Consider the following 144,179-nt stretch of genomic DNA (forward strand, 5'->3'; position numbering starts at 1 on the left):
TACAAGTTGACCTATATGATTATTTCAAGCACTAGATTCCTACATGTAGCTCAAGATATAACAAGGTGTGACGAGGTTTTAGAAAATCAGGTTAAGCAAATTCAATATTTTGATGAGAAAGCAAAGCAAGTGGAATAATATTTAAGTGACAAGTTACAATTCACACATGTTTAATGCATTTAAACCTTAAACCTTACAACTTGATAAACTTCAAAATATTTTCTAAATGACATCCACACATGTGTGATTATACATATTGATATATAGCATATAAATATATATTGTTCCCATCTTTGTGTTCATCTATCGCACACTAGTGCTTCTTTGTTCTTGAATATTTTCTACGTGAGAATAAATGAAGTTATCTCAAGTTATTGGTATAGCCTAGGTGTGGAATGTTTTGACATGTGAATAGAACGGTAATGCTTACATGATTACATCCCACGCCTATGGTTGTCCTCAAAATAGTGAATATAAATGAAAGTTTATATTAGTACTAAAAATATGATATTTTCATGCTTACGAAGCGAAGACCATGGAAAAGCTTCATTTATCCTCATGGGGACAATATTTGTATAAAATTTAATTCCACTCATGTTGCTACATTCTAATGCTTCATTCACCCTTACAGGGGTGATATTTGTATAAATTTTACTTCCATTCATGTCACTACATTCCAATGGTTTTTTTTCCCAAAAAGAAGCTACTTTCCCATTAGTTAGGAGAGATTATTATAGAAAGATTATTATACATAAACTGGGGAATTACCTTCCGACCGAGTTCAATAATATGAGACCACGTACATATCCTTTCCAAACTGACTATTTAATGTAAGTAGGTACATGTAGCTATACATTAGTGCCCTTCATCATCGACCAATATGAGCCAGATCTTGTGGCCTGCTACATTCTAGTGGTTATTCCCAAGAGGATGTATGCATATTATACTTCTCATACAACATGTACATGCAACCATATTTTCCATGATATGCTTGTTGAATTTAAAGTATAATATAAATTATTTTTCTCTACATAGAGTGTAAGATTGCTAGCTTGGGTTAGGGAAAGTGAGATGGTGGGAATCATTATGATTCATTTAATAATTTCCAAACAGGTAATACAAGAGTTGCAAATGAATCTTAATGGATAGGGCAGTTAGGGCTAGGTTGGAAGAGTGGGTTCTTTTTTTTTGTTTGGGGAGGGGGGGCATGGTAATATCCACGAGCCATTCTCATGTTGAACACACCGCATTTGTGTTCAATAATGATTACCTATTGGCATAAATATACCATAAATAAATTGATTGGCAATAGACATTTGGATACCTATCAACTTAAAATGGTCACTTTCAAACGTATCGTAAACACATGTTCGCATTCAACAAGTACGCATGTCCTAGATAGGTGATGTGCAAAATATGTCAATAACACGTTTGAGCATCTCTTTGCTCATGTAATTGTAACTTGAATATGTTGCCCGTACTTGTCATCTTCCTTTATACCTTGAAAATGTCAATGTCAATTCTACCAAATAAATCAAAACTTTACCACATCCTCATTTATGGTATTATTAATTAGAAGTTACTACATTTCCACCCATACAATGGTCAATAAGTGAGCCAAACCATTTGTTATGAATCTAATATGAGTCTTGACAATTAACAATCTAATAGTATCTAAAGTATTTATATTATGCAATGAGATAATATTTATTCATAGCAAGTTGTAACAAAATTAAGAAGAAATGTAACATGGAGTCCAATCTATATAACGATTGAATATAGCCATTTATACAATTGCATATAGCCATTTATTTTCGTAATAAAAAAGTGTATATGATATACAGAAGTCAAAGATCACCATGTTCAAAGGGACTCATGTATGTATTCCATTTCTATCTTTAGTCAATATACTCAAAATCAAATGTGAGCGCATGTATTTCCGCAAAATCACCGATGATATCGCAATGGCATCTACATTCAATCAACTTGATCCTGAATATGGTACGTCCTTAACTTGCCTTCCCCTAGTTTGAAGGGTGATTTTGTGGAAAATATGGATAGCTCGATGCAAAAATGTGTTTCAACAAATAAAGCAGAATCTTGTTCATTGTGTGAAGGAAAGTTGATCGATGCTTATTTCAATTTTAAAAGGTCAATAGGACTCCTTCATTGGTAATGAAGATAGCCTTTTTCTTAAACAAAGGTCCTTTAAATGCAAGTGGAAGAAATTGTTCGTCTTTGTGGAGAGAAATGCCAAAATGGTTTGGCCATATCTACACCCTCAATGGTTGTTTCCTCCATAGGTGGAGTTTGTTTTACCTTATGACATAATGGGGGCTATACTTTTTTCTGTGCTATCTTACACGCCACTAGATTGTATCATTATATGCTTTGTATATACTTATTGGATTAGTAATGAAAGCTACGGTGTAGTTTTGAAAAAGAAAGAAAAAGAAAAAGAAGTGAGCGCGATGCATCATGGTCCATTTTGTCTCTCACTTCTTTCCGCATATAATTCATTGAGTTTTTTTTTTTGCCCAAGAGCCTCATGTGTGCAAGTCAATGTTTCCGCATGCAACTTATGGAAGCAATCACTTATCATGAAATTCATGTATGGATGTATTCATGTAAATTGCAATTTACGCAACCATTGAAAAGTTAGGCTTTGGAATCGAAGTTTTGTGGTATATTTGAAGGCAAGCATTAGATATGCAAAAATGTTTTGTGATGTTGAATCATAAGTGGTGTTTAATAGCATCATTGCTAGTACCTCCAAATTCTTTTGCATGTTAAAGTATAGATTCCATAGGTAGAAGCTCAATGATGGGGTAATCCTTACTCCACAAGTTCTCATCATGGGTTACCATACTTTCAAAAGTAGATACGCAATGCCTATTTTGAATGCTATAACTATTAACATCTTGTTCAAGTAGAGTGTAGTGTACCATTACTCGATATATTTTATGAATATTGTGTATATACTTACTACTCATCTTATGTCTTTCCTAGTGTCTAAAATAGTGGACATATTAAAACAACACGAGAATACAAAAAAAACATGTCATCTCTACGAGAGTGAGGATAATATGGCAATGAAAATCTTCTATGGTTATGCAATATTTGCCAACATAAATGTAAATACTTTCATAATAAGGTGTATGGAAAGCTCAATCATAAAACAACAAATTTTCTTTTTAGCTTGATTATGATTTGAGATATTCCATGTAGACTAACAAACAACCCCCCAATTTTCACACGACAATTGTACCATAGGTCCCAATACGTGAGATATCTAAATAACACCTCATACAATGGGAGTAAAGCTCTAGATCCATGAATAAAACCCCATAGGCCCCAATACTTGAGATAGTTAAATAACACCTCATACATTGGGGGTAAAGCTCTAGATCCATGAATGAAAACCCATTGCAATGGTGACAACAACCAATTAACAAAACCCAAAATTGGAATGCAATACTCTATCTTCAACCAACTCACAACAAACAACATTGGTATGCACTAAAAGCATCTTTGTTTCCTATTGAATGGCCAATCTTCGATTCCTTTGTTACATAATCAACGTGCTAATTGTTGCTTGGAATCGAGGAATGGGAATTATTGTGCATTCAAGGACGAGTGCATTTGAGCAGAAATCTAATTTTGAGGTCTCAAGAGACGTCTCTTTAACAAATTGGTGAGATCAAAGCTTGTTTTATGGGATGGTTGCATATTGAAGTCCAATAATGTTTCTTTGTGAAGATTCAGAAAGTCAAGATACAAACATCATACATGCCTCCTACTCCTTGAGACTAGATCACTTCCTATTGAGATCATCAACATGGAAACTATTGGTCAATACATGCTTGAGGTTAAAAAATAATCCTCATATTAATGTCCTGGAATTTCATGGAAGCAAATAAATTTTTTGAAAGGATGTGCACAAGCAAAAAATTGAGTTAAAGAGAGATGCAATATGTAAAGAAATGGTTTAGAAGATGGGATGTATTATGCTTGCTTTGTCATGTTTCTATAGATTCCTCCATGAATAAGACTTATTGCAACACCAGATGTATTATACCTTGGGAGAGATTAGGAGGCTCATGTTTCATGCATTATATATTGCATATGTTGTACCAAAGCTACAAACCCATATTCACAGAACAAGAAAACTCCATTTGCCCATATATTCTTGGGTCTATACCTTATCCCATCATACACACTATCACTTTCCTTATAAAGTAGCTCACATTATGTTCAATATAAGATTGGGTGTTAGAGCATAGACAAGGAGACTCATTAACCATGCTTATTTTTCTTTGAACAAGTTTGTGAACCTAGTATCGCACTATGTTATTACAATGTTTCACCTTCAATCACATTTAACTTTGCTTTCCAACAATTATCAATCCATTCCTATCTCACAATTATAATGCGCACTCTCAATTGTAACATCCACTACCCAAATCTTAAACATTGATGGTCACTACGTAGCTTCACACAATACTACACTTTTGGTTCCATGGGGCAAACTTTACCTTTGAGGATGATAATAAAGTTATGTATATTTGAAAATGAAATGACAACCATTCTCTCAAATAGTGAGAACCTTATATTTTACTCTCCAACCATGTACTCTAAGAGAGATCAATCTTAGACTAATCTAATGCATGATTAATTCTTAATCCCTTAACTAAATATTAAGTGAGTGATGCTCATTCACACACACATGCATATAAAGTAAACTCATTTATCATTCGTCAAGTCAATGATAAGTGATCATAGGGAATCCTTACTCGTGTTTATCTATATTTTGTGTTCTATCAACATTAACTAATAACCATTAGATAATAGTGTGTGCTCCTTGATTTAACATTTCATTATCCCTACTACAACATCACCCATCATCACTAGAGGTGTTCACCATTGCAATTGATACCTTAGTTGATCCCAACATCTTCCACCCTCGCTTGACTTGATAATAATTAACGATGTTTAGTTGGTCAATGTACATGGAGTCTTTGCCAAATAGAGGGAAAATGACACTAAAGCCAAATGGCACATTAGGAAAATTTTACAATGGTGAAAGGACCACACCTAGGTGCACCCAAGTTCTAGTTTTGTAAACATAAGGAGGTCCATAGTACAAGTAAACAGATGCTACATCATATGCCAAAAAATAACTTTGGGGGAGTAAATGGTACCAACCTTGGGAAGGATAATGAACCCAACATAGAGCTAGAGGCAGTAGGGTAAAGGTTGAAAAGGTCCATTAAAGCCTCCAAAGGGTTTCCTCGATATGAACAAAAAGTTCTAAGCGAGTGAATGTCTTGTTTTTATGCCCAAAACTCATATAGTTATACTTCTTGTTTTAATTCCCTATTCATTTTCTCATTTTCTCATTTGGTTTTCTCCCTATCCTTTCCATCCTCACAATCATATAGTGCCTCCTTCTTAAAGCTCTGAATTGAGCTATGTGCGATTCTTAGGTTGTGCTCCCTCGTGCTCTATCACAAGGCTCCCAAAGCTCGTGACAAGTCAGAAACCACCACACCCTTACTCTAAGCATCAAACTGAGCACTCAAGCGGAAACAAGCTTATGAAACAAAGACACGAGTCTCATATCATGGAGCTAAAACATGCTTGCAAAGAGCCTGGATGTCGTTATCCTACTCACGTCTTAAGAGCCCCAAATGTTTGTGATGCTTCCCTTTCTCAAGACTTAAAAATTTCAGTATTGACCTATGGGGATTTCACGTGGATCTCTTTCATCGTTTCATAGGCAAGTATACTCCAACAACCGAACAAATGGCGATGAGCCTCCCTTGTTGAGTTACTCTTATGGTTTGGATATCTTCAACTGAAAAGAGGAACTCAACAAGGGAGGGTCATCGCCAAATATTGTCATGTCCATTTTTGAGCGGCAAGCTCAACCGGATCCGGATCGACTGAATAAGCCTGAGCTGGATCGACATCCGGAAGGATGAGCTGGATCGGTCAGCCGGTGAGCTGGGGAGCCGGTTAACCGGATCAAGTAGTAACCGGAAGCCTAGTAGCAGCATGGACTACTAGGTAGTTAATGTCTCGTAGTTAGTGTTAGACGCTCGTGTGAGCATTGAAGTACAATGTACTTCTATTAGTCCTCTTAGGACTAGTTGTATGAATAGTGTTGTTGAGCACGTTGGATGTACAGAGTTTGTGAGTTAATTTTGAATAGAGTTTTATGTTCTGCTCTTTCTTTGTCTCTCCCGCGTACTGTGTATATTCAAGCTCTCCATTAAACCTGCATTTTTGTTTTCAGTTTTCTATTGCTTCCGCACACTATTCTTTTACATGGTATCAGAGCTCGAGGGCTGAGAACCTCTGCAGTTGAAGACAAACCCTAAGACTTGGTAAGAACAAAAAGAGAAGTGATGGACAGAGGAATGGCTAGCTCGCTCCCGGTGGAGAAGCTCGACAGATCCAACTACGCATCTTGGTCAGACAAGATGCACCAGTACCTGCTTGGGCATGGTTACTGGAGTTATGTCGACGGAGTTAACAACATAGCACCTGATGCGGCACACAAGGACTTCCCAGTGTGGGAACAAGCGGCAAGCAGAGTGAATCTGTATTGCTTTGCGTCCAGTGTTAGAGACCAGTTGTTGAGCCATGTCCGAGATGCCAAGACACCAAAAGAAGCTTAAGGAAACCTGAAGAAGGTTTTCGCGGCAAGCACTACGGCCCGGAAGCTGCAACTCCGACAGGAGTTGAACAATGTCCGACAGAAGGAAATGTCAGGAGCCGATTACACGGCCCGAATCAAAGAGAACTATGACTCACTTGCCTCTATCAATGTCACTATAGAGGAAGATGGGATGGTGCAGATCTGTCTTGGGGGCCTAACGTCTAAGTTCAAAGCGTTTTGAATGGCGGTATGTACAAGGGAGAATACGTCGTCATTTTTCGACTTACAGTCGATGCTCCTTGTAGAGGAGAACAACGTCGGTGCATCAACAAGTGCACCCACCAATAGCTGGATGTTGTACACGGAGGCGGATTGGCCCCGTGGGCGTGGTGGATGAGGCGGGTCGGCCCTCAAGAGCAGGACTGAAGGCACAAAGAACGTGCCGACAGCAGTTCCGGACCCTCCACAAGCAGGGGGAGTCAAGGTGGCGTCGGAGGCTGGCAAGAAAGGGCCGACACGGAATGCTGGTACTGTGGTAAAAAGGGCCACAGAGAAAGTGAGCGCTAGAAGAAGCGCGCCGATTCGGCAAGGCTAACAGAGAGAACCGACAATACTTGCACTACGTAGAAGGATTGGGAGGATCCAAAACTGGAAAAGCCGGTAAAGGGCCAACCTTGGTGATGAAACACGAGGCTAACTCGATGAAGAAGACCACTTCCAAATCGGAGGAAGTATGGTACGTTGATTTCGTGCGTCGAATCACATGACGAGCCACAAAGAGTGGTTCTCTTTCTTGGAGAAACCGGAACAACCGGGAGTCGTCGAAACCGGAGACGATACTCCTCACCCAATCGTACATGTCGGAGAAGTTCCTTTGAGCCACGTCGGACAGAGGGGGAAGTTGATGAATGTGTTACACGTTCCAACCATCACGAAGAACTTGATGTCAGTTGATCAAATCGTTGACTAGGGGATGCAGGTGCGGTTTACGCACCTTGGGTGCTTCATCGAGGAAGAGGACCAAATTATTGCGCAACGGCACAGAGATGGGAGGATGTTCATCCTCGACACCAATGACGTCAGCACCGCTTTTTTCGCCAAAGGAAAGAAGATTGAATCAAATATTGATCTCTGGTACAAGCGGATCGGCCACGTCAATTACCAGAGGCTTCAAGATCTGCAAACGAAATAAGTTGATTTCAGTTTGCCGAAGTTCAGTGGCCAGAAGATCCAAATATGTGATGCCTGCCAACTCAGGAAGCAACACCGACTTCCATTCTCTACCAAACGAAACCGTAGCCGTAACAAGCTCGACCTTATTCATTCGGATGTATGGGACTAACACAGGACGTTAGTCTTGGCGAGAGTCGATATTTCGTCTCCTTCATCGACGATTACAGTTGGCACACATGGATCTACCTCATTGAGCGGAAGAGGGAAGTCTTCGAGTGTTTCCGGAACCTACAAAGACTGGTTGAACGGGAAACAGAGAGGAAGATCAAGTGCGTGCGGTGGGATGGCGGGAAAGAATACTTTTCCGGCCAATTCAACAGTTATCTATAGCAGAACGGAATTCGGAGAGAATTCAGCTGCACATACACACCGGAGCAAAACGGTGTGGCCGAAAGGAAGAACCGGTCGATTGTCGACGCAACAAGGGCAATGCTGGAGGAGAAGAGCATGCCCCATTTCTACTGGGCTGAGCCGAATTTGAGACACCTTCGGATATTCGGTAGCATTGCATATGCGCATGTGCCGAATGAAAAGCGGAGGAAGTTGGATGCAAAGTTAGAGAAATGCATCCTGGTTGGTTACTCGCATGTCCAAGTCAGCCGGGATGTTGAGCGAAAGGGGTATAAGTGTTATAACCCCCAGACGAAGCAAGTCCGAGTCAGCCGGGATGTTGAGTTTGATGAGACGACATCATGGTATGCCTTATCGGCTCCGACTTCTGACCCCGACCCGATACCGGAGGATGAGGCTAGTGAGCCTGAACCGGTCCAGTTAGAAGATGAAGACCTCGGCACTCTAGAAGAGAGTCTGATCTCATTTCGGTTAAGTGGACCGAATGAGCGGATGAGTCGGGATGACCAGTTGGATGAGGAACTGGCGAGTAATGGAGACTCTGCCGTGCTCTCTGTTAGGAAACAGGTCCCTCTGGATGGCGCAGACCCGGTGAGAATCGGATAAAGAGTACCCGGCAAGCGCCGAATGATGCAGGCCCGGTGAAGAGTGCTCACCGGATGAAGGGACATATTCGTAAATATGTTTTTGAGAGTCCATCGGGGCTATATTTGTAAATAGCCGAAAAGTCATTTTAGTATAAATATGACTTAGGGCAAACTGTTGTTTATGTCTGTGATGTTGTTGTTATTGTTGGCGCAAGATTAGAGCGCGCAACTGTGTACAGAGAGAGAGAGAGAGAGAGAGAGAGAGAGAGAGAGAGAGAGAGAGGAAGAGGTCGTTGCTTGTGTTGTAACCGCCGCCTGTGGCGAAGATAGAAAGCTCGAGGTCGTTGCCTCAGTGCTTTACCATTTTGTACATTCTGACATAGTGATAGTTTGCAGTCTGTGGGCTGCCGTGGTTTTTCCCGTATTTGGGTTTTTCCACGTAAACATCCTGTGTACTCTTCTCCTCACTATGTCGTACCTTCTTTCCCCGTTTTTCTATGTTTTATGATTCTAAGCTCGGTTGTCGCCGAGCGTTGTTCATCGGGAGCGTGTGTTCCTGACAAAGTGGTATTAGAGCAAAACGACACAGAAAATGGACGATTCGTTGGGAGGCATGTTCAAGCTCACCAGCTCCAACTATTTGGTGTGGAAGTCGAAGATGAGGGACATGCTCGTGGTTAAAGATCTTTGGTTGCCGGTTCAGTTCGGGGACAAGAGACTAGACAAAATTGACACCACAATATGGGAGGTGATGCACATGAAGACAACGGCGTACATACGGTGCTTCATCGACATGAGCCTATACAACAACTTCAATGAAGAGAGCAAGGCTCATGAGCTCTGGGAGAAGATCGGCATTATGTTTCAAAACAAAAATGTTGTTAATCAGGTTTCGGTATTCTGGAAGCTAGTAAGACTCTGGTACCAAGATGGCTGCAGCATGGCGGAGCACATGAATGCCTTCCAGGGGCTGATCCACCAGGCAACATCATTGGAAGAACCTCTCGCCGATGAGGTACTAGCGCTACTCCTGCTCGGTTCCCTCCCAGATAGTTGGGAGACATTGGTTGTCACCTTGGGCAACGCCGGGCCAGAAGGGAAACGGTTATCCCTAGCAAGAGTAAAGTCGAGCTTGCTAGATGAGGAGACACGTCGGAAAGATAAGGATACGAGCTCCGACTCCAAAGCGCTCCTTACCGTTTCGGAACGCAGAAGACAAAGGAACGGTAGTCCCCAGAACCGGGAGAAGTCGGGGACACGGTAAAGTCAAGGGGGAGGCCTACTTGCTTCTATTGCGGCAAGCCGGGACACTTCCAGAAGAACTGTTGGCATTTCCGGAAAGACAAGGAAACCGACGGTACCGATTCGAAGCGGACATCGGACTGGAACAGTAAAGACTGGAGGGGGCCGGACCGGAAGGGAACGACGACAATCGCAGCAAGTGAAGAAGAGTTGATGCTCATCACCGAGGAGAGTGAGAAAAACCTTGCCGGCGACGAGATGACCTAGGTGGTCGACTCCGGAGCGTCGTTCCACCTTACCCCGGACTGGAAATGCTTCTCATCCTACTCAGCCGGTGATCATGGTTGTGTCCGAATGGGGAATGAAGGTACATGCCGAATTGTCGGCATAGGAGACATGTGGTTGACAACACCAACCGCATGCAAGATGCTGCTGAAGGATGTCTGACACGTTCCGGAGGTTCGTCTGAACCTGATATCAGTCGGTTGGCTAGAGGATAAAGGCTACACGGGTAGCATCCGGAACGGTGTTATGAAGTTTAGCAAAGGGAGCCTGACTGTGGCTCAGGCCCGGAAGGTAAACACGTTGTACCTGATGAATGCCCGGTTATGTCCGGAGGAAGTGAACGTGGCATCCGACACTGCCGGTGAGCTGTGGCATAAAAGGTTGTGTCACATGAGCGAGAAGGGGATGAAGAGGCTTGCAGACGACAACCTCATTCTAGTGAAGAACATGCACTTGGAGAAGTGCACTGATTGTTTGGCTGGTAAGCAAAACTGGACCTCCTTCTGACCAAGGCCACCGATGAAACGTAATGCACCACTGGAGTTGGTGCATACTAATGCGTGTCAAGTGGACACAAAGTCACATGCAAGATCACAGTACTTCGTGACGTTCATAGATGACCACAACTGGAAGCTGTGGGCCACACCATTGAAGACAAAGGATCAGGTGCTATCCGTCTTCAAAGAGCTTCACGTGAGAGTGGAAAGAGAAACCGGTCGGAAGCTAAAGGTGGTTCGAGTAGATAACGGAGGTGAATACCGGGGGCAGTTTGAGGAGTACTGTCGCTCGAAGGGAATCCAGCTCGAATTTATCGTGCCGAAGACGCCGGAACTAAACGGGCTGGCCGAGAGGATGAACCGAACCATAATGGAGAGGGTCCGGAGTATGCTGGCGCATGCAAAACTACCCAAGAAGTTTTGGGCTGAGGCACTGTCGACGGCGACATATGTGATAAACAGATCACCCTCAGTACCCTTGGACGGAGACACGCCACAGAGAGTCTGGACCGGTAAGGAAGTGTCCTACCGGCATCTGAAGGTATTCGGGTGTCTCGCGTACGTGCATGTAGCTAAGGACCGGAGAGGAAAGTTAGATCCAAATACCCGGACATGCATATTCCTCGGTTACGATGACGATGAGTTCGGCTACCGAGTGTGGACCTGGTCGACAAGAAGGTATTCCGGAGTCGAGATATTATCTTCATGGAGGACAAGACGCTCGCCGACTAGGAGTCGGAGAAGAAGATAATGAACACTGAGTCAACCGGTAAGGATCGATTCTACGATGAGTAGACCCAACCGGCAAGAGACCGGTTAGCACTCAAGGAACCAGCTGGTTACGGTGAGGATACCGAATCGGCTGAAGAAGAAGTAGAGGAAGCTGAAACTGGAACCGGCCAAGACCCAGAATCGGATTCGGATGAAGAGCAAATGGAGGAGCCGGTTACCGAAGCCCAGACACGGAGATATCCTCTCAGAGAGAGAAGGGCCCCCCGGAGATTTCCGGATGCAGAGCATGTGCTGCTAACCGATGAGGGGGAGCCAGAAAGCTTCGAAGAAGCGAAGGATGACACCCACAACCGCAAATGGTTAAGTGCCATGCAGGATGAGATGGATTCCCTGCATGCGAACCATACGTACGAATTGGTGGAGTTGCCGAAAGGAAAGTGGGCACTCTGAAAAAGTGGGTGTACAAGTTGAAACCGGGAGATGCCGGCAACCCCCCGAGATACAAAGCCAGGATCGTGGTGAAGGGGTTCCAGCAGAAGAAGGGCGTGGACTTCGACGAGATATTTGCCCCGGTAGTAAAGATGACCTCCATCCGGACGGTGCTGAGTATAGCGGCAAGCATGGACCTCGAGGTAGAGCAGCTGGACGTGAAGACGACATTTCTTCACGGTGACCTCGAAGAGGAGATCTACATGCAGCAATCAGAAGGATTCGTGGAGAAAGGGAAGGAGCACCTGGTATGTCGGTTGAAGAAGAGCATGTACGGACTGAAGCAGGCTCCCCGACAATGGTACTGGAAGTTCGACTCCTTCATGACTGATCAAGGGTACCACAAGACGTAGGCCGATCACTGCGTGTTTGTGAAGAAGTTCGAAGGAGGCGACTTCATGATACTCCTTCTGTACGTGGACGGCATGTTGATCGTCGAACGAGACCAAGCCAAAATACGGATGCTGAAGAAGGCTCTCAACCGGACCTTCTCAATGAAAGACTTGGGTCCGGCAAGACAAATGCTGGGGATGCATATCATCCGGAACCGGCCAACTAAGCAATTGTGGCTGTCACAGGAGAAACACGTGACAAAGGTGCTTCAGCGGTTCAACATGTTAGAAGCAAAACCAGTCGGATTGACACTCCCAGCAAACTGCAGATTATCCAGTAAGCAAAGCCCAAAGACGAAAGCAGAGAAGGCTGATATGATGAAGGTTCCATATGCCTCTGTTGTCGGGAGCTTGATGTATGCAATGGTGTGTACTCGATCGGATATAGGCTACGCCCTCGAAGTGGTGAGCCGGTTTATGAGCAATCCCGGCAAGGAGCACTAGAACGCGGTCAAATGGATACTCCGGTACTTGAAGGGCACTTCAAATATGTGTCTCCGATTCGGTTCTGACAAACCTCAACTTGACGGTTTTACCGATTCAGACATGTCAGCTGATGTGGATACCAGCCGGTCTACATCCGGGTATGTCGAGGGGGAGCTGTTTCGTGGCAGTCGAGGCTGCAGAAGACGGTTGCGCTGTCAACCACGGAAGTGGAGTACATGGCGGCTGTGGAAGCCGGCAAGGAAATATTATGGATGAAGGACTTCATCGGAGAGCTCGGTATCCGGCAAGATGTATATCGGCTCTACTGTGACAGTCAAAGTGCCATCCACCTTGCCAAGAATGCGGCCTACCATTCCCGGACAAAGCATATCCAGCGAAGGTATCACTGGATCCGGGAAAGAGTAGATGACCAGGAGTTTGCTCTGACGAAGATCCACACGACCGAGAACGGGTCAGATATGCTGCCCAAAGTACTGACACCTGACAAGCTGGATGCATGTCGGAAGCGGGTCGGACTAGTAAGACATCCCATGCCGGAGTGAAGGGGGAGTTTGTTAGGAAACAGGTCCCTCCGGATGGTGCAGACCCGGTGAGAACCAAATGAAGAGTACCCGGCTACGGAGAGCCGGATGGTGCAGACCCGATGAGAACCAGATAAAGAGTACCCGGCTACGGATGATCCGGTGAGAACCGGATGACAAGTACCTGGCAAGCACCGGATGATGCAAGCCCGGTGAAGAGTGCTCACCGGATGAAGGGACATATTCGTAAATATGTTTTTGAGAGTCCATCGGGGCTATATTTGAATAGCCGAAAAGTCATTTTAGTATAAATATGACTTAGGGCAAATTGTTGTTTATGTCTGTGATGTTGTTGTTATTGTTGGTGCAAGATTAGAGCACGCAACTGTGTACAGAGAGAGAGAGAGAGAGGAAGAGGTCGTTGCTTGTGTTGTAACCGCTGCCTGTGGCGAAGATAGAAAGCTCGAGGTCGTTGCCTCGGTGCTTTACCATTTTGTACATTCTGACATAGTGATAGTTTGCAGTCTGTGGGCTGCTGTAGTTTTTCCCGTATTTGGGTTTTTACACGTAAACATCCTGTGTACTCTTCTCCTCACTATGTCGTACCTTCTTTCCCCGTTTTTCTATGTTTTATGATTCTAAGCTCGGTTGTGGCCGAGCGTTGTTCATCGGGAACGTGTGTTCCTGACACTCTCCCCGCGCAAGGAACCGAGGAAACGGTTCACGCGCAAAGAGAATGGGAAGAAGAAGATGCCGAAATACGAAACCGGCAACGTTGAGTCGGATCGGAGCAAATCTGACTCCAAAAAAGAAGAAGGTCGATCTTTGGTAATGAAGACCGAACCGGCCAAAAAGGGCCTCAAACCGGGTAACGATAAGTTACGTCGGTCTTCCTGCTAGAAAAACCCCGTGAAGCGCTATGGGTACAATGAGTACAGGGCGCATCATTATGCGTACATGACCAGGGTGGCAGAAGTGCGTGAGTCGGAGAGCTACACAGAAGCGACAAAGGACGCAAATTGGCGTGCCACTATGGAGGGAGAAATGCGGGCACTTGATGCCAACGACACATGGGATCTAGTCGACCCTCCCTGACACTATAAACTGATTGGATGTAAGTGGGTGTATAAGGTAAAGTACAATACTGACGGTTCTGTTAACCGGTACAAGGCCCGTTTAGTGGCGAAGGGATACGCGCAGACCCATGGAATTGACTACGACGAGACCTTCGCTCCAGTAGCGAAGATGACGACGGTTCGTGTGGTGCTGGTGGTTGCAGTGGCAAGGGGGTGGCATCTTCACCAAATGGACGTGAAGAATGCATTTCTTCAAGGCGATCTTGAAGAAGAGGTTTTTATGACCCAACCCCCCGGTTTCTTGTCGGAGATGAACAAGTCGGTTGTTTGCCGGCTGAAGAAGTCACTTTATGGCCTGAAGCAAGCCCCCCGAGCTTGGAATGCGAAAATCACGCACCGATTGCGTAAGATGGGGTTTGCGGCCTCCAAGTCCAACTCTTCGTTGTTCATCCGGCAAGGTCCGGATGGTCCGGTTTGCATCTTGCTATATGTTGATGATCTAGTCATCACCAGACTCAGACTTGATGAAATCAACCGAGTCAAGTCCCAGCTTTCGGACGCATTTGAGATGAAGGAATTGGGGGACCTTCATTATTTCCTTGGGATCGAGGTGATCCGAACCCCCGATGGCATATTGCTCTCACAAATACACTATGTGTTGAATATGTTGTACAAGTTCGACATGACGGAATGCCGACCGATCTCCACACCCCTGGACCGAAACCCCGTCCCGACTCCGGACCGGCCTGCGATGAGAAGCGGTTCCGACAAATCATTGGAAGCCTCATATATTGGACAATCAACCCGACGTGACATCAATTATCTGGTCGGCGTGATCAACCATTATATGCAGAAGTCGACCGTGGAGCACCTTCTGTGCGCGCATCGAATTTTGCGATATGTGAGCGACACGAAGGAACGAGGACTGTTATACTGGCATGGTATAATCGAAGAGCTAGTCGGCTACACCGATGCCGACTGGCCGACGATGCATCGGATCGCCGATCCACTTGTGGCTATATGTTTTCCCTTGGTAGTGCAGTTGTTGCGTGGAGCAACAAAAAGCAGCCAACAATGGCCCTTTCGAGCACTGAGGCTGAATATCGGGGCGCTACCGTTGCCACCTGTGAAGCCATTTGGCTTCGGCGACTGCTGCAAGACGTACGAATTGAGGTGCTAACCCCGATCCTGATCTATTGCGACAACATAAGTAGCATGCAGCTCGCTAAGAACCCCGTATTCCATGCTCGCACAAAGCACATCGAAGTGCACTACCACTTCGTGCGTGAGCGCGTCCTAAGCAGTGAAGTCGAACTTCGGTATGTTCATACAGATCGGCAAGTTGCCGACATCTTCACCAAACCGCTCGGATCGGACAAGTTGCAACACTTCACCGAAATGCTTGGTGTTCAGCATCTCGATGTGCCACACTTGAGGGGGAGAACAAGCAAAGACATCGGAACGGGCAAAGGCAAAGAAATTGCCGACTACGTCGGTGAGGGAAGAACCGACAAAGGGAGAGACAAGAAGAAGAAAAGAACCAAGTAGACAAAGGAAGTTGACACATCCGAACAAGTCGGAACAAGTGGCAACGGCGGCAAAGTCAAGAAGGACAGAGCCGACCGGAAGAAGAAGGCCAAGACCTGGACATGGTCCGATGTGGTGAAGGGCTTGGAATTGGAAGACGAATCGGGAGCGACCGATTTAGACAAGAGTTGGAACGAGTCGGAGACAGTCGATTTAGTTCAACAGACGGATTCAGAAGATTCGGATCAACTAATGGCCAAGCAGACGAGAAGGCAGTGGAAGTTGACGCCAACACGAAGGAACCGATTGGTCGACAAGTGCCAGAGTCACAACAACAAGGGAGCTGAATTGGGCCTGCTGAGCAGACATGCCAACCGAGGAGGTCGAGACGCGTAGAACTAGAGGGGTCGCAACAAATGGGATCAGACCGGATGAGGAGCGCGAGTGAGGCGGAGTGACGCCAGAAGGAGCCGGGTGGAAGGACCGGCTGCCATGGAGACTTACACTACGATCCGACCTCAAGTTGAGCTTGAGGGGGAGTGTTGAGCGAGAAGCTCAACCGGATCCGGATCGGCATCCAGAAGGATGAGCTGGATCGGTGAGCTGGGGAGCCGGTTAGCCGGATCAAGCAGTAACCGGAAGCCTAGTAGCAGCATGGACTACTAGGTAGTTAATGTCTCATAGTTAGTGTTAGACGCTCGTGTGAGCATTGAAGTACACTATACTTCTGTTAATCCTCTTAGGACTTGTATGAATAGTGATGTTGAGCACGTTGGATGTACAGAGTTTGTGAGTTAATTTTGAATAGAGTTTTATGTTATGCTCTTTCTCAATCTCTCCCGCGTACTGTGTATATTCAAGCTCTCCATTAAACCTGCGTTTCTGTTTTCGGTTTTCTATTGCTTCCGCACGTTATTCTTTTACATCCATCAAATTGATGCCACTTCACCTCCATGTTTGCCTCTCAAAAGTGGTGCCGCAGTTCATACCCTCAAAGTTTAGCTAATATAAAGTGGATCCTTGAGGAATTAGATGAAACCCGTCGAGCAATAGCCCAAACAGGACAAACGATGATAACAAACAATGTTCCATGATATGATAACAAACTTGGTGAAATGCTCTATGAAATCGATTGGATGAGCACATTATATAGATGAGCTCAAGAGTGAAGAAGAGATCGTGCTCGTAGCGAGGCTTTTGTCATGATATATTTCTGCCAAATTCCAAGTAGATTCCCACCTCCTCCCTATGAATGTTGCCAATAATAATTCTCTCAATTTCAGTAGAAAACTTGACTCCATCAATAGGTGTCAAATCATTATCTTACAAAATAGCACTTTTTCACTGGGTCTTTATTGGACAAATTGTGCCCCCCCAAAAACAAGTGCCTTTTGTAGGGACGCAGGGTTGCGTTTGAGGATATATCAAGCCATAAAGAGCAACATCTACAAGCCCAAGAGGTATTGGTAATCCATGCCCAAACAAGTGCTTCATGAATGTGAACTCAAAACTTATGAGCTTCTCATCCTTTAAGTGTCTTTTTAGAGTTTTTGTATTGTGGAGACATGAAGAAGTTCCCATGTGCCTATTTTGCATGACCTAATTCGCGCTGAATGAATAACTCTTGGTCTAAAAGCAACAACGATAAGCACTACCATATGACATATTGGTTGATAGAAGATCCAATCGTGATACAATGAATCAAGCTTGATGCACCTCTTAAATAATATGAGAACTTTAGAACGCACCTCATGAAGGCAATGTTACAATTATGAGAACATACCTCAAGACAACACGATTGTGGTCATAACAAAGGTATGACAAGAAAGAGTGGATGCGAAGCAAACACCACGATAGAGTTCCCTTTGGCCATACTATGAAAAGTTTCATTAAAATGGGTACAAAAGATGTAAAGGAGGAGCACCACCACATGGCATCAAGATCCATATGAATACTCTCTATAACTTGTTGAGACAACTACACACATGCACACAAGAATGCATTGAAGGTTAGTGTCACCAAATGCCTTCTCTATATATATAATCCATCATCTTTGTTATGCATAGTTGTTAATTGGCCCTCGTGAAACGTACAAATATAATGTGTATTATGGTGTCATGAGTTATGACATAATTTTGACATTGTAATATAGCACGATATATGTGAAATGGTACAAATATCATTTCTAAAACAATAGTTCAAGCTCCCCCAAAACCTATAAATTTTTGACACAAGGTTGGCATTGTTTTGGACTCCACAATGATGTGTAACACATTATTGTACCTCATGGATTGGTTAACTTATATATTTATTGATGAAACTTGGGATATTGCAAAAATTCTTGCTAATGCTCAAGCTCTTGTAGCAAAGTTTCCCCTTACATATCTTGATAAGACAACTATAATTTCATGCTTCGGAACTTGTGGAACTCATCACGGGATAAGAGGGAACATAGTGCCATGATCGGAGGAGGTTCTATACATCACTTGGGACTTGAGCCTATGATCATCTTTATACTTATCTATACTTCAGTCAAAATTGATCTCACATCTTGCACATTAGCTAAGTGGTGAGCACACATCAAGGCTAGGTAGCATGTTTTGGATGTGAGATTCCTCATATGCAAGGCATTCGAAAATGACATTTAAGAAAAAAGAAAAAGAAAAATTCTCCATTGGTATTAAAAGAGTCCACTATTACAATGAATATTGCATGTCAATGTGGTTGCATCAAGCGTTAGACCTGATTTCAACATACCAAATTTGTTTACTTTTTTGGGCACAAAAATGGGTTTGTGAATTAGATTCTAGAGACCATCCCTTTGTTCACAATCTGCATCACACCGTTGCTTAAATATGACTTATTTGACATTCTCTTCCATGTGATACGAGGCATTGGGGAATAGGTGAACAAACCGAGCGACTATGGATATATATATTTTTTCTAAACAAGATATCCTTCCATTAGTTTTAAAAAGCACATGTGCTACAAAATACAACCCACTTATTTTACAAAAATGAGAGATGATTAGGAGAAGCCTCCACTATGTGACTATTGATACAATGCATTCCATTTGACCACATTCGAGTTTTCTTTCCACGCATTGTCAATCAGGGTCCAATCCCTACACACATTCCTCCAACAATCACAACATGCACTCTCTATTGCAAATGTACATCAACAAGATTCTTTAAAATCGGGAATCACCCACTCAATTCCACACCTACAGGCTACTAGGAAAAAAACGAATTAATTATGGGCCCACAAGTCATATCTATGTCAAGAATCTTCCAAGTAGGCTTTACTCAAAACAAAACATTGAGCCATGAATCATGATCCTCCAAGGTAACCTTCCATGGCTAGTTAAGGAGACAACAGAGTAAATCAATATATTTCCATCATCATCACCATCAACGCATAGAAAACCCAAAGACAAATAACTGCTAGGAATCCCCAGTATTCGTGTGCACACATGCACACCCACACACCCACACACCCACAATCATGTGCACACACACACACACACACACTCACATACATACACTTAACAAGCCGACGGAGCTCAATGAATTGGGGTCTCAAAAACAGAGCCAAAACTAGAGAAAGTCCGAGACTACCATGGCCGGCTGGCCAAAAACAGAAACCAGAACTAAAAAGAAAGTCCAGGACTACCATTCCACGGGCGGCCGGCCGGCCAAAAACAGAAATCAGAACTAGAAAGAAAGTCCTGGACTACCACACCATGGCCGGCCACATGACACTCGGGGATTGACAGCATCAAATTGTCTGGCAATTAACCAGTGAGGACCTTCTTCTACTCCACTGCCACAGTCAGATGACGAAGGATCTCTGCTTGTATTTCTCTGTGTAACTCGAATCCATGGAAGCTGCGGCGTAAGAAGACAAATTCAGAAAATGAAAGAATGAAAGAAGACGTAAGGAAGAAACGTGGCTGCGTTTTTATCTTCGTAAGTTCTCATCTTTTTCTTTGCTTTACCTTCTTCTGGTGTTTCACGCGCCAAAAACCATTACGCCACCTGAATTACATGATTTATTGAAGGTATGGAGCACAAACAGGAGATCTCTGTGGCGTTGTTGACAAAAAAGACGACGTGCACAACAGTAATAAAAAAAGAAAAGGTGTATGAGTGACGCCTTCTTGTTGTTGTGAAATGTCTTTTGAGAAATCATTTATAGCTCATTGCTTAGAAGATGATTAATTATATAAAAAAATTACGTATACTTTCATGATTAACTGATCAATTATGAAACTGAGAGAAACAGATATTTTTCTTGTTGTAAACCATGGATATGCGCTATTGTAAAGATTTCCTCACAAAGTTATGGTTTTTCTTCTTGTTTGTTTGATTGACCATGATGATCCATGAACACACCATCTTCACGTGATATAGGTTGATTGTATTAACTATGGATTTGTTCACTAGTAAATGTTATACGGTTAGTCCATTTTCTTTGTTATGTTTTTGAATCCCATCTATCAGTTCGTAGCCAATTGTGTGGAAGATCAATCTACAGATATTTTTTACATGTCAAATCATATCATATTAGCTAAGAAAATGAACTGTGGACATGTCTTATGCATATTGGAAACATGTCCATGATATTAATGTGTAGTAAAGTTTTGTTTCATTTATTATGGTGTGATAGCTTGGATGATCTATTGACGGATGATCTTCAATGTGAAAACATATCACATGAACTGAGCAATGAAAGCGAGAGAAGATATTTTAGTATACTGCAAACCATGTGCTCAGTTACCTTCTTTTTGTTAAAATCAATGTATCTTCTTTGCTGTATTGTCAACCGTATCATATCAATTGATTACACAATGAAACTGCGAGCAAGCTTTCTGCATATTGTTGAAAGACACATGCATAATGGTAATGTTGTATGGTAAATTTCCTTTCTTATGTTTATAATTGAATAAATGTTTTCGCATGATCAATTAACAGCACATCTTCTCTACATGTCAAACTCTATCATATCATGCACAAATAAATCTGAGCAGATCTCCCTTGCTATATGCTGAATTTGATGTATAGACAGATAACTGATAGCAATTAAAACTGAAACAGATAATCTTTGTCATTTTGAAATTATCTTTGTCTTGGTAGTTAGCTGTGTAGAAGATCAATTGACAAACCGTAACATTTCAAAGTATAACATCTTACATCTCAATCAAATTGAGCAGATCTTCTGTACATTACAAACTAAAACACAAACACAGCAGATTTTCTTTCTTATATTTCGGTTTCAGTTCATGGAAGATCATTGATGAACAAATCTTTGTGACATTGCTAATTGTATCACATCACATAGCAATGAAACTGAGGAGATCTTCTGTCCATATTAATTACCAATCAATAAACTTGAGTAGATTGACTTTGTCGTGTATTGAACTTAATCTATATTGTGGTAGGAAGTTGTTTAGAACATCTATCAATAGATATTCTTCACATTTCAGACCATTTCATACAAACTGAGCAGGCCTTCAGCATCTGCAAACCATGTCAATCACCGAACCATGAAATTGAGCAGATGCTCTGTGTCATGGTTTGAAAGTGATCTATTAACCTGATTGTCAATTGTGTGGAAGATCAAATCAGCAGATCTTCTTCACAGTGTGAAACCATATCACATTGACTGTGTGGATCTTCTGCACATTCCATACATATCACACCACTGAACAAATGAACCTGAGCAGATATTCTGCATATTGCAATCATAGGAAAAGGAGACTATTCTCAAGAGTAACATCATTTCATATATTTTTCAAACTGTTTATGAAAGATATATATATTGCTTTAAAGTTTGTGTGATCGAGGTGCAATCAGTAATAGATATAAACTAAAGAGGAATCGGGCTTCCTTCTGTTATAGAAGTGCATGAACTCATAATTTATTGGAGCAGATAGAAATCATAATGCAGGCAGTTGATCTCCATGAGTATTGTTTCTTATATTTTCCAGACATTTGTTTCATAAAGTATAATAATCTTCTTTTGTGTGTAACAGAGGTAGAAGTACTTATGTATAAATCCCCAGAGGAACCAGAAATCTTGTCGTCATAGAAGCACAAGGACTTTTAGATTACGTGAGATGGGGATTCAGAGTGCTCATCGACAGCCTCTCCTCGAGTCAAAAACAAGAGTTTGGTCCAATCCTTATCTTCTGAAACTCATTCTTTCAGCTGGCATTGGAGCTCTTTTATTCGGCTATGATACAGGTTTGTAGTGGGAAAAAAAACAAGATCTATATTGACTGGAAAATTCTTAACCAATATATGAAATGACAGGCGTTATTTCTGGTGCTTTACTTTATATAAGAGAGGATTTCGTTGCAGTGGAGAACAGTTCATTGCTCCAGGTAATTGCCCTTTTGATTTGTAAGAGCTAGAGTAAGGATGTGCCACCTGATGTGCCACCTGAGTTAGCAACTTTATGTTAAAGCTTAATAAACTTAGCAGCCAGCTCAATTCAGGTGGAAAGAATTTTTTTCTATTTTCAGCCATTTTCCTCAGATTGATCCTCTTATGATGATGGCGTGTGAGACTAAAATACAATAGCATGCTTAGTATTTTAAATTGATACTGCTACTAAATCTGAAAATTGATACTGCTACTAAATCTGAAAATTGATACTGCTACTAAATCTGAAAATTGATAATGCTACTAAATCTGAAAATTGATAATGCTACTAACTCTGTGTGGGACATTGTTTTAGAAATCCATCAGAAATGTGTCTGAATCTAATGGAAATAAAATAAACAGGAAACCATTGTGAGTATGGCAATAGCTGGAGCGATACTTGGGGCTGCTTTTGGTGGATGGATGAATGATAGATTTGGGCGGAAGCCAGCGACGCTTTTAGCAGATGCAATTTTTACAGTAGGAGCAGTTGTAATGGCTGCAGCCTCTGATCCGTATATGCTGATTTTTGGCAGACTTTTGGTGGGTTTAGGTGTTGGTATTGCCTCATTAACTGCCCCCCTTTATGTCGCAGAATTCTCCCCATCCGATGTGCGGGGGTTTCTTGTAAGCACAACTGTATTGTACATAACTGGTGGCCAGTTCCTCTCTTACCTCATCAATCTTGGTTTCACTGAGGTAAATGTTCATTTTTTGTTGAGGCACATTGTCTATTCATTTTTGGCATTCAGTAAAACTTTGTAACTAAAAAATGAGATGCAGTTGCAAATCCTGATTATGTATTGAAGAAGAACATGATAATATGTAATATCTTATACTACATATGTTCTAGTGAGTTTATTGTACTTGAGTTGAAACTTGCATTAGGGTGGGTATGAACTTTGCAGGAACAGTGATTGGAGTTGATTACACATTTTTCACATCTATTCGGCTTGACATTCTGGTCCAAAGCACCAATATTAATTACCAGGATATTGCATTCTTAGGATTTTCCATATTTTGCAATTGCAAGATCTCCTTACGCGTGTAGAGCCACTCCTAGATTATACTTATATGAGATTGATTTTTGGGGTTGATATTCTCATATAGAACATTCAATATAACCAAGGAAGCCAAGGATCATTCTTAGTCTAGGACATTCGTTCTTTTGTAAAAAGATGTCAGGATTTGGAGATCAAGAGTGTATCTCAATTTGCATTTACTCCAGAACTTTTAAGTTCCACAACCCCTCTATTGCATTTATTTTCCGGAATGAATCAATGAGTAATAGCAACTTGAAAATAGAAGTTTATAAATGAATAAAAACTCCGGATAAAATGATTTATTATAGGCATCTGGTATGTGAGGTTTATGTTATTCAACTGCACTTTTGGAATTTTGAGATAGAACTTCCTGCAGGAGGCGCTTGATATTCTGCTTGTTTATGAGTCATATATTGATGATTGTGATACTAGGTCCGGGACATTGTGGTCAAACTGTGAAGTATATCCTCACAGTGGCAATGGTAGTGGCAATTACGAAAAGAGTTAAATGAACCACAACATTATGGTAGTAAGTGAGATTGCATTAGTTTATTGATAGGAAGTTAGTATAATTGTCACTTATGCCTGTTGGATGTCTACAGAAAGTAAGAAGTATATGCAATTATGTGCTCTTCGGAGGTTAATGTTCTGTCAGTCCAGATTGGAAACAAACACATTTATCCATGCCCTGATTAGATGAAATTTATTATAATGATTATATCATGGAGTGCTGTGTAGGTTAATGGAACGTGGAGGTGGATGCTTGGAGTTTCTGCTATACCAGCTATACTTCAGTTCATTCTTATGTTGTCTCTTCCTGAATCTCCTCGCTGGCTTTTCAGGAAGGTAATATAAGATTCATAATATGTATTTACGTTGAAGTTCAATGTATTGGTAATGCATGTGTATAGTTGAATATTTCACCATTCAGGGGAAATATAAAGATGCAGAATCAGTACTAGAGAAAATCTACCCTCCAGAAGAATTGGAAAATGAAGTTCAGGAGTTGATGTTGTCAATCAACAAGGAAATTGAGACAGATGCTTCCTTGAGAAGCATAGGAATGTTCGATCTTTTGAAGAAAAGGGAGATACGGGCCGCATTAGTTGTTGGAGTTGGCCTACAGGTATATTATAATACAAAGACCCTTATAGTACAGTATTTACAATTACAAATTTAATAAATTGTGTTCTCATGAATTTTGAAAACTTTGGAATCCTATGGTGCTTTTCCATATATTATATTACTTTCTTTTTGTAATGCTATTCATATAAGTGTTATGTGCTTAACCTGATGAGGAATTATTCTTTCAGGTTTTTCAACAATTTGTGGGCATTAATACTGTGATGTATTACAGTCCAACCATTATGCAGATGGCTGGCTTTACATCCAATCGCTTGGCTTTGCTTCTTTCATTAATAACAGCTGGTTTAAATGCGATTGGCACTGTAATAGGAATGTATCTCATAGATCGTATTGGACGAAGGCATCTAGCCATCTCAAGCTTGATAGGTGTGATAGTGGCTCTTTTACTCTTATCTGTATCATTTCAACTTTCAGCATCATCATCACCATCAGTTGAGATAGTGGATGTTGATACCACATGTTCATCACTTGTGAATTCTTCCCAAGTTGCATCATGGAACTGTGATTATTGCCTACGACAAGGATGTGGTTTTTGTGCAGCCGATGAGAGCATGGTATACATATACATACACACATATATGGTTTTGGTTGTTTATTTATTTAATATGTTTGGAGAAGGAAAGAATGCCCATAAGTTATGAATAGTTACCAGAATAGCCCTTTGTAATGGTTAATTTTGCACTACAGAGGTGGTTTGGTAAAAATTTGTAAACGTAATGATATTCTGGTAATTATCCATTGGGATAGAGGTATTTTGTACTTTTGAGAAAGCTTTCCAAGGATTATTGATTATCTGCCATTGTTTATCATTTCCAGAGTCCTGGTACTTGTCTTCAGCTGACGAGCTCTCTGACATGCACCCAGCAATCTAAGCTTTGGTATTCAAGTTTTTGTCCAGGCAATTTTGGTTGGTTGTCAGTATTAGGTCTTGGACTCTACATTATTTTTTTCTCTCCGGGCATGGGGCCTGTTCCGTGGACTGTAAACTCAGAGGTATACCCTTTACAATATAGAGGCACTTGTGGTGGAATTGCAGCAATGTCAAACTGGATATCAAATTTGATAGTATCAGAATCCTTCCTCTCCCTTACCGAGGTTGTAGGGACAGCAGCAACATTTCTCATCTTTGGTGTGGTTGCATTGATTGCTTTGGTATTTGTTTGGAAGTTTGTTCCTGAGACGAAGGGCCTCTCTTTTGAACAAGTTGAGAACCTTTTCAAGCAGAAAAAGGCAAGTGATCAACCTTCCAATAATAATACCTCTGAGATATGAGGGTGGGTTAGTGCTGTGCAAATCTTTTTGAAATTTCCAAAATCATGTATATAACTTCAGTATAGAATTTAGTGCAAATTGAATAAAGATCGGACAATGTACATTTTCGTTGTAGCATTCGTGAATGGATTGGGGATGAATAAAGATTAGTGAAAGTTTGACGGTAACTATTTGGGATGCACATTCCAGTTGTGCTATGTTGCTGAATTTCCGAAAGTCTTGCATTCGAAGTTCAAGAAAAACTGATACAGCTATTATTGTATGCACCCAAATTATTTAAAACAACCTGAATATTCACTGTGCTGGATGTAAAATAGGGCCAGACATTATACAGGAGCACCACTTTCAAGACTGTATTAAGAACCTTGATATATCAAGCAATGTTATACCTATGGTATCAGAATGTTTTCAATGGAAAGGAAATATGGTGGTTTTTATGTTGTGCATTGTTTGCAAGACTATATGGAGAATGTCTTTAAGCTTCATTCTTTGGTGTTTCTATATTGATAGCATTTTGTGCTTTCATCGCAAGTACTTTTGATTATTCCCCTTGGATTGAGTTATTGGAAATCATATATGTGGAATATAGGGGTTCTATAAGAAGACTAGTGTATTCCTTCGCACTTCATGGGGTTTAATGTTCGATATATAAAAATGTTCAAGCAATTAGGGGGACACTTGGGTAGACATTGGCAATCATGTATGTGTTATTGATTTTTGAATGCACTTCAATTATTGTGTGTTGATAAAAGTGATAGAGGAAGTTTGATTAATGGCAAGGTGTCGAAGTTGTCATTAAGGGGCTAATATCAATTACACGTATCGATTACATGTAAAAGTTTAAGGCATGCTTATAACATATGTTTAACTTGCATCATTTTAATCTGATATTTATGCATAATCCTTTAAAGAATAAGCTTTACTACATGATAATCTATTCTCCTTGTTAGGGTTACTTACTATATGTGCTCTAAGGTGTTGCCTCTTGGGTCACATTGTAGGCCTTTCAACCAAGTCAAGCCTCACCGTAGATGTATGTGTTATCTTCATTGCTAGGTCCCTGATATGGCATATGGCACTTCCATTGCTTCTCCTTACAATTGCATACTCATATTCTTTTCATCCCTCTCTTCTACTCCCTTATAGCCACACAAACCAAGTAGCCATTCCTTCTTTGCTTCTTTAGAGTTTGTTCCAATGTTTGATATACATACAAATACATGTAATTCTTTGTTCCATTTGAATGCTTGTATTGCACATCTTTAAATCCTTGCATAATGTTTTAGGCACATGGTTATATTACTTCTACAACAACCTTAACATCATTACCACTTCCATGAATAGTACCCATACCATCATACTATTAATTTCTTCCAATCTTCAAATGACATTCAAATCTCATTACGACCATTGAAGCTCGTTAAAAAGCTATAAATGATTTTGGTTACATGGACTAGTTTTGGATTGATGTATGATAAAGATAGTTTATCTTTTGAGTTATATTGATATGTTGATTGTGTGAAAGATGAAACATCAGTTAAAAGCACAAGTGGATTAGTATGCGCGTTCAATGGTGCAACAATCATGTTTGTGGAAAGGTGATTGAAGTGATCATAGATCTAGGACATATCAAAACTAAAGATGAGACGTTTGATATCCTTAAACTCTTCTTGAGGTAGGTTTTTCAAATTAAAAAAAGAGGCATTCATGATATAAACATGTGTTTAAGAGGGGATTTTTAATCCAACTTACATTTACATATTGGATGGGAATAAACATTATCTATTTAAAAATTGAGTCCAAATTGTTTAAGGAATGCTCCAGAGTCCAACCTAAACCATTTAGTAGATAATTGGAATAAAAAAAGTGAAATAAAAAATAAGAAAATAAAGTTATAACATTTTTCATGTTTTTATGACACGAAAACAAAGGTTGAGATCTTTTGTAGACATATGTTATGGTTTGCAATTCCTATATAAAATTATAATGTCAAATGACCCTACAAGCCATTTACATCACAGTTTAAAACTTGATTAACCATTAAACCAATACACTTTCAAATCTAACAACCGAATATTTTAACCTAAAACCGGTAAATATGTGTGATTCCATACATGGCTCAAACATGCCCACATGCATGACCCCCCAAAAAATCAAATTGTATGGCTCACACATGTGAGGAGAAAGCTTTATTATGGACAAAGTGTCTAAGTGAAAGTTATAAGGTACACTAATAAACTAGACCTACAAATGATCATTTTTATCCAATGTTAGATGTTAGACATTTGTGGAAACAAATTGACCTATATGATACTATGAGTAGCCTTATAAAACATCGATTATCTGATGTGGACCAAAATACATTCCAATTTCTCAAAAGTAAATGAAAAGGTAAATGAAAAAGTATATAAAAATGTGCACGAGTAATGAATGGATCTACATAAACAAGTTCATACTTCAAAAAGTGTACATCTCCTTGATAACATATTTTCCAATTTCATTTTTAATTAACACTTTCTTGTAGGGGATGACCACATAAGTTGATGTATGGTGTCTAATAGCAAGGGCACACCAACAAGTTTGGGTACATCTATCAATAACTAGTGGAACCGAGGAATTAGTTTGGGTACAAATTTGGGAGTGCCACCCTCTTTCTAGTGTTTCTTCACATTAATGGCCTACCACACTACCTTGTAACGTTTGTAATACCAAACATTCAATGTTGATCCCTCACAATTATGAGAAAATGTAGTTCTAGGTTGTTAGGCTCTACAATTACAAGTTAACTCCATAAGAGAATGTGTAGCTTTCAAGCATTCAATTCAACACAACCTAGCTAAGCTAATTAAGCATGCTTGTAACGTCCTCATGTATGCACGTTATCTCTATCTTCCTTAGTTACTTCATTCTTTTTAATTTCAAATATTTTTATTAGAGACTAAGACACATGAAAAGTAGCCTTTCCATGCATTGTTATATCTCTCTTTCTTTCGTTATTACAATTGTTCATGTTTACGCACATCTACTCAATCATGTAAATATGTGTGCTTCTAGTCCCTCTACTGCTGTTGTTTTTTTGGTACACTAACACCGCTACTACAATTCATTGTGTGATATCCTACAAAACGAGTAGGATTGTTTCTATGTATGGAGCTATTGCAATCCATCACATAATATTGCAAGCATGCTTACTTTCTAATTAAATAACAATGTCTAGAAAACTATGGTCTAGAGCGTTGTGGATAGTGTTTCATATGCGATCCATTCCCTTGGAGCCACAAGTTCATAGCAACACATGATCCAACGTTATGGATTGGTGTAGTAAAAACACATGTTTTACTCCAATGCAACTATTAAAAATATATTCTTCAAGTTTTGAAATTCACCTTACACAACAAAAAGTCATCAACCTCGAAGTATTAGGCTTTAAGATTTAGTTGATGACTATCATATCGACAACAATAACAAAATAGAAGTGAACCGTACAATGCAGCTCCGTGAAAATAATAAAGAAAAAAAGAAAATTTCAAATAAGCTTCATTCTAACAACAATATTGAAGTTCCAAAACTCTATTCAAGCTTAATAGGAAGTGCTACTGGTTTGGAATGTACTTAACCACCAATTTAGGAAGACGACAAAGCTCACCTGGTTCTTTGCAAAGCATTTCTATGCATGAGAACATAAAAAAGCCCATTCATTCCACAAATTTGCTTCGACTAGTCTAAAAACCATTGCAAGAGGCATATGTTTTCCAACACAACTTTATGCATATTTTGCAAATACTTATTCTATGTGACAATCTACATTACATGGTGTGACCCTGGTGATATAGATATATTTTTAATGTGCAGAACTTCAACAAGGAGTGATTTACAATCAAGTGAGTCAAAAATAAGATCATAATACCCTTGGAAAGTCCACACACGTGTTTGTTTTAAAGACCTTGTGAAGTATAGGAAGGATCTGAAAACTTGAAACTAAGATATGCATAGTATAGGAAATCTATCATTTCCAACATGGTGCCATCATGATATCCACACAAATAAGATATAGAAATCTGCATGTTATGCATATGCATAAACTTTAGATACATACAAATTACATGAGCATTTTCATTAACTATATCTCACATCTTAAGCTCTAGTAAGCCATATGTTTTCATTCAAAATCTCATTAACCTTACCACAAGAATATCTCATTAAACCTACACAAGCAATATAAATTATGTTGCTAATAGTTATGCTTTGTTTGTCAAAGTTTACATTTACATACAACTAATTAATTTCTATTCCAACAAAATCATTGATTGTCTCCACCTCAAATTTTAGATTTTTTAAAGATATTTCAAAACTCCATTTAGTCAGCTGTTTCTATTTTTGACAATCATTGAGCATATGTGTGCATGAACGAATTTGTATTCACGTGTTTCTACTTTGAATGTTTTTTTGTAAACCTTTTTTATGGATTTTAATTGAACATTGGAATTCCCACCAATAATATACAAGAATGATATCAATTACACAATATCTTGTGTCATCACATTCAAAAGAAGGGCCCAAAACATTTTCGCATGCTCTAGTGCGGCATTCCATCATTCCAGAAAATAATTCCATTCTTTCTCCATGGTCTTCATTTTTGGTGCCAAAAAACCCATCACTAAACTAACTCCTGGCTTCTTCACAAGTTGACCTTTTTATCAAACTTGTCATATGCAAACAGGAAGTATAACCTTGAAAACTCCCTCAGCAAGAGTCATTGTATTAACCTATAAAGTATCCATCAAACACAATAATGAGCACAAACTTCAAAATGTTTACTCCCATAGCAATCCAAAACTTGGATCAACGTATAATAAAGACTATTCATCTAGCCTTTCTGTTATGAAGTTGGGGTAAATTAGTATTTAATACATTCCACGTATTAGAAACAGAAACTAAGACCATGTAAAACATTGGCTAGAACCTCATAGAGACGTTCTCATATATGTATATAGTACAACAGTGAAGATTAGATAAAGAACAGATCAAACATGCCTTAAGGATCGGCAACCTGTACAACTTCTTAGTATCTCAGTCATTTAATCCCACATTTATATACCTCAAAAGTTCTACAACTTCAAATAATGCTGCTGTAAGTCTCAAGTTCTACCGCAGAGGCCACATAACATCCACACAAACTAAAGAAAAACATATAGAAAGTAAATACTAAAATATGTTACAAAAATATTTTTGGAATACGAAAACCCATGTCTTGAGAGATTCAGTGTTTTCTTTAGTATTATCCCCATCTATCCAATGAAGCAGGTATGGCCATATTGCAAAAGGAATGTTTTATGAAAAGTGGCAGATTTTTTATACCACCTGTTGTCCTATAATGAAATGCACTCATTATGGTGGTATCCTCCCTTCATTTGATTTGCTGAAATACCTTATGACGTAGTTGACCAAATAGTTCATGAAAATCCTTCGTAATTGAGAGGAGAATGTCTGGGGTGGCTATGCAGTTCAAACGAGGAAAAAGAACCTATTCATAGGCCATGCTTAGCAAATCCTTCCCAAGGTAACCTTTCACTATTGAATCATCCCAACCAACCTCGTCTTTATGTAACCTTCTACCCATGACTACGGATAACGATATTATTCATTCCAAAAATTCATCATTTTTCAACAACCAGGTCATATATACTATTATAAAGAAGAACAATAATCTTCAAGGAACCATCCTATGTAGCAAAAAGAATATGGCTAGTTCATTCAAACATTTATGTCCCACCCTTATTTCCAACAATACAACATCAATCTTGGGTAATTTGACATGTTAACAAGTGTCTCCTCATCAAATAGAAATGCTTCTTTTGAGAATTTAAGCTATTTGTCCATTTCATAATTAAATCATAACTGGACTAATTCCCCATTTCAGGATTGGGTGCTTAAATTAAGCAGTTTCTCCATTTAATGGTTAAATAGAAGAATAATTGGACGATGCAATTAATTTTAGTATCAATAGACGTATTTAGAGAAATAGTTTTTTGAGGTTATTTTATCCTAACGGCCTGACCAATCTAGATGTTCTTTCATCCCTCCATTCAGCAAAACAGCTGCATCACCTTCCCCTACCAAACCATTCTAATCCCCATCAACATGCAAACCGTTTCCATCCACATTCACTCTTCTCTTGGGTTTTCAGTAGTATTAACTATTTCTCCATAATATTGTGTTTTTAGTTTTGGATGATTAAAGAAACCCCAAGCTTCTCCAAATGCTATATATTTTCACTACCCATAGGTAAGACTATAAATTTCTTTTGAAGTATCCGAGTCATGAAAAATCCAAACGATGATGAGCTGGTTATCCACAAGTTAAATGTAACTTTTAAATGTAACACTGGCAAAGAGAACATGAAACGATGAATAGAGAAACCTGCTTTTACAAGAAAGGACTCCAACTTTATCCAATCAAGACCAGAAATGTGACATATTGAGAAAAACATTTTCACAATATTCTGAATGACTAGATCTAAATATTATTTCATCTGTTAAAGCAAATTTTACTGCTCATTTATATGAATAGCACAAGTCTGAATCTCATACCTTCGGATTTCTTGCTGGATATTGTACAGACTTTCTGTACCCATGGCCAGACATTTCTTGAATTGTATATCCATTCCACCTCAACGTAAGATAAGCAGTTTCTGAAAGAAGTTTGGGAGGACATATGGCATGTACTTATTCTCATCACCTTTGTGGGGAATCTAAGCTCGTGGTGCCAAACTGTTACCTGCAGATCTAGAGCTAGATTTAGAATGCTTCTCCATCAAATGCATTGAGTTTTCTGTATTTGAAAGAGTGCAATCTTCTGAAGGTTTCTCTATGATCTTTTTCTTTGTCGATGGAACTTCCATGGGCATTGTTGCTTGACAACTCCTCTTCCGTAGGATCGACGGAGTACTAGGAAAGCTTTTTGCTGCAAAACGAAGCAATTCTTGTGGGCTCGCCTCGGAAAGTGAAAAAGCACAAGTATAAGGTGGTGGTGTGGAGAAACCAAATGTTGATGTGAAAATTTTTTGTGAGCTTGAAGGACTTGACATGATTTCTACTTCTCCGGGAGGAGACAAGTATGATTCTCTCACAAAACCCCTCGACTCTTCTTGATACATTTTTGCTGATGAAAGTGATCCAATGTGAATCAATGATTGAGCAGCAGTGTCAAAAACTGCTGTCTCAATAGAAGGATGGAGAGATAAGTATGACAATCTCTTGGATTTTGGTGGTGTTGATATGCTATTACCTTGACTCATCATTTTTGGTGCTAAATGATTATTTGGAGCTCCTACCATAGTCTCACATAAGCTTCTAGTTGAACCTCCAAGGCGACATGAGGTTAATTCACCTTCTCCTCCAGGAAGAACCAAAGCTTTAACCATTCTTGTCATGTGACTTGTGATGACAGTTTGCCCATTTCTCTCTCTTGAAAACTCAGGTGACTCTTTCTCTATGTCTAGAGCTCCGTTCTTTTCCGCCATCTGGTGTGAGCTTGCAGTTGTAAATGATAAGATAGCTCTATTCTCGTGTGATAATTCCATGGCAATCAACTGATCATTGGATGATGAAATTCCCTTTGATTGATTTTCAGGAGAAATTACTGGCTCCAGCTTCTTTTTCAAAGAGCTATTCCAATGGTTCTTGATAGCATTGTCTGTCCTGAAAAACAAAAACAAAAATCTTGCATGATAAAATCAACGTAAGCTAAAATACTATGCAACTGTTACTTTCAAACTTTTATATGGTATACCTTCCAGGCAGACATTTTGCAATCTCTGCCCATTTATTCCCATGGATATGGTGAGCCTTAATAAGACCTATCTCCTCCTCAGGAGTCCAAGCATCCTTTTTTATATTTGGATCCAAGTGGTTATGCCATCTGGAGATACAATCACATGAAATGGTTTGGTTTGGTGAGATGCTGAATAAAATTATCTTTCTTGCTCATCAGATTTTCAAACATATCTTGCTAATTCAGTATACATCAGCTACATATGATGTAAATGTTGATAAAGATCAGATATATCTTGCTAATACCTTTCACGACATTGTTTCCCGATTCGCCCAGGTAAAGATCGTGCAATAACAGACCATTTCTTGGCTCCATGTTTGCTAACAAGTTCCATTATCTTTTCATCCTCCTTAATTCATTAAGTAAAACCAAAGTGAGACATAAATATTTATATAGAATTGCAGTTGAATGGGATAACAATGAGATACGAACATCCTTGGTCCATGGTCCTTTAACAAGATTTGGATTGAGGACCTTCTGCCATCGATGCAAACATTGAACATCAGATCGATCTTTCAGCAACTCAGCTTTAAAACAAGGAAGTCAAGTTAGTAAATTTACCTCTCTATGCATCAACAAAAGTTTTGATTGAGTGAGTAACCAAGCAATGTTCATGTGCTTACCTATCCTTTTCCAATTTTTACCTTTGAAATATTGAACTGCTCTTCTAAGTATGTCATCCTATAAAGCAATTGAGTTCATTAGAAAATAACAAAGGTTTTAATAAATCCAAGCACAACCTACAGTCACAAATGTAAAATGAGATTCACTTTCACATAAAAAAGATTTTAGTCTTAAATTCAAGCACAACTCCCAATCCCAGATTTATAATGAGAACTATTATCATGTAAGATTCCAACGCAACCCAAGATTGCAAATGTAAGATGAGATTCATTCTCACCTCTTCCGGCGTCCATCCACCCTTGGAAGATCTCCTAGTGGGACCACCAGAGCGCCTATAATAAAATGAGCAATTAGAAATCATCTCCAACAAGGTTGAGCATGTGGTGGTCAGATAATGTCAGATTATTTGATCATACAATTTCAAACCTCGATATTTAGAATATATTAACATTTCATATTATAAGTAATTGTATAGTACATGGTACATGGTAAAAGATATAATTAACACACATTTTAATAAATAATAATCAAAACATAAGATTTATAATAATAATAATTAAAAGACTTTATATAATTTACAACTGTAACTTTTGCATTCAATCAAAATATTAGAAATTTTCAACAATCAATGTTTTAGAAAAAATCTTGAGAGACTATTAAATTTTCTAGAATGTTTGAAAAATATTACAGCCTTCCATCCGTGTAGCATAGTTAAGGTTGCTCTAAGTCTAAATGCCTCATGATGCGAGTAGAGTAAAAGCTTGCCTCACAAGTTCTGAGAACCACCCAATTAAAGAATGGCTTGAGGCATGGAATCTCTTAAACATATCCAATTTAAAGACTAATCCAATCAGCTGATTAGAGTTTTCGCCGTGTAATTTTTAGGTACAACCATAGAGTAAATTTGCCTAAATGGAAGGAGATATATATCTAATTGAAGGACAAAAGTATCACGCTTGAAAAGCATTTCGATACAGAATTTGCCTCATATGTGAGAAGAAATACATCCAATTAAAATATAAGCTTAAAAATGAAGTTAACCAAGGAAATGGGGTTGTATGTAAAGATTAATCATTCCAATATGTAAATGCCTACTCCATCCTGCTGTAATGAAATTAAAAGGAGAAATATATTTGAAATAAAATTATAGCCGATTGTGTTCGAAATAAATTTACGAAAGGAATCATGCCTCCTACTTAAAAATAACATCTTCAATTTGAAAGACTATTAACGATTTCAACTCGTATATAAGGATAAACCTACCCAATGTTATGGTATTAGACTAATTACAACAAAAAGAGTAATGACACGTAGCATTAAAAATGTATATCCATTTACATGCATAAGCAATCTATCAAGATTAATGAAAAACGGACTAATATATCATGGAATATATTCTTCGTATTCATGGACAAATGAACTAATCTATCAGTTAATGATAAAAAAAACTAGTGTAATGGTAAACACTGAACCATGTATATGTCATACATATCCATTGATAAATACAATATCAAATTAAAGGGAAAAACACAAGACTACGTTAAAAAAATTGCTTTTTGGCAGATATACACATACCCATGAGGAGAAGAAAGAGAAAGCTCCGTGCTATCTCCACATTCAGACATCTACTATCAGATGATGATGGTGGAAGAACCGCCTGCCTTTCTCCAGCTTTTGCCTCCTTGCGATTGATAGCCTAATTTCCTCTCCCGATCAGATTGGGAAACCCTAATATTGATCAGATGGAGAGAGAGAGAGAAAGGAACACTAATTTCTTTCCTTCCTTTTGAATGCCTCTTATATTCCGAAGAAGAAGAGGACGGAATCTGAGAAGAGATAAGAGGTTTCAAAAGTCAGAAACGTTGACTTGATTAGGAGTGGACGAGGGCGAGGGCGATCATACATGTGATAAAGAAACAGGAAAGATGAACGAATCGAGGATATAAGCACGTAGAAACGGACAGAGACAGTGAGGAACCAAATTTTAGGGTTTGATCGAAGAAGCAGAAGCAAAAGAAGAAGAAGAAGAAGATTGAAAAGGAAAATAGATAAATAAAATGAACATACAAAAGAATAGATAAATAAATAAATAGTTAGAAGACAGAGAAAATAAATAATGAGTTGTCTTTAAAACATAAAGTAAAAAAATAAAAATAGAGACGTTTACAATTTAAAAGTCTGGCTCGCCGTTTTGTTTTTTTTTTCCTCTTCGTTTTTTTTGGGGTAAATTTCTTCTTCTCTCTCTCTCTCTCTCTCTCTCTCTCTCTCTGTTTTTAAGGTTAAAAAAAAGCACACAAACTCATGCATGCTCTTTTTATTTTGCCTTTCCCTTCATTTTGTTCTTATCAATTTTTTATCGCTTTGCTCTCAGCAACCCATCCATATTATATGTATGTAGATACTAGATAGATCATACATCATATAGCATTAAGAGCTTTGCGACCTTCCTGGGTCGTCCGTCCGAAACTCGCAACACACAAAGAACTCGTGGAGTATGTATGTATGTATGATGAGCCCTCTCGCAAACCACATTCGAAATAATGTCGTGTCGAAGGATCTGCGCATGCCATAGATCTTCTCGAAGAGAGATTAACCAGCCAGTCCTACTCAGAAAAGATCGTCTCGTAGATTCGATTAATCGTGAAAGTCGATCTTTATGCTTGCCGATTGACCAAACACCTCTTGATTTCGGCTCGTTCAATTTGTCTCCAGACTCCTCCTAGAGTGCCTAAAGAATATGTCATTAGCCTTTCCCATCGAAGACGTTATTTGATAGGAAAGGAAAATGTTTAAAAAATGACTTTTCCCTTTGTAAATTTGATGGGGGAAAAAGATGGGAGCAACCAATATGAGTTCTAGAACTACATGCTTGGGAACTTGTGTCAGATATTGCCCCTTCAGTAGATAGTTTAAAGTTCTTCTTGATGGACGAAATCCAAGAGAACTAAATCATTGTTTCTTATGCTTTTGCGACACTTCACACGAAGAGAATGAATTATGTATTCTACTTTATTAATGTAGGGTAAGATCCCATGAGAACACTTTTTTGTTTATGTTGTAAACATGGATTCCAATTTTTAACACCATGCCTTGAATCTTATGATTTACCATAAAGCGTTTCCAAACAAATTCCCATGGATGAGGAAGGCACAAATTGTAAATGTTATGAGACAATATTGTTCTCAATGCTCATCTATATACATAAGTTACATGGCTTCAGTTGTCGATTCAAAAACATATTTAGTATCATATTGTGCATTGTTGCTTTCATATAACTTTTGAATTGTACTAAATGCTTTCTCGTTACCTCCTTGCATGAGTGTGATGTCTTGATTTTTGCAATTTGTATATTCCACACTAATATAAACATTAACAATATGTCTATTCTTGTGGTATAAATCCATATTGTAGTTACTTGGTGGATATCTTTACATGAGCATTCTTAATCCTATTCACTAATACTTTGGCAATATAGTATAAATCAATAGGAATAGGGTACATATTTGTTTCATTTATTAAAGAGCTTTCTTATTCATATAAATCCTTAATCAAATTAGGCGCGCGTGAAGAAGCTAGAGGTCGTTTCCTTCTGAAATGGAGAGGTTCTCCGATGGTGGAGATGGTGGATGCCAATGCAAAGTGGATTTATCAACCACCACATTGGTTGTTCCCTTTGAGGGTACCAAACGTATAGGTGGGTGGTGCCACGTGACGAGATTGGAGGATGTTTATGTTGAATTAGGGTTGTATGAGGCTCACGTTGAGGGTTATGCGGTCAAATAATTTTGTGCTTATCGGATGATGCAGTGATTATGAGTTTTTTTGTTGATTCCTTTATACATGTTGGTTTCTTTGTAGCCATGCAAGTTAGCTTGTAAGATATGAGTTGTATACTATCCTATGTACATTGACTTAACTAATGGAAGTAATAATTTTTTTGGAAAAAAAAAACCTTAATCAAATCATATTTCCAAGAACTAGATCATTTTCCAGTCTTCTCGTCCTTTATTTGCCATATATAATGATACCTCCTCTAAGTGGTCCCAAAACTTGAGAAGAAATTCAACTTTAATGTTATCCCATAAAGTTGTTTTCCACAATGACAAACTAGTTCTTGCCTCCTATAATATGTCCTCTTTAATATGTGTCTCTATGCCTTAAGGCTTCTCAGTGTGTAAAAATGGGTTGGACACGAGATAATTGTGTGAATATTCAAGTACAATTGTATCCTTTGGGGTATATGAAATATGTGAGAAGAAAAGATATCGACACATTCCCATGTTATAACTTCAACTACTTTTGCGACCAATTGTCATTCCTTGACTTTGATAGATTTAATTGTTTCTTTTGGATGAATCGAGGGCAATCTTCTAAAAACACATGCAAGTTAGACCCCATGTTTTGTAATTTGCTCATCTATCTTGCCCTTTTACATTGCAAAATTTCTAATCATTCCTTCATCCCTTAAACACACACACATGTCTAAAATGTTTCCTATTGATTAGGGGTTTTTTCTCACTTATTCTATTATTATTTTTAGTTTTTCTCTTTCTTATTTGTTTTGTTTAAATTGTTATTTTTTTTAACTCATTTATTTTGTCGTGTCTATTTTATTTCTTTGTCCACTTGGTATTCTCAATAACCATATTTATTCATGTCCTTTTCTTATTTCTTTCTCTAATTGTTTATTTCATATTCTTAATTTTGGGAAATTTGCAAACCTACCCTCACTCATCTTCACGAAATTGTCTCTCTCCCTCCAAAGAAACACACAATTATACCCTTAGTGGTAAGTTGTTAGGCCAATAATCATATGTCTTGGGTTCGAGAACTAACTTTCTCACCTATGTAGTACTCTCTTATTTACTAGATGCCACTGTAGAATGTAAGGGTCAAACACATAACCTTTTGGTCTCCATCGGGCAACTTTACCAACTGAGTTGCATCCAGTCAGACATTGCCTTGTCTCTCCCTCCCCACTTAAAAATCCCATAATTATATCAATTGTGTGACAAAACAGTGCAATGCTTTACATACCATTTGAGTTCACAATTACATGGCCACTGTAACATGAGCAAGGTAAAAGAGTTGGCAAATGTTGGCATACTCTTCAGTTTTGGTTTTAGTATCATGTATATACAATCTATGTTATAAAAGGTAAAATACGACCAATGCAAACCATTTTTAAATAAGTTGCATGGAATCTAGCAATGGCCTTGATTTTCTAGCATTTTATGAATGCACAATACGCTCGAGAGAGACGTGTGCAAGGATGGGCGAGGGTTGAACATGTTGGGAAACTAAGCTCGCATGTAGTCCAACATGGAGCATTGTCAAAAGACCACGACACAAAGCGTCTAAGAACTCGCTTGTTCTCGTATCCAATCGAAGAGAATGAGAGGCAAAGCTATATGAAAAAATCATCATAGACTGTGATCCCAAGCCGTGAAAGGACTTGTTCTTGGGCAACATATGTATGCATAGTTGACGAAGTCTGGTCAATGGAAACCCGATGGGCACATTTCTTCGATCAGGGCGAATGTGAGGGTAAATTGTATTGAAGCAAAGGTGTGAAGTGATGGGCGTGGTGGATGGATGGGGTCTATCTCTCTCTCTCTCTCTCTCTCTCTCTCTCTCTCTCTCTATATATATATATATATATATATATATATATATATATTATATAGGTTCATGTTGTGGTAGAAGGGAGAAAGAATGGGAGTTACATGGATTTCATGGGACCATTTGACTACTCCCAAAAGGTTAGGTTGTGCAACAATATTGGATATATGTCAACGTGATCAACCATGGATATATATGATGCAATAATTTATTCAGCATGAAGGATTGGTACATGGGAAAACAAAGATTCAAGCATCTTGGTGGTCATTACTCAATGGAAGTATTCCTCTAAAGATTCGACATTCTGTACGTGGACAACATTTAGTAAGATCATGGCAAGATGCATTATCTCTTTTTGAGTGTGAACCATCAAGTGATCGAGAATCTTGTAATTCCTTACAAAATGAATTGCTTGTTTCTTCTCGAGTGTTGTTTTGGCATGGGAAAGAGAAGTTGAGATATCAATTCAATCGTTTATTTTGATTAGGGATTGTACACACTGGAAGATGTGGTTGATAATGAATCTCAAAGGTTGTCGGAATTTGAAGATGCCAAGTGATGGTTATGTGGTACACGCTCAATACAAGTCACTACAAATATATTGTATCATCATGCAATGACATCATTGTCTTGACTATCTCCTAAAGCAAATAAGTTGTGGAATGTATGTATGTTGAATGCAAGGTGGTGGAAAATATTACAACATGGTTGGCATTCCCATCTACCATTTCGTGCAAAGGTATTCATATGGAATGTCATGATTGGCTGGCTCTCATTAGGTTCGGCCTTAAATAGATGAGGACTAGGGTTTGACACTTGTTTCTTTTGCACCGTTGTTGCGGAAATCCGCAGGTACGTGTCGGATCAGGCGGGACCACCAGGGTCACGGACCACAGAGAGATGGATATCAAATGGTCGTTTTCTTCGGGGCCGGTTACACCCGTTGTGGCACCCACTAGACGATCTCGAATGCAACCGAACCAGACAGATCTGGATATGGCTGGATGGGTCCGGAAGCAACTGGATTGAAGATAGGGAGAGCACACGCAGCACACCGGCTCTCGCACCCTCTCATGTACAGAAAAGGGAACAACATAAATCACGCGGCCTGACCGTGACACGATATATACAAGACGAAGAGTATCCGGACCGAAAGGGGAGACATGCCGCGACTCAAAACGACTCAACACACACACACATCACAAGCGCATCCAGACAGAGCGAAAACCCAAAGACACCGACACAAACATATGCACACCAAAGTTTTCGCATATGTATTTACAAGGGACACAAGTTATAACGCCAGTTTCGAGTCGGTTCAATACTGAACAGATACAACAACCGTCTACAGGCAAGCTCCAGTCGGGGAGCACTATGGCTCGCCTACGCAAGTGGGGTCTTGCACAAGAGACAAAGCCACTAACGGAAACCCTCAAAGTGTAACAACACAGTGACATCAAACACGTAGTTAGTGAGGATTGAACATGCAACCTCACATCTACAAGAGAACATGCTCAACCATTTTGATATGAGCATGTATTTATACTTAATAGTTTAGTATTGCTATTCTAGCATATACTACATTCCAGAATATTCTAGTCTTTAGTTTATTCTAGAAATATTCTATGGTGTATTCTAGACGGGTATATTCTAGAGATATTCAATTATCTCAAAACTTGTATAAATACTTATAACCTCCTTGGTCCCTTTCAAGGGATTCAACACCAGTCATTGACACATCAATCTAGTATTCTTGTTTAGCCCCCCCCCCCCCCCCCCATATTCTCTCCTTGATTTACATCTCTGTCTTTATGCCCTTGTATTGTTCCTAACATCTTAAGTTCCTCGTCTCGTTGCTCCCAACTTCCCAAGTTTCTATCCTCATCACGTTGAATTCCACGTTTGTAACCTTATCGATCGTAGCCTCGTCATTTGTGTTATGTCGTAGTCTAGGGTTGGTGTGTCCATGACACAGAGCACGGGAACTTAGAACCACGCAACCCTAACAAAAAGGAAGAAGAAGAGAAAGACCACCATACTTTAGATCTAGCGGTATACCCTCTTAACTCAAAATGGGCAACCCCTTCACAAGAGACCCCTCCCTCATTTTATAGTCAAAGGAGGGAAGGACATTACAATGTGGGATAAATATCCCCTATTATTTTATATACATTTCCTAATGTACATGTGCACATGTTGCACATCGACAACTTTGCCCATTCCATTCGGTTTTCTCACTGTAGCCGGAAATCTTCACGACATCGTTCCATTGGAGGATAGTACACATAGGTTCATTAAATGTCCTATAGCGTGTACCATTTGGAAGTACTTATCGGACATTTGGCAAGTTTTAACCCATTGTTGTTTGAGACCTCAACAATGGGTTTTTTCTCATTATGTTCCAAATGGTTCAAATGATGAGATGGAGATATTGTTCCAATTTTTACGTTATTGGGGACTACAACATAATTGGAATATGCGTAATGCTTTCATGTTTGATAATAAACATGGGGTGAAAGCCTATATAAAGATGTTGAAAGGTATTCTCATTTGGAATTTTTGGATGTTAGAGCATGTGGGGATCATTTCCTCAAATGAATATTCAGGTTTTATAATGGCCTTACAAGACATCCCTCTCCCTACATAAGTATATGATAGGTAGAGGAGACTAAAAAGTGTTGTAACTAAGTGGATTTTACATACAATTAATATAATTGTGTGCTTTTACCCGAGAGAGGGAGAGAGACTAATTACATGATTATAACTAGGACTAAAGGCTGTTTTTAAACTCGAATACAAAATTCTCAACATCCAATAGTACATATATAATAGTGTACACACACACACACACACATATTCAATAGTGTATATTTCAGTGCTATATAAGACTCAAATATCATGGAATTATTCCATTAAAACCCCAGGATGGCCTCATATGGAATTGATTATGGTGCAATTAGATTTGGAGAAAGCTTATGATCATGTTAATTGGTCGTTTGTTTCCGGGTTAATGCATACAATGGGCTTTGGACCTCGTATGTTTCGCCTCATGTTTTTATTAGGATAAGATGTGGTGTCTTGAGTAATGCTTAATGGGGGAGTTACATTAGATATTGCCCTCACAATATCCGTTCGTCAAGGATGCCCTCTTAGCCCATTGTTGTTTGTTATTGTTACTCATCCCTTGTTAATGATGTTATCAAGGCTTGCAACAAATGGTGACATTGTGGGTTTACACCTTCTGTCTAAAGGGCAACTACTAGCACAATTCATGTTTCTTTCATGTTTCTACAAGCCTCACAAAAGAATCTTGAGAGGGGGGTGCTTGTATGGAACCAATTTGCATTGGCGTCCGGATTACATATTAATTGGAGGAAGTCTACTCTCGTATCATGTACGAAAAGGGATTTGGAATGTTTAGGATGACAATGACATGTGGCAAGAAAGGCTCTAATTTTTGACACTTGGGCAATCCATTAGGAATGAATGTTACAAATGGTCAATTGATTGAATGGATGTCTAATAAGTTGAGGGATAAGGTCATGTATTGGAAGTCACAACCTTGGTCATCATGTACGCTTGAAGGTTGTACAATGTATTATGGAACCTGTGATATTATATTACCTACCATTGTTGCCATGGATAAAGAAGGGGTTGCATTCTATTTTGCAACCTCTTCGATATTTGTCGTGGAAGAAGAGCGATAAGATGGGAATCACTTGGGTTGCATGGAATCATCTAGCAACCCCTGAGCGCTCGGGGGAAACTAAAATATTGAACTTATCTAAGCATATGATGGCTCATAGATTTTCATTATTCAAGACATGTGTTCAAACTCATAACCATGGATATCTATTGTTCAATATTTCATTGAGAACAAGGGTTTAACACACGGGAGGACAACGATTAAGGCTTCGTGGTGTAAATTACTGAATGGATGTATTTCACTTAGGATTCCAGGCTCTACATGTGTTCAACACTTGGTTACCTCATGGCAAGAAGCACTCTTGTTATGTGTATGGAAACCATCATCTAGTAGAGAGCATTGTAATTCTTTGCAAAAAGAGTTGTTAGTGTCTTCTCAGTTATTATGTTGGCTAGGAAAGGAGAGATTGTGCTCTCAATTTAATCGCTTGTTTCATTTGGGGGTCAAAGAGGTGGGAGATATAGTTGAGGCTTAATCTCAAATAATTTTGGAGTTTGTTGAAGCACGACAATTATTATGCATTCCGCCTAATTATGGGTTTATTTGGCAATAACTACAGAATATTTCCATTGATGCCAGGTCCCTTGCCTCTACAAACAGGAGAACAACCGTGGATTGATTGGTGTTTAAAGGGTCAAACGTCGTTGTTACAAGTGAATACTAATCTTTTGTATCATTGCTCTGTCGAGTCTCTTGGATGGTTATCATCTAAGGCTGAAGAAGAATGGGGAATACACAAATCTGATCATGGGTGGTGGTAGATTTTACAACGTCGTTGGCATTCTAAATTGCCACTTGTAGCAAAGGTCTTCATTTGGAGAGTTTTGATTGGAGGATTGCCTTTGGGATTAGCTCTAAAGCGTCGTGGACTAACAACGGGTAATTGCTTCTTTTGCATTGTTCAAATGAAAGATAGTACTCATCGATTTATACAATGTCTGATTGCTTGCCAAATTTGGAATTACATTTCTCAAATTTGGCAAGTCTTATCACGATGTTATTTGGCACCTAGACAGTGGGTGTCTGCACAATTTGCACAGGTTGACCCAAATCAGACATGGAGATTGTTTTTCTATTTCTAAGATATCGGGGATTACGTCATAATTGGAATATGCGCAACACTTTTGTATTTGATGGTAGACATGGGGTGAAAGCATATCTATGAAAATTGAAGGGAGTACTAATGTGACAATTTTCTTTATTGGAGCAAGTGGAAATTCTTTCCTCGGTGGAGTGTTCGTCTTGCCTATTGGCAATTCAACATGTTCCACTACCCATCCCATGTAGTGTAGTTAGTGGGTGACCATACTCCATTGTCATACCCATTGTAAGTAGTGTTTTTTACACACATTTATTAATATAATTGTGTGTTTTCACCAAGAGAGAGAGAGAGAGAGAGAGAGAGAGAGAGAGAGAGAGAGAGAGAGCATGCATGTACATAGATGGATTATTCTTTGTGCATGAGATGGCCATCATGCATGGGTGAATTGCTTCATCTTAAAATGAAAAAGGAGAGGGGTATTTTGGGAATTATGTGAAATCAGAGGAGAAAAGGGGGGTATTGCTAGTAATTCTTTAGGTTTCGTTATAATCGTGTCTCAAATAAACCCTTTATCTCTCTCTCTCTCTCTCTCTCTCTCTCTCTCTCTCTGTGCTCGCCCTTGTGCAGAGCTGCTATGGCGAAGCGAAAACGAGGAGATGACGAAGGAGAAGAAGAGCGAGAATCGAAGAAGAAAGGCTTCCCTTGTCATATCAAGAACAAGCTCCTGCGATCCATCCAGTACTCAAAGCTTAAGCATGAGAAGAAAAAGATGAAAGACAAGCGACGGAAAGAACGCGATGCTGCGGAAAGTCAAGCCCTCGAGCTTGGGGAGCAAGTAAGTTTACGTCTTCTTTTTTCTCTTATCTCCTTTCGATCGCGGATTCGATTATCCATTGCTGTCGATGAGAATTTGTCAGAAAATTCTCTTTTTGAGATGGAAGTGATGTAGATATCTGTTATGGTTCTTTTTGGTGTCTGTATGCAGCTATGTAGAAATGTGATTTAGATGAAAATGATATAGAAATCTGGTAAATTCTTTTTCTATCGCAAAAATTAAATCTCATTTTAGGTGAAAATGGCGCAGAAATTTGTACGGATGAGCATGCCCCTTTGTCACAAATTGTAGAACAAAATATATTTTTATAATGGAAAATAGCATGAAGTATATTCAAATGCAGCTTTGAAGGCATACTTTTGATGAAAATTGTTTAGAAATCAGTTAGCGATGTATATGTTGAAGCACATTTTTGGATAAAATGGTTCACAAATGTGTTTGCAATATAATGCTGAAATATATATATAGATGTATCTTTGGAAGCATATTGTACATATGTAGAATTCTTTGTAATGTGCAGATGTATCCAAACTGATATTCTACACTAAAGCATATGCAGCTACAAATTCTCAACTAGAACAGAAAATCATGCAATCTAGACTGAAATGATAGATATGTTTGAATGAATATGAGAAGTAACATTTAGATGATAATGGTGTAGAAATCTATTTGTGACGTAAGATGCACATGCAGGAAGTTTCTTGACAAAGTATATGGGTGTTTTTCTTAAAGTCGTGATTACTTTCCTAGATAATTGTTTCCATATAACTGGACAATGGCACATTTTTTCAGTTTTTCTTTGTACTAATTCTTGGGAGTATTGATGTCTAATGCTGTCATTTGCAGCCGCCAACGAGGATGGTTCCTCGGACTATCGAGAACACTCGAGAACCAGATGAAACCATTGCACAGCCTGATGATGAAGAGGTACTTTACTTTTGAAATAATTTTTTCAAGGGAAAACCCCCCAAAACATGACGTTTTTTTTGTTTATCAACTCTAAGGCAGTGGCCCTAGTTTTCTTTAGTTCCTCAAATGCCCATGGTCAACCCCTGAAGACTGAAAAAGGTTATTAATTGACCATATAGTCGCTCAAATAGCACTTATAATCAAGAAAGAAAGGGATGAATAAAACATATATTTACTTAACTATCCTATTTAAATGCTGGAGGGGGACCTGACCAAGGGGACTTGGAAAAGTAAATAAATGATCAGTGTATATTGAAGTTTCCTGTTCTTTGAATCAATATATTATATTCCAAAGTACTGTTTTAATCAGTAAATTTGGTGACAGCTGCATGCTGAGGATGCCGCTGATGAATTCAATGCCCATTTTAATCATGAGCATACACCGCAAATTCTGATAACATCTTCCAGATGGTGCTCCACGGTACACTCATGATAAAAGCTTGTGAATTTATTGGTCGGAAAGCAATGACATAATGTCAAACTTGGAGTAAATTTTTACACTTTCTTAAATATCCTTGCAGATCACTATCAAGTTTATTGCAGAACTACTTAGTGTAATACCAAATACCTACTATTATAAAAGAGGTTCATACGAATTAAAGCAGGTTTGGCATAATGTTTACAATCTTGTCTCTGTCCACTAGGAAGAAAAGCAAAAGAAGGAAATAAGACATGATGTTTTTTTATTCTTTATCTCATCAGAAAGTTTTTTCTGATGCACGTGTTTATACCATGTGACAGATTGTAAAATACGCGAAGAACCGTGACTTTACAGCTATAATTGTGATCCATGACAACAGAAAAGAACCTAGTAAGTTTAGATCGAAGACTATTGCTGGATACTTCTCTCCCAACTATATAACAACTTGCTGATTGTTTTTGGCAGATGGAATGCTTGTGATAAATTTGCCAGAGGGCCCTACTGCACATTTCAAGATTTCTAATGTAGTATTAAGTAAAAAAATAAAGGTTGGTTTCTTCTCATTGTTGAAGCTCATTCAACATGTCTCATAATGTCAATGGGCTTATCTGTGCCTTCTATTCAACAGGGACATGGGAAACCTACTAGACATTTACCTGAACTTATTTTGAATAATTTCGTAACAAGGATAGGCCATAGAATTGGAAGGTATTTATTATCTTCTTTACAAAGTCTGAAAGTTTGTTTCTAATGCTGGTTTAGATTTATGATTCATTAAAAGAAAAAACTAAGTGCTTACTTCTATTTATACTATGTTGTCTGGATCAATTTATTTTTCTTATTTTTTGCTGAGTGTGCTCATCATCGTCATACGAAGCTTCAATCACTCTCCTTATATAGGCATTGTGAAGTTATGGGCTTCGTGAATGTGATCATGGGTACATAGTGGAGGTTGATACACGTGTGACTTCTGGAAAGAAAGTAGTTATTGAGGATGAAAATCTGGATTCATCTTTTCTAGATGGTCTATTAATGATGATCCCTGTTGCAGATGCAGACATATATTCGACAAGAAGTGCAGACTGAAGTTATCTTTACACGAGCTCCGGCTCGTGTGCTTCCAAGTGACCATATATGGTTAAAGATACAACTTAGCAGATGAAGTTAGAACTAATCCTAATAGCTAACCTAATTCAATGCACCAGTCTTTCTGCTGGCCGCACATGAGATGGTAATGCTTCACATCAATACTCCTCAAGTGCTTTACTCCTATCAACCGCCCTTTTCCACATTGGATACTTCATAGCCTCCACAGAGTTGAAGATACATTGAATTGCTTCTTAAGATACATAATCAGTCTGATTTGAAAGAAGTTATTTATCTATCAGTGTGCAGACATTTCCTCGTCAGGTCCACTTCCTTTTACACCTTCCTATGCCACAAACTAAATCTATACTTTTCAAGACCCTCAACCTTCTCTTTGAAGAAATATACCCACATTGTCCTTCTATGATCAAGAAACAGGTTGATGTGCATAATGCGTTTGTCCTCATCTTTTTGTAAAGGCTAACAGGGACCGGCTTTAGAGGAAATTTCACTCATGGTCTCTTTAAGAGACTTTTGATGATAATATGTGCACTCACACTGCAACAACTAGTGTGAGCAAGTTGTATACCAGCCTATCTACCTGCTCTTTTTGCAATCATAGAACACAAGCACCCAACGTGTTGATGCCATAGCTCCGCATCCAAGACACTGTTACACTTGTCCACAACTAATGTAGCCAGCTTGGAAGTAGACATATTGCCTCCTCTCCCCCTGGACCTAATTCCTTGTTGAGCATTGTTGTGGATTTTCACACTTGCCTTCCCACATATCACCTTGCACCCAACATCCACGAACCTTAACTTTGATAGTAGATTCTAATGAGTTCCATAACCAAAAAATACATTTTCCAAGCACTTAGCCCCAGAAGCTTGAACCTTTACATATATTGATATGCTTCCCTTGTCCAGACATCTTTGCTTATCACCCACCATAATGAACACATCTTTGACATCCCTCAAGTTTCAGAACCAGTGCCATTAACTCTTCATGCGTTGGTGTGCTCCTCTATCTAGAAATAATTTTTCTGTATCCTCTACCCTTACATATTAGTGAGCTTTTGAAACCCAAAACTCTTTTGCTCAACGTAAGATGCTTTATCCTTATGATGAACACCTCCCCCTTCTTGTCTTTCGCCATCCACTTACAGGCCAATTGATTCCTCTGAGAGGTTAGCACTGAATTACTTGTCTCACTACCATGTAATATGTAAGCCTGCCTTTTTCTTTTCTCTGCTACCGATTCTTATATAGTTAGAGCCATCATGACTTTCAGGTTAATTGAACCTATTTCTTTCACCAACTTGGCATCCAATCTGAGCATGATGTCCAAAAGCTCATAGAATCAACATGGTGGACATCTTGAACTGTACAGTACATAGTTTGTCCCCTCATCCCCATGGACATCATGTAGTTCATACTGTCACCAGCTTCTCAATGGACATTACTGGTGGTCATGGCCTTGCCACACAAAGAATCCTGCATCCACCCAACATCACTTGTTGAAGCCATTTGTGACATTGACCGAATTCACAAATCTTGATTAATTAATGCACCCTTTGGTCTAATGTCGTCGTTGTCCTCCACCTCAATTCTTGTCAAATAGCATGTGTAGAACCTCATAGCTCTGATAACATATTAAATAATGCATGGAAACACTAGAATGCATAAATTCAAATTTGACAAATCACTGTAGAAGACAAATATTTAATATTAACAAAAGGTGAAGAGGTAGATAATTATCTTCAAGTGCTCCAATTAAGCCGCTATTCGCTAAAAGGATGATTAAATGTGGGGATAATGTATATAATTGTTAATTGTAATATCTGTTCATCAAGATGTTTCCTAGGATCAACTCATCATATATTCGAGCACATAAAAGCTCCATTGTCAAATGCTTTACCACACTACATATATTGAAAAGATCCATGATCATATGCTGTAACATTCTGTTGATTATAATATTATAAATCTATATGTTGCATCAAGAAGTTCTCTAGGACACACTCCAGGAAAAGTCTTCTTATAACAGCAAGTGGTAATAACTCTGCTATTTTCTGTATCTAAAATTTCTGGTAGCTTGGCAAGATATTCTCGTCTTTTTAGTTTTGTATATTTTCATTTTCTTTTAATGATAAATGAACCATGAAGAATTACAGTAAGCGTTTGATTTACAATGAACAGGATGCTCGCATCACTCTTTCCCCAGCAACCAAACTTTCGGGGTAGACGTGCTGTAACATTCCACAATCAACGTGATTTTATATTCTTTCGTCATCACAGGTAATAGCAACCTCTACTTTTGTAACGGAATGAATATTTTGCAATTGCAACATCTTCAATGTTCTGGTCATTTGTAATATATTTGCCTAGAAATCCAATATATTATGACACATCACCCATGATGTTCAAATAGTGATACTTCGCATACTTGTTAGCCTCACCACACCTTATTTTTGGCTGAAATGTTTCAGTCCTGGAAGGGGCCAAACTGCAACTGCAATCTGTATATATATACATATCTAAGATTATATATTATTTATACTTATAAAATACTATATAAATACTATGTACCAGAAATTTCCTGACAAAGAAACAAACAAATAAAAAATAAGGAATCTATTTGTAATGGAGATAGCTTCCACATCTAACTCTCATTCATTCTTTCGTTCCAACGAGGCTACCTGAGAGGGATTCAGAAGCTGTTAAATTTTACCTGGTATCTAATTGGTCACCATGTCTGTATTGTGAATACGAGTAGGATTGGTAATCTTTCTCATGTCTCATGTCTCCATCCCCGCCCCTGCCCCCGGGTGGCGATGTATCATACAAACCTCCAAAACAGCATGCTTTGACCACTAATAAGGAGGCGCTGGCACCTAGCAGTATTGTAGTCATCTTGTTTTTGTCTTCCGAAACATATTAGTTTGTAAGCGTTGGAAAGAAAATGACAAATTATACATATTTTATTAAGAAAGTTGTAACCTACACAATAGGGGAACAATAAATAAAGGTTATACTTACGAATTTTGGGGTGAATGTGTCAGATTGGTTTTAGAAGGAGCATTTTACATGCGTCAACGACAATTTTTCTTTGTTTTAGGTGATTCACATTTCAGCTTGACTTATGTTATTAGTTGCACATTTCTAGTACATAGCACATCACAAATATTTTGCATTCGGTAACCAAATTTGAGGAATTTCCCAGAACCTCTAAGAAGGCTTTATTGTAATGACATCATAACGGTGTGAATTTTTTTGTCTAGTACATAGCACATCATAAATATTTTGCATTTGGTTAACCAAATTTTACGAATTTCCCCAAACCTCTAAGAAGGCTTGATGGTGATGACATCATAAAGGTGTGAAAGGGTTTGCCACAAAGTATTTTTGCTCCATATCGGCCTTGACATTCATACAGCAAATTGCATCATACATTCATACTTTCGTTCACACATTCATATAGTATGCCTCCCTAATTTCATTTAGGAGGGTAAGCAATAGTGCTGACAGAAACAAAGAGGAGAAAGGGAACCATTGTACACTTGGCTGCTTCTGATCATAGTATCACTATTGGTTACTTAAAGGATTATGGAACCTTATCCATGCACTTTTCAAGAATTAGTAAAAAAGAGTATTTTTCTTTCCTCAAACTCGACTATGCTATGGTTTCCCAAAAGTGGGAAATGTCATTCAAAGATAATAAATATTAGTATTCATGGAAGGATATATAGGATTATAGGGAAATATTATTAGTATCCTGTGTGGAAGGGAATAGCTTAGCCATTCTGGGTTCTCTTTTTTGGGTTTAAAATGGATGAGTTTCTCCCTTTTGTCAAACATTCACTGTTTGGGATGTGATAGCTTGATAGGGTTTGCAAAGTAATAGCCATATGGAATGTGGGAAATGTTTTGTTTTCCAAAATATTTCTGAAAATCCATCTGATTGGCCCTTTATATGAATGCACAATCATTTACATTCATACAAGACAGAATATACAGGCTTCGAGCTGTAGAAAAATGGGACTAAAGGACAGTAATGATAATTTGATTGATGTTGAAGTGGTGTATTCAAGAAGGAATTGAATAGTGACCTAAAAATGGCAGAATAAAAATAGTGCAGTTATTAATCCAAACATCAAACTTGGCTCTGATACGAATTTTGGAATTAATTCCTTGTATCTCAATCAGACGCACACTAAAAGTTGTGAATTCCCTTCTCTGAACAGATCAAAGTTTAGTGTCACATATTTTACACAAACATTCTGCAGTATCAACTTTTCAGTTTGGTATTAATCTGTACCGTCTGTTCATCCAATAGGCCATGGGCCATAATTCAATCCCTAGAATTATTATCTATACATGATATTCATCATAAATGTTTTTGAAAGTCTCTGAAAAATGTTTGTGTAGCAACACAACTGTAATTACAATTCGCAAGAAACAATTAAAAGTACCTGTGAAGATAGTTCTCTCAGGTTGGTGAATTCATTACCATAGTTTTTTCATTTGCCAAGGCTGTTTCTCCCCTATTTTCAAGGACTTGAAAACTTTGTTTTTTTTTGTGACTGAGGTTTTAAAAAGTTTGTCCTAATTTAAGGAATCCCAAGTAATATTCCCCTTATTAAATGAAATATTTTGTGTTTATTTTGAAATGGTTTCATAACCTCCTTGTTTTATGTTTTTATGATTTCATAACTATTTATATTTAGATGTCCATGAGGTTCCTTAATTGTTTTTCACTTGCTTGGTATCTGTTTTCAGGTATATTTTTGAAGAGAAGGAAGGGAAGGGTTCATCAGCAAAAGCTGGAGCTAATGCTAAGGGAAGCAGTACTAAGAAAGGCCCTAAACAGGCAATTATTGCCCGGTTACAGGTTTCTCTCTCTATATAATAGGGTTTCACTATTACTACATTATTTAGCTATCATATATCTATGATATATTAATTCTCCTTAACTACATGCTGCACTGGGTATTAAATTAATGACATCATGAGACTGATTTGTGATCAAATTGTGCTAGAGTTGCAGTATGAACATCATTCTCTCTGTACCAAAGTTTTAGTTCATATGTTTAGATCTTCGTTTTTGCCTAATTTTAAACTTTTTTTGCAAGCTTATTTTTGTTAACAAGTCAATGTCAAAGACAATGAAAGCTTGATGGGAAAATTTTCATCAAAAAAGATGCAATGTATATAGTATCCTATATGAGCACACTTGCATGAAGTGGTCTTATTCTTTATATATCTTTGCAAAAAAATGTTTATAGTATCCTATATGAGTACACTCGCATGAATTGTTCTTGCTTTTATATATCTTTATGAGATGATCCTAATCCCTGAAAGTGGTTTGTTGCAGGAGTGTGGTCCTCGCTTCACTTTAAAGCTTTTGAGCTTACAACATGGCACTTTTGATTCAAAATTCGGAGAGTATGAATGGGTGCACAAGGTAAATGATTACTTGAGATTTTGATATTGCCTAATGTTAGTGGTCAGATGCAATGATAGTTTTGCTGACTGTTTTATATGCATTTGCAGCCAGATATGGACACCAGTCGAAGGCGTTTTTTCTTGTAAACTCGTGATTTTAATTTATTACTGAAACCCTTTTTGAAGAGGTGCAAATCAACCGATGGATGTGTCCAACCATTACCATCATAATGAACTGAAACAGAAGACGCATCATTTCTGTGGAATCCGATGCTATTGAGCAAGTGTCACAGGAAGAGAGATTCATTTCAATTGACATGCTAAAATATAGCCTTCTAATGAATGATGAGAGGTACTTTGCATCTTCCAGAATGTAATTCTAATTTTACACTGAGCTGGGAAATGATTTTTCAGTAAGTGGGTTTACTCTGCGGTGTTTTTTTTGGTTCAGTAGAAATTGTCTTTAAGAGAAATGATAATTTAGTATCAGAGTCACTATATGAAGTATCTCAAAAAGTAGAGGTCAGTTTTTCTATAATGTGATGGGAAGTGTATAAATTATCGCAATGGGGGTATCAGCATTTCTAAAATGCAATTGGAAGTTTATAGATTCTAACAACGGTAGTATCAACAGTTCTAACATACGATAGCAAGGGTAGTTAGTATCAGCATTTCAAAAACAGAATGGAAGGGTACAAATAGGAGTATGTACATATGTATAGAAGTGGTTTTTCTGCCTAATGTATTTGTGTCTTTATTGTTCTAAAATTAAGTGCTATACATCCAAAGTTATCCAACAATTATTGTCATTTTATGGCAATTTGCAACATCTTGTGCCTTCTAATGGACCCACTTCAAAGTTGTAGACAAAGTCCTATTCAATACGCTTCCTTGTACATTGGGAACATAGCATCATTTGGTATCTCATACAAGATCCACTCTCATCTTAATTTCAATTATTCAAAGTGCTTGTAAAAGTGCAGATCATTCATCTATTTCAAACCCTCATGCATTGGCTATGAAAATGGGTCATGGTTCAAGATTGAATGAAGTATTAGATTAGCTTTGATAAAAGTGTTAAAGGATATTCAAAGTGAGGTGTGGATTCCAAATAATAGTATATGCCATTCATAATCAAAATGATAGTAATTGCAGTCTCCCTAAATCCATGCAATTGTGTATATATTGTTATTGACCATTCACACCACACCAAGGAAATAGATCTTTTGTAGTGGCACTATGTGGTGTCACTCTCTCACTCTCTCTCTTTTTTTATCGTAATTACCTTACCCTAGTGGTAAGTTGTTAGCACTACAAGCATTGCATTGTGGGTTCGAAACCCAACTTCCTCTCCTCTCTATTGTATACTTCTTATATATCTCTTAATTCACTAGATGCCACTGTGAAATGTAAGGGTTGAACCCATGACCACCTGGTCTCCATTGGGCAACCTTACCAACTGAGCTACATCCATCTGGGCTCTCTCTCTATGTCTCTCTCTATACATAAATGACATCGTCTTGCTCTCAGAGTCTGAACACGACCTACAAAAGCATCTTAATGCCTTGGATGACTTTTGCACACAATGAGGACCGGTAGTGAATCTAGCGAAAACTAAAGTTCTTATCTTTCATACATTGTCTCGAGTTAGGAGTAAATGTCACCTAATCCTCTTTCATAAACCAGTTGAGGTAGTTGGATCATATGTGTACTTAGGAATCACCTTTAGTGCTAGTTCAGGTAAATTCTTGATGACCCAAGCAACCAAAGATAGACTAACGAGAGGGTATGCATCCCTCTAACTCTTAGAGAGACAATGCCACCAGGCATACTTTCAAGAGCCACGGACTAAGGGATGGCTCTTTGACTCATTAGTGACCCCTTCCCTCATGTATGCATCGATAGTATGGGCTCCAAGTCTATAATCCTTTCTGTGGACGCAATTAGAGAGACCTCTAGTGATGATGTCATCACGTCAACTCCGAAGCAAATCGACAATACCACATGACATTATTAGAGCAGAGTTCAATTTGCCCCCAATGTTAGTAGAAGCACTTTTCCAAGTGGTAGTTTTTATTCATCAAATACATAGCCAACCACAAGATAGGATATCCCGTCACACCTTTGAGGCATCCTGATCCCTATATGCGCTCGGAGACATTAGCTCTTGGTATACCATTGTTGTGAGTTGGTTACTTGCAAATGGCATAGACATTAATAACCTACCTCCCCTTAAGTACAACCATGGGATTGATCAAACTTTAATCTCTCATGAAGAGCGCAATAAAGTAATACACCAAGAAATATGGCAAATTTACACCCGATATAAATGGATCACCCCACGAGAGCCACTCCCATCTAAAATGTTGTACTATAAGTAACACTTCTCGCACTTCTCTAAGTTAGGTTTTATTACACGACCAAAATATCTAGATATATTCTTATCAAATGGACTAAGGGTAGCCATTGGACAACTTAGGATATCATCTCACCAACTTGAGATTAAGAATGGACGTGTTAATAGAGTCCCTGAAGAGGAAAGGCTATGTAGGTTATGTCACTTAGAGATAGAGGATGAGCGGGCGAAATACCAGGACATACTAGGACCCTCTCCCACCCTCTCCAAGCTATTAGATACCCCGGATATAAAGAGACTACATAGGTGTTACCCATATAGGTGTACGGGAGGGTTATGTGTAATGTGGAAGGTGTAACGTGGAATATCAAAAGTTAACGTGTGAGTGATAGGTGGGGTAAGTAGGTGTAACTACCCCCCACTCGGCTTTTTGTAAGGTATTAATCTTGTACTATTGTGAAATGCACATAAGAGATCAAAACCAGTCTACTTAGCTTCTTACTTCTTAATCAATTTATAGTTGATACAACGAAACCCATTTGGGTTGGCTTGGCTAAAAAGGGTGTGCTAAAAGGGTGGGTCAACTTGGGTACGTGCATCCAAAAAAGGGTGAGCTAAAAGGGTGGCACAAAGGAACACATGCACGCCACATTTCCCCCTTGTGAGAAACAAGAGATTGAGGGGCATGAACAAGAACAAGAACAATGGCTTGTCGAAGGAGGGGGAGCATCTGATGGCAGGTTTCAAATGGAAATCCATGGATGATTCTAGTGCGAGGCGAGGGTTACGCCCATAGAGTGCTCGAAAAGGGTTGATTTATGCAACCATCTCGTGTTTGAGGGTCTTGTTGAGGTGTTCGGTGAAAATGGTGTGGGGATGTAAACATCTACGGACACGTAGTTGAGTTGAATCGACGTTGAGGACATCCCCGTGGAATTGTTGGCCTTGATAGTTGGACAGGGCTAGTGACGGAAAACGAGCTATCAATCGGCGAATAAAGATCAATCACTCCTGTGGACTAAGGGCCACCTGGACTTTGCTAAGGTGGGGGATGGGAGGGCTATCGTGTCAGAGGGGGATCAAGGAAAGATCATATGGCGGCGAAGATTAATCGCTCTTGTGGACTGAGGGCCACATGGACTTGGTTGAGGTGGGGGATATGAGGGCTATCGTGTTAGAGGGGGATCGAGGAAAAGATCATTTGGCAAAGAAAGATCAATCACTCTTGTGGACTAAGGGCCACCTGGACTTGGTTGAGGTGGCGGACAGGAGGGCTATCGTGTAGGAGGGGGATCAGAGAAACTCATGGGACAAGAAGTTAGTGGGCAACCTAAGGTGAGGGGGAAGAGTTGGTGGGGCAAGACATAAAAGTGGTGTGAGAAAGTGAGAGTGTCTAAGGTGAAGGTGTAGTGGGCTTGCGTGCTAGAGAGGTATAGATGGCGATCGCAAAAAAAAGACTTGGATGGAGGAAGCGATGGATGTCGGGAAGCCTAACAAGTGAACTAAGGCGGTGCTAATGGCAGAGATACTACTACAAGAGACTAACAAGAGGGTCGGTGATGGTGGCGAGGGCGATGCTACCTATGAAGCGGAAGAGGTGGATGCTTGGATGTGGGGGCTAGTACCCGTCATCTCCACCAAGATGTGAAATGCACATAAGAGATCAAAACTAGTCTACTTAGCTTCTTACTTCTTAATCAATTTCTAGTTGATACAACGGAACCCATTTGGGTTGGCTTGGCTAAAAAGGGTGTGCTAAAAGGGTGGGTCATTTTGGGCACACGCATCCTAAAAGGATGTGCTAAAAGGGTGGGTCAACTTGGGTACGTGCATCCTAAAAAGGGTGAGCTAAAAGGGTGGCACAAAGGAACACATGCACACCACACTAATTAAACCCCACCTGTGGGGCATGAAAAAAAAGAGAAATAATATTGAAGTTACCCTCAACTTGTGTCTATCTTGATTCTCTCTCTCATTCTCTGTGAATCTCTCTCTCTCTCCCCTCACATTCGAAACCCCTTGGGAAGGGGGTGGAGCTGATCTTGGCTCCACCCCCCACCCATCAGTAGTAGGTATATCTTAGAGCTAAAAAAACATAGGGAGAATAAATTACAAAGTGTTAACGATAACCCTTTTAATATCCACCAATATAAAACTAATGTAATTTTTCAGGAACAAGGGGAGATAATAAATGTGGACACACCTACGCCACTCGGCCTCTCTCTTGATGAAGTGGAAATGCAAAGAACAACCAAACGCCCTCGGATGAGGGGCTTCAAAGCAACTCGACACGGAGTAGAAATGATTAAGAAGATAAGGGAACATGAGCTACGCCGCTTAGAAGCTATGGTTGGGGTACCTCTTACATTGGGACCACAAGCCACATCCACATCGAAACCCTTTGACCTCCCGCTTCTTTTCGAGAGACTTGGATGGAAATGAAACTAGGCCTAGTATAAAGCCATTTCCTTATAGAACATGTTTTTTTTTACTATAACTATTTAGCTTAAGCTCTGTTTTATTATTTATATTTTTTCATTCGATGAATGGGTAAATACCCCATTTTTGTTGTAAACCAATTGTCTCATGGGCCAAATTTGGCCTTAGAAGACGTTAACATATCTTTCATTCATTCACACACACACACACTCTCTCTCTCTCTCTCTCTCTCTCTCTCACACACACACACACACATTTGTGAGAATTAGATGTTTGTATTTTTGTGTTGATGTGTGATGCTAAATTCAAACGACACATGGAGGCTATAGAAAAGTAAATTGTTTTGCTAATGATCAACGTTGTTTAGCAAGTTTTCAAGTGGAAATGGTGGAATTTTGGATATTACACCATGTTTTTTAATGGTGAAGGTACCCTGGAGTTTGTCCCAAGGTTTTGAACGTAACCCTAGAGTTTAATGTGTTAAAGTTAAATTACATGTTGAATTGGCTAGCGCAATGACACCGGAGAACTAGTTATGTATACATATGAGAATTTACTTCATACGTTTTTTGGCTTGACTTTCCTAAATAAGTAGTATTGTGAATTTATGTATACAAATAAAACACGTATATTTATTCTCATAATGTGCAATGTGCACGGGCGAAGACTCACGAGTTGCTTTTTATCACGTATTTGGAGATTAAATTCACCACCTTGAATGGTTTGAGCACTTTCTAAATGATGAAGCCATTGGGCCAAGTAAGATTGCCACAACTTCGTATTCCAAACTTGCAACCTCACAAGTATAGGGTTAAGGAAGAGGTTTTCCTAAGCCAACTTAAAAGTTGTCGTTTTGGTATGGAAATGTATACAAGTCTTAGTTTAGGACCACGCAATCATTTTAGAGTTTTGATATCCAAAATCCTTATCCATCTCTCAAGATATCATCGTGAAGTATATTTCTTGTATGTTGTGCACATATATATGATACATAGGGCTTCTTTTGTATGTTTTTGATCCCGTGGGCATGTTTCTTGCCTTTCAAGGGTGTTAAATGATTGTCTTTGAACCAATCAATTACATAACAAGGTTAGGCAACTTACCGTAAACATATTATTTGCTCCACATCATTAATTTTATAAATTGGGACAAAATTGAGGAAAATTCTATCCATGGAGCATCATATTCTTCGTGCACGTGAAAACAATTGTGGTAGTTGTTGGAGGGGTTTGTTGTCCTCAAGGTGTTGTTACCTGAAGCAAACTTTTTACTCAGCAATGTCCTCTCACATAATAACGATTATAAAAATTCATATATAATATTGTACATAGTCTCATTATTGTGACACAACACATTATAGCTATCGTAACACTAACACTTTTGTGTGATAGTTGTGCATATCTCTTAAGTGGCAAGCATGCATCATGCTTCAGTAGTGAGATCGCATAAGACTAGGGGTAATGTATATAGGGAATGTGTTTGTTGCCGAACCATTCAATGCACCAAATCTTGTGCTTGTTCTCGTTGTCTATGATAATGTTCCTTTTTCTTATTTCCCTTTCCCATTTCAATGTTGATCTAGGCCTTAGCTTGATTCAATCCATATTGACTCAAATGTTGCTTGTGGGGACTGAACATCCACACACACCACAAAGTATCTCTATCCATTAACCTTTTGTTTGCCATAATGATCTATATTTTTTGGATGTCTCTTAAACTGGCCTAACACGAGGAATTCATCAATTGACTTCTAACTCGGTCCTTGATGCTTACTTGGACCAATTGAAAGCTTTCCAAATCTTGAGGCTTTCTTTGTTAATCAAGTGACGAAAAACCTGATGATTACTCCACAGATATCTCCTCCTTGAGACATCCATTTAGAAAGGTAGAGTTCATGTCCATTTGGAATGCTAGCCTCTTCTCGGTCGAGAATAATTTCCAAGACTAGCAGTATATTGCATTGTATTTATCCACAGATACATCAACCTCGGGCTTGGTCTTCTATACACCACATTATCCATTTAACGTTGAAAGATCGGTTCACTAGGTCCCAAGTCTAGACTCGAGTTCACACATGCACAAATAGAAGAATAGACAAATAGACGTCACATTTTGTTGACTTACTTCATCCTTGTACTTGGTCTTGTAGACGCACTTTGTTCCTATATGACCTTGTATGATTGGTCTATTGGGTTCCAAGTCTATCTTCACCTCTCTTCGTCCTTTGTACTTGGTCTTGTAGACGCACTTTGTTCCTATATGACCTTGTATGATTGGTCTATTGGGTTCCAAGTCTATCTTCACCTCTCTTCGTCCTTTGTACTTGGTCTTGTAGACGCACTTTGTTCCTATATGACCTTGTATGATTGGTCTATTGGGTTCCAAGTCTATCTTCACCTCTCTTCGTCCTTGTACTTGGTCTTGTAGACGCACTTTGTTCCTATATGACCTTGTATGATTGGTCTATTGGGTTCCAAGTCTATCTTCACCTCTCTTCGTCCTTTGTACTTGGTCTTGTAGACGCACTTTGTTCCTATATGACCTTGTATGATTGGTCTATTGGGTTCCAAGTCTATCTTCACCTCTCTTCGTCCTTGTACTTGGTCTTGTAGACGCACTTTGTTCCTATATGACCTTGTATGATTGGTCTATTGGGTTCCAAGTCTATCTTCACCTCTCTCTCTCTTTGTCTCTCTCTCTCACACACACACACACAGTCTCAGTCTCTTTCTCTTCTTCTTTTTATTGTAATTAGCTTACCGTAGTGGTAAGTCATAACACTACAAGCACTTCTCTATTATATACATCTCTATTTCACTAGATGCCACTGTGGAATGTAGGGGTTGAACCCATGACCACCTGGTCTGCATCGGGCAACCTTACCAATTGAGCCACATCCATTTGGGCCACAATCTCTCTCTCTCTCTCTCTCTCTCTCTCTCTCTCACACACACACACACACACACACACACACGACATTTTATGCATTATGAGTAAAATGAGGGGGGTAATTTTGAAAGATCCCCTAAAAATAAAAGGAGAGGTCCTTTATGCTCTTTTACTTGAGACCAAGTAAAAAAAATAAAACCCTAAAATTTGGAAGAGCCTTAAGCCAACAGGAAGAGCCCTAAAACCCCTCTCTTCTGAGGTCTCGCTTTGCTCCTGTGAATAAAGAGAGAGAGAGAGAGAGAGAGAGAGCGAGGGAGGGAGGGAGAGAGAGCTAGCTAGCTATGGCGGATGCAGGACAGGTCAAGTTTCCATCTGCACCCATTCTTTGTTTACTCTAAAGTGAAATTTCTTCATTCGACCTTCAATTATAGATACAGACGTTCACCTCGTCGTCTTCTTTAAATCACGGTTAAGTAATTTTGTATGTGTTTTTTCGCTTAATGTTTTTGGTTTTGCAGGTTTTATATCTTTTGTACGAGTCAGCTTCTGGGTATTCCCTCTTTCAAGCGTATGGGCTTGATGAAATTGGACAAAATACAGATACAATTCAACAATCCATTGTAGACCTTACCCGATTCGGAAAGGTTGTTAAATTGATAGCTTTTACTCCCTTCAGCTCTGCTCTAAATGCTCTGGAACAGATCAATGCAATATCTGAGGGTATGTCGGATATTGTTTCAGCATTTTATGCCTCTCTTTATTTTGATGTTATCTCGCATTTTCCTCAACATTTTATTTTTTTTTGTTATTTTGATTTGGAGGATTTCTAAAGTTAGGCTGTTTTTATCTCAATCCTGTTTTTTGATTAACTGTTTTTTTGTACAAAGCTGCTGAAATATATAGTTTTAGTTCTGTTTTCTGTTACACTGCCCTAATTTATGTTAATATTGGAAACATTTGTAAATAAATGAATAAATTAGAATTAGTTTCATGTCTCTTTTTTGTTGGTTATTTATCAAATTTGCGAGACCCGTATATTGGCCATCTTCTTATGTAACCTGATCATGAATGATTATTGCATTTGAAGGTATGCTTCATCTCTACTTGGTTTTTCTTGGTATTGTTGACTAAATAACATATTTCTTGCAATGGAAAAATTAGAAGAAAATCTGAAAATATTACATTTTGTTTTTGCTCTATTTCCTCAAAATGGACTATCTAATCAAATGGATATAATGTGTACAAGTTTGCTAGGGTGCATTTTATATTTCATGTACAGTTTTAAGGCTTAATTATTTTATTGGAAGAGGGTTTACCTGGATTCTTATGGCATAATATTCCAAAAAATGTCGTATTTATAAAATGGAAGAATAATTTTGTAGATATGTAAAAAAGTATGAATGCTTCTATTATTGTGCCATTTCTTTCCTTAATGGGTTATATAATGTTTGCAAACATGATAGGGTTATTGACTGAGGATTTATCAAATTTCTTGGAACTTAACCTACCCAAGGTTAAAGAAGATAAGAAGCCCAAATTCAAAGTTGGAGTTGCAGAGCCAAAGTTGGGTTCACAAATCCTTGAAAATCTCAAAATTCCATGCCAGAGCAATGAATTCACATCGGAATTGCTACGGGGTGTCCGTTTACATTTTTCTAAATTTGTCAAGGGCTTGAAGGTATAATTCAGCAATGAATATATTTTATCTCCTGCAGTTTCTTTATGAAATTGAGGATAGTGTATTAAGAAAACTCTGAACTGGCCATAAGTTGTTTTGGGCATCAACCAGGATACTTTTGAGTTTTGTAAAAGCTACCCAGCCCTCTAGTACAAAACTTTGTCTCCTTAGTTTATCATAGGAAACAACCTATGTATATTTGCCAAGGTTTAGAAAACCAAGTTGCATGTCGTTATTGCTAAATTGGGTGAGTTTTTTAAAATATAGTGAAAAATGAAAGAAAATTTTGAATTGTGGAAAAAATCTGTGCGATTGGCAAGGTGTCACAGCTCTATGTCATTGCCTCCATCCCCATAGTTGCGTTTTTTACTGAGTTTTAGAAAGTATATTTTCTTTAATAATCTATATTATTTGCAAAAGGCTCATGTTATATATTTGCTGTTTAGGATGGAGATATTGAGAAAGCTCAACTTGGGCTAAGCCACAGCTATAGTAGAGCTAAAGTCAAATTCAATGTCAACCGAGTTGACAATATGGTCATACAAGCTATTGCATTACTTGATACACTTGACAAAGACATCAATACTTTTGGAATGAGAGCAAGGTAAAAGAACTTGCAAATTTTGGTGTATGCCCTCTTATCTTCTTTTTTGTATCTGCGATTTCAAGGACATAAAAGTGGTCAATGTTTGATATTGTTAATGGTTATTGTAGATTATAGCGAACATACCTAGTAGCATCCATAAGCATCTGTATATATGCCAAACATGGATCGTAGCATCTATAAGCATCTGTATCTATGTTTAATGGCAAGGATAAAAATTGGAGAAGTTGGAGACTTTTAAGAGTCTGCCTTGAATTTAGCAGTTTTTCCTCACGAATATAGTTTGAAGTTACTAATACTGTATGTGAAAAATAATCAAAATATATAAAATTATAAAAGAAGCACAGTAATTGTTATTCATAGTGTATGTATTCATCTTACAATTTATACTTAGTTCTCCATGAGGTTCGTTATGTTTTTACCTCACCAAAATAATAATTGCATTCATAATGTGTAGCGATGCTTGTGTAAGGCAACAAATAATATTTTTTCTTTTTGGATTAGGGAATGGTATTCATGGCACTTCCCAGAGCTAGTGAAGATTATTAACGACAATTATCTCTATGCAAAAACGGCTAAGTTTGTCAAGGATAAATCCAAGCTTACAGATGAAGCATTGCCAGAGCTAACTGAGGTAGTTGGAGATGAAGATAAAGCAAGAGAAATCATTGAGGCTGCCAAGTCTTCCATGGGTTAGTTAATTTTAGAAATATTTCCTTGATTTTGATCCAATTTAAGTTATATTCAACGATACCAACATTAAAATGCGCACATTTCTTGCCATCATTTTTTGTATATAGGGCAAGATATTTCCATAATCGATCTTGTGAATATTGAGAACTTTGCTCAACGTGTTCTTGAGCTGTCGGAGTATCGGAAACAACTCCATTCTTATCTCATCTCTAAAATGCAAGCGATTGCTCCAAACTTGGCAGCTTTGATAGGAGAAATGGTGGGAGCTAGGCTTATATCTCATGCTGGAAGTCTCACTAATCTTGCCAAATGCCCAGCTTCAACTGTTCAAATTTTAGGTGCTGAAAAGGCACTTTTCAGGTATAATATAGCTATTTTGTGCATTGGATAAGTTTGTGTACAGTGACCCAATGTTTATTTTTCCCATAAATCTGTGTTTATTTTTTATTGAAATCAAAATTTCCCTACGTTGGTCATGTAGCATGTCGTACTGAACAACTATCTACTTGTCACTTTAAGATATTAAGAATTCATTTTACTGTAATGATTCACTGTGACATAGTTCAGTGGTGTACCCTTTTATACATTTAATGTGTTTCTTACAAACCAATCTTTCTCCATTGAATGGAAACTTATGTCTGCAAAATGTTTGCTCGTCACTAAAGAACAACCACTCTTCTTTCCTCTGTCATGTAACATTTCTTTATACTAGTAGCTTTCAAATATTAAAGCAGTGTTTGCAAGTGAATTATATGCTTCGAAAGAAATGAATGCTATCCTTTTTTGTTATTCCCAGAGCCTTGAAAACAAAAGGCAATACACCTAAATATGGTCTCATTTTCCACTCATCCTTCATTGGAAAAGCAACCACTCGAAACAAAGGCCGTATTTCCCGCTACCTTGCCAACAAATGCTCTTTAGCTTCACGCATTGATTGCTTCTCAGGTTTTACTTTTTCTCTAGCTACCATCAATTCGATATATTTATTTCATGCTAACAATTCTTAGTTCATTATTACAAAATGCAGCTTATGATCACAAAATTTACTTTCTAAACCCTTCCTTTTTTATTTGTTGTTGCAGAGGTAAACTCTAGTATATTTGGAGAGAAGCTTCGTGGACAAGTTGAAGAAAGGTTGGATTTCTATGATAAAGGTATTGCACCACGCAAAAATATGGATGTAATGAAGGAGGCTTTGGATGCTGCAACAAATGAAGCTCCTGAAGCAAATGGTTCTATTGCAAATGGTGGCCATCCTCAAGAGAGTAAGTTTATTAGTAATCTAAATAGATACTCTACTCTCTCCTTCTATTACACTTTTAGGTTACATGTTTCTCTGAAAGTTAAGAACCAAGGCCTTACTGGTCTACTTTTAGATTTTTGCAAATGTATATAACAGGAATGTAGAAAGGAGATAATGATAATATTGATTTTTTTCACTTTAGATGGTGGAAAGAAGAAAAAGAAGGCAAAAAGCGGTGATTTGGAGATAGATTCTGCAAATGGTGGAGAGGAAGCCAAGATTGATGAGTCTGCAAAGAAGAAAAAGAAAAAATCTAAAAACGAAGATGTAGAGATGGTATCACAAGACGAGTCGTCAAAGAAAAAGAAAAAGAAGAGGGATGATGTTTCTGATGTGGAATCAGACAAATCAGCAAAGAAGAAGAAAAAGGCTACTTCTGATAAGTCTGGTGATGAGGTTAGCACTCCAATAGAGAAGAAAAGTGCGAAGAAGAAGAAGAAGGGTGTTAGTTCTGAGGATTGAATGAAAATGAGTGCATGAAGGAATGCTTTTATATGCCTCAGTGTTCTTTTATGTGATATTGGTGGGCATTTACTGAAGCTTTTTTGATGTTTGCTTCATTTGCCAAAAAGCATTGTTTGGAGTCTTCTTGCCTACTCCTACATAACTCTTCAACTAACTCTACTTCAAAATATTTGTTTCGGTTTTTAAGGTTCATGTGTAAGTGCCAGGCTGCCAATCAATCCTCTTTCATGGTACTTCAAAATATTTGTTTCGGTTTTAAAGGTTCATGTGTAAGTGCCAAGCTTCCAATCCTCTTTCATTATACTTCAAAATATTTGTGTCGGTTTTTAATGTTCACGTGTAAGTGACAAGCTTCCAACCTCTTTCATGATACTTCAAAATATTTGTTTCAGTTTTCAATGTTCACATTTAAAGGTCAAGCTGCCAATCCTGTGGCCTTGGTCATTCAAATATTTGTGTAGGCATATAATGCTTCTTGCTCTTTTGAAAGTCTCGTCATCTCTCCTTACATTGGTTTTTTTGTCAATAATTTTCGAGAAAATATTTTGGCCAACAAATGTTTTCTACTTGATCATCAAGGAGTATTTTACCTGAGCTGAATATTTGAATTTATGCTGTGGGTGTTAAATACTGTCAAAATGTTCTGAGCGTATGGACTTATTAGTTGATCGTTGAAGTTAAATATTCGAAGGAATACCGTGGATGTCAAATGCTCTCAAAATGTTTGATCTCAAGTGTGCATGGACATTTTAACTACATAGTCATAGTGTAGCTTAATTGTAGGGTTTGTATTGTTTGGCCAATAATTCTAATTCTCATAGTTGAGCTGTCATCAAACTTCATGCCTCCACTAGGAATGAATTAACCGGTTTTAGTTGGGGATAGACACACCTTCTTATTGCAGTGTTTCGCTTAGTGGAATGTACGTTTTGATACAAAAACTTTTGCATCTCGAAACATACTATTCAAAAGATTTGTGAATGCCTTCGTATGGGTAGTGTTTTGTCGGTGGGACCTAGTTTTTGATACACAAGATTTGAAATATGTAAGAAACTGTCCCATGGTTTGGAAGTTTGTAATGGAGAAAAACTTTGTTTCTTAAAATGGTTGTTTTTTGGCAATAAAACAAAACTAAGTTTCCTTTTATAGAAATTAGTATATTCAATCGAAATAATACATGGCTGGTTTGCCCGAGTGGTTAAGGGGGGCGACTTAAGATCGCCTGCACTCAAGTGCGCGTGGGTTCGAACCCCACAGCCAGCAGTATTAGATGCCAAATGTATATGATCATGACCAATGCACATGATTAGATGTTATTTCCAAAATTCTGTTACCATTTGTGTAAGTTTTGTCCTTTCTCTTTATTATTGCATTGCAATGCCTTCTTCCCTTTTGGGCTCTCACTTTGAACCCCTCGAGAGAAATAGGAAGCCTGGAAAGGTTTGTCTCTCACCCTTTACCTCCTCTTCTCATGTTTTCTTGTCTAAATATGCTCATGAATTAAATAATGTCTAACTTCTACATTTGTGTTCATGTATGAATCGTGCTAGGAGTATATGGTAGGACCGAAACTGGCATGTGAAATCACCGAGTTTTTGGTTAATACCATACATTCTCTTGAAGTAGTAGTACACTTCCTTGTCGATGATATAATTATATGCTAGATGTCCCACACCACGGGTAAACAAGTAGCTTTCTTGTGTGACTCGTGAGTATATTTGGAGCATTATGTCTTTTTAACATTGTTTCGGAGATGAGAATTAGGGAAGAAATTTAAGTCTTTTGATAGAAATTTGCTGAGTAAATTGGGAGTGTTATGTCTTTTCAACATTGTTTTGGCAATTAGAATGGATGAGCTCATTTTCTTGATGAATGCACTCATTATCGTTTTCTTTGAAAAACTCACCCATATGAGGTAAAAAAGTAAATCTCATTTTACGATTACAATGGATCCACATTGTGGATGAGCTCATTTTCTCGATGAATGCACTTATTGTCTTTTTCTTTGAAAAACTCAGAATATATACCATGATATCGAAAACATTAAGCAAAATGGATTTAATGACATAACTTTGAACAGACAAATTTTGTTCGTATGTATGCACTTCCTTTTCTTTACAATTAGAACCTCCAAAGAACTTTTTTCTTTTTATCAATAATGATTTGATTTGGTTGTCATCACCTTAAAATGCATTCTTCGTTAGTGATTCGTTCCCTAGAGTTAGCAACAACCCTTCATTGTTAAATTGCTCAATATAGCTTTTTTGGGGGGGTTGCATATTTACGTCATTGTAGTGATGTATGCTTGGTTTTCATATTTTTCACAATGCTCATAACATTGCTTGGTATTTCTTTTTTCTCATCAATTTTTTGGATTGGAAGCACAACTTACCAACGTTGACGAAATTGAATATGATAATTGAACGGAATTCATTGTCTTTGGTGAATTACCAAAGTGATATTGAAGCTTTGTGCTTTCTGTTTCATATTGTGGTACAAAATATGAATGTTGTTTCTTAGTTTGGTTATTCCAAGATAGCTCACTCAAGGTAGAGAAACAAATTCTCTAGACTTCCATTTTTGGTTGACATATTCACCACTTAATACATTGTTCAATCTAAAAAAATTGTACTTTCCCATTCCATCCGGCTTATTCGAGGCAAAGCTCCCTTCATACACATTTCCATCTCGATGACGCCATTCGCCACTTTGAAAGCTTCCAAGCTTCCATGTACCACAAAACTGTAAAAGGTGTACATGTTATCCAAACTAATTAATAAAGACCGCTTATTTCTTCTTACTATAGTGAGCCCTTTAAAATGCTAAACATTCTTGTGATATAAATACGTGAGATAATTTTAGTGTACTCATATACCTGGCTCATACTAGCATTGAAATAATATGTGCCATTTCCATCTTGTTTATCTTCAACCCAATCACCTTTATAAATGTCCCCATTTGAATACTTGTATGTTCCAAACCCATCTCTCTTTCCTACTTTCCAGAAGCCTGGTTAAACATCAACACACAATGTTAAGAACATATTGCATGTTCTCTAATACACGATGAAGATTGATCCTACATGTATGTATGTATACCTTCATAACAACTATGATCTGGGTAATTCATGATCCCATGTCCTTCTCTTACATTTCCAACATATCCTCCCTCATAAGAAGCACCATTAGCAAATTTATAGAGACCTTGACCTTCTTTACTTCCCATGTTATATATGCCTTCAAATAAGTCTCCGTTTGTATATTTGGCAACGCCTTGCCCATGTGGAATATAATCAACAAGTTCTCCACTCCACTCCTTTACAAAAGAAAGGCTCCAATTAATCACTTGTGCATATTATTCACAAAGATATGCGATTTTGTGTGTTTGTTATGAGTACATACCATAACACGTTCTTCTTCATCTTCGGTATTAAATTCATCATCATCATCCGATGCCATAATTGGTCAAAACACTAATAAAAACCAATAGATCGTAATGCAATGTTTAGTTATTTGCAACGAAGAAAAATATAACCTATACAAAAAGCAAACTAACCAAATACCATATATTACATGTACTTATTTTAACATAAGAAAAAGACAATTATACAAAAGAGAGAGAGTATTCAACTCATTTGCTGGACAAATGGGTATTGGCTTGCTTCTTATATTTAAATAAACAGCCTCAACTAAAGGATTTATGTATGCTCATATATATTTTTCTCATCCATAATGTTATTGAGGGGGCAAAGACACACATAATTATTTAGGGTTCAAGTTTTAGGATGTAAAATTAAGTCCAAATTAAGTTTACTTGGTGCCTTAAATATTGTTCATTACGACCTTTTAAATTAGTGTGGGACATTTTTTTAACCTTCTAAGATGTAGACCAAGCTCCATCGATTCCTAATATGAGTTAGTAAAGCTAAGTCACAACAAATTATTGTTAACTGTAACCACACCACACAACCATACTTAGTTGGTTAATTGATTGCCCTTGTTTCTCCATAGCCTCACTACATGTGATGTTATACTAGTGGGACATGGAACCAATCCTTCCTCTTGATATTCAAGCATCACCTTCATCCATGGAAGGCTTTTGACATTTGATCCAAGATACCTCCTTTGGTTGAGGACAAAGGCAACATATTTCCTAAAATGGGATGCAAGTTACCCATCTGGGATGGAATGGGATCATGCATGTAGACCACCACACCCAATTAACAACTACAAATGGCATGTGATCATTTCGAATTCGCTATAACAAATCGCTCGATGAATCTCCTTCTACGAGATAATCAAACATGAATGCTCGAATCCTTGTTTGATTGATCGATGAAATTTAAAGAAATTGGAATTGAGGCTAAATGTTTTCATTGCTAGAGAGATATGATGGTCATGGATGAGGCAAGTGACCGATGACCGAGTGGTTCGAGGGTCGATACACTTCCATATTTTTTGCAACTTTGGCTCCATTGGAATGAACCCTAGGGGTGTGTATGATATGATACCTATGATAAAGAAAGGGAAGCCTTTCTTTTATCAAGAAGAACAATAAGAAGAAGAAGAAGAAGAGGGGAATTGTAAAAGACTGTAATCAATTCATGAAACAACCCATTGAAAGAACACAAAGAAGAGTTCAAAGGAGAAAGGAGAAGTCTAGGGAAGTTGAGTTTCCATGGCGTGATCAATGAATTAAATTGCCATGAACCATGAGAACAAAGATTAGAAATCATGGATGGATCTATTGATTGATTGATTGATTGATTGATTGAGAGAGAGAGAGAGAGAGAGAGAGAGAACCTGATTTTGTGTGTGTGAGAGAGAGGTGGGTGGGGGGAGAGGAGTATAATGTAAGAGAGTTAGTTAAGAGTTAGTTATAACGACCCAATTACTCCTTCCATATATATATATATATATGAGGAAATAATGGTTTTGTCTATTTCCTGAGATCCCCCCCCCCCCCCAACAAAAAAGAAAGGAAAACCAACAATTCTCATTCTTTTCCATGCATATACACTTAAATTGTTTATTTCCCCAAATGCCCATGGATCACCTCGTAAATTCGGAACATGTTGATTAGTTATTGGTTATGTTTTAAGCACGATTATATTCTATTTAAGGAAAACCCTTGAATGGAGTGCAATTCTTAAGCCATGTACTCTTCTACAAAAACAAGAAACTTGGAACGAGCAAAAACATATCTTCCTTAACTTTATTGAATACATTGCATCTCTCCATTAACATGAGACTTATTGATTACCTGTAACTTGAAATTTTGAAGCAATATATATCTACTTAATGTCAATATGTGAGATGTTTTGTAGTACCGAACCATGCAAAATCGATATTTTTCTCCAAGTCGATCTCTAATAGCTAGAAAAACAACATTAGTTGATCCAACCAATTAGATCATACTACATGTATTAGGACTAATACAATGTCATGTCTAGGTGGAGAGTGCATCAAAACAAGGTCTTTACTGACCACTTTCTTTTACATGATTTACATTTTAGTTTTTGTTACGATAGACAATAATGCATGCAATAAAACACTCCTTGAACATATTGATTAATAATACATAGCATTTGCAATGTTGTGACAATGAACCTTGCTTATTATCTTGACTTCTGAACTCAAGGACATCTCCATTATTCATTTCACAACCAAATACGTCATAACCCCCAATTATCTCAACTAGTGAAAAAATCTTTCAACTTGAGACAATGGCCATGTTAACCCAACCTAAGCAAACTGTTACCGGCCGGCAAGGAGTCCAAAATACGGAGTGAAGGAGTTAATTAAGTATGGTTGTAAATAAGCATAGTGTGGACGGACGGACTGGAAACGGTATGCCGTTCCAGATCCGGACGGATCCCGAATAGGTGCGATAGGCACCGTTTTGTACTACGGGCCGGAAACCTATTTAAAGGCCCGGACCCCATTGTAATCGCAGTGGATAATTAATAGAGCATATGGTGTTTATACTTCTGTGTTGATGTCCATTCTGTACTTACTGTCATATCTTACGCGTGTAATTAACTAAAGCACTCTAATCGTGTAACCTACGTAAGTCGGTGTAATCGTTGAATCTTAATCCTATACCGTAATCACCCTTTGGTGAAGTGTCTCCGTGACACCTTGTGTTAGGCCTTGTCCGGTCAGAGAATAACACAGTTTTGGCGACCACGATTCCTGCTTTCTCGCAGCGAACGACGGTAATGGATGACTAGACCAACGCACGACCTGGTTACAGACCGAGCTCGACGCCTCGCCGAACAGCAAAGACGGCGTGAGACTTTCCAGCAAGCAGCGCACGAAATTCGCTCGGATCGTTCGTTCTCCAACGAGATCCGGAGAGTCGCGGAGGAATCTCTTCGGTTACAGCAAACTCGCGACCAGGACGACGGAAGCAGTCTAAGTAGTCTCCGGGAAACCGAACGCCTCCTCGAGGCGCTGGCAAGCGGAGAAAACGAGGCAGAAGCCTTTTCAGCCTACGAATCGGATTCCGAAGGGGGATACAACGTGCACACGAACTACCGGAGCAGCAACGATACCCCCGGCGGCCCGGAGCACGACGGGTCAGATACCGTGCCGACTCCAGAACCGGAACCGCTCAACCAGGGCTATCCGGAACCGCAAACGGAAGCCGTCAACCCACCAACACCGGAAGTGGAAGAAGCAAAGCCACCGACACCAACGAAAGAGCCGGCAAAGGTACCGGAAGAAGAGCCGGAAAAGGAACCGGAAAAAGCACCGGCACAAGAACCGGAAGTGGAACCGGAGAGAAAACCGGAAAGATATCAACAAACGCCACTAAACCGCGGCCTAATACTGGACGACGACATGCCGTTCCAATACTCAAAGTATCGCGACGATCCGGACGTGGAAGCGCATGTTCATGACTTCGAGCAGACATGGGAAGCAAATCACACGTCCCAGCGAATGACACCGGAGGAAGAAGAACGCTTGAAGATAGCGGAATTCGGAGTCACGTTGGAGGGACCAGCGACACGATGGCGGCGGACGCAGGACCCGGCGACCATCACAACCTTTGCAGAATTAAAAGCAAAATTCTTGCATTTTTTCCACAAGGAGGTCGACCAGACGACAATGGTGGGCCTGTTTTATACGATCCGACAGGAGGCAGGGGAAAGCATTCCCCAATTCGTCATCCGTTTCCAACGAATGCATAGCCAGCTTGCCCGTGCACCCCCGGAGGAGGAATTACGGACGATATTTTTAAACGCACTCCGGGAACCGTTACGCACGGTGTGTACGGTGATCGACTTTCGAGGATGCACCATCGACCAGGTCATTGACCGGGTCAGAGAAATGGAAAAGTCAAGCTCATGGCTTACGCTGGGAACACTGCAACGGGTGTTACCCACCGAGGAAGATCTCCGGTTCCGGCAGGCAATTCAATGCACAATCTGCTTGAATGCCGGACACTCGGCAGTGGAGTGCACCATGCGAACCCAGTGTGTGATTTATCAATCCAAGAGTCATACAACGGACCGGTGCGAGTATAACCTGTTAAACCGACAAGCACCACCCGTCCGACGGATCGAGCCAAGAAGCAGCCGAGACGAAGATGACGATCGTTGGCAAAGAATGAACCGGTACCCACCGGCACAGGATGTCCGGTACGGAGACAGGCAAGAGAATGATGGCCGGTACGGGAATCGGCGTGATAACTACGACCGGTATGAGCGATCGGACCGTTATCGGGAGCCCAACAGACGACACGAGCAATACGACAGAGACCATTCCCCTGGTTACCGAAGGCACTAGGAGGACTACGGCCGATTTTACGATCCACCACGACCGGACTACCGAAATAAAAATAAGAATAATAAGAAACGTAATTTCAAGAAAGGTGGTCACACTAGGGACCCGGAACAGGGAACCCCAAGGAGCCAACCGGCACAGAACGCACCACTCACTACGGGACCGACTCTGGATACCAGCAAAGCTGAATCCAGCAATACCCGTAAAGAGTACTGCTATTACTGCAGGCAGGAAGGCCACTACAGTAACCAGTGCCCGGCAAAGAGCTACGATAAACGACCAACAGTTAATATGGTGGTTCCGGAAGTGGCGGATTTACAGCAAGTAACCACACGGTCGAAAGGCATGGCCAAAGAGTGGGAAACACAAGAGGCCATACGAAAACAGGCGACGGAATGGGTGAAGGAAGCCAATGACAGGAATGTCGCGGACGCGGAACGGCAAAAGGCTAATACCATAGGGAGTGCCGGCGGTAGCCACCCAGAAAACGAGACCTGGCAAGCACTGCAAGAATGTCAGATCACGTTGCCATTAGGAAGACTCTTACAGCTCGTGCCGCGATTTACGGAAGGGCTAAAAACGGTCATGATAGACGGTATAGCCCCACCGGCACCAGTCCTTTTCTCGAATCCGGAGGAGGGACCGACGGTGGTGGACACAAGTAGTCCGGTGATTACAGCTATTGTCAAAGGGCACGAACTTCCTGGCACAGTAATCGATGGAGGTTCCGGGGTGAACGTAATAAGCCTCCGCACGTGTGATGCCTTGGGTATACATGAATGGGAGCCATGTCCGTTCTGGCTACGGATGGCGGATACGAGCTCTGTACGGCCGACGGGCTTAATACGGAAATTGGAAGTCACCATAGGAGCGAAAAGGTACGAAGTGGGCATTTAAGAGCCGCCACGCTACTTAATACTAAATTGGTACACGACGTGTGCATGCTCGAAAAAGGCGCCAAAACGCACAAAGAAGAAGAAGAACGCATGGAGACCTTTTCATTTCGCGAGCCAAGAAGCACAGAAGCACCAAGGCGGTGGAAGCTTACCAAACGCGAACTTGCACTCAGAGAACCTCCACGTTCGGAACGCTCTCTCTCTCGCTCTCACTCTCATCACCACTCTACCTCGCCATCTTTCCTCGACCTCGAAGCAGACATGGAACCACAAACGCTGTCGGAAGCGGCCAGGAAATGGCTCAGGCAACACGGACTGGATGGGTTCCTGACCATCATGGAGGCACCACCGCACAGAGAAGCCGATCGGGTCATCAAGGAGCTCGACACGGAAGTCATCACAGAGGAAGCAATCCGTGCGCTAACAGGCCTTCCGGAGGGAGGTATTTTTCAGATTGATAACCCATCCTCGGAGCAACTCATCCGATATTTCGGTGAGTACTATGTTGCCGGCAAAGGCTATCGAACGCAGGGCGGCGAAGATCCGCTATTCAGGGAGATAGCTCGAGTGCTCCATGAGTACGGCCACGTGTACCCCCGACCCCCTGTCATGCCAAAAAATCGGGCAGGGATGATCATAGCCACCTATGAAGGGATCAAGGTGGACTGGCCGGTGTTGATTGCAGACGGTTTGTGCACGGCAATCGACATGGTACGAGGAAAGGACGGCAAGGAGGGCCGGAAGCTGTGGCATGCCGTAGCTCAGTGGATAACATTGCTCGTGCCGCCGATCGAGACCACTCAGCCAAAGAAGCGGCCAAGATTATCGGAAGGAAGCACCTCGAAGCCGGCGTCCAAACGACAGCAGCTGCTGGCGTCGAAGGCGACGAAAGGGAAGAAACGGCTCCCAGAACCGGAGGAGGTGTCACCGGTCCGACCCGTCAAGATAACCATACGGCGACCGGGACAGAAGGAACCGGAACCCTTGACGGCACAAAAACATGCCGTTACACAGGAAGAGGAAACGGAGGAGCCAGAAGAGCACCTCCAACGACGGTCAAGAAGTAGGACCGCCGGGACAGCGGGGGAGCGGTCGTACCCGCGAGAGGAAGAAACGCCCCCAACTCAACCTGAGCAAACCACAAGGGAGGAACCAGAACCGGTGCGTATGGAACCGGCCTTGTCGACTTCTATAGAAGAAGTCATTCCAACGGTTCCGGAGACGGCGAGAACCGGAACTCAACAGCCGGCGAGCCCAGCCAGCACACACGGCGGCCAAGGAGTAGAACCAGAACGGCATATGCAGGCACTCAGGCCAGACAATTCCACAGTGAATGAGCCGACCCGACCAGTACAGCAGCAAGGCACCAGTAGCATGTGGCTACGGTGGGTAGGCGAGCAAATCGCCGGAGCGGTCGAGTATATAGAGGCGGAGGAGAGAGCGCACCAGGAACGGTTGCTCGTCACAACCGTAGATCTAGAGACGGCGCGGTCCAGAATCTGGAGCTTTGAACAAGACTTGGACAGGGTCACAAGGGAAATGGCTCAATTGGCTTTGACAACACAAGTCCAAGCACCGGTGACTCCGGGCAATGTACAGAATAAAGCGGCAGATCAACCTGTACATAGCAATCAGACCCCGACAACGGAAACCGTTCCGGAGAGAAATGCGGCACGAGCCCAAGAGCTTGCGGACTTAAAGGATGAGCTAGCTGCCCAAGAAGCGCTGAGGAGCCGCGAAAGAGAGTTGAAGACGGCAGCGGAGGCAGAACTGAAAAAGACTGCTGAGAAGCTACGCTTGGCCGAGGAGAGCTTACGAAAAGGCCACCAAGCGTACGACCAGCTCAAGGAGGAGAAGGAGAAAATGCTGCAAGAGAAGGACAGGCTCCGGAGAAACGCCGAAACGGAAGTAGAGCGCCTGAAAGAGGAACTCCGGCAGGTAAAGGATCGGGAGGACCGGAACCATCGCCAGATCAACGGCAAGCTCAAACAAAAAACGGAGGAATTTGAGAAATTGCACCGGGAGTATAAACGGTTGCAAACGGAGCACAAGGAACGGACGGATGAGCTCCGGCAAGCAGTTGATCGGACCGCAACCGCATTCGCCAAGGAACAAGCGGAAACCAGAAGACGGTTGGAAGAGGCGGAGAAGGTTCGGACAGAGCTCCTTAGGCAACATCAGGCGGAAAAAGAAAGAGCGGCGGAGGTACTGCAGAGGCTGCAAACGACATATCAAGGGCAGCTGACGCGCTACAGAGAGCAGGCGGAGGATACGGCTAATCTCATCAAGCAGTTGAAGGAGGAGCGACAAGTTGTGGAAAGCAGAGCGCAAATGGGAGCAAGTCGCATCCAGGATATCATGCGGGCCTGGTTGAACCAGACCAAGAGCTTGATTGACAACGGTTCCGTCAAATGGTGGACCAAGTGGGCCACGAACGCGGCGGAACTCCAATTGCTCCGGGCCGACGTAGAGAACCGGCGGAAGGAGGGAGATGATTGCTATATGCTGAATTCCGAAGACTTCACCGGCATAAGAGATGAGCTGGCCGAAGACTTTCAAGCCTTGGCAGAGGACCAACTAGAGCAAGTTCGGCAACTTGTAACTCAGCTGGACGACGACAGGCTGGAGGCGCATATCCAGTTTGAAAGCTACGAGAGGTCCCGGATCCGGGAAGAGAAAGCACGAGAACCGGTTACGGTCAACCTCAGTGATGAGGAACCGGTACTGGAAGGAGACCGGACCGGAAGCAGTCAAACGGAGATGCCGGAGTCAGAGAAACAAACGGAGCAGCCGCCTATAGAGCAGCCGGAGCAGCCTCAGTCCCAACCGCAACCACAGCAGCAGCAGCAAGCACAGCCGCAACAACCACAACCGGAAGAATAATTGGAAACTCTGGAACAAGATATTTTGGACAATTTGGGTGAACGATGAAGGGGCCAAGAAGGGTTCGACGTACAAGGTACTGTCCCACGGGCGTGCCATGTGTTACCGGCCGGCAAGGAGTCCAAAATACGGAGTGAAGGAGTTAATTAAGTATGGTTGTAAATAAGCATAGTGTGGACGGACGGACTGGAAACGGTATGCCGTTCCAGATCCGGACGGATCCCGAATAGGTGCGATAGGCACCGTTTTGTACTACGGGCCGGAAACCTATTTAAAGGCCCGGACCCCATTGTAATCGCAGCGGATAATTAATAGAGCATATGGTGTTTATACTTCTGTGTTGATGTCCGTTCTTTACTTACTGTCATATCTTACGCGTGTAATTAACTAAAGCACTCTAATCGTGTAACCTACGTAAGTCGGTGTAATCGTTGAATCTTAATCCTATACCGTAATCACCCTTTGGTGAAGTGTCTCCGTGACACCTTGTGTTAGGCCTTGTCCGGTCAGAGAATAACACAAACACCCATTGAAACGAGAACTTTGAGATCCCAAATTGCATATATAAATGTTGAGGCATATCATGATATTGGACAAGTGATAGTTAACATGCTATGTGATTTGTTCCAATGACATAGCTCAAAAGAAACACATTCCATCGACGATCTCTTCCTTTCTGCACATCCCAAGGGTAATCGCTTGACCATAATGTTGGAAGAGACAAGGCCGTCAATGCGGAAGATCAAGAAGCATTCGATTAGGGTTGAGTACCCGCGTATGATAGTTTCTGAGATCGTGCAGAGAGAGAGAGAGAGAGAGAGAGAGAGAGAGAGAGAGAGAGAGAGAGAGAGAGAGAGAGAGAGAGAGAGCACAAAAGACTCTTTCTATTCAATAGAAAACAATAATACAACCAACCTTGCAAAAAGGTTACAAGGTCACTTTATATAGTGACCGACTTAGGGCAACTACCCTTTATGCTAATTACACAAATGGCCCAAACTTGAGCTATACAAAGGGATAGTGTGAATACGTCCATTATACACTTGTATTCGACACTCCCCCGTAATGGGCGTATACATGGGTTATCTAAGATTACAGGTATAATCCTAGGTTCTCGGACATATCAGTTTTGTTCGAGTCGGCAAGGTCCGAAGGCAGAAGACCGAACTGGTCGGGTCGGAAGAGTTGAAGCCGATCATTAAGGAACTGATGTCGGTTGTCGGAAATCACCCTGCGCTGTGTCCGGCTCTAACCGGACTGGTTTGTCATTACGCCCATCTGATGCCGAAGAGACCGAAAGCGGTCTGCCGAAAAACACTTGGTCATTCCATCTGCGACATTGTCGGTTGTGGATATTTTCTCTAGACCGATTTTCCATGAAATGACGCAGTCCCGAACGAAGTGATATCGAACGTCGATATGTTTGGAGGCGTTGTGGTGAACCGGATTTTTCGACAGGGCAACAACACCTTGACTGTCGCTATAGACAACTGGGGCCGAGTCATGGTCGACTTGCCGAAACGTGTGTGCCAGCCGGCCGAGCCACAAAGCTTCTTTTGCAGCGTCGGACGCAACTACATATTCTGCTTCGGTCGTTGAGGTCGCTGTGCACTCCTGAAGTTTCGACTTCCACGAAATTGCTCCATTGCCGAATTTGAAGCAGTATCCAGTTGTTGATTTCCGACTGTCTATACAGCCGGCGAAATCCGAGTCGGTGTAACCGACTACGCCTGAGGTTCGGTTCGGACCGAAAAGAATGCCGTGGTCTTTTGTGCCAGCCAGATATCTGAACACATGCTTGACTGCGTTCCAATGCGATCGGCCAGGATTGTGCATAAATCTGCTAACGACTCCTACGGCATGAGAGATATCAGGCCGTGTCGCGACCATCAGGTACATAAGGGAGCCGACTGCCGGTGCATACGGTACCGACTTCATATCTTCCCCCTCCGAGCCGGATGTCGGGCAGTCTCGCTGAGAGAGCCGAAGATTCATGGGGAGCGGGGTTGAAGCAGATTTGGCTGATTGCATGTTGAAGCATTCCAAGACACGTCCGATATAGTCGGTCTGAGATAAAAAAAGATGTCGTTTATCGCGATGCCGAGTATGTGTCGTGCCGGACCGAGGTCCTTCATGGCAAACTTCAACCGCAGTTGCCGAATGAGATCGGCAAGTTCGCCCGCGTGGCGTCCAGAAATTAGCATGTCGTCCACGTAAATGATGAGGAAGATGGGTGATCCATCTTGAGCTGTGGTGGTAAAGAGACAATGGTCCTCATCGTTTTTTGAGAAGCCGATCGATTGGATGAAGTCATCGAACTTCTTGTACCATTGTCGCGGTGCCTGTTTGAGGCCGTATAGACTCTTCCGGAGTCGGCAGACTAGATGTTCTTGGCCAGTTGCCACGAAGCCTTTTGGCTGCTCCACATAAATTTCCTCTTCAAGATCACCATGGAGGAAGGCTGTTTTGACATCTAGCTGAATCAGCTCCAAGTTGTCGGCTGCCACTACGCCGAGTAGAAAACGAAGGGTTGTCATTTTCACCACTGGTGAAAAAATCTCGTCGAAGTCGACGCCATATTCTTGTCGGAAGCCCTTCGCAACTAATCTGGCCTTGTACTTTGGGGTGGTCGAATCAGACGTCTCTTTTAGTCGATAAATCCACTTGCAAGGAAGAGCACGTCGATTCTTAGGTAGTTCGACCAGATCCCAAGTCTTGTTTGCCCGAATGGAGTGCATTTCCGACTCCATCGCCAGATGCCAGATGGCTGAATCGACGGATGTCGATGCTTCTTCGTAAGACGTCGGTTCGCCGGCGTCGGTGAAGAAAATTCCAGGAGAATACCTCTCCGGAGGTTGCGACAGTCTCTCGGATCGTCGGGGTATGACTGGACTGGTCGTATCGGGTATCGAGGTCGGATGGTCCGAAAGCGAATTATTCTGCTGTGCCGAGTCGGAGTTGTCCGAGTCGGTAGTGTAAGGTTCAGCTACCCGTGAAGCTGACCGTGTGTTAAGAGCGGGGCCTTCTTGAAGGGTCGGCACATCGGAAAATGTTACCCTTCGGACTTCGATCGGTTTTTCGATTGATGGATTCATAGCCGACTCGTTGAACACAACGTCCGAACTTCGAACGATTTGTCTGCGTTCGGGGTCCCAGAGTCGGTATCCCATTTCGCCGTCTGATCCATATCCAAGGAAAATGCATTTCCTGGACCGAGGTGCAAGTTTTCGGCGATCTTCTTTCGGAATAAGGGCGTACGCCTCGCATCCGAAGATCCTCAGCTTGTCGTAATTCGGCTTACTGCCGATCCATAGTTCCTGAGGAATTTGAAGTCCTAGAGGTCTGCTTGGCGACATATTGATTATGTGTACTGCCGTGAGTAGAGCCTCTGCCCAGAAGCCATCCGACAGTCCGGAGTGTTGGAGCATGGAAACTATCCGTTCTTGGATTGTCCGATTCATTCGTTCTGCAATCCCGTTTTGCTCCGGACTGTGTGGTGCCGTAAATTCACGTCGGATGCCGCGTTGTCGGCAGAATTTGACGAATTCTTCTGATTTGAACTCTCCCCCATTGTCTGTCCGAAAGCATTTCAGTTTTCGGTCAGTTTGATTTTCTACCATAGCGAGCCAATCGGAGAAGATCGAGAAGACACGATCTTTGGTGCGAATTGGATAAGCCCACACCTTTCGAGTCGAATCGTCAATAAAACTGACGAAGTAAGAGGCACCGCCAAGAGACTGATGCGGTATTGGGCCACAGACGTCCGAGTGGACTAAATCGAGAGGTCTCGTTTCTCTTGGTGCTGATGTCGGGTGTGATGCGGCTGCTTGTTTGCCGTACTGGCAATGCTCGCAGAATTGATGGTCGGAGAAGGAGAGTTTAGGGATGTATCCGGCTCTAGATAGGTGCGTAATGCCGGCCTTGCTGAGGTGTCCTAATCTTCTGTGCCATAGTGAGGACACAGGAATATCCACCAAAAACAGGTTACCCTCTCTGAGCGTAACATGTAACGGATACAGTGAGTGTATCTTGGGTCCTCTAGCAAGCAGGAGGTTCCCCCTGTGGAGTGTCCACCCTCCCGAAGAGAAACCGGCACGAATGCCGTCTTCATCTAGTTGTCCGACTGAGATCAATGGCCTCGAGAGCTCGGGTACATGTCGGACATTGTGAAGTACAAGTGTAGAGCCACCTGCAAGGTTGAGCTCTACTGTGCCGATTCCGATGATGTCACAGTGTTGTGAGTTGCCGACTCGAACTAAGTCGGAGTGACGGATCGTATATTGCCGAAATTGGGATCTATGAGGAGTCACGTGAAATGACGCGCCCGAATCCAAGAGCCATGTGCTCGATTCTTCAGTCGTGAGCAGAACTTCTGATCCGACTGGATTTTCGATTGACAGTATATTCGGGTCGTTTGGTAGCACATCAGCTGAGAAGCTGACGTAATTGATCTCCTCATGCCGGCCACTCTTCTTGTTGTTCTTGTTCTTGAGTGCGCGGCAGTCGGCTTTGATGTGTCCGGGTTTCTTGCAATAGTTGCAGATTCGGTTGTCCCGTGACTGGCTCCGTCTTCGCTGGTTGTTCGGCGGTCGTGAGGAATCTCTTCCTCGTATGTTCGATCGGTCTGTCGAACCTTGTACTACATAAGCGTCGTCTGTTGAGTCTTTGGCGAAAGACTTTCTCCGAGCTGCTTCGGTCAGGATTGCGCTCGTGACTTCGGAGTATTTAACAGCCGTGGTTGACGCGTTGCACACGGTTGTGACGAAAGTTTCCCATGATGAGGGAAGGCTACTCATGAGTATCATTGCTCTGAGTTCATCCTCGATTGCCGTCCCCTGAGATGAGATTTGGGAGCTTATGCTTTCGTACTCATTGAGGTGTGCTTGAACCGAATCAGATTCTTTCATCCGCAAGTTGTAGAGGCGCCGGATCAGAAACATCTTCGTTGCGGCGACCTTCTTTTCGTAAGTGTCCGACAGTGTTTTCCACAGTTCGAATGCTGTCGTACACGATTGCACCGTAAAATATACCGATTCCGATAGGTGCATCCGAATCGTGGCGCGGACGATTCTGTCCAGCTTCTGCCACTCAATTGGTTTGTATCCTTCTGGAGGTTCTTCATTTTCGATGGGATCGATTTGCCCCTTGACTATGAGATAGTCCTGCATTTGCTCCTTCCAGAAGTTGAAGTTCGATCCATCGAACTTTCGTAGACTCATTTCTGACGAGCCGGATGTTGATGCCATCAAATTCGGTTTCGGTTGACGAAGCTCGGTTCGGAGTTGACTACGAACCTTGTTGGAGTGCAGCCGGTTGGCTCACCCGATATCGTTCTAGTCGGATTTGAACCCGAGTCGGTTCGGCTTCGGATATATGTATTGTTGAACTTGCTCGAATTGACTCCGGTAACTTGAGGGACAGAACCGACTGGTCTTCCCGAATGTTGCCGAGTCGGAGTGAGCCCGGTTCGTTTCGGATATATATGCCGAATACCGATTATTGAAACCGATTGTCTGGACCGATTCTGCTTCGGGTGACTACAGCGACGAGAGAGACGGATCCAACTGATCCTCTCGAATGTCGATCAGCCGGATGAAGCACGAATTGGAGTTGTTGTCTTGAGACCGATCTGCACCGAGTGGTTACAATGAGCGGCGAGCAGCGTTTGTTGACCTCTTCGGATGCCGTTTAACCGAGTGGAGCACGATCGTGTCAATGTTGCACAAGGGGATTTCACCTCGAGTGGTTACGATCACAAGGAGCAGAGTACAACCGACTGGCTTACTCCAAGCGAAAATGATCTAACGCGATGAGATGCAAGCCTCGTTTTTCTTCTTCTTCTCTCTACTTCGAATGACGTAGGAAACCGAATGCTGTGCAGGCGGTGATGACGGCCGACAGCGGGTTGAGGAACCTTCGCTCTGATACCAAATGTTGGAAGAGACAAGGTCGTCAATGCGGAAGATCAAGAAGCATTCGATTAGGGTTGAGTACCCGCGTATGATAGTTTCTGAGATCGTGCACAGAGAGAGAGAGAGAGAGAGAGAGAGAGAGAGAGAGAGAGAGAGAGAGAGCACAAAAGAGTCTTTCTATTCAATAGAAAACAATAATACAACTAACCTTGCAAAAAGGTTACAAGGTCACTTTATATAGTGACCGACTTAGGGCAACTACCCTTTATGCTAATTACACAAATGGCCCAAACTTGAGCTATACAAAGGGATAGTGTGAATACGTCCATTATACACTTGTATTCGACACATAACCCCCTCCAAAGAAATACATTAGCTCTAAATGGAAGATGGGATTGTGAACCCATTCTTAGCAAACTATTGCAGTGTAGTATGAGCTTTCTAATTCCCCACACTCTCATAACCTTTTCCTCCATTTGCTTATACATGTGAATGATCTTATGATAACATCACTACCTTTTACATAAGAAAGACACCTACCACCTACAAATGTCCAATAAACCTCGAAGATAGGCTCAAAGAGTTCCGGAGTTGGGCACAACAAAGTTGTACTTTAGTATCCAACATAACATCCCGCACTTTAACAAACCCAACTTGCCATCCTACGAAATTGCAATTGTAACAAAATCTTACCCTCCTATCCCAACATTTGTGAGGCCCACAAATACATCTCTCTAAAAGGTATTAATATTCTCTTGTGTTGGCAAGAGGACACCGCTACACGTATTCCAACACACCACCAAAAAACTAACCATCAGATATCTTGGAAAATTTCATTGACCTTTTGCTGTTCAATATGCTCCACCAAGAGGCTAAATTCCCTCGCTTTTCCCAATGGAATCTATACTTTCTGTCAAATGAAAGTGACCACTTTTCGTTTGATAAAATAGTGAAAGTGAAATTCCACGAGCCCAAATACATTCATTCAGATTCAAATTTTGTGGCTCTCGCCCTCTCCCAATCATCTTGCAGTGGTAATCTGATTCCACGCCACCCATGGAATACCCATTTTCTCCCTTTGTCTTGCATGATGTAAATCGCATGTCTCCTTCGACTTGCATGATGTAAAAGTAAATCGTAGTGATGCTGTCGAATGTTCAATGTCCCATTTAGATCGCCATGGCAACAAAAAGGTAAGGCTAGGTAGGTAGCATGAAACCCTAGGACCATCTTCGACAGTACCATTTTAAAGATGTACATGGAATGAGCAAACCCTAGGACCAGCTTCGATTGTACCATTTAAAGATGTACATGGAATGGGCAAACCCTAGGACCATCTCCGATTGTACCACTTTTAAGATGTACACGGAACGAGCAGATCTCGGGAATTTCGAATACAGAGAGATGCAGATCCATGGGATGAGAGAGGCTCGGATTGGACAACTCCCGCTCTCCGCTCCAAATCACAAAAGCCTCACTCAATGTCTACAAATAAATCATTGGCACAACAAAGTGTTTTTGTCTAAACCAATCAAAGATCATCCATCTTCCATATCTCTCCTTTTGTGTATATGTATGTATGCATGTATGTATGTATGTATGTATGTATGTATGTATGTATGTGGTAATCACCGATTCTCTGAATGTTAGATCTCTTCTCGAGATCTGAAGCCAAAAGTAAAAGAAAGCTGCCGTACATACATTATTCAATTTGCTCTCTATAGCAATATTTTGGCGCCTCCTCCTCCTGCTTCTCGTATTTTTGTAGTCTTTTAATGGCCCTGTTTAATGATTCAGATTGATATAAATCCATTTGCAGCAATAGGGAATGAATGAATATAAATCTGTTCCACGTTTTGTCTTTGCTCTTTCATCGTCCACGATCCAACCGTCGATCCAACCCGCACAGGTAAGCCTTCCAATTTTCGCTGTTTGATCTTGGTTTGTTTATTTTAAATCTTCTGTAGTTAGTTTTGGGGATCCTTCCTAAGCATACCTCTTTCTTAGTGGAGTCCTTTCTCTACTACGCCAAGGTAATTCAATGAGTGCCAGGCTGTTATCTACTCTATTGTAGGTAACACGAGTAAATACAGACACCAACCATGCCTAACCTTGCTAGCGTTACACTTGATTACAAAACCGAGGATTTCATTAATCACCCATACACTTAACTTAATCAAGAATATCAAGAAGACTTAACTCAACTCGAAGGACTTAATAAGGAAACATACTTCAATTAAATAAAACCGTCCGGCGTCAAGCTTCATACAAGTCCCTCAAATACTTAAGAAGGATTCTTAAGACTTGAGATCTTTGCCTAAGATAGCTGTGGAGGAGAGAGGGAGATTAGACAATTTTTAAATTCTAGCTTAAAATTCAAAAATCAAGAAGACTGGGAAGAGCCTCCAACTTTTCCTTGTATACTTCCCTTTCAATGTAGTGCTTTTGATCTTAGGGCCCCACACTGGGGGGAGACAATTCCGTATCTTTCGGCATTCTACTTTTTCAAGGTTACAAGAGAGTCCTAAAGATGGCTAGTTTTGTGCATGTATACAGACACATGTATGGACATATTACCATTACGATGCAGAGTTGCATTTAAGATCTTTGATCTGATTCTGATTCAACTAAGTTTATCTTGGGCATCTATTTCCATTCATCTGGAAGGCCCTTAGGGATTATCGTTATTTAACTCAATTTTCCCTTGAAGAATTGCTGCTCATCTACTTCAGAGATTAAAGATTTTATCCAACTTCAGAGATTTTATCTTCTACTTGGACCCAATCCCAAATTCAGTCCTTATCTTATATTGATTCTGCATGTCCATAGTGGAAGTAATACCCATCAAAAGAAGAGTAAATACACACAATGAACTTTGATGTCCATTACATCTGTTCTTTGTATTTTTGTGTTTTACTGAGCACACGTTTTTAAAACATATTGCAAAGTCAAATTGCATGATTTTTGCAGCAAGTCCTATGTTTGTATGATGGGAGATGAAGGAAGCTTATTTGATAAGTTGGACAATGAGACTGCAAAATACACACAATGAACTTCGATGTCCATTACATCTGTTCTTTGTATTTTTGTGTTTTACTAAGCACACTTAGTTTTTAAAATAAATTGCATGAATGTTGCAGCAAGTCCTATGTTTGTATGATGGGAGACGAAGGAAGCTTATTTGATAAGTTGGACAATGAGACTGCAATATACGTGTTCAGCATGCTAAATACATGCAAAGATCTAGTTAATGCAGCATGTGTCTGCCGGTTGTGGCGTGAATATGGTAAGTATAAGCTATAACTTATAAGTTTTATGGTTGGTGTACTTTTATTGACTGAAAATATAAATGATAAGTTTTATGGTTGATATACTTTTATTAACTGAAAGTATAAGTTATAAGTTGTATGGTTGATTTGCTTTAATATGAATTCAGCGAGTCACATCCCACTAGATTTTAGTAGATTTATGTATACATTTTAAAATATCCAAAATATGCCAATGTTATTAGTTTTTAGCTGCATGTTTCACTCTAAATGTGATAAATATCTAAGAACCTTAGTTTTTCATATGTTCTTTTAAAGGAAAATAATTAATAAAGATTCTTTCTTTATCCCACAAAATGTGAAGACTTCTATTTTATTGTTCACCCCTCCCTTTGATTGTTTGAAATTTAGCGATAGATATTGTGGCAAATTTAGGAGCCTTTAGTAGTTTCTCTTCACAATCCCAATTAAAACTGTTCGAATGTCGTCTAATGATTATTCAAAAGAGAATTATTGACTTGCCTGGGAATATCTCATATAGTCCACAAGAGTTCATTCGATCTTATGTAATCATAGCACAAAATTAGGCATTAGAAAATTTGAGTTTTGAAAGATAACTTAGCATGATGTTCCTTCTTAACTCATCCCTGAAAAGCTTTGGTAATAGTATTCATGTTTTATGTGATTTTTTTACTCGTCCTTTTGATCCTTGTAAATTGAATCTCCACCATTTTCCTCCTCCTCTTAGATGCACACGCATTATCTTCATGATAACTAGATGAACAAGAAATCCCAATAATTCTCCAAACCAAGTTATTAATTTGAGGCAAATATTGCAATAACCCTGGTCAGAAAAAAGTAATCATAGCTTCTCAAAAACATTGAATTATAACTGTTTGGTGAAAATTGGGTTATGTCTTGATGTGGAGGTTCTACAGATAAGGCAGGATATGCAGTAAGTCTGGAAGTCCCAACATATAGGTTAGATTGAGTACACACTTTTTGGCGTGGAATTATGGTGTGTGTCTTCGAAGCATTCATGGTGGTAGTCGAAGCTTAGATTGAGTATTCATTTTTTGGCGTGGAACTATGGTGGGTGTCTTAGAAGCATTCATGGTGGTATTTGACACAATTACATATGCACAAATGTGTGCGTGTGTATGTGTCTATGAGAGAGCTATATAACATCTTTTAAAATGCCAAAATGGCCTATAAGTCCAAAGAAGAGATGACATCTTACAATGTTTATACGCATAAATAGTATCACATCACATATGATTTGTCTTTATACAGGTCTTTGAGTTGCTAACATAGGGGATTCACATGTTGTCATTGTCGCAATTCTCGGAGAAGGGTATAAAAAATATATAAATGTTTATCCACCCACATCCACTCTCATACTCCTGCTACATATGAAGGATATTATGGGCAACAACTTATGAGGGACGGAAATGGACAATTGCTTTACCTTACCATATATTTAGCTCTATGTACAAGATGTTATATAGCTTTTGGAGGACAGGCTGCATAGTACACAAAGTCATGTATATATATGGTTCACATTCACAAGGTACCATTTTTCTTTGAAAGAGGCATTTACTGCTGAATGTACACTTCCTGAAACTGTGTACCAAACCATGGTGGTTTAACATATTGGTTTACCACACCCTCTTGTATGTGTCTGGAGATATGGGACGAAAGTTTTGCAAATGCGGAAGATTTAGAGGAATATGGAATGGCCACTAGTTGGTCTATATGATTTCTCAGATGATAAGGATCAAAATATCAGTACCCAATCTAGACATGATCTAGGCATCACTATGTACAATGATCTCTTTCCTTATCTGTGCAGCTAGCAGAGGAAGGTGAAACCAATTGTTTGTAGATGCATGTGATGATATGGATGCATTCCCACCTATTGAGTATAGTCTCAACTGCCCATTTTTGGATGTGACCAAGCCAGTAATAAAGTGATAAAGAAAGATATTATAAAGTGGACACACAAAGAACTCAGATTATTCCAATAGTTCCTTGGGCACAAAGATGGCCAGCTAAAAGTCTTCTATATTTTTCCTAATTTCTTTGGTTGATTCTTCGTGTGAATCTCCATTTTTTCAAATTTAACACTTTTCTTCTCAAAAATAGATCGTAGCAACATTCGTTTTTGCATTATATGATACTTTTTTGGACGCATGAACTTATGATTCTCCAAAATTAATTATGTTATAACTTCTAGTGTTTCAAATATCTCCAACTTGATCTGCATATTAATGAAATTCGGTGAATTTATGGAGCATTCTTTGTTTAACATGTGTAGTTATGGAAGAGAAACTATGGAGAGGCTTGTGCATGAAGCATTATCATGAATCTGGAGATTTTAAAATCGTACACATGAATGAGAGCGGTTCACTCGAACAAGCAAGTGATATTAGACAGCTGGGATATCCAGAAACAAAACTGTCTTTATATGCCATGTTTCTGTCCACACTACAAAGTTCTCCTATAGAGAGATCATGTATATTGGAACCTTTGCATGCGTCTAGCACTGACAATTTGCCACAAGAAAGTATTGTGCAAACTCTTTATCATGAAGATGAACTTAATTCTTATTGGTCAAGTACGGGTCAAAGCAACACCAATGTACCAGAGACACTCACTTACAGGCTCCTTTCTGACCTTTGTGTTGTTCACGAAGTGAAAATCCGACCTTTCCGAGGTAAATCTGTTTCAGTCGGGTTAAATGCTGCTATAAAAAGTTATAGCTGATCTTCATCCTTTTTAGTGAGTAATTGATGTTTTATCATGAATGAGTTCATGGTATTGAAGAAAGATGCATGTTCATATGTTGAGTGACTTCTGTGGATGGAAGGATCTTCAATCCAACAATGACCGTAAGCGGATGCATGCATTGTCTCATGGATTTTTATCACAAGCTCTTGTTTGACGCATATCATTATTATTCTGATGTGTGAAAGTAACCGTCCCCTTAAGGATTGGTATTAATCCTGAATAGAGGGCTTGAGAAACATTTTTTCTGCATCATAAGATTCTTTTTCTCGGGCTACAAACAGAGCTCCTTCCTTTATTGTATTTCATTGTTGTGGACTTGGTGCCTACCATCTTTGCAATTACAATAGGGAAAAACACAGCACAATAGTCCTAATTTGTCAAGTTTATACCAAAATATTCCTTTGTAGTAAAGCAATACAGTAGGTTATTCTGTTAGTTTTCTAAAGTAGGGCATTCTTATCAATACTGCACAAGCTAAGTTTATTTGGATGTTTTTCCGTTACTATAGTGAATGCAAAATATCACTGTTGGGATAGTGGTTCAGAATTTCGTCATGCATGTTTTATTGTCCAAATGTTTTATCTTGATGACCGATACAGTCCCTGCTTATATGTATCAACTGATACATTTGATGCATGGAATGGAGAGTTTGGAGTGAGTGAGAAATGATAAGAACACGAGTGTGCAAATGGGTGGCCTAAACTTCACATATCCACTGTCAGGAAACCAATCAGATTGACCTAACTTTAGCTTTTAAATTACTTCTACAGCTTATCCACTGTCAGGAAACCAATCAGATTGACCTAACCTTAGCTTCTAAATTACTTTTACAGCTTAGTTACATGTATGCTCATAACACTATATGTGTATGTGTAAGAAGCTCAAACTCCATTGTGCTCTGCTTCCTTCAAGAATCGCTCCCCTATTAATAGCTGTAGTGCTCCTGTCAGCTCCTCAATTCAATTAGTTTGTTATTCGCAAATCTTACCACCAGTGTGTTCTCAATGACCTCTTTTGTGGTGTGTATAATAAAGAAATAGGCAATCTACCTGAATAAACGCTGTGATTTTAATTTCAGCATTGTTCTCTATTAGTTTGTATCACAATGTAGATGCTTTATTCCTTCTTTTCTCATTTTTATTATGTCACTATTTTGCATTTTTCTCTATTTGTTTGTATCATAATGTGGATGCTTTATTCCTTCTTTTCTCATTTTTATTTATGTCACTATTTTGGGCAGCTAATTTTCAGGATGGAGATCCAATATATTCATCACAGATGGTGCGTTTCCGTTTTGGATATTCTCATACTGGGCAGTCTCCGGGGAGTGGCGTTGTTGATTGTTTGTCAGACCAACCGAGAAACATAAATATGGGTGATTATGTCTGGACATATGAATCACCTGCATTTCCAATGGCCCAGGTTTAGATCCAAAATAGCTTTTTACTATAGTTATTGCATCAAAAGTCCATTTAATTTAAGATATCCCAATGATACTAAGTTCTTTCTTTGTGGGCATATTGGTAGTGTTTGTTTACAGTCGAGGTCTTTTTATTGTATTGAAATATTTAATTCATACATAAAGGGCATATGAGGAGTGTGCAGCCAATGTCTTTTTATGTTGTTAAAATGCCATTTATCCATAAAGGAAAAAATACAAGTTTTCGTTGTGCATATGATATTTTTAATATAGATTGGGAAGTTATGACAGATATTTTTTCTGAATTACAGGAAGATACTTTGCAGTCATTTAGGCTTCCAAGGCCTGTACTCTGCATTGGTGGCATTTTCCAGGTTGAATTGATAGGCCGGGTTCAAACTCAGGCAATCGATAGTCTATATTATATTTGGTAAGTTATCTTTGAATACCATTTCTTTTTAAATATTTTACTTTTGCAAACACATTCTAGTTGATATATGAAAAGCAAAATTGTCTGAAAACATCATACTCTCATGATGAAAATGTTTTACGGATCAGGTTAAATCAAAACGTTTTCAAATATGTGGTGAACCTTGATCTTCCAATGCTAGTACTTTACGTTTGTTTGAAATCTTGTCTTTTATTTGACTTTATTCATAACCATTCAAAATATGAAGTGAACTTTGATTAGGTCTAATAGCAGTCATAATCCACTTTTGTTTGAAATCTTGTCTTTAATTTTACCTTTATTCCTAGTCTTATTACATTTTTTCCAAATTCATCCTCTTGGTTGTGATCTTAATCTTCATATTGTGTCTTGTTCTTGATTTGAACACCAGATCTTAATATCTTGACCAAAATGCTCAATTTTGAGCTTCATTGAAATTTATAGTAGGTGAAGGCCTATCCCCTATTATTATACATGAAATTTGATTATAATAATAATAATAAATACAAACATAAAATCTGTCTTGACAATATGTGAAAACAAACTATTGCATTCTCAGTATGAGGCTCTACCAAGGTCTTCCTTCTGCAATGTTTACAACTTACATCGGCTGTATATAGTTCAGCACTTCCTTCTGTTTGGTGACTACATATAGTAAGCAATTTCCAAAACTTATGTATCATAGTCAATATTACTAATGTCACCATATGGCATAATGATTCTTTTTGCAGTATTGCCTATGTGCATGTCCATGGGTTCCCAGTGTCTGATTTCAAGCTCGAAAGCATCGGGAAAGGTGGCAAGTATTCATTCAAGTATCTGCTGGAACAAGAAAGGTGTGAATCTTCAAGAACAGAGCAACGTTTACCTAAGAAGGCTCAACTGCTACAATTGATTAGGGAAAACCATTATCTCCTCCAGGTTATGTTACAGAACCACTATGATGGTGTGCTTCCTCGAGATGAGGATATTGAATAACAGGGGCTCAACGAAAAAAATTAAATGCAAATAGTGATTGATTGGTTGATTCAGCATCTTTTTTAAAACAATGTAGTGGATATAAATCATGATCAATCAAATTAGAAGAGCTTTGCTATTTTAAATCAAGCTGTTTTCTTCTATCAAAGTGACTCCTGTTATTTTGAAACTTTCGTGTGGTTTGTGATTTATGGTGACAATAATCGGAAAGGAATTTGTAATGTCTTTAACTTATGCAGTGCATTCATTATAAACTTTAACAATTCATGCAAGATGTATTATTTATTGCATTTTGGGATGATAAAGAGTCCAGAATTGTTTCTTTTGGAATTTCGGAGGCATTTTATAAAGAAAGTCTAGAAATGTTTCTTTTAGAGTTTCAGAGGCACTTTGCAATGATAAATAAAGTCTAGAGATCTTTCGTTTACAAGTGGTACTGCATTTTTTGGTGATTTCTTTGTTTTGATGAATCAAATGGTGCTATCTCTGTTCATAGCTTCTTGTTTTGACAAACTTTAGAAAACAAATGGTTGTCTACAGTAAAAATGTGCCCCAAAAGATGCATCAAAAGAATTCCAATGATGTGAATGATAAAGGGTGTTGATCGTGATAATGTTCAGCTTTAAGCTGATTGTGAAAGGCTCGTCCATTGTAATAAACATAATTTTATGCTGTGATTAAAAGGCTCAATGAGTATGTAAAACATAATTCAAAGGATCCATAATGGTGCATGCTACAGGTTTGAAGTTCATGGAATGATTCCTTCTGAATAAAGAATGCCAAAGTTATTGAGGTAACATAATATATAATTAGTTTTCTATTGTTTGTGGGTGGTTAATTCAGGTTGAACCTAATGTATGAGACAGCACCCAAAGGACACAACGAGACAATACTAAATATTCGTAGTCTGTAAAGGCTCACATTAAGCCAACTAAATTGGTCTTTCCCTCTAGTGCATCCTAATTTCATTAATCTCCCACTACAAGGACCAATTCTTCTACATATGCATAGATAAACAATAAATGTAGGAACTTGGAACTTCATTTCTCACTAGTTGGGCAAGTACTACAAACCTTTCATTTTTTTATTATTGTCTACCTATGACCAACAAGCCTGCATCAAATACAACTAGTAATTGATGATCCAATTGCTAGGAATATGAAGCTAATGTCGCTACTTTGAACAAATTTTCTTTTTCAATATGATGATATAGGAATATGAAGCTAAATACGTTTCGTAATATAGGAGAACACCCTTTGTTTATATTATTACTGGTACCTGATATATAAAACTAATGTTGTCTAACTAAATGAGCTAGGTCCAATTACATGGACTTTGTGTATTTAGACATGTACCTTTTGAAAGGGCACATACAATTTTTTGACATAAAAAAGCTTGTGTCACTTAACACTCATTTTCCATCATCTTATCGGATTTTATGGCTTCCTTATGAGTGTTTGCCCATACAAAGCCGAACTCTACTTGTCTAACTAGATGACCTAGGTCCAATTACAAGAACTTTGTTTTTTTAGACATGTACCTTGTGAAAGAGCACATACAATTTGTTTGACATAAAAAATCTTGTGTGACTTAACTCTCATTTTCCATCATGTTATTGGACTTCATGACTTCCTTAAGAGTATTTGCCTATACAAAGCCAAACTCTATAATGGGTATAGTTTTAAAATCTATATATCTTTTCTTGGTATTGAAACTTCCCTTTTAAGATAAAATTGTGGAGCTCATAGTGACCTATCAATTTAAGTTATGCTTGTCCAAATGGGAAATTGTATGATCAAGGTATGCCTGAAATAATGAAACAATTGATGAGACAATGAGAACGAGATGTACAAATGATTACATAGATATTAAGACAAGAAAAATAAGGACAATCAAATCTTCTCTTAGTACAAAATCTCTCCTTACAAAAGAGTTTTGTTCACATTATTGTTGGATTTGTTTCTTACCAATTGGACATGTGACATGACTCAAGACAACCACAAGATACTTCACCATACAATCACTTAATTAGTGGGCCAATAGCTTTACTCTTGATTTCAAGCATATAGTCTATAGTCTAAAATGTGTAGAAAATGAATTACACATACACATAATCTCAATCTCTACTATGGAAATGTACATATAATTAAAATGATCACTTCATATGCTTCGGTGATACCCTTAGGTTGGCTTACGCTAGAAAAGGTAGTCAAATTTTATTTGCCATATAAGAAACACTATAAACCATTGCTAAATAAGAAATCTTGCAATATATAGTCTTAACTCATGAATTGAATGAATGCTTGCACATTTATTAATACCTGAACTCTTTATGAAAAAGATTGTTGAATGTTGACACCTAATGTTAATATGGGTTCACCTTTTTTATCTAAGAAGCGGTGCATTTCCACTAATGAGATATATTCATCTTAAAGAGATCCAAGCAATTGTCTTTATGGTTCCTTCAATAATATTCATTTTAAATGCATAGTTAATATCGTAAGAATTGTGGAAATCACTCAGCTCGATGAAAAATAAATCTATTTTGAAACCAGTTCTAATATCTAGGAGCCTTCCTACCAAGCCTCATGATAGTACTTGCCTCTATGTTATGGTTAAGTTTTGTCCAAAAAATGCCTCAATGTACGACACTAGGCTTTATATTATGGATGTAAAGGATCGCATTTGTATATTCTAAAGTAAACACTATTATGGATATAAAGGAGTTTATTGAACATGACGTGAAGTTTCATTCAGAGTAAATGAATATTAAGTACACGGACTTTACCATGCCTAGAGAAATCCAAAACAAATCTATCCATATATTGTTGGCCATGGTTTAGGGATTCGTATCGAAGCCATGAGTCCACGAGTAAAAGGCACTTGCATCAAAAAATGAACATTTGGCTCCATGTTCTTGGTTATTGCGGTACAACCTTGAATGCACGCGATAACCATTGAGACATGCGATATTATTTATAATAACACATGGTGTATTATTAATCTCTGAATTGATTGTATTCGTTATAACTAGTTTGCAAATTGCTTTGGTAGTCAGTTTTGTCTACCATCTTAAATACCCTTGTACGTAACGTTATTAGGAAAGTGACCTAGATACATCGAATTCTTAGAACTCATGTAAAGTTTTGATTTCCTCTTACTAGAAATGACAAAATGCAACAACCAACTAAGTGGGCTTTGTTGTAAGAGGTTGCCAACATTGGCATAGCTTATGAGTCAAATATCAAGAGGTAAGCTTGTTTCGAAATACCAAGCTTAAAGTTGTATTATAAAATCAACATGATTGTAAAAATTGATGTTGTTGGGTAAAATCAAGTCCTAAGAAGTGGTATAAACACTATGTTTATCTTGCACTACCACAAAAAACCTTTCTAGGGTATGAGAATAGTAAATCCCCCCAAATGTTTCTTTTAAAATGATTCAAATGCCCTTGCTTTTTTTAATCAATCGAAATGATGTTACCATAACATTATTCGCAAATGATGTGTTGCTTTTTTATCTATATTAGAGAAGTTGATCAACATGTTCCTATATTTTTCTAAATGTTACCAGGAAAACTACTCGAGTTTATTTATTTATTGAAATTTTACCAAGATACCCCTCGTTTTTTGTTGTGGAAGTAATGAAAGGTGGCAGTTTTGAGAGGGGTTCAAGAGAAGCCTAGTTTTGTAGTTTCTATAAAGTTCACAAGGAGCCTAGTTTTGTAATTTGGAGAAACGAGAAGCAGATATACATTTTACTAAAAAGTCCTTCTTCTTTTTTTAAAAAGGGAGAGAAAGCTTTTGCCTAAATCCGGGATTCTGATTAAGTGAATCTCAACCGTCCGATGAACAGAACGGATGGAGGGCCAAGATTCGATGAGCCCCCTCCACCTTCCCGCCACGTGTCGGTCGAAGAGAACCTGTTGCGCCGGTCATCTTCTGCCCCTGTCTTCCTTCAACACACGTTAAGCTCCGGAATTAGTTCTCTGCTTCTGCGTCTTCTTCTTCTTCTTCGTCTTCTTCTTCGCCATAGCCTCCTTTGCTCTCTATTCTGAGCTCGACCCGCCTCCCCCCCCATCAGAACCCCCCCCTTTCTCATTTGTGCGCCTCTCTGTTTCTCGTTCCTGCGTAATCTTTCTCGGCTTCTCTTCTCTCCATCACTGCCGCCACAGCCTGAAGCGTGTGCATGAGCGCTTTTTGTATTCGCTTGTTTCGATGAGAGACTCTGGGAGTGACCAGACGAATGGTTCTTCGCATTATTCAGAAGATGAAGGAGAAGAGAAAGACAGAGAACCTCGAAAATCTCTCCAAAGTGGAGAAGAGATCATCGCTGTTACCACGGGATCGGATGAGCAAGTAAGTGGTATGCTAACCTGCAACAAAGAATATTCATTCGTGTTAGAGCCATCTCTGAAGGATATTTCTGATGAGAAATGTAGTGAGGATGTTGGGTCGCAGAAAAATAAGCTTAGTCTTGACCAAAACCCTAGTCGTGATGGCGATAAGGAGATTGCATATAAGCAAGGTAATTGGCTTGTGAGTGAGATTCTCATCCTTCTTGAAGCAAAAGCCAAAGAAGAAGAGTCATGTTATGGAGAGAGTAAGAAAAATAGGGTCTTAGCTGATGATAAATGGAAAAATGTATCGGCCTATTGTAAGAACAAAGGAGTGAACCGAAGTAAAGAGCAATGTAGGATAAAATGGGACAACATGATGCCTGATTTTCGAAAGATACGAGACTATGAAGAGCAAAAGGAGGGTTGTGTTCAATCATATTTTGAGATGGAGGGTTGGGAAAGAAGGGCTAAGATACTACCGAGTAACATGGATATAGAAGTGTACCAAAGGATTGCAAATATACTCTCCAATAAACCACCCCTTCCTCCTTCGAAAGGAGGTTTCGGTGGGCTTAAAAGAGAGGCTAGGGAGAAGAGGATTTCGACTAACTCTTTGCCTTCACCCCCTCCTCCTCTTCACTTAGTGCATGCTGTTGATGTACCGAGCATGGTCAGGTTGGAGGGTGCAAACCTGCCCTTAGCTGAGCATGTCGGGAAACTTGACATAGCCACTTCAAGGAAGAGGAGAAGGAAGACAATCGACAACAACGAGAATGAGAATGAGAAAGTTGTCACACACTTCAAACCCGAACCCGAAATCCAGGCGGACAACCAAACCGATTTGAAAGACGGCTCATCTACAGAGGATGATACCACAGTGATGTCGTCCCGATCGCAACATGAGCACCATATGTCCTCCCGCCTTTTCGCAGAGAGAACTTGCTTACCTGCTTCACAAACCAACGATGAGAACTATGCATTCTTCTCGAAGCATTTGCAGCTTGAAAGAATGAGACCTGAGAATCCCCATTACGGAGCATCCCCGTCACCACCGACACATCCTTTGGCTTCCCGGAATGCCTTTGAAAAAAACGGTGCTAATACTAGTCAATTTGACGGTGTAGATGATAAAGGTGCTCACCATAACGGACATGATACTCCCAGTGGTGTTAAGAACAACGATGTGGTAGCTTTTGTCGAGGATCGGAAGGATGCTCGGCATCGGGATATGATTGCTCTGGAGAGGGAGAAGCTTGTTGTGTTTAAGGAGGCTAGCTATACAATTGCAAGTGCAATGACAAATGCGGTTGCTATGTTCTCAAAGGTTGCTGAAGAGCTCCTATTTAGACACCATTAACACATTATCATCATTGCTGGTAGGTGATGGTTGGCTATTGTCTCAAAGGCTGCTGAATAGCTCCTCAGTAGACACCAGTAATACATTATTATCACATAAGAAAGGCTCTTTTGAGGTTGTGCTCGCAACATCTGGATTAAGTCTAATTGTTGGTAGAAGGGAACGAATCTGCATTGTTGATGTGAAAGTCATTGTCATTGATGAATCAAGTAAAATTTTTGAAGGGTTAAAAGGGTGACCAGTGATGGAGTTTTTCGTCAATTAGCAAAGCTGATCTCTTTCTTGTTACTCATTGCATGTGCAAAACTCGTGTCCTAACTCTCATGTTTCCAAAATACAGGGAGAGGGGAGAACTGAAGAAATGATATCTAGTTTCTCCCATGTTCTTATGAGGTTTATTAGTTTCTTTATACGTCCCAATGGGGTCACTCTTTACTCATCTATTATATGCCATCATAAGTTTCCTAGTTGAGAAACATATAAAGTTTCTTGCTTTATTCTAGATGCCTTGTTATGAAGCATGAGTACCAGATTCTAAAATGCACTCTAATAGACACAAGATATAGGTGGATATATGGTATATGGTCTTCTTTGAAACAGACCAATTGTAATCTATGAGAGCTGGAAGAGGTTTTGGTTACATGGCAATTTTTTTAATTAACCTAATTTGCATTACAAGGAGCTTTCAATTTGCACAGTAGCTTCAAAAGCAAGTGGGAAAAAGTAAGAAATACAAATTCTATTTCAGGTAGCATTAAAAACTTACGCTACATAAGCATTAAAAAGATATTATAAACATCTTTTCTAAAATCACAAGTCTCGTAAAAATCTATATATGTATGTTCAAAGCACGAGAATTATGGTAGATGCAGTACTTTCTTCCAGAGAAATTGAAAGGAAATGAAATGAATAAATTTTTTATGAAGGGAAATTGTGATATTATAACCCCCATCAATGCCAAAGATTAAGCCGCTTTGGAATTGGTCAGCCCAATAACACTATTGAATCTTTGAAAACAGCGTTATATGCGGGTCTTCTCCTATCAAACATTGCACCAGGCATAAAGTTGTAGCCGTGCTAATGAGCTAATGCACTGGCATCATGGGAGAATCGGATGGAACTGAAATATAACAATTAGCTTTATCTAGCAATGGTCATCCTCCATATATGATGGAACTATTGAGTCCCTTCTGGGGTTCACATATAACATTTACAATTATAAAATTTTATGACTAATGCAAAGAGCTTTATTTTTTAGAAAAGAAATAGAAACTATAATATTGTTGTAAATTATAGTAAAAGTAAAAAGTGAGTGAATTGAGTACTTTTTAAGAAGGGAAATTGTGATATTGTCGTGAATATAGTATGAGCACAAAGCAAATAGACGGAGGATGTCCTTTCAGACATATTACCCTTTAAGCCATTTCCATTGCTATTCAGTTTATTTCTGAAAACAAAATTCTACTAGGTAAAGAACAAGCAACTCAGGCGAAGGTTTAGGAAAGCACCTGCATACATATTCTTCAAATAGAAATTTACTTTGGAAGGAAACTGGCCTTACAAATATGTCTGTTAAGTTTATCACTAGGATATCCTTAATCTAATCTGACAAGTATAGGGTAATGCTATGAGAATTAGGTTGTTACTGTGCAAGGAGACGCATAGCATATCAAATATGCAATAAAGACCAAGCTTTACTGGTGAATTAAATTCCTCGTTCACTTAAAACAGACATGAGTATGTAATTAAATCAATGTCAGTTATTGTACATCCAGCTGATCTTCAATACTACGGCCTCCAATCCTGGCTTGGTCAATTTTAATTAATAGAGACCTCAATTGCATGACCTCTAATATTTACAAATAATTTATGACTCTAATCCTTTGACCAACACCATCTCAGAAACTGCTTCTTTCCCATTCTTCCAACCTGGTGGAGCAATTAACTCCTCTCATCAATGGAGAAAAGTTCCTAAATCATCCTCCACGCCTCCTGAGGTTACAAATAAATTTTAAACTTGACATACAATGAAGCAAATACATCCCCAACTAGTAAGTATTCAATGAACGAGGATAGATAGTACACCAATGTACCTGATAGTGTACAATGATATCCAAATATTCTGTAATTGAATCCTTACTATCACATCATTGATTTAGAGGATGATGATATTGGGTTATGATTCAAATCCTGCTTCAAATTCAGCATCAGAAGATTCTAGTTCACAAGCGATCACTTCCTGCTACATAAGAGGGAATTAAATGCATGAACTGGTTGAACCTTAGGCAAAGAGTTTAGCCAGCTTCAGACACATTATCTTCAAAAGATGTTTTAAAGAATCCGGAGGGTTTCTCCGATCGCTCATGTCTGAAAATCCGTAATCTGCCTTCCTGAATACCTCAAGATTATCATCAAAACACATGCTTAGGCACATAATTGATTAAAACAACAATGTGAAAGAGTAATAAGAAAAAATTTCAAAACTACCCCAAGCTTTTCTATATTTCAACAAACCAAAAAGTTCTGTTAATTCTTCAAACTCCCTACTATAATTGCTCCAAGCCAAGGATTGACCGAATACATTTGGGGAAACAGAGAAGTTGGAGTTGTTTCAGAAATTTTGCCTATTTATGAAAATAGGAGCTTATTGTTTTCCAGTTTGTAAGTATTTCCAAACTAGGCTTCCAAAAATAATAGATTTTTCTCTAGAGGCAGTGAGGCAATGCTAAAAAGACCAGATCAGAAATTCAAACCAACAAAGAAAGGTACCTTAGTTCCATAGGCAAGACCACCCCCAACTTCAGGATGAAAACAGGCAACATTTACTTCATCTTCAGCACTCGGTAGCACTTTGACGAGCTCCATATCAGAAACTCTGTACACCTGTGATTGACAAATCATATTAAATGCATGGATGGTAACCTGCTTATTGATTTCTTGAGCGGGATCAAAAATAAATAAGGATGGGTACTTTCAAGACAGATGAATAATGAAAATGCAAAGGAGAACTGAAATCAAACCTCTAAGATTGTGAAGATGGGAATAGTTGTTGTCCCATTAACTACAATGCTCCTCAAAAGAGAGTCATGTCGCCGACCATAAGCTAATAAAATATGATCAGAGGCAGGTGAAAACTGTAAAGTAGACATCAGAATATTAGAGAATGGCAATTAGACTTCTGAGATATTTGTTCTTACAAAACTAAAAGATACTACAGGAAAACAGCAAACAAACCTGAATGGAAGTAAGACAATGAGCAGCTCTGATTGCCCTGGATGCAAGAACCTCACCAAACCTACACACGACAACAAAAAGTTCTCAAGCCTAAACTTATCATTCTATACAAAAACATAGTTTAAATCATTTCTATGGTACAAAAGAGAGTTTATAGGGGAAATCTCTGAAATACTCATGAGATTTCAATATTTCTCCAAATGCCATTAATGAAGGGCCAAATAAGAGAGAAAAAGGGTGAAGTGATAGAGCACATAATTCACAAAAAAGGGCATAGATTAACCATCATATACTTTCTCAAATGCACACATAATTGGTCATTGGGGTTTGACCAAGTCCATGTAGCAAAATTGCAAGAAACTAAGGGCATTTGGGGATATAAAGAAAACTTATGGGGTATTTTATAGTTTTTCCTCTAATTTATATGGTATGAAGGAGGCTTACGTGGCATCTTCCAGAGAATACACTCGAAGTTCATAAATAACCTGCTGAGCAGATATTGGATGCCGAGTTGGAGAGGTGCCTGCTGAAGCTGTCCCAATTATCGGTTGTCTAAAGTGAAATAAAGCATCTGAATCAGCAGGATGCAATACGCAGGCCACACATGCAGCTAAAAATCGTCCACAAGGTGAGAAATGAGCACCCATTTCACTGAAATGAAAGATAAATTTCATTAGAAAATCAGAAAATATTGACCCTTAATCAGCAAACACCATGATACAACCAAAGTCCAAAGAATCTGAGATTTACATAAAATTTAAATAATACATATTAAAGATTGGTATCCACGTGGTAACATAGCATAAGATGAAAGTGTAATGCCAAGAATGAAATCAGTACCACATAATTTATACCAAATTTTAGATGAGAAATATTCTGAAATACTGAAGTGCACTTATGTTGTGGTTATTTCCTCAAATGTCCTTGTTTAGTTAGCCCTGTCAGGGATTTCTGTGCTCCCTCAGCAATTATATAGTCAACTCGTCCCCTTCTCTTTTTTAGGGTTGACCAGGGTGTTTGGGGAATACGGAATACAAAGGGGCATTGGGAAAACAAGAAAAGGGGTATTTACAGTTTTCCATTTTTAGATTGTGTACAAAATAGAAGGGAAGAGAGGAAAAGAAAAAACTAAAATTTAATATTTATTACCTGCATAGCACAGCATGTGGAATCGTCAATTTGCATGTCCCTGGATCTAGAGCAGCAGTTGGATGCTTCATAGAATGAGGCCAGATTCTAAGCTTTACTGTACATGGCAATTCAGCAGCAGCTGCAGCTGCTGCTGTTGAAAGTTGGGGGGATGCTTCTGCTGCAGTCAGACCCAAGTTAGGGTCCCTATTAGCAAAACCATGGAGAATTCCAACGAGAACAGATGAATTAGCTCCCTCAGTATTTGAATTCACCAATCCCCTATGCGTAGTTCCTCTACTACGACTTCCTCTGCTGGTTCCTGATCTTGTTACATTCCTGACATTAGTAGATGGAATCATCGTGGCATCTTGATTTCTTTGTTGGTTCTCTTGTAAACGTTGGATTCCTCTTGCATCAATAGGAATATTAGGAACCACAATTATACAGTGCTGACTGTGTAAGGTCGATTGGGCAAGTCCTGCCTGGGTTTGACCCATCATCCAGCCTTGCAAGAATGGTAATTCCCACCCTTCTGACTCATGCAAAGAATTATCTGCAACCAGCACCTGAACATTGACGTTGCTCCAACCACCAGTATTCGACCACAAGTTCATTCCATCTATATGCCCTTCTTGTATATTTGATGGGAAGTTCACACCTAGCAATGAATCCCTGGTTTCACTTCTTGGTAACACCCTTGTCAAATGGTGGTTATTTTCCACAGTAGAAGCTACTATGGGATTTCTGCTGTTAGGCCCATCAGCCAACACCTGTCCTTCAGCAGCCCTAAGAAACATATCTACACCAGATTCCATATTGCTAGGAGTTTCTAACATATACGGTCTGTGATCCTCATTTCCTGTTGTTCCATCGGAAAACAAAGGCAAATCGTTTTGAACTGGTTGGGGAGAAGCATCCATAGGTACAGCTTCAGAATCTGTGAAGTGTATGTGTGGCATACCACTCACATCCATCATGTTGTCTTGGGGAGCTTCAACAGAATGAGAGTCAACAGATGCAGGCAATACCCACGAAGAATGCAAAGGAATCTCTCCATTTGTATCAATAGGGTTTCCTAATTGCATAGAATCAGGAAATGGCTGCTGTACTGATGTTAGAAAAATTGCAGGACAGGGATATTGAAGATAACCTGCTGACGTTGCAAAAGTCATAGGGCAATCAGGAGCATCCAAGCCATTTACCTTCACAATAAGCAGCACTACTGTAAAAAAATATGAAAAAACAAGACTAACTGCTTTATTTCATAAATTACCAACAATGTGATGCTGACCTCAGCTGTTAGTAACAATGGAGCACCATGAGGGTGAAAATGCACAGCACGAAGTGAACGCCGTGTTTTCAGCACAATTGCAGGTGATGCTACTTCCACTTCCCGACTATTGTATTGCCAAATGTAAAGCTGAGTGCACATAGAAACAAGACAAAGACAAGAATAAAATGATAATAGAACACTGTCAAAAACAGATAAGATTGGCATGAGAAATATAACATGAGGGAAAAGAAAGGCGAAATCTTTACCTTGTGACCTGAAGCAACGGCAAGAAGATTTCCTTGAGCATGAAATGCAATTGAGGCAATGGGCCGATCTGAAATCAAAGCAATACATATACCAGCTATAAATACAGAAGATATAATAAGCAGTTGCCTATCTCTAGCATAGAACTATTCCAACAAGAGGAGAAGCTTACTAAAATCATGTGACGCAATGCAATCAGCTGTGTTTGCATTCCATATCTTCACTTCATTATCAAGGCTTCCGCTCGCCAATATATCAGATTGGTTTGGATGAAACCTTACCTATATTATGAAATGACTCGTTAGCGTAGTTATCAACAGTTACCACATCAGGAACCACTCATAATTTATTTCCAAATATGAGTGCTCCGTCGAAATATTGAAATAAACCTATGTGAACAGCCCTGTTTTCAATCCTTCCTGTATGGCATGGTTTACTCATCTAACAGTACAATGAGGATTTTCTCATATTTTTGGACATTCTATCATTATGATAGGAAGGGACAGTTGAACAATATTTTAACCACCTGAACAATGTTTTATCTAGCTTTAACAATAGCTTAGAGATCAACCACAAAAATGTCTTTATTTGAAAGATGATGTTTTCAATAAGTTGGACACATTGGTTCTTAAATTTATTTTCCCTTTTTTGGTTTATAGAAGTGAAATGAGAACCGCTACAGCATTGGTATGATTCATAATTTTTACACATAAAATTAAGCTCAATAATGTTCTTAAAAATGCATTTATGCTCACCACCCAGGGCGTTCGTCGATGGCCGCCTAGTGTCTTATGGCACAATCCTGTTTTGCAACTAATGAGTTTCACAGTATGGTCACCGCTGCCATATCAAATTAACAATAAACAAGAAGAAAAAAAAGTGGAAACAGTAAAGTTATCCAAGTATTCAACAGCCATACTGCGTTGATGCGAGTATTGTTCCATCTGGACTGAATGCTGCAGCTATTGTAGATCTAGGAGCAGGCTGAAGAGGACAATATTTAGCTGTGCAATTTCTTAGTGATTCTGCTTCCAACCTGAGAAACATAGTACCAGCTGTATCAGCTAAAGAACGCCTACCAAAATACACAGAACTGAAATTCCTACCAAATTATCACACACCATGCTATCAGTGCATGTTTTGCACTGACTGCTTCATTCCCTTGGCTACATCTAGTTGATTCTGCCCAGAACTTCCGGTATCCTTGTCTCACAACAGGAGATATCTCTCTCCATAATAGGAGTCTTGTTACATTTCGCCGGCTATATTAGAAGCATACAGTTGATTAATGGTCACCTTTAAATCATTGAAGTCTATTTGCAGACACACACAGACAGAAAAAAGGGTTGTATGCTGCGGAATACCAAAGGTACATTGATCGAGAGAGAGAGAGAGAGAGAGAGAGAGAGAGATGGTTGGACTTACGAATGGCTTCTGCCAGTATATGAATGGTGGCGAGATAATGATGATGCAGCTTGCAAATTTGAAGAACTGGTGCTTGGCTGGTGCTCAGAAAGTTTTCTAATGCCTGAACTTGACATCATATATGTAGAGGCTATGAGTGCACAGCTACAAACTGTAGTCTAAGATGCAATAGAGCAGGGAAGCACCCAAACTCTGTACAAATTTTTGGCTCTGTCATTAATAAACACAGCATCAGAAATTTTCTAACCATAGATAAAACCATATACACCTTCGATATAATCAATTTAAGTCCAACGTATACATTTATCTGGTGATATTGAAATAACACTACTGATGATTCGAAAAGAAAACTTAATTAAGTGAAATAAAACATATGTTTAGAAATGTGTATGGCAAGTGCAACTGCTACATCTTGAAAGTTGAGGTCAAGAAGAGCAAGATAAACAACTGCATCATGCAAAGAATGGCCAGATTTATGCAATTCCAACTCATGCCATCATCCAAAGAGAGTGAAACATTTTAATTTTTTACCACATTTTTCAGTGAAGTGCCATGAACCAATCTACCATATATGTCATAGACGGTTGTAAGATTAATTTATCCATCCAATAGCAAACAAAACCAAAAAAACTCACATTTTTTAAATGAACTTACAGTTTTTAACGTTAAATAGTGAAGTTACTCTTGTGATAAGTAGAACATAAGACTATATACACAAACCCAGATATGAAGAACCAGATATCACTTAAGACTTACTAACATTATGCATAACTAGCACTAAGGCATTAGGTTCACCAACATTGAGCAATGGGTATTGATGGCCTCTAACACCATATACAAGCACACAAAAACTAAGTCATCAATGATTCTAATATTTAGGTATAAAAATGCCCTGAAACATATCACAGCGTGTAAGAAAGGAGAATATAGTTTTTGTCGACATGTACAGGTGGCCATGCCAATTTCTGCATATATACATGCATGAGCATGTGTCGAAACAGTTTATGTTCTTTGAATCGAACATTTATTTAGCATATAGTTGCTAATAATTGTTAGATTTATGACAAAAAATAACAGTGCCAACATTTATAACATGAACATAACATAGACCATTCCACACAGATTACTAAGAAAACTTCCATATTATTTGCTCGTAAATTAGGAACTTAAGATAATGGTAAATAACCTATAGTATTATTTAGGGATATATGTGTATTATGTACAGTATCTAGTAGAATATATGTAGGGATAGATATGTAGTATGTAACACATAACAGTATTATATAGGGATATCGATGTACTATGTGAAGTATACACTATATAGCTCTACTAGATACTCCCATTCTATCCATGAGGAGGCAGCATGTCCATATATTTCATTCTATACCCTCTGATTACTTCGGGATGGCTTTAACTACATTTTAGCTGGCTTCGTCATTGTACTACCCAGGGCATCCCATTTAGATTTTCTGGAGCTGCTACATCTCATCATCCTTGAACTGGAAAGTGCTACGATTCTTGTACTTCTTTTGTGCCTTTTGCAACACAGACGAACATTCACTTTAGTACATGTGATTTTGTCTCCCAGTAAACATTAACTCAAATATAGTGACATTCACCACTTGTTTCACAAGGTCCTTAAAAAAACCAAAAAAGGATGTCGCCACTTTGTGGTTGTGCGCAGATGCAAAGAAATAGCATGGTGAACCAAAAAATCTCCATGTCAGAAATGACGGTTTCTTAGGAGCTACTTTTACGTAGTCTGTCATAGAAGAGGCAGTTTGGCGACATTCCCAATACGTCAATGAAACTTAGCTTATGCATTCTTTGCTCATTTTCCTCTTCTGCAACCAGGCAGAGTTGCTAATATGTTATTTTCTAGCGTTAATTAAAAAGTTCAATATTTCTGATACTAAAATCACTTCAACATCTAATTTGTCTAACGCCTTCTTTACTTTGCAAGAAGTAGCACTCTCCTAAATCCTCCACTCATCTTCCCATGCCCATCTTGTCGCTTATCTTATGATTTGCCTAATGGGTTCTGAAACTTCTGTAGTCCCCTCTAATTCAGCATATTTAGATTCTACATCAGAATTCAGCTTATTGGGAGAAGAGTGTTTCAATGTGTGGTCACCTCAAATATGTGTCTCTCATACCACAACCAAAGGAGAACCAACAAAGCCACCTAATGCAGAACTACACAAACTGTATACTACAGAGAAAACAAAAACATTGCATCGTACATGACGCTGGCAAGCATTACATATCGAGGCGAAAAAGCATATCCAAAAACAAGAAACAGACACTGCAATCAGCAAAAAAAAGCACAGCTGAACACTTTTAGAAAACAGAGTCAAATCGAACATCAAAAGCAGAAGATATACAGATTGATCACATTGAGAAACATTACAACGTTATGCTCAGATCATGAAAATAGCATATGTCGACAGGAAACAAACACTGTGATTGGAATATCATATCAAAGGCAAAAGATACAGAATTAAACTAGGTAGGAAAATTACTACATAGATGAGCTGAACAAATTTACTCATTCTATAAAGAAATCGGTATCAGATATCAGCATATATAGTCAAGTCAGAAATAATTAAAAAAAGTAGAACACAAAAACAAACACTGTAATATCCAAAATGTCTTTCCGACAAGCATTTTAGGGGAGAAAACGGATCTCAACAATAAGCAAAGCAAAATATAAAACAAAACAAAAAATACTGTACTGACATTTTTTATAAAAGTCAAAACAAATCTACACCACAAAGAAAACCAAACATTACATGGCACAAGAAAACAGGTACAGAAAAATGAAAAAGAGAAAACATGCGCAGAAGAACAGTACAAAAAAATCAAAAGAAATAGTAGAATATAATCAAGCATCGAAAGGAAACGTAAACATAAGCAATTTCATGTGAAGGATACTTTGGAGAGCAAAATGGAGCTCAATCTCAAAAACGTAATCGCTATGAACAAATTTACTCTAAAAACAATATATATATATATATATACCGTGGACTCACATAGAAGATCACGTGAGAAAACTAGCATATGCAGAAATAGTAGATCAGAAAAACCCAACACCTGTGGGAAAACCGAAGCAAAAATTTACTCTACAAAGTGTAAACAATATATAACATAGAAATAGTAGACCACATGGAAGAGAGAGAACCAATGAAAGCAAAGGAAGAATGAAATATCAAACAGATAGAAAATGCTAAGAAAATCGAGTGTCAACAAAAGGCAAAGAAATATAATAAGATATCAGAGAAAATAGGAGGAAAGCTTACCAGCATCAGTAGGTCAGGATCATTCTCGACGAAGAAGAAGAAATCCCAGTCGACCAAGAAAAGAAAAACGTGAGCTTTGAGAAGCAAAAGAATCGAATCGAACAGGAAGCAGCTTCGAGAGAGACACACACACAAATAAAAAAGACCAAAGAAGGAATATGACGGATCTCTCTTTCGATCGTTGCTTCTGTTTCTCTTGTCTTTTCTTCTTTCTGTCTTTCTTTCTCTGCCTCTCTCTTTCTTCCGTTCTTCCTTTTTTTCCTTTCTTTCTTCTACTACACTGTGTCTCTGAGCTTCTGATCGATCGATCGATCGATCAGTTCTGTACGTGTCTTCTGCAGTGATTCGAAGAGAAGGAGGGAGGGAGGAGATCGCCGAGTATCAATCAATCAGTGAAGAGAAATGTGTACTGACTGTTGGGGGCTGTGGGGCCGGACGGACAGATGGACGGACGGACGGACGGACGGACGGACATATGCTGCCCGTCTTTTGGCCATGCTAACCTCTACTGAATTACGAGCTCCTCTCGGAGACATCCCATCCCATCCCATCGTAACTAAACCTCTTCTTCGAATTGTGCCTATGTTCTTGTGGAACCGTATGGATGATCGGTGCTACCGCCTCGACAAGCAGAGAATCGTCGAGAACCGGCGATCTACGATCTTTTGAGGAATGAATGGGTTGTACCTTCTGCCCCCCCCCCCCCCCCCTGCTTGTGTCTCGAATGGGTTTCGGTTGCAAGGATGTTCACGTTCGATTTATGGTTACGTTAGGTAATGTGGTTTATGTTTTACATAGTAATGCTAGATTGACCATAGAGAAATCTGATACTTTTGACACGTTGCCACTATAGTAAGGATGTGATTGCAAATAGAACACACTATAGGGAACTGACAAAACTAGGCTTGCCTAGTGTGCACTCGTTAAGACTAAGTATTTCTTGTGTTTGTGTGTGTGTGTGTGTGTGTGTGTGTGTGTGTGTGTGTGTGTGTGTGTGTGTGGTTTTGGGGAAGGGGGAGGGGGAGGGGGAGGGGTGGCAAAGAGAGAGACATTTGAATTGGTGTGTAGGGTGGGATTGAGTTTGTAGTTGTCATAGAATTAAGATCCCTAGAAGGGTTCTATACTTTTTTGTAAGTTAGTCATGGTGGTGTGTTTTTTATTTTATTACAGGAGATTGACTATGATCTCAACAAACAATGCTTATGACAAGTTGATTGACATACATAAGTGGATGGAAGAAAGGGTTATAAAGATATGGGGTTTTCGTAAGCTCATTACCTGGTGGTTTCATGTGATCAAGGCATGTTTGTGTTCCTAATTGATGCTACGCGCTAAGGTATTCATTTGGAGAGTTATGGTTGGAGCTTTACCATTAGGGGATGCGTTCAAATTTTTTTTTGCTAAAGGAACATATTTCTTTTGTTTAGTGGAATTGGAACATAATAGGCATTGATTTTTTTCATGCTTGATGGCTAGGATGGTTTGGAGGTGCATCAATTTAGTGCGGATGTCTCTAACTGGAGTAAGCCTATCTTCCTTCAGTTGGGTATTTGCACATATGGAGAACAATGAACCAATGCTTCATTTCCAAATTATTTTTGAGTTATTGAGGTATTGGGGACTGTGGTTCAATTGGAATATGCAGAATGCCTTTCGTTTTGATTTGCAAGTTGGGATGAGAAAATATGTTGTAAAGTGGAAAGGACTTTTTTCGTGGCAATTGACAATGATGGAGAAGTCGCGAAATCTCAAACATGAAGAGAGAGAGAGAACTTTGCAAGGTCACATATCATCATATTCGACATTTGAATTGGCGTGTACCGTGGAATTGATTGAGTAGTCGTAGTAGTATTTAGCCCCCTAGAAGGGTTCTATGCTTTGTAGTCATGGTGGTGTTTTTTTCTTTCATTATGAAAACCATTATTTACAGAAAAAAAGATTTTATTATTGTCTTCATAGGTCAAATATGACCTATGAGACCAAAAATATTACATTTCACCTAATACATGTGAATGTGAGTAATGGAACTCAATGTTTAAGAACTTCTACAAATGAATGTTGCAATTGAGAGTGCACATTGTGACTTTGAGAGAAATTCATGCAAGGTTTGTGTTTGGTAAAAGATGTGTGGAAAGCATAGTCGAACGTGATTAAAAACAAAGCATCGTATAGAAGTGTCATACTCAGAATCCTAAACTTGTTTCGGGCAAAGTGTGCATAGTCGACTTCTCCCATCACTTGTGTCCAACGCCTCGTCTCACATCACAATGCATGTGAGCTAAGTCTCATGAAAGCAATGGTTTGGATTGCAGACAATGGAATGACTCTAACATGTATCGATGTGTACAATTTCCTTAGGCGAAGATTTTGGTTTTGTAGTTAGGTGTAACATACTTTGTATAATGGGTGAGGTGTGAGCCTCCACAATTTTTCCCATGTCATGATACATTGGCATTGCAAAAAGGCCTCTTTTATAGATGAATCTAGTAATGCATTGTGAAACAAAGTGTATTGCATCACATATTCTAAACTATTTTTCCATATCTTGCATCCAACCGGAACACGAAAATTTGCTTTTATGTGTCTTTTAGATCTTTTTGCATTCTTCCCATGTGATTCTAAGGAGGCAATGTGAGGGACTTATTTGAGCCTTAAGTATACATGTATTCAACAACACTTTCCATAGCCATGATCTCAATTGGAAGTGATCCTGTCTCGTGAAATAGGATGGTGTATGTCGTTTGTTTCTTGGCTTGGAGAAACTTTGTAAGAAAATGCTATTGGACATTTTCAAAATCCTTCCAAATTGCAAAAATGCCTCCCTCATTCACAAAGGAATCTATCAATGCATTACGAAGCAAGTAAGTTGAATCACATATTCCAAACCATTTTCCCATGTCTTGCATCCAACCAAAACACAAAATAATGCTTTTATGTATTTTTGGATGAGTTGTTTATCTAGGACAAGGCCCATGACTTGTTTGATCCCTATGCTTTGCTTGTATGGTTATGTTTAGATCCTGATCCCTATGATTTGTTAGAAAAAGTTATTAGCTGAAAAGGGAGACTCTCTTTCTAATCCCAGAATGTGTTCACTAAGAATCACACTTGGAAAGATGAGAGTAGGATGGGTGGGCTCAACAAATAAGCATTATTCACTCACACACACTCCCATGACCATGTGCCCTAATATTAGCTACATGGACAGAGGAGTTTCTCTCAAAGTCCTTAAAATCTTCAACAAGCACAATCAAATTACATGAATCAACCAAATGGCTCACAAACAAGACCAAAAGATAAAGAAAAACTCTCACTTAGCTAAAAGAATCTTAATCGCTTCAACAAGGTATAAGCCACAAATAGGAATAAGACGAACTTTTGTTACTTCCCATGCAAATTTAGGAAGTCGACTTGAATTACTATTTTGAACCTTACACGTGTACTACACAACCTTTCTATGTCCATGATCTCAATGGCAATTGGTCTTGTCTTAAGAAGTAGGACAATGTATGATATTTGTTTCTTGACTTGGAGAAACATTGAAAGAAAATTCATTTGAACATTTTCAAACTCTTTCCAAGTGGACTTAAGGATGCAACTACCCCACTGAGAAGCATTTGTGTTATCAAAGTGTCAAATAAGTGTTTATTGAGGAAATAACATTTAATTTCTACACCATTGTGTGGGTTCTCAAATGCGTAATATACCCTATTCACTAGAACAGAATAATACCATAGCAACGCAAAAACACGTCACTATGTTCATTGCTACACGCATTGCTTAAGTATTGTTGGCGTACAATAATCCCTAGACTATTAAAGAGCTCATCCGTCATCGTATAAACACCGGAGTCCTTGTTGAGACCAAATTGCATATGAATAAACATGCTTCAAATGCATATTTGACACAATTCACATATTTCGTTTGCTTGGTGTGCTTATATATGAGATGAGGCTCAATTTTAAGGCAAGTTAATACCTTTTATTTCCCATCATTTCATTTCCTTTAATATTGTCTTTCTCCTCATTCAAAACACGCCTAAAAGTAACTTTGTTTGTTCCATGTAGCGAAGGAACACACACACACACACACACACACACACACACACACACACACACACACACACACACACACACACACACACACATATGAGTAGAGTGCCAACCCGTGATTAGAATAACAAAATTCGATACAACGAGAGTTATGATTCATGTGCTACTAAGGGAGTAGATATATATTTAGATATATGCAACTCAATGGGTGAAGTGTATATACTAACTAAGAAATAGATTCCAAGGTTCTTTTCTATAGAATATTTTATATGAAACCATTAACCCATCTACGATTATTAGTGTACACCTTTTTCATTGACTACACATGTGAGGGTTGTTGGTGCTTGTTCACACCTAACAAACATCCCCTCTCTCTACCTTAATGCTCAAATTTATTTTTTCAATAATAACACGTATTTGTTTACATGTGTTTTCACCCTTTTACCACTAGTTCCTTTCGCTCTTAGACTCTTATCTCACAATTATATCTCTTCGCTCGTATCTCTATTCACTACTAACTCTCTTTTCTTCTAGACTCTTGTCTTACTACCATGTCCCTTTGCTCCTAGATTCTTGTTTCACTTCGAGGTCTCTTTGCTCAGAAACACTTATCTAGCAACACCTGATCTCTCACCTCACCACTAGCTTTCTTTGCTCTTGGCTCTGTTCTAACCATTAGGTCTCTTCACTCTCGTCTCCCTACCACATATTCTCACAAGCATCACACGTTGAACACGCAAGTAATCACATTAAATTTTCGATAATCAAGATTGTAATCACAAATTTGAACTCTCCCTCAGATTTTCTTACTCTCTTAATCCATTAGTCTCAATTCCAAGTACATTCACTATTAACCCTCGTTGAGTAGACAATTTCAATTAATCAAGTTTGTAATTAAATTTAGTTAGTTGTCTCTCTCTCTTCTCACTCCCTCAATCACCTAGTGTAGACAAAGACCACAAGTGAGTCAACCTTATCTTTTATAGCTCAATGGTTACTATTTTTGGGTTTGCATGTACCAAACAAAACAAATTGGTGTTTACGCTACACAAGTTCAAATCTACATCCTATATGTTAACGAGATGACGTTTTAAACAAATCGAGCTAGCATGCTTCAATGTTTTTTTTTCACATGCTTCATTATGAATACATTTTGGTTTGGTAGCTTCCTTAATCTAGCCAAATCTTATGATTTTGGCCACTTTGTCCTTGCAACTCAACTGTATCGAGACAATGCATGAAATAATAGGAAACATCAAAACTCCACAATGTTTTTTTATAATTCAGATAGTAGTGTTGGATTTTGCTCCCTCATAATTATTTAGTCCTTGCATTTAAAAAAACATGGGCGATGTTTTATCAAATGGGGGCCCATTTTTCTCGAACAATACTCAACATTCATTTAGAGTGCATCAATTTCCACATTGGGTGGTACAAGTGCATGTGCTTGGCACCATTGGCACTTTGTAACATTGTAAGTCCATGTACAAGAACGGGTAATCACTCTCATTAAAATATGAGGAGAGTTCTTTTTACTCAAAAAACGGCACAACCTTTCGATGATATAATGTTCTATTTTAAATTGTATATACTTCTATATTTTGGCGTTATTTTATTTTAAATTAGTATGAGCCATAGTTTGGTAAAGAAGTTGTATTCCCTAACATTTTTGTACCTTCACATATCATATTATGTTTGTGCATATATTCCTTCAACTTACTATAGTTTTACTTCAAAATATTGTAACAATAACTAAAACTCAAGCATTAATTTAAGCACTCTAAATGTCATTTTTAATTAAACCATCATTATTTGAGAGTTGATTTATTAACGAGAGCAAATGTTGAAACATGAATCCATTGAAAAGCAAGGTTTATATTCAACGATTGCAAGCATAAAATGGGTGCAATAAATCATATTTAATTGGAAGAGTAAACCAACCTCTAAGAATAATGAGAATTTAGAAGATCAAATTGAAAATACTAAATGGAAAGCATCAATTGAAGTTGATCATACAACGTTATATACTCAAGTCTCAAAGCTAGTGTCAAGCGAAAGGTAACAAGAAGAAGTAGAGAAGAAGCATAGCAAGGAGACCCCATATAAAATTATGAGAGGAAGATTCATTGTAAACTTCTATATCATTAGAGGGGGAATCATCACAATCATCAAATTGATGAATGAAATATCGAGCATCATGTGATGATGATAGGCATAGATTGTAATCATATTGTAGGAAGTGTAGAGCTATCAAGAGGGTGATAGAGAGTAGGATGGGGGTTGTAACTATTTGGTTTGCAATAACATAAGCATAGTCTTTGATGAAGATAGTTTGGAAGAAGAAGAGAGACCATGGAATCACCCCTAGGGACCCTAGTACACCCAATATTATAAGGGGCGTGATAGGGGAGGGGCTTTCCATTCTCTCTCTCACTCTAATATTAGAGAGCCTACTCCCAACACAATAAAGAGTTTCCAAATAGCTAATATAGGAGTGTTAGCTGTGATCTATACAAACATGTACTTCCAAGAAATGAAGTTATGTAAGAGAACTCAACAGACCAAGAGTTGGTAAAAGAGTTCAAAACAACTTACAAGAACTTCAATTTATGTAACTCAATAACAGAGGAAGCGACAAGAATAATTTTAGCCCACAATAACATAGTAGTGAGACTATAATTAACGAGCATGAATATCAAGGCATGCAAGGCCTTAAAAGTCCTACAATGAAGTAGACAATAAAATTGTTGGCATATAGAATGAAATGAATAAACATAGAATGTTTGTGCTTTAGCACAGTATGAATTTATAACCATTAATGATCATGGCACCCTCAAAATCAACAAATGTATGGGTTCAAAGTGGAGTATTGACAACCAGACTATGGATGGGTTAGAGTATTGATGCTAAACATTAATTCAACACATATGTCATGGGTTATGTAGTTGATGGTTATTATACTTGTAACCTAATGGCGGCATTAATGTGACATTGGAGTCCTGAAAAATACTAGGATACCTTAACACAATGTCATGTAATATTGAAGAGAGCATGGAAATTTAGAGGAGATATTGAAGTGTTAGCAGATTAATGTGTTTAAATCTTTCAAAGGGCATACATAAGTTCGGAGAATGGGGCTCAAGTTCTCAAAGAAAACAATGTTTTGGAGATCATAGGCACTTGAGAATCAGATTGCAAAAGAATTCAGCTCAAACTTTTGTAATAAAACTTTGTTCACCTTCCAAGAAACGAAAATATTGTTTTGTACATGTAAACCCACTTTTTTTTACCCCTCGATTTTACCCATAATGTAGCTAAGTCTCATCTTTTTTAATGAGTCTCAATTCTTTTATCTTTCATTTGTTCCTTTCAAGCCATCAAACACTTGGACCTTCCTAAAGGTTTGGAATTCTTTAATGGGTAATCTTTTTCAAACAAAAGAAGGATGCACACAAAAATGATGGGAATTTATTATTGATAGAATTCATTAAATATTGGCAAAATTTGCCACCAAAAGCTTAAATTAGTCCCTCCAAAAAATGAAGTACACTTCATTATTTAAATTTTAGATTATACATTTAGACATATGTATAAATGAATGTGTGTATGCATCTATGATTATTCACGTATATATGAGTTTCAAATTTGAACATATTGCATGTATATAAAGGAAGACAGATGATTAATTAGCCCAAACCAATGTGATGTGATGGTGAAAGAGAAGTTTGAAGATTGTCCAATGGAAGTGAAAATTAGATTGTGGCTTTCTCCCCATTCTCCATCTCCCTTTATAAAAATTGGCAACATGGTTTTTGGCTTAGCCCACTTTCCACAAAAACTTAGGTAATGAAATTTTATTGTAGTTTAGATCATGCTTATTTGTTGTCACACTTTTTCTATGATGAAGTTCGCACCTCCCATCACTAGTCACAATAATGTGACCTTACTTTTCTTTGAAACTGTTAAGTTTCTCTCATTGAATAGATACATTTTATTTTTTATTGTGGTTGCCAATGAAGTTTTGATACAACTATGGTTACTCTTGGGAGCAATATTCTTTTCGTGATTCACGTATTTCAAAGTTCCACATATGCCTTGTTTTCTTCTACACCAACTTTGATGCACATGCCTCATCACAAACATAAGATATCTTCTTATTCTCCACGGCGAAGTTTTGCAGATGCATGTGTTGCAAATATTTATTTTGGAAAGTGATGTGAATCAACTCTAAAGCTACCTTATCAAGATGTTCACTATTTGGAGAGTCACACCATTTTACCAATAACGTCACATTACTCTTGTTGTTTATTGTTGTTCACCTCCATGAAGAAGAGAGAAAATTTCAATCACCCACGTGGTGTTGTTTTCCATGAGAACCATAGAACACATGTGTGATAAAATTTATTTGAACACATTTGTGACTATAGAGATGATACATAAACCAAAATGTTGCCATGGAAGAGGAATGGACTACAAGATTATAGAGATGATACATCCAACTTGTATGATGATGTACCCATTTATAACAATTACAAATATAATTTAGTGGTGTGAAGTGAATAAACCAAAGAGACCTCTTTCATTGAGTTACATTTGATTGGTTGCATCATCATATAAAATCTTTGTTTAATAACCCATATGTCTATTAGTAACATTTTCATCCACACAACTCCACAAGCTGGTTGTGTAATGACTTTACATGAAACTTTACTTTTGGTTATGACAACCACTGATTTCTTCTTTGAAATCCATGAAATTATTGTAATGTTGAATGAACACATTATTTCATTATGCTTTTTCATGATGCGTTGTCTATTGCCCAATTTGCAATTATCATGGATGGAAGAGAGACCATAACTAGTCTTGTAAAGGTTAGGGCCTCTATGTTTGAAGAGTAATTTGAATCATAGCTATTACAAAATTAAAGTGTTAAAGTTGTTCCATATATGCATTGTCATTCAAATTACCATTTAAAAACTCACTTTTGACATCCAATTGATAAAGTTTTCAAAATTAACCAATTGCAAATGCAATTAAATATCTTATTCTAGTATGGCTACTAAATTGGTTTGGAAAAAGCTTTTACATCTCTTGCATGAGGTTTATGGCTCTAGAGTATATAAAAATAGGGGGCAATGATGTGGGATGATATTAAGGGTGAGTACAAGATTATGAAAAAGAAAAGGTTAACTTTGCATTATATACAAGAGGTCGATATATTGAGGAAGTGTTGCCGTGTATGCATATTAATTCAGTACATAATGGGGTGGTTTGGGAGACGATTAATTCAATAACCATATGGGTTTTATGGACTAGTAGACATCGAAGGATATTTCAGCAAATTCAATGAAATATTGTAGATGTAGTCAAGGAGATTTGGCTGGACCTTGGTGCATACACTAAAAGGAGAATCTGATGCTATCAAGGGTGATTATGATGTAGTCTTTCGAACGCAAGAGGTTTTTAAGAATAGATGGGAAAGGATGAATGTATTTTGCATGGTTAATGGTTGTATATGTTGGAGGTATAGGCCACCTCTCTGGGTATTTCCTCCACCGACATGAGGCATGTGGCCATGTATAACTGTTCTTGGTAATGCTTTGGAAGATATGTTTGTCTATGATAGTCTAAGAGAAGTTGTAAAGGTAAAAATCTATGATGGAGTATCATGTAACTCGCTTAGATCTAATATAAACCATTGTCGGGAAAAAAATAAAAAATAAAAAATATCTTATTCTACACATTTTTGCAATGGGTGAAAATGTTTCCTTGTAATCCAAACCATATGTTATAGTCTTGTGAGACCATAAGTTTGTGGATAGACACTAGCTTTATATCTATCTATCGCACCATCATAATCATAATTTACGTTATAAATCCATCTACAACCAATTAGATTCTGACCATAAACTCTCGACATTGATTTCTATGTACCTCTTTTCTTCAATGCATCCATTTCTTGTTGCATTACCAACTCATACACAATACCTCATAATTACATCCTTGTGCATGTAAATATATTTGTATGCGAATATTAGGATATGAAGAACTAAACAAGTGTAATTGTAAAATATCCCAAACCATACAAGAAGAGATGTTTGCATGCCAAAAATATTGTTAATAGTATCATACATATCACAAGTTTAACTCAATGGATAAAGCACATGTTCCCCAACATAAGGGGGAAGTATGGACCCTTTTCTATTGTGAATCACTTGTTTCTAAAGTTTGTAACAGTATGGTTGCATGTTGTAGATTGTGGCTTCAAAGTTATTAAAGTTTGTTTTGCATAGTGACAATTTGGAATATATTAAAATATTAGGATATAAAGAACTAAAATTAAAACTACTCTAGTGTGCATCATTTAGTATTTTTCTAATGTATAAAATATCAAACCGTATGCCAAGTAATGTTAGTTTTGCATAAGCTCTTTTTCTTTTTTTTTTCCCAAAAAAAATCTACTTCCATTAGTTAAGAAAAAGTACATGGGGTAATATACAACTCATATGTTACAAGCCACTTTGCATGGCTACTAGAAAACAACATGTATAAATGAAGCAACAAAGCCTTAGCACAGAATTACTCGACAAAATCCCCACAACATGAGCCTCACACAACCCACATTCAGGAAAGACACCCTCCAATCTCTTCACAATTCAACACCCACCTCTATGTTTGGTACCCTTGGAGGAAACAACCATCGGGGTGGTTGATAAATCCACTTTGCATTGCCATCCACTATCTGTAGCATCAGCGAACCCGTCCATTTAAGAAGGACGCGGTATCTAGTTTCTTCACTCGCATCAGAGAGCCCCTGAAAACCGTCAAACTTTCCTTGTGACGTAGAAATCAGATTAAACCAAATCATCATTAAACTCTCAGCCCGATGGGGTTAGCTTCCTGGTAAACGACTCCTTGCACCTAGATACCCACACTTGCCAAACAATAAGGCCAACCACTAAAAGCCAAATATCTACGTACCGTTCCTGTATGTAAAATGAACCTCCTTTAGCTGCAGGTTGTATAGTTCCATTCACCACCTTTAAAGAAGGACTATTTCCATTCCACCCATGAAACCATGCAACCGATTCAGTAGCTAACCAAACAACTGTTGCACTTCATACATGAACTTCAACCCCGCATCAAGCCAGAAATTTTAAGCTCCTCGTCCAAACTTCTTGGGCTCGCAGGCAGCTCCACAAACAATGTGCGATGTCCTCCAAACTCGCTCTATAGACCTTGCAATTACGCAGGCTACCCCTTTTCCCCAGTTCCATATCCTGCTCCTAGTTTTATCCACGAAGACCGAGTCGACAACTACATGGGCCCATTTGTTGACACACTTCTCATGATGCAAGCATAAATGTCTCCCCAAGTGAGTTGAGTAGTCAATGAAACCACGTGATTTACCTTGTTCGTCCCTCCATGTATATTCTACGGGAGCCCATTCTAAACACTTGAGTGGCTTGCCTTCAACTACATACAAGATCCAATCCTCCTCAACCTCATCGACTGATGGATTCACCTTCCATTTCTTACCGTCTCGTGCCACAATTTTAATCTGGGACTAGTGAGCACATGCAACTACTGATCCCAACTTGATGATCTTCCCATTCTTTCCTAGACCCTTGGCATTGATAACTTTTCCAGCATCATCACATTGTCCAAACCATTCACCCTCTTCCCCATTACTAATAAGAACAGAGTAAACAACTTTATCGACTAGCTCAACCATCTTCTTGCCATTTTTGAACTTTCTCGTGTCTCCATATAATTTATCCTGATTACTAGGGGACAACTGCATCCAATTTGCCATTGACTGAATCCTAACACTATGCAATATAGCCCACCACATACCCTTGCTCTGGCCAAGTATCTTCCCCTCGGTCGACTTTAAGGTCTCGTTCCACAATAGGGGTTGGTGCATCCATTTAGCATTAGTACTTGGACCTATACTGTTAAGTGGCCCACGGACCATACCCCACGCCTTCGTCAGTGACATACATGTGCGATCAACCAATCGATTAGATTTCCTAAGCTTTAAGTCCATACAAAATAGCCATGATTTATGTGGCTTCCAATGCTCACCAAGTCGTGGACTCCAAAGGATGCTCCTTGTTACCGGCCGGCAAAGGAGTCCAGAGTGGGAAACGGAGGAGTTAATTAATTATTAGGAATGGTTGTAAGTAAGCTATTAGTGTGGACGAACGGACCAGAATCGGTATGCCGTTCCGGATCTGGACCGATCCCGAACAGGTGCGGATGGCACCGTTTTGTACTACAGATCGGAAACCTATTTAAAGGCCCGGATACAATGTAATGAGCAGCGGTTAATTAATAAAGCTTAATGTTTTTATCTCTGTGTGTGTTAATTGCCGTTCTGCATTCATCGTTATATCTTACGCGTGTGATCATTAAGGACGATCTTGCTAAGTAACCTAATTAAGGCGGATTAATCGTTGACGCATAATCCTCTTGCCGTAACACCCCTTTGGTGAAGTGTCTTCCGTAGACACCCTGTGTTAGGCCATTGTCCGGCCCTAAGAGTTAACACAGTTTTTGGCGACCACGATTCCTGTTGTTGCAACGAACGACGGCACAGATGGATGACTAGATCAACGCACGACCTGGTTACAGATCGAACTCGATGCCTTGCCGAAAGGCAAAGGAGACGTGAGGCTTTCCAGCAAGCGACGCAGGAAATTAGAGCGGATCGCTCATTTTCCAACGTAATCTGGAGAGTAGCGGAGGACTCCCTCTGGTTACAGCAAACATCGCACCTGGACGACGGCAATAGCCTAAGCAGCCTCCGGGAAACCGAATCCCTTCTCCAGGCGTTGGCAAACAGAGAAGGCGAAGTAGAAGCCTTTTCAGCGTATGAATCGGATTCCGAAGGGGAATACAACGTGTACACGAACTACCGTAGCAGCAATGAAACCCCGGGCGGACCGAAGGACGAAGGATCAGACACCTTACCGACACCGGAACCAGAAGTGCTAAGGCTGGAACCTCCGGAACCAACAGAGGAAGAGCGACCTCTGACACCAGAAGTCGAGGAGGAGAGGTCGCCGTCACCAAAAGAAGAGGAAAGACCACCGACGCCAGAGAAAAACCAGGAACGACCACCAACACCGCCAGCCCGCGCACCGATACCGGACGACGACATGCCGTTCCAGTACTCCAAGTATAGAGATGATCCGGACGCGGAAGCTCATGTTCACGCCTTTGAACAGACATGGGAAGCAAGCCATGTGTCCCAACGATTGACCCCGGAGGAAGAGGAACGCTCTAAGATAGCGGAATTTGGCGTCACATTGGAGGGACTGGCAACAAGATGGCGTCGGACGCAGGACCCGTCTACCATCACCACCTTTGCAGATTTAAAAGCTAAATTCTTGCATTTTTTCCAAAAGGAGGTGGACCAGACAGTAATGGTGGGCTTATTTTATACCATCCGACAGGAGGCAGGGGAGAGCATTCCCCAGTTTGTCATCCGGTTTCAATGGATGCATAGTCAGCTTGCCCGCGCACCCCCAGAGGAGGAATTATGGACGATATTCCTAAATGCGCTCCGGGTGAGAGAGATGGAAAAGACAAGCTCCTGGCTCACACTTGGAGCACTCCAACGGGCGTTACCGTCCGATGAAGACCTCCGGTTTCGGCAAGCAATACAGTGCACGGTTTGCACGGTAATTGACTTCCGCGCAAGTACCATCGACCAAGTCATTGACCGGGTGAGAGAGATGGAAAAGACAAGCTCCTGGCTCACACTTGGAGCACTCCAACGGGCGTTACCGTCCAATGAAGACCTCCGGTTTCGGCAAGCAATACAGTGCACAACCTGCTTGAATTCCGGACACTCGGCACTAGAATGCACTATGAGGATGCAATGTGTAATCTGTCAATCCAAGGGCCATACGACGGATAGGTGCGAGTATAATCTATTGAACCGGCAAGCATCGCCCGTCCGACAAATAGAGCCACGCAGCAGCCGGGATGAAGAAGAGGAACGCTGGCGGCGAATGGACCATGACCGACCGGCACAGGATGTCCGGTATGCCGATCGACGGGAGAATGATGTCCGGTATGGTGATCGACGGGATAACTATGACCAACATGATAGATATGATCGGTACCGGGATTACAATAGACGATACGAACATTACGACCGGGAGCACTCCCCCGGGTCGTCAGCAACGGGAGGAATACGACAAATATAATGACCAACCTCGTCAAGAGTACCGCAATAAGAAGAACTATAACAAAAAACGACATTTCAAAAAAGGCGGCTACCCATGGGATCCGGAACAAGGATCTTCAAGCAGCCAACTGGCCCAAAATCCCGCACTTACCACGGGACCTGCCTCGGGTACAACAGACAACGCTGAATCCAGCAATACCCGGAAAGCCTACTGCTACTATTGCCGACAGGAAGGCCATTATAGTAATCAATGCGCGGCGAAGAGCTATGACAAACGACCGGTAGTAAATATGGTAGTCCCTGAAGTGGTAGATCTACAGCAGGTGACCACAAGGTCGAAGGGCATGGCCAAGGAATGGGAGACGCAGGAGACCATTCGGAAGCAAGCGACGGAATGGGTGAAGAAATCAAACGAGCAAAATGTCACAGACTTACAACGGCAAAAGGAGAACACTGTAGGGCTTGCCGGCGGCAGTCCCTCCAAGAACGAGACATGGCAGGCATTGCAAGAATGCGAGATTACGCTGCCACTAGGAAGACTCCTACAGCTCGTGCCGAGATTCACGGAAGGACTGAAGACAGCCATGACGGAAGGAGAATCATCACCGGCACCGGTACTCTTCTCGAATCCGGAGGAGGGACCAACGGTGGTGGACACCAACAATCCGGTAATTATTGCCATTATAAAAGGGAAAGCACTCCCCGGCACAGTAATAGACAGAGGCTCCGGGGTGAATGTAATAAGCCTCCGGACGTGTGATGCCCTAGGAATCCACGAGTGGGAGCCGTGTCCGTTCTGGTTACGGATGACCGATACAAGCTCAGTGCGGCCGATAGGATTAATACGAAAATTAGAAGTCACCGTTGGCGGTCATACATTTCACATCTCGGCAGTAGTGCTACAATTACAGGCACAAGGCGCATACCCGCTATTGCTGGGGCGGCCGTGGTTGAAAACGGCACATATCAAACAAAATTGGAGGAAAAATATAATTACCTTCCGGCGAGGAAAAGCCAAGGTACGGGTACCAACACAGCCAAGGACGAGCACTGGCAAAGAATGTACACCGTTGTATGCAGAGTGTGTCAACATGCTAGAAGGGTTAGCTGACGAAGAAGAAGCTCATTACTTGCAGGAAAACCCGAAGATCGTACCCCTCTTCGAAATTGACATTGCCGAAGTAGTAGCACCATACTTACCGCAACCGGAAAAGACTGAAGCAGAACCGGATAAAGACGCAATCCGAGAGTTACGGCAAGCGCAAGAAGCGTTGGAACGGGAAATGGTCGTTTCACAGCGCGTAAAAGCGTCGCAACTTGAAGAGGTGAACCTAGGGACCACGGACGAAGCAAAACCGGTGCACATCGCCAAGGAGATGAAGTCCGAAGACAAAACGACGATGATTACACTTCTCACGGAATTTCGCGACGTGTTCACCTTGTCATACGAAGACATGCGAGGGCTCGACCCTCAATTATACCAGCATTAGATTCACTTGAGCAAGGACGCAAAACCAGTGGCACAGAGACGGTACTAGATGAATCCAATTATGCCGCCAAAGTCAAGGAGGAAATCGACAAACTGCTAAGAGTGGGCTTAAATTATCCGTCTGGTAAAGAAAGCGACATGGCTGAGCCCGATCGTAGTCGTACCGAAGAAGAACGGAAAAATTCGAGTTTGTGTGGACTACCAGAAACTCAATGCGGCTACGATAACGGATGCGTTTCCACTTCCGTTCACAGATGGAGTGTTGGATGTCGTTGCCGGCCATGAGGTCTATAGCTTTCTAGACAGATTCAGTGGGTATAATCAGATCCGGATGCACCCCGACGACCAAGAGAAAACGACTTTCGTCACCGAATGGGGGGTGTTCGTGGTCGTGGTGATGATGTTCGGACTCAAAACGGCACCGGCAACATTTCAACGAATCATCATGGAAATCTTTGGTGAATATATCTCGGCTTTTATGCAGGTTTTCCTTGACGATTTCGCCGTCTATAGCCGGGAGGAGGACCATTTTCAGCACCTCCGTCTTTGTCTAGAAAAGTGTAGAGCATACTGGCTAAGCTTGAATCCGGCGAAGTGTGTATTTGGCGTGTCCAATGGAACCTTACTTGGACATATTGTGAGCCAGGAAGGCATTGCAGTCGACCCAGACAAAGTGAAAACCATATTAGAAGCACCGGCGCCGGCAATGGCAAAGGCATTGAGCCGGTTCTTAGGCCAGATCCGGTGGCACAACCGGATGCTCCGAAACTTGGCCGACCTGGCTACACCGTTGCATGCCGCCGTACATCGAAAACCATTCCTGTTACGGGCATGACCATATAATATCCCGTGGTAAGAATTTACCGTAGTAATCTATACACGTGGATAAGTGTGAGGGTTAAATGAGAGTGTAAAGAAGAGGAGGATTACTTTTAATCCTCGGGATTGAGACAACCCATTAGGTCAAGTGTGAACTTGCCTGGGGGCCTTGGGTATCGCTATAAATAAGAGGTCTAGCTACCCTCATTTGATCATCTTTTGACTACATCGAGACTCTGCTCGTGTGGTGGGTCAACTCTTGTAGCGAGCGCGCCAGCACCAGGTACGACTCGACGCCACGGCGGTGGTATGGGACGCCGATCGAGGCTCGAGTCCGTCTCGATCCCTTCGCTCGGGGGTGGTCGGGTGGATCGGCACCCTTCTTTCTCTTTCTCCTTTCTATCTTTCAATTCTTTATCCTTATCTTAAGCTTACATTAGTATCTAGATCTATAATAATTCCGGTGGACCGACACCGAGGATAGGGCGTATAGGGCCCTCAAGGTACTATTGTCGCAAGCACCGGTAGTGCAGCCTCCGGATTGGAGTAGAGAATTTCATGTATTCGTGGACGCCTCCGACATCGCAATCAGAAGCGTGCAGCTTACGGAGCCAAAGTGGTACCGGCCAGTGTACTATGCCAGCCGAAAGCTATCCCAAGCGGAACGGAACTACTCTACCACGGAACGGGAAGCTCTAGGGATGATCTACAGTGTGACAAAGTTTCGGCATTATTTATTGGGAAGGAAGTTTTCCTTCCATGTAGATCATTTGGCACTCCTTTACCTGGTGTCCAAGGCGTCACTCACAGGTAAGTTGGCCCGGTGGACCTTATTGTTACAGGAATTCGAGTTCGAAATATTCCACCGACCCGGTATACAGCATGCTGTAGCGGATTACTTAAGCCGATTAGAGTCTGGAGAGACGGGTGACGGAGTAGCGGACGAGTTTCCGGATGCGGAGCTGTTTCGAGTCACTACGGAAACGACAACAGATGAGACGGTGGCACAGGAAGACAAGTGGCTCACAAATATGCACTAGTTTTTGAGCACAGGATTGCCTCCGGAAGAGATGAATCGGGACGAAAGGAAACGCTTGGCGGTGCAAAGCCGACATTTCTGCTTACTGCGAGACACACTTTACCACAAGGGCGCGGACGGCATATGGAGACGGGCTGTGCGCAACGATGAAAAGGACCTCATACTGAGGGAAGCCCACTGCGGAGTTGCTGGAGGTCACTATGCCGGAGATGCGACGGCCATGGCAAAGTGGCCTATGGTGGCCAACTACATTAAGAGATGTTGTACGGTACGCAAAAGAATGTGACCTATGCCAGCGAATGGGCCAGCCAACAGAGCAGGCTCGGATGCCACACCAGCCTGTACTACCATTCGAGCCATTCCAGAAGTGGGGGCTGGACTTTGTTGGACCGTTCAAACCACCGGCAATGAGAACAGGTAATCAGTATGTCATCGTCGCGACGGATTACTGCACGAAATGGGTGGAGGCCAAAGCCTTAAGAGACAACACCGCTGCGTCAACGGTAAAATTTCTATACGAATACATCTGGTGCCGTTACGGATGCCCAATCGAATTAATAAGCGACCAAGGGGGGCACTTTCTCGGTCAAGTAGTTGAAAGCCTGATGACATTCTATGCCGTTGTCCATAAACGGAGCACACCATATTATCCGCAAGCAAACGGGTTAGCTGAATCGACGAACAAAACGCTCCAGAATATCCTCCGAAAGATCGTCAACGAAAACCGAACGGATTGGGATACCAAGCTACATAGCGCGCTTTGGGCATACCGGACAACATATAAAACGAGCATCCGAACAACACCGTTCCGGTTAGCGTTTAGACTAGAGGTGGTAATGCCGATGGAATTCCAAGTACCCAGCTTACGGATCCAGCTACGGGAAAGGCTGAACGAGAAGGAGTCGGAGGCAATACGGTTAACAACGTTGTGTGAACTCGAGGAACAACGACTGGCAAGCATCCTGCACTTAGAATTGGAACAACGACGACGGAAAGCATTTGTCGACCGACATAGGAAAGGAAATGAAAAAATGTTCGCAATCGGCAAGCCGGTGTTAGTATTTCAGACCTGGATGGGCAAGATGCCGGGTAAACTACGGTTTAGATGGACCGGCCTGTATTGGCTGACACATGAGTATAATGGGTCCTACCAGTTAGGGACACTTGCCGGCGAAGTGCTAGGCAAATGGGTCAACGGATTCCGATTGAAGCCATATAGAGGACCGATGCCCAAAAACCCATTTGAGCAAAGGACCGACACCGGTGCGGAAACAACAACCTATGAGGGAAACGGCAACCACCAAGAGGGCAGAGACGGCGAGCCGGTAACTGGGGAGAATGAGGCCGGTAAGGGTCCGATAGGACCAACAGACAAGTAACCTGACAGTAACATTTAAATAATAAATAAATAAACGAAGTAATCATGCAAAAGCGAGGTATGAATGGACGAGAGAGCGAGGAGCGAAAAGGTACGTAGTGGGCATTTAAGTGCCACCACAGGACATAATGCTATTTTAGTACACGACGTGCACACACTCAAAAAGGCGCCAGAATGCACAGAGAAAAACCACTGCGCGTGGAGAGCCTCTACTTTCGCGAACCCAGGAGCACAGAAGCACCAAGGCGTTGGAAGATCATCAGACGAGAACCTACGCACAGAGAACCCCCGCTCTTTGAACTCTCTCTCTCTCTCAATCTCACTCTCATCACCATCCAACCTTGCCACCACAATCCGACCTCGACACAGACATGGACCCGCAAACGTTGTCGGAAGTCACCAAGAAATGGCTAAAGCAACACGGGCTCGAGGGCTTCTTGATGATTATGGAGGTACCGCCACACAAAGAAGCCGACAAGGTGATCAAAGAAATCGACACAGAGGTCATAATGGGGGAGGCGATCCGTGCGTTAACAGGCCTTCCGGAGGGAGGCATACTCACGATTGACAATCCGACCTCGGAGCAACTCATCAAGTATTTTGGTGAGTACTCCCTAGCTAGCAAGGGCTACCGGACACAGGGCAGCAGAGATATGCCGTTCCACGAGATTGCTCGTGTGCTCCACGAATACGGCCATGTGTACCCTAGACCCCCTGTCATGCCGCAGAACCGGGCAAGGATGATCATCGCCACCTATGAAGGGATCAAGGTGGATTGGCCGGTATTGATCGCAGACGGTTTGTGTGCGGCGATCAAGATCGTTAGAGGCAAAGATAGCAAAGAAGGCTGAGACGGACAGAGGATATGGCACGCAGTAACGCAGTGGCTCACCTTGCTTGTGGCACCCGTCGAGCGCGTCGAGCCCAAGAAGCAGGGAAGAGTGGCGGACGGCACCCCAAAGACTGCTTCCAAAAGACAACAGTTGTTGGCCTCTAAGGCCACTAAGGGGAAGGCGGCGGACGCAGAACAGGCGGGAAAGGAGAGCGCTAGCCGGAAGCGGCCTACGGATGCCCAGGAGGAACCACTGGTACGGCCCGTAAAGGTTACACTCCGTCGACCAGTGAATAGAGAAGCGGACCCCTTGGCGGCAAAACTCAATGCCGGGACTCAGGATACCAGCCGATCCACGTCCAGATATGTAATGAAGTATGTAGGGGGAAGTATCTCGTGGCAATCAAGGTTGCAGAAGACCGTGGTGTTGTCGACCACGGAAGCCGAGTACATGGCTGCAACGAAAGCCGACAAGGAAATCGTATGGATGACGGAGTTTATCAGTGAGCTGGGAATTCGACAAGAAGAATTCCGACTCTATTGCGATAATCAGAGTGTCATCCACCTTGCGAAAAATGTCACCTACCACTTGAGGACAAAGCACATCCAACGGAGGTATCATTGACTCCGGGAGAGGGTAGAAGAAAGAGAGTTTGCTCTAGTGAAGGTCCACACGACCGAAAATGGATCAGATATGTTGACCAAAGTGTTACCAGCTGAAAAGCTGAGTGCGTGCCGACGAAAGATCGAATTGGTACAGTACCCCATGCCAGAGTGAAGGGGGAGTTTGTTAGGAAACAGGTCCCTCCGGATGGGAAGAGAAGAGCCGAGTTGATGAGGAACTCAGCCGAGGCCGAATCCGAAATCGTGTAGACAACCAACTCAAAAGACTATACTTGTAAATAGTCTAAATATGCCCTTATGGGGTACACTTGTAAATAACCCAAAAGGTTTACTAGTATATAAGTACTTAGGGCAATCATAATGTTATGATGAGCGATTGTCAAAAGGTTAATCAGAAGGTCGTTGCCTCTGTGACTGTGTAACAGTAAGCGAGTGAGAGAGTGAGAGCTTGTGTAACTCTGTAGTCGTATGTTGACGAAGTAGAATCTCGAGGTCGTTGCCTTGGAGCTTATAGTTGTACTCCTGTTCGCATAGTGATTATGTTTCTCAGGGTTTGTGGATCCCGTGGTTTTCCCATTTCGGGTTTCCATGTTAAAATCATGTGTTTCTGTCCCTTGTGCTATTTCTGGTTTTGTACCCTGTTTGAGCACATTCTATTTTACGTTCCATGCACCCGAACATCCGAACAATAAGTCGGTTGTGGCTGGTCACGATTCTCGACACCGCATACACATTGTTGCCCTATTACAAAACGTCTTCATGGACGATTCTTCTCCCCTTCCATCTTCCAAATAAGGCTCCAATTCAAAGGAGCAACTGATCTCTTAAATGTGTTATAAGTGAAAATAGAGGCATATGTATGGGTAGTACATGCATATGGTATATTATATAGCAAGGTATTCAAAATAATAACTTATTGATAAGTTATATTTAACTAAAACACATGTTAATGTTTCATTGAGAAAATCAAAGAAGAAAAAGAAATTATTCATGAAATACTAAACATAGAAGGCTTGTCCTAGACGATCGACTTTTCTTATAAAAGACAAAAAGAAATTAGGAGTTGTGGTTTCCTTTATTGGTAGAGGAAATGGTTTTTGTGAGCCATGCATCCAAGGATCTAAATTATATTAATGATTATTGTATGATGTTACTTGACTTTATTGAATGTTTAAAAGTCCCAAGGGACAACTACAGTGGGATGTTTCGAGTTTTTTGGTTGACACACATTTTGTTCTTTCCAACAATGTATTATGGTTACACCAATCTCAATTAGAGCAAATCAAGGTCTCATTGCTTAATCTTGATATTCCCTCCATCTCAAAATGTAGATTCCATGAATAGAATACACTAATTGTCAAAATCTTTATTTTTAGTGCTACCTTAATTAATCTACTAGCCATCTAATTACTTGTTGAGAAATTTTGATCCAACACTAATTAAATGGGATTAGATGGAATATTATTATAATTGTTGTAGTGCAACAAGATTCCAAAGTCCGAAATTCCAAAATACATGAGTTCAACTGCAATTTTCATAGTTTTAGAAACAAGGATACAGTGTATGTTGGGGCTCCTAATCATTTGACCATGATATAAATAGAAGTATAATATATTTAAACCAAATTTAACTTATATGACCAAATTAGGATTTGCTCCATTTTAATTAGGGAGAAATTAGAAACTAAATCTTGAAATTAGCAAGGATCATTCACTAATTATTGTATTTTAAGGTTTTAATCTTCATTTTCATGTGATTGGGATCCTAAAACTTTGATCAATCACATATATGTAAATTCAAGAATATGCAAAAGCCACTTTCACAATTTCTAATAAACAGATGATAAGGTTGGTTAAGCCCTTTTCCCCATACTTTTATCTACAATATATATTTATACATCCTAATTTGTGTGAGGAATAACTAACAAAATAGGTATCATAGAAATGTAAGCTATGCTTGTTTTCAAAAGTCGTTATATAGGGATGGACAACATTGAGGTTCCTAATCATGATTAAGCCCATAAAAGAACACATATACACATGTGAGGTTGTAAACATGCAATTTGTTTTTGTCTCTAGTTATAAGCTTAATTTGCCAATTAGTAACTTCCATCAGATGTTAAAGTCGTGAAGATATGTGCTGATTAAGTTATTCCCAAGTATATGTGCCCACTAGAATTATTCCTAAGTATATACTTGATCTAAATCTTGATGCCATGGGATCTTCAACTTGAACCTAAAATATTTTCGTAATTCCTCATGTAAATATATAGTAAATTTATATCATGTCATATTAAAAACGATTACAGTAAATGGATATAATCTCAATGTGGAGCCAATTCTATTCATGCCCAACTACTTCATTGTAACTGACCAGCAGGCAAAGCATTGTATCTACATGAGGTCAAGAATTTGATCCTACAATAGTTTTCAAACACAAGATTGTAGACTGTTACATCAATCATGTGTCTTGAAATCTATCAATGTCTCTATGGGAATGCATCTATTTCATTCATTGGCAAATTTTAAGCATGTTATCAACCAATATAACGTGGATGCTATATGTTGGAAGTTCCATTACCATCTCTCTGATACTATGAGTTACTAACCCGGACATCAAATATGTAGTTTCTCATTCACAGAAGCAATTGTTTTGGAAAGCAATCTATACAATCTTCAGCATCCATTGTTTCTTTGCCAACTTCCATCAGCTATAAATGCAATGCCCAGAATTTACGATTTTGTTTTTTTCTTACATATGGGTTAGAGCATTGATTTCAGCTTCAACTTCTGGTCGATTACATTCAATATGCTCCTCGACATAAATCATCGGCAACACAACCATTTTTCTCAGATGATGCATAAATTCTGATCAACAGAGTTCACTTATTCTTTGTCATCCCCAATCAATTTGATCAATCAATCATCTTCACTCTCGAAATCCTCTTCATCGCCAAACGTAAAGACAGAAGCATCAGCAGCACTTGCAGCTGCAATGGCTTTGAAATCACTTGCTGGAAGCTGAGAAGTATCTGCCTTACTGCTTCCATGATCTACTAATTTGGATGGCTCAATTGAAGAACTGTCTATAGAGGGATTGTCTTTTACTCGCTGAGAAGCCTCAATAGATGGCGATGATGACGAAGTATTGTCCTTATTAGTTGTTTGCAAATCTCTCACTTCCTGATTCGAAAGAGAAGCATTTTCAGGTTCTTTGTCTCTTTCAAGATTCGATGAGACTTCATTCGACAATACCCTGTGTTTCCTTACACTGCCTTCACTCTCCATATCAGAAAATACATCATCTTTTTCTTCAATGCCTTTTTTATTCCCTCCCTCTATTCCAGGAATACTTCCTGATGTTCCAGAACTCATAGGAGGGTTCTCTTTTATCCCAGATGGCAATGGATTTCCAGATACATTTGCAGTTGCTTTGTTGCTTATAGAAACATCATAGTCCAGTATAACAATCTCTACTTGAAATCCTGGTGATGGCAACCTCCGCTGTCAATTGTTGAAGAGAACATTTGTGTTTTTTAGTACTAACCCCTGATTCTTTCACATAAACCGTTTCAAATTTTTGAGGAAAAATATGACAAAATAAGTACCTTATCAAAGCCATCCAGATCAGCAGGAGTGAGCATTGTTCTATTCTCCATCATATTCGTGTTAAGCCAACTAGCCATCATCATAGTTGATCGTAAGCATAAGAACAACAGATTTGAGAATATTTCATTTTCTTTGATCAAGCATGGATACATGTGCAATGTTAAATGAACAGACAGAATTGAAATTTAATTTAATCAATTTACGGGTAACATCATCATAAATCAGATCTTTTCAAGCAATTCCTATGGGCTGAGAAAGTACCAATAAAAATCTCCATGCCGATCATGGAATAGAACTTTGAAGTCACCATCTAGATCTGCGAGACCTCTCTCGCCAGGCAATGCAAACACCATGATTCCTTTCCTCGGTGCATTGAACCAAATATCCTCTGGCTGCATGGAGAATGCAGTGCTAAAATTAATTTTAACTGTGTTATCAATTGCGCAATTTGTCAGAATTACAACAGAATGAGTTCAAAAAAGTTAGAACGTTACAAGGATTTATTATTAAAATTTCCAGTAAGGTTTAAAGTTTAAAATAAGATTATTAAAATATGCTTTGAAAAGGAGTCCAGTACAGGTAAAGTTTCATTCCACTATGGTGGATCACTTTGACAGGAACTGTGCACACATACAGCTACAAGGTCCACAAATCAATTTTGAGACTCACATCCTTCAAAATGTTTTGGAAGCCTAGCATTTTTTGTTGGCAATCTCTCTGCAGTGTGTCACCTGAGTCCTATGAAAAGGTCACCAATGACAACGATAGCATGCATGATATGCCGTAACAATCACCTGAGACCATGCATGCTGAGATGGGACCTCTGATAATGCACTCAGAGTGGAGCATATTTTTCTATACTAGCAGGGAGTAATCAATAGCCATTGGTATATATCCTCATGAGTTCCCATATCCATCACATACATGTTATCTACTGAAATTGTTTCTGAATCTTGATAGATGCTTCCCATACTGGACTCTGTAGTGCAATAAATCACAAAAAGAGCCCCTTCATCAAAGCATAAGTGTAATCACTTATCTCCTCCATTCTGTACACATGATCATCCCGTGAGTACTATCTTCAGAGAACGACATTTTTGTAATTCAAAACAAATCTGTTGATTCTCTGGTTCCAGACTAGCATTAATGATTATCAAGCATAATCCCACCTTATCAAACAATTCATGCATCAACCTTTTGCTGCCAGACTACCTACATCCTTGCATCATAAAAATGACTATAAATTACGGAGGCAGAATTACTAATTCCTAATGCTTGTTCTTGGTAGGATGCCACTAATACTCTTCCTTTTTTTCTATGAAACAGGGCTGTATATCAACTGTAAAGGAACCATCATAATTGTCAGTGTGCATTAGCTGTAAAGGAGCCATGCATTATAAATCAATGTGGGGGGGGGGGGGGGGGAGGGGGGGGGGGGTAGTACACACCATATAATATTGTCCAAGAGATCCAATTAAAGAAACTGCATTAAGTGTCCATGAAGAGTTACTGAAAGCATCCTACTAACTCCTTGGGCTGTGAATGAACTCATAGATAGATTATCCATGGGCCTGTGTGTCAATGTAGGGTCGTGTGCATGAGAAAATAAAAGAAATAAGAAAGTAATATTATTGTATATGGAAATCTAGAATTGAGTTGTGTCCTCAGTATGTATGCCAATGGATATACTAGATTAACAGGGTTACAATAGCATGGCCCCTCTATGAAGGGATATGATGGCTTTTATCTTTTTGCAATAGTGAGGTTGTGAAAGCAAGTCGTGAATCATTTGTGTGACAAGTTCTATCTGTTGGGGTTGGCTCATCTCCTGTCCCTTGGAAGGTGTATCCATGGATTCTCAGTTTTTGAAGTTTGAGCAAGAAGATCCAAACTTCTCCCTCAAGAGTGGGAAGCAAGCCAAAGTTCAAATTCAAAGATAAACATTTCAGCCTTATACACAGGAGAATTTTGATTGAATGAGGAGACTCAAATAGACAAAGATAAAAAAGAGGACTTCTCCATAGTTTAGAACATTGGACTTACCTTAGCATATAGAATTTAAACTTGTGACATCGGGGTTCTAATCTTCCTTCTTACTTCATACCCCCTCGATTAGGAGACCATAAATATCCTATAGTGGCTTTAGTGTTTGGCCCTTAATCCCTAGGTTTACCAAATATTTCTTGCTGATCTGCCCTCTCCTTACATCTTCACATTTGGTTCACCAAAGATTGTCCTGTAATCTACGAGATATATTGTGTTGACACAGAGCCACCAGGTTCTGAGCTTGGAGTAAAATAAAATACAAACAGGCAACAAACATACAAGGAGTGATCACGGTTGTTAAGCAGATGCAACATTTATATTGCTGTCAACAGTGATTCAAGAATATTTACAATCAACAGTTCACGGTAACAAAGCTCAATGAACAAGGCCAAGCAGAAACCTTAATAATAAAAAAAGACAGATGGATTAAACCCATACAGTTTAGATATCTACAAGAATTGTGGAAAGAAAGAAAGCTATATCAATGTCTTTTAAGAGGCCAAAATGGCCTGTAAGACCAAACAAGACCAAAATGGCCAAGATGGCCAAGATGGAGAGATCTTCAAAATGAGCGAAGCACCTTCGGTGGCGGGTGATAATGGCCTTTATTCTCAGTGACAAGGGCGATGAGGCCATGTTCCAGATGGCCATAGACTATATGCATCACATATTGCTATTTCCTGGTCTCTATTGTAAGGCCATGTTCCAGATTGTAATGTCCTATGTGTGTCACATATTGCTATTTCCTGATCTCTATTGTAAGGCCATGTTCCAGATGGTAATGTCCTATATGCATCACATATTGCTATTTCCTGATCTCTATTGTAATCCCTTTCTAGTATCTTGGTTGAAACGCCACTTGCATAGTCTTTGATTGACTTGTAGCATGCAAGAAGTGATGGAGCTAAAGAACATTGTAATTGTTCTCTGTTGATGAGTTGTTGCAGTTGTATTGGCCTTCAACAACTCTTTATGTCTCTTGAGTTCTAGCAAGAAGAATCGTAAGCCCAATTAGTCTTCAAATTCCATGACCTTGCATAGTGGGCCAAAGACTTGTTTGAAGAGGCAATGGTATGTCCCCATTATTTCATAAAAAACAGCACAATGGCATACATAGTGTTCTTCCGATTACATTCTTCCATAGGTTTGTGGGCTGTTCCTTTGCTCTTCCATAGAGAGAAAGGCTTGATTACAAAGCAAAAAGCTTGTTAGTTTTGTCTCCCTTAATCTACTGAGAAACCCTAAAACCTCAAACAAGAAGATAAAAGGCACAGTTTGTATACTCCAAATCTTGGAATTAGATCCTACTTTTGTACACGTTGACTCCACCTTAACATATAATGTTGGTTCTCTTGTACATGTTCACTCCATCTCAATACATAAATTCCTAATGTACATCTTCACTCCATCAGTAAATAAGTGGTGATCATTGTAAGCTTGCTCTCCAAATCCCTGTGCAAAGAGGAGTAGACATCACTGAGGATGTATTTCCCCAACAACATAGGTTTTTTCTGCTTTCCCGAAATTCCCCTGATAAAGTGGTAAATTGGGATGAAGTGTCCATATAATTCCTCAAGTAGCATATATAATTGCTCAAGAGGAGTTGATCAAGGGCCATTGAAGTGATAGCACACCATACATAATGAGCATGATGATAGAGCACATGGAGGTAAATTTCCCCGCCTGATTACTTTCAGCCAGTTATGATTATACATATGTTCAAGCCATTTAGTTTTCAGAAGCTAGAATAGAAAGGTATTTTCCTTCAAACAATATTATATTAAAGATATATAACTATAAATTACTATTCAACACTACAGAAAGCATGAATAAAGTAAAATTTACAGGCATTGAGAAGCTCAACTTGTTAAGAACTTATCATCAGTTATAAGATATTTGATTTTCTTAAGCTCACCATCATATCCTTAGTTCTTGGATGCTTTTTAGAAGAGAATGCAGTTCCTGAAAATATAAAAATTCTCCAATAAGTATTCCACCTGATGGAACTTTCTTTGAAATGCTGAAATGTCTTGGAATACTACACAAGTTGCAAGTTGCATATTATTCTTTCTTATCCTGCGATTGAAATACCGGAATGGCTTGGAATAATCTGCAACTTGCAAGTTTTGTTGCTGTTGTATCCTAAAACGCTTTTGGCCTTTATAAACCTTATAATGGGAAACTAAATTTAATTTTCTGAATATAAAAATGTACAATACTAGTGATTGTGAGTACTCTAAAGAAAAATAAGAGGCAGAAGATAATTGGGTCTGTTTCACCTTTTATCATGCATGGAAATCTAAACCTGAGTTTATCAGCAAAACTACGTTGAGAACTAGTGAGAAGAATTTGAACTACCAACACAAATCCAGTGTACAATAGCTATTTACTCTCATTAGTGTATATTCCTTACCATCATGATTTAAAATAGTAATAGAGGGACGAATCCAATACGGGCACTTATGCAGGCGGAAACCCCTGAGTACTACCCTGCAGTACATACACTATCATTAAAAATATGCAAGAGAAACTGATAACAGGCCAAATTTTAGCATAGGAAGATTCGTACTTTCGGCCGACAGGAGTTACTCCATCGCAATTCCTTAGAACTCGCTCAAAGTATTTAACATAACGCTGTTAAAACACATGATCACATACATTATTGTGGGTTTTATTGAAAATAAAAACAGAATTTAATACTGTGCCTTGTCTAAGGCAGACACACTCACAACTTGACTTGGAAGGATAAGTCCTTTTCCGTCTACACATCGTTTCTGGTTATAAAATGCAATCGATTCTTCCGCTGTTGGAAAGAACTGCACACCTCAAAAAATATAAATGCACATGTTATTTCAATAGGTAATTGACATTTTCCTTCCTCTTATATAAATTAGTATGTAAAGCTAGGGCACCTTCAAAAACAGAAGCAAAGATGTTATCATGAGACCTGTCCTAGCCTTCCCTGCTTTACAATGCACAACCACAACATTTTCCAGGTCTGCCTTGAGCCATGAATAAGCACTTTGACAAAATGCTGTTACAAGTTGCAAAGGTGGGCAATTATGATCATCAAAAGGAAAGCATGCAACCTGTATGAATTAAATAAGATATGAGAACCGAAAAGGCATAAACCTCAAATTGTCTGCATTTTATTTTTTCAACCTGTACCCAGTTATACTATTTGTAGCATAGTTATGATTATTAATAAACTTGAACTAGCCAAGAGAATAATTTAGTAAATAAATGTGCAAGAATCATCAATTTATTGTATAGTGTTAAACTAAAGAGCTAAACGTCTTTCCTCAATATCATTTTTTACTGATTTCCTTGCATCTAAATTTTTAATTATTCTCATTTTTCTTCTCCAACATCAACATTCCTAATCCATCTGTTAATCCACAATGTGACAACTGTGTGTGTTTACATGTTTAGTTTCATTTTACTTATGCCAATGATCACTACTTATGAATGTGACATTCGCAAGACAATATAAAGTTCACACATAAAAGGCTTCATGGCGTACCTTTCCCTCAAAAAGTGATGCATCATAAAGCCGCTCGGAGCATAAATTGTAGACCTTATATTTCTCCTGCAAGAAAAGATATAATAAAATTATTAAGAAGTGGAACATTTAAAATCTTCATGTATTTCAATAAAAACTCCAATAAACCAAGTTTTTTTAGTTATACAATACATCTCTAGAATATGGAAATTTATATGGGAATACATGTAGGCATAGATGTGGTTGCATAGAAGATACTACAAAAGCATCTCCCAGAAAAGATTACTTTTGCATCATCTAAATATCTAAAGGTACTTTGAAAGTACAGTGGAAAGGGTTATTTTTACACATCTCACGAAGTCTCTTGAGCTTTTATATAAATGCCAACCATGAAAACTATCTAAAATTCTTTCCAGAAAGAAACAATGCTTGGAAAAAAATAACCAGTTAAGATTACTTTTGCAGCATTCAAATATATAAAGCTACTTTGAAAGTAAATTGTAAGGAAACCGCAATCATAAAATAAAGGTACAAAATTCCCAGGAAGACAGTACATGGAAAATAACTAATTAAGATGAACACCTAAAACTACTTCAGTAGTGCATGGGAATGGAATACCAATCATAAAAGAAATCTGACATTTTTCCCAGGAAAAAACCGTGCTTGGAAATGAACCATCATACGAACATATATGCCATTTGCATTCCCTTTCTACCGAAACATAATGCATACAGCTCTTGATACCAATCATATGGGAACTGCCTACTGTTAAAAAACTAATGCCAAGTAAAAGGGATTACCTTGTGATGAGTTTCAAAGAATTTGATGACTTCTTCCATATGATTGCGATAAAATCCCTGCCATAAAGTTGTTTACACAACTTGCGTTAAATAATGATGAAGGCTAACTCTTTCCTACTCTAAATTATGATATAATGGATAGGTAAACTCTTTCTATAAATTATTGCATTCACCTCAACAAATCCAAGAATACCAGAGCTCATATCACCCGCTGGAAAACCCATTGCAATTATGTTGTCAGTAATATATGCTAGATCGAGATCAAAACCATCCTCCTACATAGATTTCCAGTTGAAGTAGTCAGCAAAAAGTGAAGTGCAGTAACCATTCCCAACCACTATATGCATTCCATACCCGCAAACACACAAAATATAGAAGAAATGCGTCAATCTTTACTTATATTCCAAATTGAGTGGGAAATTGCAGTCACATGTCGATAAAAATAGAATAAAAACTTCAATACCTGCTGGTATAATCACAAGTACACAAAAACGAAACATATGCTTCAACCCTAGTGTATATTCCAAAGTGAGTGGGATATTGCATACTCACAAATACACGAAAAGCAAAATATATACTTCAACTCTAGAGTGGGACTGACATACTCATAAAGTACACAAAAATAATATCTTTTTCAACCCTAGAATGTATTCCAAAGTGAGTGGGACAAGTAGGCGCATAATATAATAAATACTTCCTCCTCACCTTATCTTCTGAAATGGTTGGGACATCAGAAATTACCTGGTATCGGCGTTTATTCTGAGACACAAGATGGCGCGCCTTTGTTTGAACTGCTTTCACGGCATTTTTAGATGTGTCTAATATCCCTTTTGCAAGATTTCCAAAAGCTCCCTCATTAGAGCTTGACGATTCTCTCTCGATGGGCACTTCAACCACTGGTATCTTTGACGCATCGGTTTTTCTACCAAAGCTACCACTAAAGAGGCTGAATGGGTTCTTCATTCCCTCAGAGGAAACACTATTTTTTTCTTGAGAGTTTGCATTGGGATTAGAACCAATACGTAGATTCTTCGCCCAGTTCGCTACACTTGCGGCCGAGAACTTTCCTGGCAACTCAGGTGCAGGTGCAAACCCTATGTTAGGTTTTGGTAATACGCTATCCGATTTAGAATTTTCTTCTTCACCTTCATTGCTTTTCCCTGATGAATTCATATTCTCCTCCATATCTGTTGTGGATAACTGATAATATTTACCTCTTCACGATCAAAATCAGTAGTCTGCTGCAATAAACAAAAAAGGACGGAAATCATCTCAAAGACATTCTTGTTACCCATGATCAGGAAAAACTATCTTTACTAAGGAGTCAAGTGTCCTTTTCGCACATGAAACAATTAGAAAATACCATGAAGTTAATAAGAATTTTGCAGAAATTTCACGTATTTTATATTGGATTCCCCTTGAACTTGTGATTAAAACATCATAATTTTTAGGGAATTTAGTAGAAAATGTATATAATAATATTGGATTGCATTTGATTTTTAAAGAATTAAAGAATTAGCGTGAATGAGGGGGCGGGTAGCAAATAATCATATTACTTTAGCACACATATTTCAGTTAAACCCTAACCCAAGGTAGGCAACCAAAATGGGGAACCAGAGAAATCCGTTAAACTTTCTGTAAGTTTTTATACAGATTTTAGATAAAAGGAAACAAAGAAGTAATTTTGATAAACGAAAAAATCGAAGGCAAATAAAATAGCACAGATTAACAGCATTATACATGCACACACATATTCATATCTGCAGAAAGATCCTTCGAGCAGAAATCCAAGAGAAGGGTAGGGTAATGGAAAAGTTTGGTACAGATTCGAGGGAAGGCAGAATATAGGTAAACGGATAGATATCTGCAGAAAGATCTGTCAACAAGGTATCGAGAGAGAGACAGAGAGACAGAGACAGCGATTACTGAAGAGCGTAGTTCAAACCTGAGAGAAGGAGGCGGTACCTGGGTGGTCAGATCTGCGGCGGGATTTACACACAGAGATCCTCTCAGTCGAAAGTCTCCATCTGAACTCATGAAATGATGATGATGGATTCATCCATCCATCCATTTATTCATTCATTCATCATCATCATGAAATATCGTAAATTCAACTCTATACACACAAACACACACACACATATATATATATAAAAGAGCCTCCCTAATTCCCCATATTCACAAAAGTAGCCACAAGCCAAATCTCGTTTCTTCTTCATCTTCTTCTGCTTATTCTGTCTCATATGAGAAACATTCATTCAATTCAATTCATTGGTAATGAGTCTAATGACTCCACGCCAGCCTTTGCTCCACAGACTCCACTCTGACCAAACCCACCTCCCCTCTGCTCCGCTACTTGACACTCGCTCAGACTACATATTCAAATGTTTTTTTTAGTGTCTTTTACACCTACATTAGGCTTGTTTTATCCCAATGTATATATATATATATATATGGTTGCCATGTTCAAGCCACTGTAATCCCAAAAGTCTCCCCATGTTCGGAAAAGATTTCTTACTTTTCTCAAACACAAACATGGGAGTTCCTTTCACTATGTTTGGTTTCGTATTCCTGAGTAGTTGATGCCTTCGTCATCATCGCAATACTTAATAAGGAACTTATGACAAACTTTTTGAGGTGTTTGTTTTTCCTTCAGGTATAAACTCTTCCAACTCATGTAATAGTGGATACCAAATGGGAACTCAATAAATCATTTACTTTGTAACTACTAGCCACACATTATTACATGTGAAATCATTGTTACATCATTTACATAATCCATCCAAAAAATTGCACATTATGTGATTAGGGTTGGGATATATGATTAAAGATAAATGTCCTTAAGTTACATGGGTTTTGCCAATACCTTGACATACAATAAACTCATGAAGGCCTTATGTGTCTCGACCCAATCCACCATTTTATTAAGTTGGATTTTCAAGCCAAAACATAACGCATATTATTGTGATATAACAATACTTGTAATTACACTTTCCATGCTTGTTGGATACTTGACTAAAGATGGACACGTGATTTCAAACCATTTTCTTTTAGATTTGTCATCCAAGATGCAAAGTTTTGTCGACGAGGCTTTACAACGCATAACTTATTGAAACTATCCTAACTTCATTGTTTAAAACAAGTTGTGTATCATAAACTATTTCATATAGCTCATTGAAGGTGTTTAGATGTTACTTATGTGAAATCTTGTCCTTGTTTTTTATAGTGATGAATCCCATGATTTAATCATCCAATCTCTCATTTCTTCATAGTTGTCATGATGTGCACGAAGGAAGTAAGCCTGCCCTAAATTTATCCCTTGAAGAACCCTATAGCTAATCTTCTTGGTTTCTTTTGTGGGTGTCTTCTTTGTCGTTTTGTTGAGTATTGATCGTCTTCTAAATAGACTTCCAAAATACTTGAAAAAAGGAATTACAACTCTCTTTCCAACATAGATACAAACATAAAAATACATGACTCACATAAAGACCAACATATTCGTAATACATAAAGATATAAAAACACACTTATCCTTATACATAAATATAAATACTCATCCATATATACATACAAATATACATAACCTCCTAAACCATATACATACTTAGACCCACACATAAATATATAAATACGAATACAAACACTTACGCATGTAAACCTAAGACATTCGTATATTGATATCACACATGTCTGTGTGTATACAAATACACATAGCAACATGTAAATCATCTTTATACAAACATTTTTACATAAGTACACATTCATTGTAAGCACTTGCACTAGCATTTATACTCACCCGTACCAATAGACGAAAATACACATAGACACACATATTCTTGCGCAAGCCTCAAATATGCAGGGTACTAGTAGAGCAAGTTCTCAATCACGAATATGTTGTGATGTTTCAGTTCATAATGGGCACAACCACGACAAACTAGAAACAACATCACAACATGTACAAGAATAGAACATAACATAACACGTACAAAGACCAAAATAGAGCACATACTAGAGCATGTTGTAGAGCATGTAACAAAGCACATACTAAAGCATGTACCTATAGACACAAAGACAAATACACATACAAATGCTTGTGAAGGGGATAAATATGCAAGGTACCAATAAAGCAAGTTCTTGATCTTGAATATGTAGGGCATGAATACATCATGTTAGTGGGCACAAGTAGGCCAAACTAGAAGCAACATCAAAACATGTACATGAACATAACATAACATACACATAAAATACCAAAATAGAAAACGTGCAACATGTAACAAAATAGATACCTTAGCACATTATATATGTATATATATATTGGGATCGTGTAGTGTGTTTTTATGTAAATTTGTATGTGTTGCTTTATGTGTGAGTATGCATACATGTATATCAATATATGGAGGATAAGTGTGTGAATGTGTCTTTTTATATTTATGCGTGTGTGTAAGTGTGGATATGTGAATGTCCTTTGTGTTTTAATTGTGTATGTGATTTTTTTAAAGTCTATGGGTATATAAAAGTGTAGGTTTATATTTAGAATTATGTGTAAAGTGATAAAGCATGGGGCCAAGCCTCAACTCGAGGTTTGAACATTTGAGGGCCTTATGTTGGACTCGAGGCTTGGAATTGAGTCAAGTGTGAATACTTGAGGGTTGGGTGATCAACCAAACCTTGAGGCTTAGCCTCTTTGAGAATTGGAGGAGGGGTGAACCAATGCTTGAGGGTTGAGTGCTCGAGGAGTGGGGATGCTTGAAGGTTGAGGTCAAGTTGATGCTCGAAGGCTCTACACCTTCAAGATTAGAGAGCAAGCCCTCAAGCATAAGGGTTGCAACCTCAAAGACTCACTGGTGAATGATTGGCTTGAAGGTTGCCACCACCTCTTCTCTCCTCGAGATTGAGTGTTCACACATCCGTGAAACCCATGTAAATTTGAGGATTGGAATTTCAAAGTTGAGAGTTCAAGTGGTCACCTTCGTGAGTGGAACTCAAGCATTCACAAGGATGTTAATGCTAGAAGTTGAATGATTATGTGCCCCATCGAGCTCAGGCGTTCACACATGTTATTGTGTGCCCAATTCTCTATTCGAGGGCAATGTTTCCATGTAAACTTATTTGACCCTCTCACAAATCACGTGCTAATGCCTAT

General features: G+C 39.5%; 9 protein-coding genes, 1 non-coding gene and 1 pseudogene across 12 annotated transcripts; 7 read left to right on the plus strand and 4 right to left on the minus strand.

Annotated features, from left to right (window-relative positions):
- The first annotated feature begins 19,840 nt into the window (after positions 1–19,840).
- Positions 19,841–26,096, plus strand: LOC147863921 (putative inositol transporter 2). Of its 2 annotated transcripts, none has more exons than XM_087319563.1 (8): positions 19,841–20,015; positions 22,080–22,288; positions 22,358–22,428; positions 22,832–23,167; positions 24,250–24,357; positions 24,443–24,637; positions 24,825–25,211; positions 25,474–26,096. In XM_087319563.1, exons 2-8 carry the CDS (start codon positions 22,162–22,164, stop codon positions 25,927–25,929), a joined length of 1,680 nt encoding a protein of 559 aa, XP_087175689.1. In that variant the 5' UTR covers positions 19,841–20,015; positions 22,080–22,161; the 3' UTR covers positions 25,930–26,096. The 2 variants fall into 2 exon arrangements, with proteins under 2 accessions (XP_087175689.1, XP_087175688.1); XM_087319562.1 differs by having other exon boundaries at positions 19,842–20,011; positions 22,078–22,288.
- A 4,367-nt stretch (positions 26,097–30,463) lies between these two features.
- On the minus strand, positions 30,464–36,421 carry LOC147863922 (uncharacterized). The gene is made up of 8 exons (XM_087319970.1): positions 35,962–36,421; positions 34,664–34,718; positions 34,386–34,443; positions 34,195–34,289; positions 34,008–34,111; positions 33,721–33,849; positions 32,520–33,629; positions 30,464–30,695 (listed from the first exon to the last, which is right to left on the minus strand). The coding sequence occupies exons 1-7, from the start codon at positions 36,009–36,011 to the stop codon at positions 32,681–32,683; spliced, it is 1,440 nt and encodes a 479-aa protein (XP_087176096.1). The 5' UTR covers positions 36,012–36,421; the 3' UTR covers positions 30,464–30,695; positions 32,520–32,680.
- Positions 36,422–45,335: 8,914 nt separating this feature from the next.
- On the plus strand, positions 45,336–53,942 carry MEE49 (Ribosomal RNA processing Brix domain protein). The gene is made up of 11 exons (XM_087320246.1): positions 45,336–45,591; positions 46,438–46,518; positions 46,886–46,981; positions 47,082–47,165; positions 47,302–47,371; positions 47,447–47,529; positions 47,610–47,689; positions 50,269–50,367; positions 52,849–52,960; positions 53,444–53,533; positions 53,623–53,942. The coding sequence occupies exons 1-11, from the start codon at positions 45,391–45,393 to the stop codon at positions 53,659–53,661; spliced, it is 1,035 nt and encodes a 344-aa protein (XP_087176372.1). The 5' UTR covers positions 45,336–45,390; the 3' UTR covers positions 53,662–53,942.
- Positions 53,943–54,080: 138 nt separating this feature from the next.
- Positions 54,081–56,228, plus strand: LOC147863924 (uncharacterized; annotated as a pseudogene).
- A 5,172-nt stretch (positions 56,229–61,400) lies between these two features.
- Positions 61,401–66,127, plus strand: LOC147863925 (nucleolar protein 56-like). Its single transcript, XM_087319680.1, has 9 exons — positions 61,401–61,557; positions 61,717–61,918; positions 62,662–62,876; positions 63,323–63,480; positions 63,985–64,172; positions 64,281–64,533; positions 64,970–65,118; positions 65,256–65,438; positions 65,619–66,127. The coding sequence occupies exons 1-9, from the start codon at positions 61,540–61,542 to the stop codon at positions 65,936–65,938; spliced, it is 1,686 nt and encodes a 561-aa protein (XP_087175806.1). The 5' UTR covers positions 61,401–61,539; the 3' UTR covers positions 65,939–66,127.
- Positions 66,128–67,121: 994 nt separating this feature from the next.
- On the plus strand, positions 67,122–67,204 carry TRNAL-UAA (transfer RNA leucine (anticodon UAA)). The gene has a single exon. It is a non-coding gene; the product is annotated as a tRNA-Leu (tRNA).
- Positions 67,205–68,392: 1,188 nt separating this feature from the next.
- Positions 68,393–69,485, minus strand: LOC147863927 (uncharacterized). Its single transcript, XM_087320198.1, has 4 exons — positions 69,343–69,485; positions 69,040–69,256; positions 68,817–68,950; positions 68,393–68,683 (listed from the first exon to the last, which is right to left on the minus strand). The coding sequence occupies exons 1-4, from the start codon at positions 69,397–69,399 to the stop codon at positions 68,486–68,488; spliced, it is 606 nt and encodes a 201-aa protein (XP_087176324.1). The 5' UTR covers positions 69,400–69,485; the 3' UTR covers positions 68,393–68,485.
- Positions 69,486–85,188: 15,703 nt separating this feature from the next.
- Positions 85,189–92,453, plus strand: LOC147863928 (F-box family protein). Its single transcript, XM_087319652.1, has 6 exons — positions 85,189–85,331; positions 86,563–86,708; positions 89,006–89,404; positions 90,719–90,900; positions 91,210–91,328; positions 92,078–92,453. Exons 1-6 carry the CDS (start codon positions 85,255–85,257, stop codon positions 92,322–92,324), a joined length of 1,170 nt encoding a protein of 389 aa, XP_087175778.1. The 5' UTR covers positions 85,189–85,254; the 3' UTR covers positions 92,325–92,453.
- A 3,962-nt stretch (positions 92,454–96,415) lies between these two features.
- Positions 96,416–98,243, plus strand: LOC147863929 (uncharacterized). The gene has a single exon (XM_087320566.1). The coding sequence runs from the start codon at positions 96,542–96,544 to the stop codon at positions 98,018–98,020; it is 1,479 nt and encodes a 492-aa protein (XP_087176692.1). The 5' UTR covers positions 96,416–96,541; the 3' UTR covers positions 98,021–98,243.
- A 1,478-nt stretch (positions 98,244–99,721) lies between these two features.
- Positions 99,722–108,836, minus strand: LOC147863930 (uncharacterized). Of its 2 annotated transcripts, XM_087319567.1 has the most exons (15): positions 108,647–108,828; positions 105,348–105,557; positions 105,044–105,184; positions 104,842–104,958; positions 104,678–104,762; positions 104,095–104,203; positions 103,925–103,992; positions 103,677–103,805; positions 102,404–103,587; positions 101,699–101,905; positions 101,255–101,315; positions 101,041–101,154; positions 100,790–100,903; positions 100,114–100,410; positions 99,722–100,012 (listed from the first exon to the last, which is right to left on the minus strand). In XM_087319567.1, exons 2-14 carry the CDS (start codon positions 105,464–105,466, stop codon positions 100,315–100,317), a joined length of 2,544 nt encoding a protein of 847 aa, XP_087175693.1. In that variant the 5' UTR covers positions 105,467–105,557; positions 108,647–108,828; the 3' UTR covers positions 99,722–100,012; positions 100,114–100,314. The 2 variants fall into 2 exon arrangements, with proteins under 2 accessions (XP_087175693.1, XP_087175694.1); XM_087319568.1 differs by lacking the exons at positions 99,722–100,012; positions 100,114–100,410; positions 100,790–100,903 and having other exon boundaries at positions 101,066–101,154; positions 101,740–101,905; positions 108,647–108,836.
- Positions 108,837–131,690: 22,854 nt separating this feature from the next.
- LOC147863931 (phosphatidylinositol 3,4,5-trisphosphate 3-phosphatase and protein-tyrosine-phosphatase PTEN2A-like) lies at positions 131,691–141,102 on the minus strand. Its single transcript, XM_087319569.1, has 13 exons — positions 141,002–141,102; positions 139,778–140,274; positions 139,210–139,311; positions 139,037–139,093; positions 138,258–138,323; positions 137,647–137,823; positions 137,464–137,550; positions 137,304–137,368; positions 137,148–137,224; positions 136,650–136,696; positions 132,950–133,080; positions 132,688–132,757; positions 131,691–132,583 (listed from the first exon to the last, which is right to left on the minus strand). The coding sequence occupies exons 2-13, from the start codon at positions 140,219–140,221 to the stop codon at positions 131,999–132,001; spliced, it is 1,908 nt and encodes a 635-aa protein (XP_087175695.1). The 5' UTR covers positions 140,222–140,274; positions 141,002–141,102; the 3' UTR covers positions 131,691–131,998.
- Between the last annotated feature and the right edge of the window lie 3,077 nt (positions 141,103–144,179).

Source organism: Azolla caroliniana, unplaced genomic scaffold (genome assembly GCF_043228905.1).
Source record: "Azolla caroliniana isolate FFs.n. ecotype wild unplaced genomic scaffold, voAzoCaro1.0.p SCAF_5, whole genome shotgun sequence".
Lineage (NCBI taxonomy): Eukaryota > Viridiplantae > Streptophyta > Polypodiopsida > Salviniales > Salviniaceae > Azolla > Azolla caroliniana.

Excerpts from the sequence above, each read along its gene's own strand:
- MEE49 (XM_087320246.1), top strand. The coding sequence starts at position 45,391 with ATGGCGAAGCGAAAACGAGGAGATGACGAAGGAGAAGAAGAGCGAGAA. Across the intron at positions 46,519-46,885 it reads CACAGCCTGATGATGAAGAG|CTGCATGCTGAGGATGCCGC; the intron begins GTACTTTACTTT and ends ATTTGGTGACAG. Across the intron at positions 50,368-52,848 it reads ATATTCTTTCGTCATCACAG|GTATATTTTTGAAGAGAAGG; the intron begins GTAATAGCAACC and ends ATCTGTTTTCAG.
- LOC147863930 (XM_087319567.1), bottom strand. The coding sequence starts at position 105,466 with ATGATGTCAAGTTCAGGCATTAGAAAACTTTCTGAGCACCAGCCAAGC. Across the intron at positions 104,763-104,841 it reads ACAATACTCGCATCAACGCA|CGGTGACCATACTGTGAAAC; the intron begins GTATGGCTGTTG and ends TTGATATGGCAG. Across the intron at positions 103,993-104,094 it reads CATTGCGTCACATGATTTTA|ATCGGCCCATTGCCTCAATT; the intron begins GTAAGCTTCTCC and ends CTTTGATTTCAG.
- LOC147863925 (XM_087319680.1), top strand. Across the intron at positions 61,919-62,661 it reads GATCAATGCAATATCTGAGG|GGTTATTGACTGAGGATTTA; the intron begins GTATGTCGGATA and ends CAAACATGATAG. Across the intron at positions 64,173-64,280 it reads GGCTGCCAAGTCTTCCATGG|GGCAAGATATTTCCATAATC; the intron begins GTTAGTTAATTT and ends TTTTGTATATAG.
- LOC147863931 (XM_087319569.1), bottom strand. The coding sequence starts at position 140,221 with ATGGAGGAGAATATGAATTCATCAGGGAAAAGCAATGAAGGTGAAGAA. Across the intron at positions 139,312-139,777 it reads AGAATAAACGCCGATACCAG|GAGGATGGTTTTGATCTCGA; the intron begins GTAATTTCTGAT and ends AAATCTATGTAG. Across the intron at positions 139,094-139,209 it reads GTATTCTTGGATTTGTTGAG|GGATTTTATCGCAATCATAT; the intron begins GTGAATGCAATA and ends ACTTTATGGCAG.
- LOC147863922 (XM_087319970.1), bottom strand. The coding sequence starts at position 36,011 with ATGTCTGAATGTGGAGATAGCACGGAGCTTTCTCTTTCTTCTCCTCAT. Across the intron at positions 33,850-34,007 it reads GGGAAACAATGTCGTGAAAG|ATGGCATAACCACTTGGATC; the intron begins GTATTAGCAAGA and ends TTGTATCTCCAG. Across the intron at positions 33,630-33,720 it reads GCAAAATGTCTGCCTGGAAG|GACAGACAATGCTATCAAGA; the intron begins GTATACCATATA and ends TTTGTTTTTCAG.
- LOC147863921 (XM_087319563.1), top strand. The coding sequence starts at position 22,162 with ATGGGGATTCAGAGTGCTCATCGACAGCCTCTCCTCGAGTCAAAAACA. Across the intron at positions 24,358-24,442 it reads CTCGCTGGCTTTTCAGGAAG|GGGAAATATAAAGATGCAGA; the intron begins GTAATATAAGAT and ends TTCACCATTCAG. Across the intron at positions 25,212-25,473 it reads GTGCAGCCGATGAGAGCATG|AGTCCTGGTACTTGTCTTCA; the intron begins GTATACATATAC and ends TATCATTTCCAG.
- LOC147863927 (XM_087320198.1), bottom strand. The coding sequence starts at position 69,399 with ATGGCATCGGATGATGATGATGAATTTAATACCGAAGATGAAGAAGAA. Across the intron at positions 68,951-69,039 it reads AGATCATAGTTGTTATGAAG|GCTTCTGGAAAGTAGGAAAG; the intron begins GTATACATACAT and ends ATGTTTAACCAG. Across the intron at positions 68,684-68,816 it reads TCAATGCTAGTATGAGCCAG|TTTTGTGGTACATGGAAGCT; the intron begins GTATATGAGTAC and ends CACCTTTTACAG.
- LOC147863928 (XM_087319652.1), top strand. The coding sequence starts at position 85,255 with ATGAATATAAATCTGTTCCACGTTTTGTCTTTGCTCTTTCATCGTCCA. Across the intron at positions 85,332-86,562 it reads CGTCGATCCAACCCGCACAG|CAAGTCCTATGTTTGTATGA; the intron begins GTAAGCCTTCCA and ends TGAATGTTGCAG. Across the intron at positions 89,405-90,718 it reads GAAAATCCGACCTTTCCGAG|CTAATTTTCAGGATGGAGAT; the intron begins GTAAATCTGTTT and ends TATTTTGGGCAG.
- LOC147863929 (XM_087320566.1), top strand. The coding sequence starts at position 96,542 with ATGAGAGACTCTGGGAGTGACCAGACGAATGGTTCTTCGCATTATTCA.